The sequence below is a fragment of the Carya illinoinensis genome, chromosome 6 (genome assembly GCF_018687715.1).
Source record: "Carya illinoinensis cultivar Pawnee chromosome 6, C.illinoinensisPawnee_v1, whole genome shotgun sequence".
NCBI lineage: Eukaryota > Viridiplantae > Streptophyta > Magnoliopsida > Fagales > Juglandaceae > Carya > Carya illinoinensis.
The window spans coordinates 26,760,164-26,903,905 of NC_056757.1; the positions used below are offsets into that span (position 1 = coordinate 26,760,164).

General features: G+C 35.9%; 8 protein-coding genes and 1 long non-coding RNA gene across 20 annotated transcripts; 6 read left to right on the forward strand and 3 right to left on the reverse strand.

The window, feature by feature from the left end:
- Positions 1-2,606: 2,606 nt before the first annotated feature.
- LOC122313373 lies at positions 2,607-17,307 on the forward strand. 3 transcript variants are annotated; one of them, XM_043128311.1, is made up of 12 exons: positions 2,607-2,958; positions 3,108-3,278; positions 3,404-3,714; positions 5,043-5,120; positions 5,222-5,790; positions 13,393-14,022; positions 14,128-14,282; positions 15,295-15,509; positions 15,639-15,769; positions 15,872-16,197; positions 16,324-16,427; positions 16,889-17,307. In XM_043128311.1, exons 3-12 carry the CDS (start codon positions 3,426-3,428, stop codon positions 16,957-16,959), a joined length of 2,568 nt encoding a protein of 855 aa, XP_042984245.1. In that variant the 5' UTR covers positions 2,607-2,958; positions 3,108-3,278; positions 3,404-3,425; the 3' UTR covers positions 16,960-17,307. The 3 variants fall into 3 exon arrangements, with proteins under 3 accessions (XP_042984245.1, XP_042984244.1, XP_042984246.1); XM_043128310.1 differs by lacking the exon at positions 3,108-3,278 and having other exon boundaries at positions 2,608-2,958; XM_043128312.1 differs by lacking the exon at positions 3,108-3,278 and having other exon boundaries at positions 2,608-2,958; positions 3,460-3,714.
- Positions 17,308-19,619: 2,312 nt separating this feature from the next.
- On the forward strand, positions 19,620-27,302 carry LOC122313375 (serine/threonine-protein kinase PBL34-like). 3 transcript variants are annotated; one of them, XM_043128315.1, is made up of 7 exons: positions 20,184-20,310; positions 20,496-20,596; positions 21,581-21,918; positions 22,067-22,202; positions 23,329-23,465; positions 23,542-23,665; positions 26,426-27,302. In XM_043128315.1, the coding sequence occupies exons 2-7, from the start codon at positions 20,578-20,580 to the stop codon at positions 26,938-26,940; spliced, it is 1,269 nt and encodes a 422-aa protein (XP_042984249.1). In that variant the 5' UTR covers positions 20,184-20,310; positions 20,496-20,577; the 3' UTR covers positions 26,941-27,302. The 3 variants fall into 3 exon arrangements, with proteins under 3 accessions (XP_042984248.1, XP_042984247.1, XP_042984249.1); XM_043128314.1 differs by lacking the exon at positions 20,496-20,596 and having other exon boundaries at positions 19,620-20,301; XM_043128313.1 differs by lacking the exon at positions 20,496-20,596 and having other exon boundaries at positions 19,621-20,310.
- Positions 27,303-30,661: 3,359 nt separating this feature from the next.
- On the forward strand, positions 30,662-35,182 carry LOC122313376 (hypersensitive-induced response protein 1-like). 3 transcript variants are annotated; one of them, XM_043128319.1, is made up of 7 exons: positions 30,662-30,916; positions 32,296-32,337; positions 32,904-33,107; positions 33,347-33,467; positions 34,091-34,182; positions 34,292-34,388; positions 34,597-35,182. In XM_043128319.1, the coding sequence occupies exons 3-7, from the start codon at positions 32,919-32,921 to the stop codon at positions 34,956-34,958; spliced, it is 861 nt and encodes a 286-aa protein (XP_042984253.1). In that variant the 5' UTR covers positions 30,662-30,916; positions 32,296-32,337; positions 32,904-32,918; the 3' UTR covers positions 34,959-35,182. The 3 variants fall into 3 exon arrangements, with proteins under 3 accessions (XP_042984253.1, XP_042984251.1, XP_042984252.1); XM_043128317.1 differs by lacking the exon at positions 32,296-32,337; XM_043128318.1 differs by lacking the exons at positions 30,662-30,916; positions 32,296-32,337 and adding an exon at positions 30,932-31,562.
- A 27,643-nt stretch (positions 35,183-62,825) lies between these two features.
- Positions 62,826-64,411, reverse strand: LOC122314315. The gene is made up of 2 exons (XR_006243680.1): positions 63,284-64,411; positions 62,826-63,081 (listed from the first exon to the last, which is right to left on the reverse strand). It is a non-coding gene; the product is annotated as an uncharacterized LOC122314315 (long non-coding RNA).
- Positions 64,412-67,422: 3,011 nt separating this feature from the next.
- Positions 67,423-76,173, forward strand: LOC122313410 (alpha-amylase 3, chloroplastic-like). 3 transcript variants are annotated; one of them, XM_043128387.1, is made up of 14 exons: positions 67,423-67,564; positions 67,789-68,070; positions 68,580-68,710; positions 68,841-68,895; positions 68,978-69,097; positions 69,189-69,309; positions 70,051-70,403; positions 70,882-71,540; positions 72,005-72,194; positions 73,185-73,291; positions 73,911-74,160; positions 74,546-74,668; positions 75,034-75,201; positions 75,577-76,173. In XM_043128387.1, exons 2-14 carry the CDS (start codon positions 67,801-67,803, stop codon positions 75,733-75,735), a joined length of 2,706 nt encoding a protein of 901 aa, XP_042984321.1. In that variant the 5' UTR covers positions 67,423-67,564; positions 67,789-67,800; the 3' UTR covers positions 75,736-76,173. The 3 variants fall into 3 exon arrangements, with proteins under 3 accessions (XP_042984321.1, XP_042984320.1, XP_042984322.1); XM_043128386.1 differs by having other exon boundaries at positions 67,525-67,685; XM_043128388.1 differs by lacking the exon at positions 67,423-67,564 and having other exon boundaries at positions 67,930-68,070; positions 68,514-68,710.
- Positions 76,174-83,414: 7,241 nt separating this feature from the next.
- LOC122314101 (pectate lyase-like) lies at positions 83,415-85,736 on the forward strand. The gene is made up of 4 exons (XM_043129505.1): positions 83,415-83,786; positions 83,909-84,560; positions 84,764-85,006; positions 85,327-85,736. Exons 1-4 carry the CDS (start codon positions 83,581-83,583, stop codon positions 85,549-85,551), a joined length of 1,326 nt encoding a protein of 441 aa, XP_042985439.1. The 5' UTR covers positions 83,415-83,580; the 3' UTR covers positions 85,552-85,736.
- A 13,216-nt stretch (positions 85,737-98,952) lies between these two features.
- On the forward strand, positions 98,953-100,537 carry LOC122312716 (AP2-like ethylene-responsive transcription factor At1g16060). The gene is made up of 5 exons (XM_043127385.1): positions 98,953-99,024; positions 99,519-99,592; positions 99,688-99,738; positions 99,815-99,891; positions 99,993-100,537. Exons 1-5 carry the CDS (start codon positions 98,953-98,955, stop codon positions 100,535-100,537), a joined length of 819 nt encoding a protein of 272 aa, XP_042983319.1.
- A 556-nt stretch (positions 100,538-101,093) lies between these two features.
- Positions 101,094-107,761, reverse strand: LOC122314107. 3 transcript variants are annotated; one of them, XR_006243603.1, is made up of 14 exons: positions 107,434-107,756; positions 107,280-107,341; positions 106,876-106,953; positions 106,673-106,754; positions 106,371-106,438; positions 106,111-106,212; positions 105,225-105,314; positions 104,850-104,924; positions 104,412-104,444; positions 103,514-103,591; positions 103,023-103,088; positions 102,592-102,676; positions 102,383-102,441; positions 101,094-101,286 (listed from the first exon to the last, which is right to left on the reverse strand). XR_006243603.1 is itself a non-coding variant. In XM_043129514.1 (13 exons), exons 1-13 carry the CDS (start codon positions 107,486-107,488, stop codon positions 101,265-101,267), a joined length of 870 nt encoding a protein of 289 aa, XP_042985448.1. In that variant the 5' UTR covers positions 107,489-107,754; the 3' UTR covers positions 101,094-101,264. The 3 variants fall into 3 exon arrangements, 2 of the variants coding, with proteins under 2 accessions (XP_042985448.1, XP_042985449.1); XM_043129514.1 differs by lacking the exon at positions 102,592-102,676 and having other exon boundaries at positions 107,434-107,754; XM_043129515.1 differs by lacking the exons at positions 101,094-101,286; positions 102,383-102,441; positions 102,592-102,676; ... (1 more) ...; positions 103,514-103,591; positions 104,412-104,444 and adding an exon at positions 104,463-104,564 and having other exon boundaries at positions 107,434-107,761.
- A 4,803-nt stretch (positions 107,762-112,564) lies between these two features.
- Positions 112,565-120,114, reverse strand: LOC122313442. 2 transcript variants are annotated; one of them, XM_043128456.1, is made up of 8 exons: positions 119,692-120,114; positions 119,522-119,574; positions 119,029-119,188; positions 117,566-117,654; positions 115,220-115,352; positions 114,620-114,712; positions 114,037-114,139; positions 112,565-113,322 (listed from the first exon to the last, which is right to left on the reverse strand). In XM_043128456.1, exons 1-8 carry the CDS (start codon positions 119,860-119,862, stop codon positions 112,925-112,927), a joined length of 1,200 nt encoding a protein of 399 aa, XP_042984390.1. In that variant the 5' UTR covers positions 119,863-120,114; the 3' UTR covers positions 112,565-112,924. The 2 variants fall into 2 exon arrangements, with proteins under 2 accessions (XP_042984390.1, XP_042984388.1); XM_043128454.1 differs by having other exon boundaries at positions 119,519-119,574.
- Positions 120,115-143,742: the final 23,628 nt, after the last annotated feature.

A 143,742-nucleotide genomic window follows, 5' to 3' on the forward strand; every position in this document is an offset into this window, starting at 1 on the left:
GACTAAGGTTGATTTGCATGTTTTGTTATGGAAAGGATAATTTGAAAAAAATCTTGGTCATTTTGTATCTGAAAAAGAAAAGAGAGAATATTTTTCTATTGGTGTAGAAATGAGCTATTTTTGATATTTTGTTTCTGAACTGTGCAAAAAGAGCAAATATGAAAATTTGTGTATTATTATATGATGAATATATGATTATGTTGTATTCTGAATATGGTTTTTATTCTAATATGATATGATGTGATATTTGAAAACCTTTGGCATAACATTCTGTTTATGTTATGTTTTGACTTTACCATGTGTGTAAAACTGTGGTCTCTGTTCGAGTTAGTACAAATTTTTCTATTTCTTGTGTACACATTTTGGAAGCAAAGTGGTATTCTGCATGGTATTTTCTATGTGCATATTCGAAGTTTCGAGAATAATAAGGGAAAGATTTTACATTTTGTTTCTACTCAGTTGGCCGTCGGGATTTGCATAACCTTATCACGGGGGTTAAACATATAATTTTATTTTTGATATGATGTTTAGTTATGTTATGCCTAAGGACTTTTGAATAAAAATATTTTTGATAACATGCTATGATTCTGCATTCTGAAACTAAAAATATTTTGTTTTGCATTTCAAACTTTGTAAATGCTCATGTTTACATACTAGTATATTTTCTTTACTTACTAAGTTATTGATAACTCATCGCTTATCTCTACAATATTTTTCAAATAATTTTGATGGTTTTCAAGAGTAGGAAGTATTAGGTGAATTTGATGATCGTAGAAGAAGAAGTCCCAAATAGTATAAATAATTATTAGAGAGTCCTATTTACTAGATTTATTATTTTATGTTATTTTGGGTATTTTGAGACATGGATATTTATGAATTTTTATGAAGATTTTAATTTGTTATATTAAGAGATTTCTTTGGTGTCCCTGTAAAGGAACATATATTTTGGTTTTAATAAGTAAATTTATATTTTTGAAGTCTTTGGAGAAATATAATTATGTTATGAGAGATGATTTTAGGTAACAAGAGCTAACTCTACGGACCTTTGGAACTGAAGTGTTATAGGTACGGTTGAAATTTACCGTGTTAGAACAATACCCGGCACGGTGGAGGTGTGTGTTTTGTATCGAGTCAAGTACCAGTCATTTCAGTCAATACCAATTGGTTTTCAGATTTCACCCCAGTGTAGGAAAAATCGATCTAGATTTCGAAATGTTAACTGAAGTGAATGACGATTTGTAATTAAGAGTGAACTCAAATGATTTTGTCATATATAAGCTTTTCTAAAACTCAAAGCCTAAGTGCTTGTTGGGAAATAATTTCATCCCAAAATTCTTAAGCCCTGTTTAAAACTTAGACTCAACTCAATTCAATCTAATTTTAAACTAAATTAACATCCAAATATCTAAATATCAAATCACTAAACTCATCTTAACTCAAAACCTATTTATACGTAAGATCTACAACTTTTTTCAACTCAACACTTTTTTACATGTGGGACTCATAATCTTTTTCAAGTTTCTATAAATAAATCTAAACTCATCTTAACATCTAAACATATCTAAACTCATATCAATATCTAAATATATTTAAACTCATTTTAGGTGGGCTCCATAAAACTCGCTCCATTATCTCAACTCACCACTATTCATAAAAAACTTAATTTATCTCAAATTAGTTTAACATTCAAACGGAACCTCAAACTTATCTAATCTCATTTTCAAACATAGTTTAAATACAAAATTTTCAATCTAATCATTACAATTTTTTAAAACTAATCATTACAACTTTATTAAACTTTCAAATAAAAAAAATAATAATTCAACTTTTTTAAATTTTAAAATAAAAATAATATTATAAAATTATATTATAACAATATTTAAACTTTATAATATTTTTTATCCAACTTTTTATCTCTCATTTCTCAAAAAAAAAAAAAAACTAAATTCAAAATATCTCACTACTATTGATAAACTATTTTATTATTATTATTCATAAAATTCTCATATCACCTTATCTTACTCCCCTAAATAGGGGTAAAAACCGACGTATTCGGCGCGGTTTTTGGGCAAAACCGATGCCGACTAATTTTGTTAAAGAGCGAGGAGCCACCGACCGTAACTAGTTGATGGGGAATAAGAAAACTGGTTGTATCAACTCCAACAATTCTCTGTTGGTTCTCGGCCAGTTTTCAGTTATCCTAGTAGCTTAATTTGCCTCTGAGAGAGAGAAAGAGAAAGAGAGCTGGTGCAACGGATGCGAGGAACGGAGAAAGAAGAAGTGAAGAAGTTAGAGGTTGAAGATGATCTCATCTTGAAATAACGCCGTTTGGTTTAAAATCAAACGACGTTGTTTTAATTTTTTTTTTCATACGTCTTATATCAAACTATGTTGTTTTAATTATCTGTTGTATATTATACATAACAAATAACATTGTTTCACTTAAACTTATGTGAAACACCATAATTTTGACTACCTATATGAAAAAAAAAAGGTTTTATTGGTTCGGTAGAATCTACGATTGCTGCCGAATCTACGTTGGTTGGTTTTAAATATATTCCACCAATTCACCACCGGTTCCGGCCAGCTTCTCACACGGCCAGTCAGTTGGTGACCGATTTTTCGATTTTCTGTACACCCCTTCCTGAACTGCCCTTAGGGGCGTTTTCGGTTTTTCAAGTTTTTCCTCTCCGTCAACTCTCTCTCTGGGCTTTCTTCTCCGGTTCTTCTCGGTTTTCTCCATTTTTCAGATCTACCTCTTCTCCCAACCCGCTTTTCTCAAACGCAACCCTAGCGCCACGCCACGCCAAGCCGCCGACACCGTGACACCACATCCGCCGGTCCTCCACGCCGTCGCAGATTCGCAGGGACGAGACCCATCTGCTCGTGTTGCTCCTCCGCCGCAGGTCGACGCCCACCTCCACAGTCCATTGTCAACTCCGTCACTCCACGCCGTAGGTAATATGCAATCCGCCATTGTCAACTCCACAGTCCATTGTCAAAGTTATCTTGACGATGATGTTGTTTATTTTTGTTGTAAATATTTATGCAGTGTTTATTTTTGTTGTAATATATATGCAGTGTTGTAACTTGTAAATATTATTCAGGAAAATTATTGAAGTGTTTCAAACATATCCTGATCAATCTACATGTGACTGGGAGTAGGCCATCAAAATAAATCTCTTAGGAGCATCGGCACTTTTTTTTTTTCCTTTCTAAGAACGCCGGCACTTACACACTACATGGAGAGAGTGGTTGTGTGGGCTGCAATTTACACGGTACATAGAGAATTAGAAAATTTGCATACCCTCTAGTAATTCGGGAGGGGTTCGAGGGGCGTTGTAATTATAAAGATGACATCTTTTTTATAAGTGTTATAAAGATGAAGTCTTTGATTCTGCAGATATAAATAAGTCTTTGGGATAATGAATTTTCTGCTGCGACCTGCTCAAAGTGCAGCTGCGGAGGAGCTGTCTGTTCATGAATCTCCTGAAGACATGAATTATAAGACAAAACCTGCAGCAACTTTGGAAGGCCTTATAGCCGGAGATCCATATCCGCAGTATTCCACAGTTGAGGACCGAAATGGAGGGTCTATTGGAGTTGAAGGTGAAATTGGCAGTGTTGGAGGTCAATCTGCAGAAAGTGAATCTTCTTCTGTAGTGAAGCATTCTGATGTTTCTGAAGAAGAAGGATGTATTACCATTCCATGTGGTATGTCCTTGCAACTATAGTCAGTTTATGTATTTTTTTTCCCAGTAATATGATCACATGCAGACATTTACATGAATTTTGTGTATATAGTTGCATCGGATGTTCATTTTGTGTGAACTTTTGATGGATACATGCATGGGTCATGAAATCTAGTCAATTGAATTTAACAGGGAAGGTAATCATTAAATGAATGAAAAAAACACTAAGTTTTCATTGGCAAATTTGTGCAATAAGTTGATCAAGCTCAGTTGCGTAGCTAGATGATTGGTGTGTGGCTATGATTTTAATCAGTATGGAGAGAGAAAGGCCATCTTTTATTAATGAATTTTTGAGAATATTTGAGGTATTTTTTGGAAAAATTTTGAGGTGTGTTTTTTTAATGGGATTTTTGAAGGTAGATAAGAAAATTCGAATAATTTTTGTTTCGAAATACGTTTTGTATTAGAATTTGTGAAAATGTATGGGAAGAGATGGAAATTTGTTTAAATCTGTTTTTTAAGATCTTTTTATTTTGGTTTTGTGTTTTGACTTTTAAATTTTCACTGAAATATTGGCAATTGCTTAGATAAGAAGTTAAAATAGTATTTTTTTTTAGATTGAAAAGAAGTTTGGTTTAAGTTGAAATTTCTTTTGGAAAATCTTGAAAATTGGACTTAACCAAACATGGCCTTAGTATTCTGCAGCGGTTTACTGTTGATCATTGCACTCTCTAGATCAAAGGATGAAACTTGAAAGTATTTCTTCTGTTCCTTAACCCCTTGGGGGTGGCTCAAGTGCTAAGGGCCTTGGTCTTCATGGTATGCTCCCTTCTGGTCTAAGATTCAAATCCTCTTGGATGGAAACAATATCTAGGGGCTATTGAACGGGAGAAATTTCCCCTTGAATTACCCGAGGTACACTTGCCAAGAGCCCATGCACCCTCGGGATTAGTTGGGACTTCGTTCTCATATACCCGATGCCAATTAAGAAAAATTTCAACTACTCCTTTAGTCTTTTAAAGAAATGTCACTATTGTCTTACTATAGCAAGGGCTTTGCTATAGAAAAGCTGAGGATCCCCTGAAATTAGTTTTTGACTCAAATGCTTGATTGGTATGATCCTATTTTTTTTGTTAGTTATATTGAAGAATGAGTTTTTTTTTTAGTCTTACCATTTTTTTTTTATAAGTAAGACTAAAAAAAAGTAATCCTATTTTTTTTTTAGTTATATTGAAGAATGAGTATTTTTTAGTCTTACTTCAACATGCTTTGTAATGTGCTGTATGAGATTCTCTTCGTAATTTACTTTTTCCTGTCCCTGTGCATCAAATGCTTGGTCTTCTTTTGTAGGCGAACTCCCCGACAATTGGAATGATGCAACAGATATTCATTCATTACGCAAAATGGACCGCTCTTTTGTTTTTCCAGGTATTTATTTACTTCTTTCATTTCTTACATGTGTTGGTTCTTTTTCCATGATCAAGATGCTGCATTATTTATACGGGACCTGAATTCTATTCCTTATACAGGTGAACAAGTTCATGTCTTGGCATGCTTGTCAGCATATAAGCAGGATACCGAAATTATTACTCCGTTTAAAGTTGCTGCAGTAATGAGTAAGAATGGCAAAGGGCAAAGCCCTATGAAACAAAATGGAAAAATGAAAGATGGAACGAATTCAATGTCTGAAGAAGGGAAAAGTCCAGATGGTCAAGATATTGATAAGAATGGCGAAAGGCTATTAAAAGAGAAGATTGATCCTGTGAAGGATGTCTCTGCTGGTGAATCCCTTTTAAGAATGGAAGATCACAAAAGACAGACAGGGATATTATTGCAAAGATTTGAGAGCTCCAACTTTTTTGTTAGAATTGCAGAGTCGGGCGAGTCATTATGGTCCAAAAAAAGTTATCCCGAGAAGTCTTCAGAATCTTTGGGGATGAATGGTCAAGATTCTACTGCAAATGGAACCCAAAAAACAGCAAAAAGCATGTCTCATCTTAATGCAGTTATTGATAGAGGAAATTTTGATCCCAATATCTCTGGTGGAGTGGCAAGGAATTTTATTAAGTGTTGCTCTCTCTCTAATGGAGACATAGTGGTATGTGCCACAAACTTCTTGGTCGATAAAGAAAAATAAGTTCAGATGTTTTATTTTGTACTGATTTACATCTGTTCTTGCATTCATAGTTACTCTTACATGTAGAGAGTTCATGGTGTATATTCATATGTGCCAGCATAGCATTTGGGAGTTGGATGCTATTATAACTTAAGCTAGATATTTCTCTGATACGATGTAGGTTCTATTCTGGTTTGAGAAAGCATCCTGTGTGTGATACAAAAGTGAAGATTATATATCTAGCTGTAGATTCTGTAGATGATATTATTTTCACGTTTTGAAGCTGCCAACTTGTACAACAGAATTTTGTCTCATGACTGACATGTATTTACTTTAATTAAACTGCATGATTAGTATCAAATCTCATCAGTTTTTCAACTGTGTATTAGATTTGTTAATCATTTTTACAGATCGAATATTTTGGAATCAAGTTAGCGGTAATCTCTTTATTGTCCTGCATCTGGAAACTCCATACATCATGCTGAATTTATTATTAACAACCACAAGCTAAAGATCTAAGTTTATAATTTGAGTCTGTATGGTGACTAGTAGGATTTTTCTTCTCTCCGTACACTTATACTCATATCCTAAGCTACATTGATTGTTCTATGGCTGGTGATTGACTAGCACTTCCCGGTCAATAATAGAGAGGTGTATTATTGTAAGGATGGAATGCTCGAAGATAGTCCTGATTGAGACAAAGACATTTGAGATTTCATTTGCAGGAAGTTGAGCATTGTGCATCATAGAGAGAGGACAGATGGCGACTACAAAGCTAGTAATCGATACTCCAACAGTGAATTGGGTTGTGCATTCTTTGGATGAATGCTCTCGTTCAAAAGGTAATAAGGAATTCATTAGAACAGCTAGCCCAGCTAGCAGTGCTTACAGAGCACAAAGGTCCTCTAATGACTATGGTCGACATTTGACCATAGTACAGTACAGAGCTGGAGGAAGGAGGAAGCCTTATCATCATCCTTGAAGAAGGGGATGGTAAAGGTTGGAGGAAGATGGCAATGGAGCTTTGTGCGATGTCTGGTAGTGGGAAAAAATGGTGAGAAGGATCTGAGGGGGTTTGTTACTCTTGAACAACAACTATGCTCAAAAGCTCCAAGTGGAGGAGTTGCCCCCAAATCATATGCAGAAGCAGTAAATTGTGCCACATTAGCCATTAGAGGAGTTGCCAGGAAAATAGAGGAGATGAGAAGTGTAGGGTTGCGAAACCAGGGAATGAAGGGTAGTATGGGTATTTTGAAGGAGATAGAAGGTAACGTTAAGAAGAAGAGTAGAGAGAAGTTGGTTGTTGTGCCGAAAGCCAGGAATACTTACACAGGAAAGGATGGAGGCTCTCTGTTCAAGGGGCGAGGTGCAGAGAAAGTTTCTAATCTGAGTATCAGAGATGAACTATTTGAATTGAGGGAGTGAATCAACGTTTTAATCCACAAAATAAATCACGATATGGGCTTGGGCTCGAGATAGGGAAGACAAGCCTGTTATGCTAGGTCTAGGGGCTCATGAAAATAAGTTGGGCAAAGAAGAAATGAGGCCTATGTGGGCTGAGAAAGGGAAAACAAAGATGAAGGACACAATAGACCATTCGGCCTAGCAATGGCGGGTCAAAATGCCAGGTCACCCAATCTTTGAAATCAGGTCGACATTTGGAGCTACAACAACGCTGTTGGAGACGACGTCACTCAGGTCGAGGACATCACAGACAAGGTCGATCGAGGGAGGCGAACCAGCGGTTGACATCCAAGTTGTTGTGGTGGTGGAGTTGGTGCTAGCAATATGACCAATAACTATGGAGCTTGGATCTAAAGCAGAAATGCTTGTCCGGCGCGTTGGAATTGATGGGAACACCCTTATCTCTTCATAGGCACTGTCGATCATGGAAATTGAAGGTATAAGGAGCCCGGTTTTTGTTCAAAGAGTGGACTGGACTTGCGAAGAGTGTATCACGGGGGAGGAAGAGATTCCAGGCCATAGTTTGGTAGTGGTTGACTCGGTTGGGGCCTAGGGAGGGTATTTGAAGATGGTACGTCATGACTCAGACTAGTTGGGGGAGGCACAAGCAAGTCCTTGTCAATGCAGCTGCTCACTGGGAAGAACCTGCTCCACTGGTTTCTATCCACCCAAACAACAGTAGCAACATTCAGGCCTCAAATTGGGTATTACACAAGGCAAAGGAGATTTAAAGTTGTGTGGGAATCTTGTGTGAAGACTATGAGGACCAATTCATAGCTCTCTTGGCAGCAATTGAGGCTGGGCAGTCTAGGAAGCTCAATTCTTCTAAGAAGAAAGCTAGAGAATTAAAAAGGCTTGATTGGATAGTCAATGTTGGAGTAAGCGAGAGGAGCTCTATCCATAGAAGATTGAAGGAAAGGGCAATGGAGGTTATTTTATGAAACTAAAAATTGTTTCATGGAATGTAAGGGGGCTGAATGAGAAGAGAAAGCACCTCAAAGTTAGAACCATGCTACATAAATGGAGAGTGGACATTGTATGTTTGCAAGAAACGAAATTAGAATTTATTCCCCTATGCATTATAAGGAGTTTGTGGGGTTGTCATCAAGTGGGGTGGCATAACCTACCATCCCAAGAGGCCTCGGGTGGCATCTTAGTGATGTGGGATAAAAAGGCAGTGGAAATGATGGAGGAATGTTTAGGGGATTTTATGTTGGCTTGTTCCTTTAAAAAGGTTGTAGACGGTTTTTGGTGGGCTTTCGCTGGAGTTTATGGGCCCAAATATAGATTGTACTAGAAGTTTATTATGGGATGAGCAGGCAGGACTAAGTAACATATGGGACTTACCCTGGTGTATTTGTGGTGATTTCAACATCACTCGCTTCTCGAGTGAAAGATTGGGTGGCTCTAGTTTTAACCCATCTATGGTGGATTTCTCTACTTTTATTTATGAACACGATTTACTGGATATTCCTCTTGCAGGTGGCTCTTTCACTTAGTCTGGCAACCGAGAACTCCCTTCTTGGTCAAGGATTGAAAGATATCTAGTATCACCCGAATGGGAAGCACACTATCCGGATCTCATTAAAAAATTACTCCCTAGGTTGTGTTCAGATCACTTTCCTATCCTTCTTGATTATGGAGGTTTCCGTGGAGGCCCAAGGTACTTCTAGTTTGAGAATATGTGATTGAATTCAGAAGGATTTCTTGACAAAGTAAGACAGTGGTGGTCTTCCTATCACTTCTATGGAAAACCTAGTAATGTCTTGGCACACAAATTGAAGTCCTTGAAGAAAGATTTGAAGGTATGGAACGAGCACGTGTTTGGTGATGTGGGAGGCAAAAACAAAATACTCTTTTCGAGGAACTTAAAGGTTTGGAGGGAGTGGAAGAGGAGAGGGAACCATCTGAAGAGGAGAGGGCTAGCAAAATCCAAGTGACAATGGATATTGAAAGGGTCTCTCTATTGGAAGAAATATCTTGGAGACAAAAGTCGAGAGCACTATGGTTGGAAGAAGGGGATAAATGCACCAAGTTTTTCCACCAGTTGGCTAATTCACATAGAAGAAACAATGCCATAGAGACGCTGATGATTGATGGGGTGGCTTCCTAAAACCAAGATGAGATCTTTGATCATGTTGTAAAATATTATGAGAATGTACTCTCGGAACAATTCTCTTGAAGACCAAGATTAGATGGGCTTACTTTCGATGTCCTTGGCTTGCAGGAAGTTTAACAGCTTGAATGGCCATTTGAAGACGGAGGTTAGGGGAGTTTTGAAAAGCAAGGCAGGTGACAAAGCTCCAGGCTTGAATGGATTCTCTATGGCTTTCTTCCAAACATGTTGGGAAGTGCTCAAAGAAGACATAATGGGGGTCTTTCATGAATTTCATGAAAGTTGGAGGTTTGAAAAAGTCCTTAATGCAACTTTTATCGAACTCATTCCAAAAAGATCGGGAGTTGTGGAGGTTAGTGATTATAGTCCCATTAGCTTGGTGGGCGGGGTGTACAAGATTCTCTCCATAGTTTTGGCAAATAGATTGAGTAAGGTGATGGATAAGTTAATATCATAGCCTCAAAATGCTTTTGTCAAAGGTAGGCAAATTCTCGACTCCGTGCTTATTGCTAACGAATATTTGGATAGTAGACTCAAGTTGGGAGAGCCGGGGCTATTGTGCAAGCTGGACATGGAAAAAGATTATGATCATGTCAATTGGAGATTCTTGATTTACATGCTTGAGAGATGTGGTTTTGGTGTGAAATGGTGTACTGGGATCTATCATTGTATTTCTACGGCCTGCTTCTTGGCTTTAGTGAATGGCTCACCGAAAGGCTTTTTTGAAAGTTGATATTAGGCATTGTGGAGGGTGGTTTCATATCTGGATTCAGTAGGGGAAGCCACTACTGGCACTCTCATCTTGTCTCATCTATTATTTGCTGATGACAGACTAACTTTTTGTGGGGCTCAACATGATGAAATCCGAGCCTTGAGGGCTCTTCTTTTATGCTTTGAAGTTGTATCAGGGTTGAAAGTGAACTTGGCTAAATCATAAGTAGTGTCGGTGGGGGATGCTCCTAATGTGGAGTGTATGGCTTCCATTTTAGGATGCAAGATATTTCAGCTGCCAATGAAATACCTTGGCCTTCTGTTGGGTGCTCTGTTCAAATCAATATCTATTTGGGATAATGATCTAGAAAAAATGGAGAGGAAATTGGCTAGTTGGAAAAGGATTTATTTATCCAAAGGTGGGAGGGTCGCCCTAATCAAAAGCACTCTTTCCAACTTACCAACTTATTTCCTATCACTATTCCTGCCCCCCATCAAAGTGGCTTATTGCATGGAGAAACTTCAACGTGACTTCTTTTGTTGTTGTGTGGGGGGCGGGGGGTGATCAATGATGAGTTTAAATTTCACTTGGTGAAATAGGCCAAAATCTGCTCTCCTATTCAAGAAGGAGGCTTGGGTATTTGGAACTTGCAGTTTTTCAGCAAAGCTTTGCTTGGTAAGTGGCTATGGAGATATCACAATGAGAGGGGGGCTTTGTGGAGAAGCGTCATTGAAGTGAAGCAAGGAGAACCATGGGAGGATGGTGTACCAAGGAGGTGAGTGGGCCTCATGGGGTGGGGCAATGGAAGCACATAAGAAGAGATTGGGACACATATTCCAGATATACATGCTTTAAACTCGGTGATGGATCAAAAATTAAATTTTGGCATGATGTATGGTGTGGCGATATGGCACTCAAGAAAACTTTTCCACAAGTTTATGGCTTAGCAAGCATGAAAGAAGCCTCAATTGCGGACCTCTTCATACTCTCTAACGGCACTCCACAATGGAATGGCACATTTCTTAGGATGCACAAGATTGGGAAATTGAGGCTTTTTTGGCATTTTATAACCTAGTTTACTCCAGTCAATTGTTTGAGGGAGCTGAAGATAATATCTTTTGGTGCCCTTCTAAGATAGGGAAGTTCTCAGTCCGCTCCTTATAGAAAGCCATGACAATACATGGTGCAAATTCCCATAGATGTTCCCATAGAAGAGTACTTCGAAGACAAAGGCGCCCCTAAAGGCAAAGTTTTTTGTATGGACAGTTTCCTTGGGGAAGATTCTCACTCTAGACAATCTAAGGAAACATCGAGTCTTAGTCTTGGATTGGTGTTGTATGTATAAAAATAGTGTGAGAATCGGTTGACCATCTACTACTTCATTGTGAGATTGCCAAGACATTGTGGAATGAAGTTTTTGCTCGGGTGGGATTAGCTTGGGTGATGCCGAGACGGGTAGTTGACCTCCTTGCTTCTTGGAAAACCATCCAAGGTAACTCTTAGATTGCCTCTATTTGGAATATGGTTCTAATATGTTTATGGTGGTGTATTTGGAGGGAGAGGAATGAAAGAAATTTTGAAGATCAAGCGCGGTCAACGGAGGAGCTTAGAAGTCCATTTTTCAATACTTTACTCCATTCGTCGATTGTAATTGATTTTCATGGCTTGTCATTTCATGAATTCTTTGCATCTCTAAATTAAGCATGCATAGGCATTGCTCTTGTAAATGTCCCCGTATACTTGGGCTTTTGCCTATTCTTTTGATCAATAAAATCTTGTTTACCTATCAAAAAAATATTTTGATGAAAGCTACAAACAAGTATAGAATGATTTTTTTGGCAAAAGCTAAATAATTAAAAAGCTAGGAAATGGCTAGATAGCAAAAGGACCTTTTTGTTGCATGACGGGTGGCTAATGGAAAAAACCTGTAGTTTCTTTGATTATGATGGAAAGAATATTTCAATTTAGATTATAGTAAATACAGCATATAGCCGCAGCTATTAATGTTCCTAGTTTGGTCAAGATCTGGAGCAATCAACTATGATTTATACCATACTTGCTTTGGAGGCTAGTGATCACATGGAATCTTGTGCTTTGCATCACTAAGCAAACTAGAATCGGAAATTCAAGGATTTTGGTCATAATATAGGCCCATTGGCTGTCTATCTGGTTTTTATATGTTTTGGACCCAATCCTTCTCCATGAACATGCAAATGATTTGTGTTTTTGTTTTCACCCCTTTGTTTGCTTTTCCTACTACTAAGTTTGGCAATTAGAATAAAACTAGTCATCGACCCACCTAATATGCAAGAATAATTATGGTAGAATAGTCAAGTGGCGATGAAGTCAAAGGGGTAATAACAGAGTCAATAGCTACAATATCATGAACTCGAATAATAATAATAAAATGATAGAAGAGTTCAGTGGTGGGAAAGCCAGAAAGACAAGTACTAGGAAATCAATAACCACTATAAGATGCAAAGTCTTTTTTTTTTTTTTTTTTTCCTTTGTATTAATTTAGTAGTCATAAATGGTAGGAAACCTTTTGTCTTCAAGCCATATATATATATATATATATTTTTTTTTAACTTTATGTAAAAAAAATTGAGTGGATTTATTGTAGAAATTAAGACTATCTTTTTAGCAAGTGAAGGGTTGGGATGGGTCAATAAAATAAAATGAAATGATGAGGTGGCTCAATAGAAATGAAGCAGTTGAATATAAGATGTTTTGCCTACCTAAAAGGGACTTGGGCTCTATTTGGGTAGTGGAGTGTTCTCTGTTCTTTTCATTATTTTATCATTACCTTTCACCTACTTTTCACTACTATTTAATATTTTATCATTATTTTTTTACTAGTATTCATAGAATATCTGATATCATCTCGTTACCTAAACGCAACCTTAATGTACAGCCTAAAATGATGGGATTTATGATGCATGAAATCCAGTTTGGTAGAACCTTGTTCTAAGTCACAAGTTTTATGTCACTCCTAGATGTGCATTTTAAGTTATTCCGCTCTCTACAAAATTTTACTGGAGGAAACATGGGGTGATGCCAGTTTGTATTAAAAATTAATTTGTAAATGTGCTTACAACTAAAAACAATTTTTTAACATAGATGTGTGAGTTTAGTGCACTCACTGCAATGCTTTCTATGTTGTTTTATATTGCGTTATCCCATATTTTGGCTAACAGAGCTGAACAATGTTTTATCTTGATGCAGATTGCTGCATTTTCCACTCCTTTAGATTATTGGTTCTCATCACATTCTATTGTTTGGAAGGATGCAGGTGCTTTTGCAGGTCAATGTTGGTGTTGATTTTCTGAGAGACCCAGTCATTGAAATTCTTCAATTTGAGAAATCTCGGGACAGAAGTATGTCTTTTGGAAGCCAGGACAACTCAGTTTCTGTAACTCAGGACCCAAGTGGAGAACTGTTAAAATGGTTGCTACCCTTGGATAACACTCTCCCTCCCTCTCGTCCTTTATCTCCTCCTCTAATTTCTAGTTCAGGAATTAGCAGTTCATCTCAAAAGTCCACCTTTTCATCCTCGTCTGGCTCTCAACTCTTTTCTTTTGGCAATTTTAGAAGTTACTCCATGTCATCACTACCTCAAAGTACTACACCACCTCCTGGACCTCTTAAAGTTTCTAGTTCTAAGCCAAGCTTTGACCTTGAAGATTGGGATCAGTTCTCACCTCAGACGCCTTCAAAAAGTCAAAAAGCTGGAGATGAAGACCTTTTATCTTTCCGTGGTGTGGCTTTGGAGAGAGAACGTTTTTCTGTTCGCTGTGGACTTGGAGGTATCTATATACCAGGTAGAAGGTGGAGGAGAAAGCTTGAAATTATTCAACCTGTAGAAATTCATTCTTTTGTGGCAGACTGCAATACAGATGACCTTATTTGTGTGCAAGTAAAGGTATGAGTGGTTTCAAGTCATTGGATTAAACTACACTTCTTCCCTAGAATTTATATAATGTTTGTCCTAACTATGTAGAAATGACATGTTGGTTTTGGGATGCAGAACATTTCTCCAGCACATACACCAGATATTGTGGTATACATAGATGCTATAACCATTGTTTTCGAGGAGGCTTTCAAAGATGGACCACCCTCATCATTACCAATTGCTTGTATTGAAGCTGGAAATGAACACAGTTTGCCTAACCTAGCCCTCAGGTTGTTTTTTGCTCCGGGCACCTTAATTTACTTTTTGCTATAAGCTTTTTACTGTACTCCCTGGATGTATCACTGTTCCCATCTATAGTGTTGATTGTGTATCTAGTTCGTTTAACAACAAATAATGTTTGGTACTAACATATTATATATAGTGTATTGATTGCTTTGCGAATTTCAATTCATGGGACGGTGCCTTTGTTAATTGCATGATAAGCAAGGAAATTTTGATCCAGCAGATCTGCAACTAACTTGATGCAGAAAAAAATGCCCTCCAATTCTGGCCCTTGATTGGATGTACATCCTTTTACGTTTTGCTTCTTCAAGTTAATTGAATGTAACATGCTAGAAAATGTATTCAAAGGCCATAAACTAAATTAAAAAAAAATGGTAACATATAGAAAAAGGTAAGAGAGACCAGCTAAATGTTGAGCCAGTTTTGGAGGATATATTTGCATGGTTTATTATGGCTTGCATCTAGAGTGTGCCCTCATCAACTTTAATCCGTAATGTTTCTTGCAGTATAATTTGACAATGAATTTTTATGGGGTTGTGCTAACTAGTACAATGTCTTTGCTTGTTAAGTCCTCTAGGGAGATGAGAGAAATGTGGATTTGCTGCCAGCCCCATGGTTTGGGATATTTTAGATTGCGGGTCTATCATGTTATGAAGGTTTCATTTTGACAAATTTTTTCTCAGTGAGCTAATGGAAAGTAGAAAATGATAAGCAATAGCTCCACTTGTTTAGAAACTGATAAAAGTGCTAAGTATAAGAGAGAAACCTAGAGAAAGTACCTCCTATAATGTAAACTTTATTGGTATATGTTGCTCAGTTATTTAGAAGAGAGAGAGAGAGAGAGAGAGAGAGAGAGAGAGAGAGAGTTGGTCTAGAAAGGTGGAGGACATTTCATAATGTGATTGGTCAAGTAGGGAGTGGTGTGATGTGGAAAGAACCTTAATATACTGTTTGCAATCACAAGCTTATATGTTCCCTTAAATCTTTTCCTCATGACAGGAGAGGTGAAGAGCACTCCTTTATTCTTAGACCCGCAACTTCACTGTGTAAGAATCTCAAGGTTCATGGTGAAAGAAGCTCTCTATCATCACATTTACAGACTGGAAATACGGCATCAAGTTTGCATCTTCTCTCCAACACCATTGAAGGAAAGAAGAGTTCTTCAACTGCTGATCAGTATGCGATTATGGTATCATGTCGGTGCAACTACACTGGTATCCATACTGCTCTTAGTTTACCGTATCATCTGAAGGAGATGCAAGTAATTTTATGGAAAAATCATCTTAAAGAAGTTGGTTTTCTTATTGTTGCTATTCCTATGCCGTGATTTTTGTTGAATGTAGCGTCAAGATTGTTTTTCAAGCAGCCAACAAGTTGGCGACCACGTATCTCAAGGAATTTTATGATCTCTGTTGCATCTGAAATGTCAGGACATTCTCCTTGTTCCCATGGAGTCTCCCAGCTTCCCGTTCAGGTTACTTATGAATTTATCATTCATCTATGTCAGTTTGTGTGGGTTCCCCACCTTTTACTCATGATACCATGCCTAATTTATCTGACCAGTTCAAATTCTCAGGTCTTAACTCTTCAGGCTTCAAATTTGACATCTGAAGACCTTACTTTGACAGTTCTTGCTCCGGCATCATTTACTTCACCTCCATCAGTGGTGTCCTTAAATTCTTCACCATCCTCACCAATGAGTCCCTTTGTTGGGTTTTCTGAGTTTAACGGAATGGCAAGGCTGGGCTCAGCACCTCTTGTCTCAGATGATAGAAAAGAGAACGGTGATGGTGGAACTCGGTCAGTTTCCTTTAATGAGCAGGCTTCCCCCGCTTCTCATGTTGTTCCTGGTACTGGTATGGGTTGTACACATCTGTGGCTGCAGAGTAGAGTTCCTTTAGGGTAGGCCTTCCTTTCTTCTTCTTTTTCTTCTCTCTCCCTTACTACCCCTTCCCCCCAAACAATATTTTTATGTGTGTGTAATGAACTAACAATGATGATGATTACATTTTTCGATGGTTATATTAGATGTGTTCCTTCTCAATCTACGGCCACCATCAAGCTTGAGCTACTTCCATTGACTGATGGCATAATTACCCTTGATACATTACGAATTGATGTCAAGGAGAAAGGTATCAATCTGTTTATTTTCATTGTTTGCATGCTTATGGCGTTAGAAAAGATCACTATTATCTTTGAATTCATGAAGAAATGCTCATCTTCATGGATGGAGCTACAGCTTAGAATTTTCTGAACAGACCTACAAATTGCCACCCACAGGTACTAGACCATAGCCATGTTTTATATCAGATTCTCGAAGGTCCTTATTTTGACACTCCTAATGCCAGCCACTGGCCCTACTTCTGGTTTGTTTGGTATCCAAATTGCATATAGCATCTGTTGTAGGCTAATATTTGTTATCAGTTAAAGGTTTGTCTAGTGGGAAGCTCTTATCTGGTTTTATGATTGCTGCTGCTTGTTTCTCCCTAAAACTGGTGGACTGTTTTGATGGCTATCCTCAGAGTAATCCAAAGGATAACCACAAGGGATAACCACAAGTGATGAAGTTCTAATTGAAATTTGGGCATAACAGGTCTTACCTACGTCCCTGAGCATTCGCTGAAGATCAATGCAACTTCCAGCATTTCCACAGTGATTATATAGGATCGAAGATTTGTAACTAGAATTCTCACCACATTATCTTGAACAGCAGAAAGAAGTTCGAGGTGTTATCCAGCCATCAGGATTGCAGCTTTCCATCCATACAACTAGCACCAAGCAAATTTATTTTTCCTCTCCTACTGTAGTTCTCGTTCTCATGTTAATTTGTTTGTGAAATATAGCTTCACATTGTGTGCTGTGAAGCGTGATATTGAGAATTGGAGTTGTTATATACCCTTTAGAGGAAAAGGATGTACGCTTTGTACATTATCTATTCCTGTGAAATTTTAACTCATTTCAACACTGCTTTCTGTATAAACGCAGAGAAATCATTACAGGTCTTTCGAGAGTGATGGTGGGTCTGATCTTGGGAGTTCTAGTGAGTTCATATCATTTCCTTTTCTCCTTTTATTTATAAATTATTCCATGTCTTAATTTCTTCATCCAGCAAGATTATATTACAAGCTTTATTGAATTAACATACCTGACTTCGTTTCTTTTTTCTTTTTGTTTGGGGGTGGGGGGATCTTGATTGGATTTTCCATTCCCTATAGATGTAGTTCGAAGTTTGAACGCTTCATGCTTTTTCCAAAGCTTGACTTCTGAACTAAAAGTTTTAGAATGAAAGTAGTTATGATAATGTTTATGTGGGGGGCTTGTGTGTGTGAGAATATATATGTGGGACCCCATTATGGTTCAGAAATGTCTACCGAATGGCCTAAACTCTACCTACTCTCATTCTATGGCCAAACCTGACCTAACTGGTTCTAAAAGGGTCCCTACTTCCAAGTGGGTAGCTACCTTCCATATGGAAGTGTGAAAACTTTTACCTTTACCTGTTTGAAATTGTTATAATTGGAGCAATACATATTCCGGACCAGTTCTGATTGAATTCGTAGCTACCTTTGTCTCATGTATTTTATTTAATTCTAGGATGCCATAGAAAAGGGGGATTCTAATCCGGCTCAAGGGTTCTTCCCAATTTGAATAAATTAAAGTCTTTGATATGGATAAATGTCAATGCGCAATAGCTTCAACTAGCACACAAAGGTATTAAACAACTATTTCTTCTTGTTTTTAGTGTAAGAAAATCTATTTAGAAATCTTATTTTTAACACGGAAAATTACAATATGACTATCAAATATGTCTATCAAATGTATTCATTTATATTTTTTTATTTTTTTATTTTTCTCTAAATGTCGTAGCACAATGTCATGATATTGCACAAAAAGCTCTTCCAATACCAAATTTATATGTAAAAAATTTGGTTTTGGATGGTTTTTTCCAAGAAAAAATGAATGGCTATATATTGATGAAAAAATATAATTGCAAGTACAATTGTGTATTAATATGATGTGATTGGTCAAAAAGTAAATTTTATTGAAAACAGTGTTAATTTAAATTTTAAGTATGAATAAATCAGTATTGGTACACAGATTAGTGTACAACTGTGCTTGTATGTAGCAAAATTCTATATTGATCTATCTCAAGTTTGAAGAAAACTTTATTTTATTTATAATATAACTTCAAATAAAAGTAACGTGTATCCGTATTTTATAATTATTTTAATAATTATTTATAAGAATTATTTTATTTAATAATTTTTTATATGAGACTCATGTAAAAAATTAATTATTTAATAAAAAACTTCACTTGTTATTTTCTAAGACACTTGCGCACTATTCAATGTAGCATACTCTTTCATTAGTACGAAAATTTTGCTCCATGAGATGTATGTGACGCGAGGGTTTGCTTTTGTGTCTGCCCACCGAAGACCGGCACGTCACCATCGTATGTGGGTCCAATACCTTTTTATTCTCTCTCCTGCCCAAACTGCCCGGATTTGCCACTCGTCTCTCAATCTCTGACCTAAATGGCTAATCCTCGAGTGCTTATACATATGTAAAAATAAAATCATTTTTTTTAATTAATAGAGATAAAGATCGCAGCAATAAATTAAGCAATTGTAAAATATCTAACTTTCACATACAGTATTTACAAAGACATAATTAAATTTGATCTTTTATATTTATAGAGTAAATCTTTATTTTATTATTTATAACTCTCCCTTAAATCTTTATTTTATTATTTATAACTCTCCATCTTTCTTCTTGATTTTGATTGGGGTTAGATTTTGGATAGAATAAGACGTGGAAATAAAAATCTGATTAGATGTAAAATATAAAAATTTAATTTATAATTAAGACATTTATATATAATTTTAGATGGATTTAATTAGATAATTTTTTAAATTATTAATTATTCATTATTATATAATAAATAAATTGATAATTTATTGTAGATATTTATTGTGAATAGTTAAAGTTAAATTTATATTATATTATTTTATTATTATATAATAAAAAATAACTATTTTAATGAAAATATTTATGTGAATGAAATAATTAAAATTAAAATTTATTTTACATTAATCAAAAATATGATTTATATATCATAATCTATTAACAAATTAACAATGCTCGAATGCCCGCTCATGTCTCTAACGCACACCCACCCTCGGGCATCGGGCGTGTGTTCCGGACGGCTAATCCCGGGCAGCTAAACACCCACTGCCCCTTTTTCTACGGTCAGCTCGATTTGCTTTTTCTGGTCTTTGATTCCATGTAAAAATAAGAAATAAATAAAAATGAAAAGACAATACTGTGATGGATGGATAGAGATGATTCAGAGTGTATATCTATTTCCAAATTGCTATTTTTTTCCCCTGCTTTTAAGCTGGTCAGCTTGTGAGAGCCCCTCTGAGATTGCTGTATCTTTGAGCAGACATTTCTGGGTTCCACTGAGATTTGTTACTTCTCTCTGGTAAGTGGTAATGCTATCACTGATTTTTAATACTAACAGTTCCACAAGGTGATCAGTTTTGGGTTTCATGTTTTTCTTCAAAACATGATCTACTCCATGTGATCTGTATCTTTTCTCATCTGGGTTTGTATAGTTTTCGTTAGTTTTCGGCTCAGGGGGGGTTAAGTTTTGAAAATTTTGGTACCATGTGGCGATTTTGTTTTTGGGTTTGTCGGTAAAGAAAGACTGAATGGTGGTGGTGGGGGAGGTGGTTATCGGGATTTGGGCTTGTGATGGTATGTGTGGCTTGAGTGTTTAGGGCTAGTGAGGGATGGGATTGGGTGGTGAGAATGGAAAGGTGGAGACTTGGGGGGTGGGCAAATCAAAGGGTGCGATGAAGAAGAAGGAGGAGGAGGAGGAGGAGGAGGAGGAGGTGGAAGAAATGGGAGACGAGGACATTGGTTGCTGGGTTAGGCTGAGGTTCCTTGGGAGCTGCATTTCTTCAAGATCCAAAGTTGATAGCTCAAGCAGTGGTACCACTGGTAATTACGGTAACTTCTATTGTCTTTGAACCTTCTTTTGGTTACTATGTTTTTCTAGTTTTAAAGCAGTCATGTGTTTCTGGTTTCGCACTTCCACTTATTTTGATTTCACTTGGATGTGTTGTTTCTAGGAATTCTCCATTTTCTCAAATGTCGTGGATTAAGTTAATCAACTAACTAGTTCATGTTTCCAGATGTAATTATTATTGTGATCTTCACTAATGGCCCAAAATATTGCGAGTGATTACGGATTATAACTAGAAAACACCATGCGACATGAGGAGATTGCTTCAAGGTGAACCGATAGAACTTAGTTTGCTATCAATTATTTTGAACTTCTCACTTTACTTAAAAAAAAAAAAATGATAACTCTCTCTCTCCCCTCCCACCCCCCCCCCCCCCCCCCCCCCCTCCTCCCTCCCCCCCTCCCTCCCCACCCCCCTCTCCCATTCTGGGGCAGGTCTTTTTGGCCAGGAGTGAGGAGATTAATGTGAAAGAACTGAGAAGCTTAAGTTTCCAAAGAAATAAATTGAAAGATAACCGGTATGGTCTTGGTAGTTTCTGGTCTTGAGGAAAATGTTATTTATGCTTTGTGTTTTGTCGATAACATGGTTGATGGAAAAGTGGATATGTTTTTATCTCTGAGCAGGAACTACTCAGAGCTACATTTCATAGAAAGAAAACCTTAAACTAGAACTCAATTCCGAAAGCAACTCTAATCTGCTAGAGCTTGCTCTCTAGGCCTCCAAGTAAGACCAGACTGGAGGAAGGTTTTCATGTACGCAAATAAGATTCTTGTTCAAGTGGCCTTTACTTGAAGCAATCATTGCACAATCAAGTAGGATAAATGTTTGCAGTGAATGAGTCTTTTATATGTTCATACTTTTTTACCTATAAAAAAAGCATGTTCATTCTTTTTCCATTCTGTATTTGTCTTTTGGCCTGTCATCCAGAGCTCTTCGTTACACTCTCTCACTCCTGTCATGTGGAATACATCTAAGCTTGTTACATTGTATTTTTTATTTTGTTCATTTGGTTTTCTTTGGACACCTTGTAATCTTGTCAAACTCTCTCATACACTGGTCCATCTTCTGCTTTAATTGGCTTTTCATGCATGTACTTGTATCTAGGTTCTCTAATAATTGTAGTTTTTTATGCTTGTTTAATTGAGTGGCATAATGGCACAACACAATACGTAGGAATACTTGATGTCCACCTCCCTAGTTTATTCTTTTATGTTAGTTTACATTCTTATATGCTGGTTCTCTGTCTTGGTCAGCTGAAAGTAAATCAACGAATGATACAAGCAGAGACCAACCGGCAGCTCCGATTGTCTCATCCTCAACCACTAGTAGTGCTGAAAGTAATTCATCCACTTCCAAACTTGAAGAGGAACTTAAAGTTGCGTCTCGTCTGCGGAAATTCTCATTTAATGATCTTAAGTTGGCAACAAGAAATTTTAGACCTGAGAGTCTTCTTGGTGAAGGTGGTTTTGGTTGTGTGTTCAAGGGGTGGATTGAAGAAAATGGAACTGCTCCTGTGAAACCCGGCACTGGGCTTACTGTTGCTGTTAAGACCCTCAACCATGATGGGCTTCAGGGCCATAAAGAATGGCTGGTTTGTAACTATACTTTCCTACACATGAAATTTAAGTAACAATTCTCTCTCTCTTTTTTTTTTTTTTTTGTTGTAAGTTTTGGATATTTTTCTTAATTCATTCAATATATTTGCCCCCCCCCCCCTCTCTCTCTCTCTCATATTACAGGCTGAAGTGAATTTTCTCGGTGATCTTGTTCATCCAAACCTGGTCAAACTCATAGGTTACTGCATTGAAGATGACCAGAGGCTGCTAGTATATGAGTTCATGCCTCGTGGGAGCTTGGAGAACCATTTATTTAGAAGTAGGTGACTGCCTTTTTGACACTTTATTGTCCTTTTACCTTCACTAATTCATTTTTTGTTCGTAAATGTGACACCCTTTAGGCCTTTTTGAATAAAGGATCTTTCCATATAATTATAGGTTGGTTTCAAAGTTCTCTCCAATATACTTTAGAGGCTGAATAAAGGATCTTTCCAATTGAATAAAGCATCAATTTTTAAAATATTTTCATCAAACTAAAATTTTAAATTCTTCAGAGGATTACATTCTCTCTCAAATATATCATGGATGTGATGGATTCTATTGAATGGGAACCTTAATTAGGGATTAAAAGACATTTACCTCTAAATTTTTGTAATATCATTTAGTAGGTAACTTATTTCTAAATGATTTGGTGCAGTCTAGTGGTTAAAGGGTGGACTTGCGATGAACTGTAGACCCAGACATCCTAGGTTTAGTCTGCACTAGAAATTCCCCTGGATTACCCATACACAGTTCTGGTGAGTGGAGTTGTGAATGCTAACTTCCAGTTAAAGCAGGTTTAAAATAGAGCATTCTTGGGCCTTTTCGGGAAAATGTTCTGCAGAAATATTAATGCGGCTATGTTATTTTGATTCTCAATTATACACCTTGAACTGAATTTTGTGGCTAGATTCAGAAGTCCTTGTCTAACACACTGCTGATATTAGTCTGGAGATAAAGCTTCCCATGGAAGTCGTAATTCATATGTTTAAATACTGCTGTACTACCGAGGGACAATCTTAGAATTTCAAAAAATCTTAGGATTAGATGGGGCTTAGACACCGGTGCCAATCGGAAAAGGAAAAATTAAGAATCTTGGAAAGATCACTAGCTGACTTGAAACATTTTTTGTGCAAGTTACATGAATGAAAAAAGTTAGAAAGAGAAGAAACAAAGCTTCAAGAAATATAGTACAACACAGCGTGATTTATGTTAAATGGTTTTCTTTTGCAAGCTATCTCTTAATGTTCTGTGGTATAGCTGCCTCGTGCTACTATTTAAGAGTAGCATTTTGGAATTGTGGAGGCTTGTATCTGCTTTATTGGTAGGTGCTTCTATGTGACAATACTCTGCCTTTAATTTGCATCCTTGTTTGATGTTCTCTGTATCACATGTTTTATATGCAGGGTCCTTGCCTCTCTCATGGTCAATTAGAATGAAAATTGCACTAGGAGCTGCAAAGGGTCTTGCTTTTCTTCATGAGGAAGCGGAAAGGCCAGTTATATATCGGGATTTTAAAACCTCCAACATCCTATTAGATGCAGTACGTAACTAAACCCAAGTCAGCATAACAATTTACCCTTGATATCATTCATCATTATAATAACATATGCTTTCAGGACTTCAATGCAAAACTTTCTGATTTTGGACTCGCCAAAGATGGTCCCGAGGGTGACAAAACTCATGTTTCTACCCGTGTGATGGGAACCTACGGATATGCAGCCCCCGAATATGTCATGACTGGTAAATGTTGATAAATTCATCCCCCCTTCCACACTCGTTCTCATTCTTTCTCCCTTTACAATGGATGCATGCAGTAGTCATATTTCTGTTGAATGAGTAGGGTGGGTTATGATCTGCATTCTTTATAACTACTTATTTATATCAAGTGGTGAGAGAAGATGTAATGTTGGTTTTTTAGGAATTTTTCACTCATGGAAAATTTGAAAAAAGCCTAAATTATACCTTTATCGCTTTAGTCCCTAAAAAGGCTGGTGCAATAGAGTTACAAGATTTTAGACCGATCAGTCTTGTAGGCAGTGTATATAAGTTATTGTCGAAGGTGCTGGCTAATAGAATGAGCACGGTAATGGAAAAGATTATCTCTAAATCGCAAAATGCCTTTGTAAGGGGGAGACAAATATTAGATTCAGTTTGCATTGCCCATGAATGTTTGGATAGCAGAATCAGATCTGGAATTCCAAGTATACTTTGTAAACTAGATATGGAGAAGGCATACGATCACATTAACTGGGATTTTCTGATGTACATGTTGAGTAGATGTGGGTTTGGGGAAAGATGGAGGAAGTGGATAAGGAATTGTGTGTCAATGGCACATTTCTCGGTCTTGGTAAACGGAGATCCTGTGGGCTTCTTTAACAGTTCGCGAGGATTACAACAAGGAGATCCATTATCACCACTCTTATTTGTATTAGTAATGGAGGCTCTGAGTAGAATGATGACGGTGGCAGTAGGAGGATGATTTTTTTCTGGCTTTTCGGTGGGAGATTCACATGGCCAAACCACTATTTCTTACCTTTTTATTTGCAGATGATACCTTACTGTTATGTGAGGCCAATACAGGACATATTCAATCACTGAAGGGGATCCTACTTTGTTTTGAAGCTGTTTCCGGATTGAAGATTAATTTTGCTAAGACAGAAATGGACGCAGTAGGGGATGTAAGTAACATAAGCAGATTGAGTAACATATTGGGATGCATGGTCTCTTCCTTGCCGTTGAAGTATCTTGGGCTTCCATTGGGGGCTTCTTTCAAAGTTAAGTCCATTCGGGAGGGGGTTTTGGAAAAATTTGAGTGTAGGTTGGCCAGTTGGAAAATGTTGTACTTATCCAAAGGGGGGCGGCTCACTCTTATTAAAAAGGGGTGATAGACTTGAAATATGGTTGTGAAATGGGGGTTGGTGTTCAAAAGAGGGAAGGGGGTCCTATGGAGTGGGGTTGTGGAAGTTCATACGGAAAGGATGAGATTCTTTTGCTAGTAATACTCGGTTGTGCCTGGGGTATGGAAGAAGGATTTGCTTTTGGAAGGATACCTGGGTGGGTGACACGGCTTTGATGGATGTTTATCCCGCTATTTTCAGTATTGCAAGGGATCCAGACGCCATGGTGGCTGACTTCATGGTAACTATCCAAGATTCACAAGAGTGGAATATTAGCCTTAATCGAGATGTACATGACTGGGAAGTGAATATTCTGGTGGATTTTTTTAATTTGGTGTATAACATTCTTGTTGCTGCCACAACCGAAGATGTGATGATTTGGAGACCCTCTAGGAAAGGAAAATTTATGGTACGCTTGTTGTATGACTCCTTTACCGGGCAACAAGGACATTCTTTACCTTGGAAGAACATTTGGAGGACTAAAGCACCCACAAAGGCCGCATTTTTTTTTGGACCGCAGCTTTAGGCAAGATATTGACTAATGATATTATTCTGAGAAGAAGGGGCCTTATAACTGGTGTTGTTTGTGTCAAAAGAGTGGGGAAACGGCGGATCATCTCCTTTTACATTGTGAGTTTGCTAGAGATATATGGAACTATTTTTTCAGCAAGATGGGAATAGCATGGGTGATGCAAGGCTGGGTGGTTGATCTTCTAGCATGTTGGAGAAGTATCACTGGGACACCACAGATTGCAGCTGTTTGGAAAATGGCCCCTATTTGTATTCTTTGGTGTATATGGAGTGAACGTAATGAGAGACTTTTTGAGGATCATGAACGTTCCTTGGAAGAGTTTAGGAGTTTTTTTTTGGTAGACTTTGCTTTTGTGGGCTATTGCGTTAGATCTAAATGGTCCTAGCTTCCATGATTTCCTTGTAACGGTTTCTAGTTCTTAAAAAGGTGTATGCTTTTGTATACTCTAGTATACTTGGGCTATGCCTATCTTTATATCAATGAAATAACTTATAAAAAAAAAATTATATCAAGTAATGTGGCATTTCTAAGCTTGTTGAATCTGAGGCTGGAATTTCTTTCCCTCAATAATAGAATGTAATAGATGAAATATTCAAAGAGTCTTATCTCTTGCACAGATAATAATAATCTAACTTGGCCTCAAATACAGTGCTTCTGTTTGATGCATATGAATACACCTAATTGCAAAAGCATCGGATTCTTTGCATTGCCTGGCTTTTGCCAATCTTGTCTCATTTATTTTTTTTTCCTTAAGTAATTTATGTTTAGTAACTTGCTATATCAGGTCCTATTTTTTTAGCTGTTTCAGATTGGCTTGGAGGCAATACGCCCTTTATGACCTTGTTAAGTCAAAGACAGGGCTCAGTACTGCAATGGTTGGGCAAAGGTCTATAGTGTCTTTAGTTTTGCTTTTAGGAAGTAAGGGGGTGTAACTGCTCCCTACGGTCAGTCATTTCCATGTTTGGCGTCTTGTGGAAGTCATACTTCCATTATTTTGTGTTTTGTACTTTTCATTGGCTGCATGACAAATTTCTGGGATGCATTAAATGCTTATGCATGCTTTTGTTGCAGGACATCTTACATCAAGGAGTGATGTCTACAGTTTTGGTGTGGTTTTACTTGAAATGCTGAGTGGCAGAAGATCCATGGACAAAAACCGACCTAATGGTGAACATAACCTTGTGGAATGGGCTCGGCCACATCTAAGGGAGAGAAGAAGGTTCTACCGGTTGATAGACCCTCGGCTCGAAGGTCACTTTTCAATTGGAGGAGCCCAAAAAGCCACACAATTGGCAGCTCACTGCCTTAGTCGGGATCCAAAAGCCAGACCCCTAATGAGTGAAGTTGTTGAAGCCTTGAAACCTCTGCCAAACCTAAAGGACATGGCAAGCTCATCATACTATTTTCAGACTATGCAAGCTGACCGAATTGGGTCCCCTAACGCTAGAAATGGCATCCGAACACAGGGAGGATCCTTTTCAAGGAATGGGCAGCAGCAGAGGAGCCTTTCCATGAACGGTTCCCATGCTTCTCCATATCACCATCAGTACCCTCACCAGTCTCCGAGACCAAATGGTAAACAATAAAATTGGCTGTGGTAATCTCTCTCTCTCTCTCTCTCTCTCTCTCCCCAACCCCTTGGCATCTTTCATTTCTTTTTGCTCCTTCCTTGGTATGGATCGATCTTCTGTTAAAACAATTGTTCTTAGAGAACCAAAAAGCAACAGAGAAACATGCTTGCTTTTATGTTGTTTAGAGTTGTGACCTCCCTGCCGAGGAAGAATGTAAGGGCAGGTGAAGCTGATTGAGGAAAATGTGTATGCCCAACCAATGTATTACCCCAGCTTCTTTCGAAATATCGAAGTGTAACCCTCCTGTTCCCTTCTTTCTTTTTCCATTTTTCCTTATCTCATTCTTGATTTAATGAAAGTGTGCCATGTTGTATGTTTCTCGTTGTTGTGGGAATTGGGAGAGTGGCATCTTGTTTTTCTTGGCAAGGAGAGTGGTAGCTTAAAAAATAAAAATCGAAGATCTACTGCTGAAATGGGGATGGAGAGTGCTCGGGGGGCATGTGCCGTTGTAGGGTTGATTTTGGAGTGGTAGCAGTAGTACTGCTCAAAGATTTACGGCACATCAGGCACAGGGTCACTCGTGTATTTACGTTGCCAGATCTTATACTACACGTTTAGCAATTAGGTAAAATGGATTGTTCTAACCAAATCATGAATAAGTTTTAATATCTACACTATTACTATTGTAGGATACACGTGTTTAGAAACCCATAACCCCTTGGAAGAATTCCTCTATCCTTTAACCAAGAATTTGTTAAAAAGAAATCATGTATGCTGACGGGGGAAACTCTCGAGATCAATTGGAATGCTGTTCTTGAACATCCAGTATTATCAATAAAAAAAATGAAGAAGTAATCATGCTCTGAATTGGCCGAGTTTGGATGGACCAACAAAAATAAAATAATTGGGACGCTGCTTCAATCGAGGTGCAAAGACTTGGAATATAAAAAGTTTCACTCCTACCAAAGGATAACAACATCCTCTTAATTTAATAATGTTTGGAGCAACATTAATAAAAAGGAAAGTCTGGTTGTTAGCGATTTTGCACATTAATACGTGTATTTATTCAATATGATTGGTCAGAAAGTTAGACTTTAATAAAAATAATGTCAATTTAAATTTTAAATATGAAGGCAACAATATTAGTATGTAGCAAAATTTTTAATGAAATACCAACTACCAGTTGTGTAAAGCATTATGTCGTGTATTCCATCCAAGTGCACGGTTTGTAACACGAGTTGTATGTTGGTTTACTTAATGAATAGTGAGAGGAAAATTCTGAAAGTTTGTAATATGATCTTTCAATGTACCCTCTTGATTATGCACGTCTCTTGTACTTCATGTCAGTTATTGCTTTGTTCATTATCTTCATTTTGTCTTCATAATATTTTGTTTTCATGTATTTGTATGTATTTTATAATTAATAATACAAATAATTATTATTTAAACAACTTCTCATAATTAAAACTAAAGTCCAAAAGGTATGTGATAATACGTTTTTAGGATATTCTTTGATACGTAGGGCAGATGAGTATGCTTCTAAATTGACTCGTACTTGAAACAAAAACCACCAAGGATGGTGGCTCCATAGTTCTAAGTGATTTGGTATGTACTAGCTCTTGCGTTTTCGAATTTGAATATGAATTTCACCTTAGACTACTATTAGTATTTGCCGCTTAATGACCTTTTCGATAAAAAGAAAGGTTTTTGTGGCCTAATAATCAATCATTTGAGTTGTCTAATACGACATAGAGTCTAAGTTATGGCTCAAATTCGATTTAAGGGAGCGCTTATGATTTTATATTATTAAACAACATTTTAACGGACTCTTACTAAATATAGTGCTATTATGGTGACCTTGAGATGGGGAAACTACTTCAAGTTGTCCTATACTATTTAACAAAAATAAAAAAAATAAAAAATTAAAAATCTCATCAAGTTTGTGGTTGGATATGAATGGTACAACTACTCAACGCACCTTGCAATAGCCAAGTGGCAAGTGGGCACTAACGCACCTTCTCAACTCATCCAAAACCACTTCTGGAACGTGATTGTTGAAGTTATCTACCAATTATAGTCGTTTTTCTTTCTTTCTAATAATAAAAAAAAAAGAAACCATGAATGTAGCACAAGACTCGTCCCGCAAAGAGCAAAAAGGATTTTTTATTTTTATTTTATATATTTTTAAAAAAATTCACAATACATTAAAAAAATACCTTTTTAATCACTTAAAATAAAATAAAAAAAATTATCAGGACCCAATCGGGACCCAAATTCGATAGGACTAGCATTTTTGTGTAAAAAGCCTTTTGGTCCACAAACTCAATTTTATCAATACCATCGTAATGGAAAAAACATGGAGAAAATCTTATAACCAGCCCACCGGTTATATCAGAAAATCAGCCCTCCAATCCAAATGCGACACGTCATCATATTTGCATAATAACCATGTATCTCACTACACCTGAACACAACATCTTTTTATGCCTAAACACCTTTCTTCGTATTCAAATACACACCCAACGGCTTGCATTCAACCCAACTGAAAGTCAACGGCACCCCACTCCAAATAATGTAGGAACGTTGCACAAGTTTGATCGAGATTTCTCTAATACTTTCTCCAGTGGAATTTTCACAAACACTTGCAACTATGTGAATGAAAGAGGCAACAGGCAGGGAAAAAAAATCAAATTCAAAAGTGAAAAATCAAACCATTGGGCAACAACGGCAATTGTAGTGGGTTTGCTTGCTGGTTTCGGAGTGATTTCTCTAATACTTCCGTTTGCTGGTTGGTTTCAGCGTGATGGTTTCAGAGTGTAGTTTTGACTTGGAGCTCCTTTGGTTTCGGTGTGAAGCACTCGGATTGAAGGGCACGATTTCTCCTATTTTTTATTTTCTATCTCCTGTGTTTTGGACTATAGTGTTAATTCCACAATTACTAACATGTCGCACTTGAATTGGAGGACTGATTTTCCTATAAAATCAGATGGGCTGTTTAGAAGAGTTCTCCAAAAACATGCCATATATTAACACATTATTCATATAATTTAAATAATAAAATTTACTTTATAAGATTTAAATTTTAAATTTTAATTCTTTTTATTAAGTATGCTTTACATTTGTAATAGAATTCTTCTTATAATATTAGATACAAGTCCTAAATATATAAAAAAATAATCTCACACACTTTTCATGCTAGTATATTTTTTTATGACTAATGATACATATAATCATTGAATGTGTAAATGCCGTGCAATCGCTTTGAAGAAGAGAGATCCATGATTAAAAAGTTCGTTTTTTTCATGTGAGTCCCTTACTATTTCATTTTTTTAAAAAAGATTACACGGCGCTTGTACAACCATAATTATAAATATCATTTCTCTTTTTTTATTAACTCTACAATCACACATGGGGATCCGGGATCCTGATAGTGCAAATTTGTTTTGTAATGTATTGTTTAATGCTTTTAAATATTATTTTTTTATAAAAAAAAATTACAACATCATTAAAAAAATATTTTTTAATTACTAAATAGTAATTAGAAAAAAAGAACTACTATCGGATCTCTGATCGGGATCTCCATGCGTGACATTAGCATTTCTGATATATATTTTTTTTATAAAATACCTGCTGAAGACTTTAGCATATATCATTAATGTTGTTTAAATTCTATAATTTGATTAATTTTTCAGGAAACGCTTCGTTAAAAACCGCCGGAGATTTCAATTTTCACCGCGTAATGGATTGCGTTGCAGGGAACCTGCGTCGTGATAACGCGAGGCGTGTGGAGCCATTAATAAAAGTGGATGATACCATCGAAGCCTCATATCATATCCTCGTTGTTTCTCCGCAATTCGTCGTCCTCTTTCTCGTAGTTAATACTCCACGCTCTTGTCCCACTAATACCCTATAAAATGATCAAAACCATTCCGATTCTGTGAAGTCCATTCTCTCTCTCGGAGGCTGAAGTTTCGAGCTCGGAGCTTACTAGGTTACGAAAGACTCTCTGCTTTATTGTTTGTCAAATTTTCCTTAATCCTGTTTCATTGATTTATTTTCCTGGTTTTGCCTGGGTTATAAATTGCTTCGCTTCTTTCTTTGCTTATATGCATTGTGATACGGACATGCGAGAGCACCATTCTGCGATATTTCCATGGAAACTTAAGGAGTAATTATTTGTTCTTGCTACCATATTTAATGGTTTTTGCTATGGATGATCGAGAGGCTGACGCTTTCCATTCAAAGTCTCAAATATCCTAGTTTGCCTGTATACATTTGGTTTATTACTTTTTTCCTTATTTCTTTGAATTGAATTGGTCGTTCCATGCGTGCTTAAATTGATATGAGAAATGCTGCTCTAACAGACGGGGATCCCACGACAAATTTTATTTTACTTTTACTTAATAATTAAAGAAATTTTTTTAACGACGATATATATAATAAAAAGAAAAAAAAAAAAAAGAAAAAAGAAAAAAAAAGAGCACTGGCGTCGGGATCCCATCTGTCATGTGTGGCTGCAGAGCCACTCGATAGATATGGGACAGGCTGTTTCTTTTCTCTTTTTATATTTGGAACCGTTTTTGTTCTTTCGACACCTTCCTGTCAGCGGGTGTTGGACCTTTTTCTCTACGTTGAAGGTGAATATGGCATAGGTTCTATCTTTTATTTTTTCGTAAGATAATCTCAACTTAGGACTTCTGCTCATGATCTAATCTACAGTTTCAATAAGAAAATATAATTGTTATGCGGAAGGAGAATATACGCGTTTGGCTGTTGCTTATTGTTTTGGTCTTTGAGAATAGGACCAACAGATCTAGTTTCTTCTAATTTCATAGTTTGAGCAGCATAAACTAGACTAATTTCATTGTAGCGTAACATTCTTTATTGTCAATCTCCTTGCTAGGCTGTTGGTTGTTGCGGCTTTAATTGTTCTGATACACACCTGGCTGACAATTACTGCCTTGCTTCTTTAGCATGAAGTCAATTATTTTAAATCCTCTTCTATTATAGTTGATGTCATTGATGACCATATAATTGTTGAATATCACGGTGATGTTTGAAGTTTTTCTCTACAGTTACCTTGTTTGAATATCTATCTATATATAATATCTTTTTCTTTATGGTATTTTCTGACCTATTTCTTAATATACAATTCATTGCGTATGACAGGCAAGCTTTGTAACTTGTTCTGTTAGAGCTATGGTATTTTTTTTTTGGCTAGAGGTAGGATTGTTTGGTCCTGCTGTTACCTAGGGAAGTGGTTTTTTTCTCAGTATATGGTCATGCTTCTTTCAGATAATCAGAATCAAATTGAAAACGGTTGTCTTTATATATCAAGGGTAAATAGGGAATAATCATTTATCGTTTCAGGGCCCTTTTTCTATTACGCCAAAAGATTGGGAAGAACACAAGGTATTGTTTTTTATTAACTAGTGTTTGAAAAACACTGGTCTTCGTGTTTTTTATTTTGTCATCCTGGCTGGAGGTGTGTTTTATTGCATTTTTTGGAATCAGGAACCAATTTTATGGTAGATACCTACTTTGAGGCTTTTAAGTTTATGAAGATGAGTTTCACCTCTTGTTACAGTTTAATATTTGGAGAACTGAGATGACAGCCATATCGGTGACAATTAAAATCTGAACCGGATGCACCAATTTTATAATGGTTAATAGATGTGATCATAATTTCAGGATCTTTTTAACTAGTTTGATTTGAACCTGTTGCATAATTCTTTTCCAAATATGTTTTGGTTCTTCATTTTTCTCTTTTTTCCTCAAATATTAACAAATAGTTCTATCTAAAATTTTTTACATTCGTTTATTAGTGGTTGTTATTTAATTTTTTTTATTTTTATATGTATATTTTTTTTGTTTTTATCTCTTTCATGTGGAACACAGACCTAGTTAAGTCTTTTGTCAATTGTGCATATTAAAGATTGCTTTAATACTGTAACTGATTTCCATAGTTGATCCTGTAGTTTGTAGGATAAAAAATGGGGCAAGTTTTATGCTGTGTTCAAGTGGACCAGTCAACTGTAGCCATTAGTGAAACTTTTGGGAAGTATGATAACGTGCTTGAGCCTGGTTGTCACTGCATGCCATGGGTTTTGGGCAAGCATATAGCTGGCCATCTCTCCTTGCGTGTGCAGCAGCTGGATGTTCGATGTGAAACAAAGACAAAGGTCTGTTTTACTTATTTTTGCCTTATTTTCACTTCATTCTTCCTCTTATTGCAAGCCATTGAATAAAAGCATGTCTTGGCACCATACCTCTAAACCATACAACAACTTGATTCTAATTAACTTGGGTTCCTCTATGCTTTTTCGAATCAAGTTCGATGCCTAGGCTACAACATTATCCTTTTTTAAGGAACAGAAAGCCAAACTACTTTATATGCTTCTGATTTATGGTATGTTGTCAGGATAACGTCTTTGTTACTGTTGTTGCTTCTATTCAATACCGGGCCTTGGCAGAGAAGGCTGCAGATGCTTTCTACAAACTCAGCAATACCAGAGGACAAATCCAATCCTATGTCTTTGATGGTATGGATGTGTGACTTGACCTTGAAAGCTATTACGTTAGTCGTTTCAGTCTTCGTAATGAAAACAAAAGGTCATATCCTTTATTATTACATGTCCCATGGTCCCTTTTTATTTGATATAAGTTTCTAAAGAAGTCTTTTCTAAGAAGTCTTACCTTCTTTTACTTATATATTAAAAAAAACGAAGTCTTTCCTTGTATGGCATTTTTTTTAGGTTTTTCTGAAAAAATTGAATTGTTTATTTTTCACGAAACAACTATACTAGGGCAATTGACAGATCTGTTGCGACTTGCATAAAGCATCATCATTATCTATCTGCAGGACTCGGATGGTAGATTAATATTAGAACAATATGTTCATTTGGATAGGACCATTGATGCTCCTTTCAAATCTAATCGTACTCGTGGTCTGATTTGAAGTATTATGAGATTTTTTTTTTAAAAAGAAAAAGAAAAAAAAAAAAAAGGAAAAATTATGTAGCATTGTTATGAGATTTTCTCTGCAGAATAATTTTTGGGTTGAGAAAAGCTTTCATCACTACTGAGCATATTCGCCTTGAAGACAGCTATAGCATGCCTATTTGTAGATCATGCTTTGGAGAAACTAATGGGCTTTTATGTTTAGTTATTAGGGCAAGTGTTCCTAAGTTGGAGCTGGATTCTGTTTTTGAACAGAAGAATGAAATAGCAAAAGCTGTGGAGAAGGAACTAGAAAAGGTAGCTGTCTACCTACTAATGTTGTCTATCTACTAATGTGGTTAGAATTAGTCAATTTGCAGAAACTATAACATTTTCTTTTTAATATCTCTGAAATTTATATGCATAGGCAATGTCCGCGTATGGGTTCGAGATAGTTCAGACTCTCATTGTGGATATTGAACCAGATGAGCATGTGAAAAGGGCAATGAATGAGATAAATGCCGGTATAATTTATGCATCCCTTTTCCACTGGAATATCCTCTTCCTTTTTCTCTATTTTTTTTTTTTTATTGAATTCTTTTCTTAGAAACGATAATGAATTAGGCCAATAGTATTATATGGAACAATAAAATTGAAAATGACTCACATTTTTGGTGTTATAAAAGCAGCTTTGTTCAATAATAAATTCCTTTCACTTTTAAATGAATATAGCTGCTAGAATGAGGGTGGCTGCAAATGAGAAAGCCGAAGCAGAGAAGATATTGCAAATCAAACGAGCTGAGGGAGATGCCGAGTCCAAGTATCTGTCTGGGCTTGGCATAGCTCGGCAACGTCAAGCCATTGTAGACGGGCTGAGGGACAGTGTGCTGGCTTTCTCTATGAATGTTCCTGGGACTACTTCAAAGGATATCATGGACATGGTTCTGGTGACTCAATATTTTGACACTATGAAAGAAATTGGTGCATCCTCGAAATCCAACTCCGTTTTCATCCCACATGGACCAGGTGCTGTGAAAGACATTGCTGCACAGATCAGAGATGGCCTCCTTCAAGCAAATACCACTCAGAATTAGTGTATACTTGTTGGAGGGTGGCTTTTCTATTCTTTCTCTTTCTCTGATTATTCTTCCTCTTCTTTGTGAATCAACTACACGTCTAGAAGTTTGAGTGTTTTGCAATTGAATGATATGGTGTGCGTGCATGTGTTGTAAAGTTTGGTTGGGGCGAGTGGTGGTATTGTTTATAATAACAAACGGTATATATATGCATGGGTACCCCGCTGATTCTGTTTGCTTTATGTAACTGTAATCTGGATTCTTTTGAGGACATGATTTTCTTGTTCTCTCAGCAAATAGGCTATGGTGAGAAATCGTGTCGAGAAGGCGCAGGATATATAAAAGTGCAGGTTACATAGAAGGGCTGTACCTCTTGTTTTGGTTCGAATCTCTGGCTGCAGTCAGTTCCTGGAGATAATTTTAATAATAATAATAATAAAAAGTCGATGATTTACTTGATCCGAGTAATGTGAGGCGTGTTACACGAATATGAGATTTAATAGATAAAAGACACGTTTCCTTCAAAATGTCTCACTTTTAAGAAAAGAAAAATTTGAAACACCACAAACATAATACTTGAAGTAAAGATTCCATCGAAACATGAGCTTCATGAATTTTGTCCATAAATCCAGACAAGTCATCCATGCCTGGTCGGAAAGGTGATTGTTGACAAAAGTAGTTATAATCTTTGCAAGAAATTAATCAATAGCCAAGACTGTAGATATAAAGGAGTGCAAACCTAAGAGACGGCTGACAAATGATTTAGCATAAAAGACTTCGAACTCATCCATATTATGCATGCCCTGCCTCTCCAGTTCCAATAATATATGACAGGACTCTTTGTTGTTGCAACACTATAATAATAATAATCATGTGAATCATGTGGAACATTATTTAGCTTTCAAAGCAAACATAGGATGCATTGTTTAAACTTTAAGTTGCTTCTGTAGTAAGGAGCATGAAGTTTCCATTCCATAGGAGATTTAATCAATAGGGACAATGTCCTTTAATATGTGTTACATGGTATTCTTGTAATGAAGTATACTCGGTATATTATTATTTTTTAAATATAAAGGTTAAGAGGGGGCAGCCAGAAATGATCCCTATCTAGCGATGACTATAATAGAATTCTACTTGCTGTGATACGCAATGAATATCTATTAGAGCATGTACACCTGCTGTAGAGGAACATGCCTCACAGGCCACGTCTACTGCATGCCCTCAACCGAATGTCTCCTCTACTGGTTGCTCTCAACAAAATGCCATAACCTCCTCTGCACCTCATACGGAATAATAGAAGAACCCTCTAGAATTATTCTCTTGTAAATGATTTCTGCTATAAATATGAGCACTATTGTATTGAGGATGTATGAAAAACAAGAAATACTTCATTCGGAATACACTCTTTCTCTGATGCATTTTTACAAGCATCTGCACTTCATCTTCCTCTACTCTGTTTTCAACATGGTATCGAGAGCCACATAGGGCTAACACCCATCTTTTTTTTTTTTTTTCCGATCATCATGGCACCACCTAAGTCTAACTCTCCGAATCCTTCCATCACAAACTCAGCCGCCCAATCCATCACCATCAAACTTTCTTCCGAAAATTATCTCCTCTGGCATGCCCAGATCACTACCTTCCTTCGTGGCAACCAATTGTTTGGTTATGTCGATGACTCTATCCCCGCACCTCCCCCTTCCATCGATGATGCTCCCAATCCGAACTACCTCTCCTGGCTCACTCAAGACCAACTCATCATGTCTGCAATCTATTCTTCTCTTACTGAAAATGTTCTCTCTCAAATTCTTGAATGCCCGACCTCTAAGAAAATCTGGGATACACTTCACAACCTTTATTCTGCTCAATCAACAGCCCATCTAATGACCACGAAATTCCAACTTGCCACCCTCAAAAAAGGATCCGATTTGGTCTCCACTTATTTTCACAAGGCAAAAGCACTCTCGGCATCACTCAATGCCGCCGGTCATCCACTCCCAGAATCCGAATTTATCATTTATCTTTTAACTGGTCTTGGGTCTGATTTCGAGTCTGTAGTGTCCTCAATCACTACACGACCCGAGCCTCTTTCCATTTCTCAGGTTTACAATTTTCTTGTAAACCATGAATCACGCCTTGCACACCAAACATAGTCTCTCCTCAATCATTTGTTTAATGCCAACTTCACTACAACACGTGGTCCCTCTTCTTCTCCTCACAATTTCACTCCTAACTGAAGCCGTGGTCGTGGCTATCGGCGTGGACGAGGTGGTCGAATTATTTCACCATCTCCCCCAAATTTCTTTTCCTCTTCTCCGAATAATCGCCCCACCTGTCAACTCTGTAATCGCATTGGTCACACTGTAGTCTCCTGTTATCATCGTTTTGATCATGCATATCAGTCTCCTCCTCCCTCCTCTCTCTCGACTAACTTCACAAATTTTCCAAATAATTCCACTTCCTCCACCTCTTGGTTTCCAGATACGGCTGCTTCCACTCACTTCACATCTGATTTTTCTAAACTTAATCTGGAATCATCTGCTTATCAAGGTCCATATCAAGTGACTATTGGCGATGGATCGTCTCTTGCTATACAAAACACTGGCTCAGGCTTACTTCCCACACCCTCTGGCAATTTTCTTCTCCGTCAATTACTCCATTTTCCTTTAATTTCTCGAAATTTATTATCTGCCAGACAATTTTGTTTAGATAATTCTGTTTTCTTTGAATTTAACTCTTCTGGTTTTTTTGTGAAGGATTTGCATTCCCAGGAAGTACTGCTTCAGGGCCCCGTTAAAAATGGCTTGTATGTTCTTCCAACTGATGTTAAGAATGTCAATCTTCCTTCACAACATGCTTTCATTGGCAAAAGGACTTCATCTTCTACATGGCATGCTCGTCTTGGACATCCTTCCCCTCGGATCACCTCCTTTACCATAAGACATCACAATCTTCCAGTCTCATCTGTGTCAACTTCATCACCCTGCTCGGCATGTCTTCAAGTCAAGTCTCATGCTCTTCCTCATCCATCATCGCCCTCTCAACCTCAATTTCCTTTTCAATTGTTATTTTTAGATGTGTGGGGACCTGCGCCTGTGCCATCCTCCAATGGTTTTAGATTTTATTTCTCTATTGTTGATGATTTTACGAAGTATGTTTGGATCTTTCCGTTATATGTCAAGTCGGATGTTTCTAAAATCTTTCTCAACTTTGTTCAATTTGTCAAGAATACCTTTTCAAAAAATATCATAGCTGTTCAATCCGACTGGGGTGGTGAATTCTGCCCCTTTCATACTATTTTACAAACTCTAGGTATTTCTCATAGAATTTCTTGTCCTTACTCTCATGCACAAAATGGTAACATCGAACAGCATCATCGCCATATTGTCGAAACTGGACTCTCTCTTTTAGCCCAGTCTTTCGTACCCATTAAATATTGGGTCGATGCATTTCAAACCGCAGTTTTTCTCATTAATAGAATGCCTACACCTATCATCCGCTATCTTTCTCCGTTTCAATCCCTTTTTAATTCTCCTCCAGATTACAATTTTTTACGAGTTTTTGGTTCGGCCTGTTGGCCTAACCTTCGTCCCTTCAATCATCATAAATTAGACATGAGATCTAAACTCTATGTCTTTTTAGGCTACACTCTTGATCACAAAGGGTATAATTGTTTGCATGTATCATCCGGTCGTATTTACATCTCACGTGATGTACGCTTTGATGAAACTTCCTTTCCTTTCGCCTTTATTCACACACTGCCTACACAACCCTCTATTTCTTCCTTACATCATTAGGCCGAACCCTCCTCTCCAGCACAACCCTCTATTTCTTCATTAAATCATCAGGCCGAACCCCCCACTCCAGCCCAGCCCGCTGCTTCCTCTCACAATCACACTCCCTCTACTTTTATTCAGCCTTTTATTAGCTCCAGCCCAGCCCTCGAGCCCACCAGCTTTCAGCCTACCTCATCTCTTATCCTTTCTCCCACTCCGGCCCACGAGCCCACTCTCACAAACCCTAACTCTAAATCTTTCTCTTCTCCCGAACACTCACCTTCTGCGCCGTCATCTCCTTCCATCCTTCCAGCACCTCTTACTTCATCCTAGACCACTCCCTTCCCAAATAATCCCTCAATCGGTCCCGATCACTCTTCTCCTTCCCTCATCAATTCTCATCCCATGACCACTCGGTCCAAACACCTCATCACTCGGCCTCTCCAACGTCATGACGGAACTATTCTATGGCCTCCACCAAAACCACCGAAACTTCATGCTTCCCTAACCACACACTCCTCTATTCCTGATGAGCCCTCCTCCTACTTCGAAGCCTCAAAATTTTCTGCCTGGCGTATGGCCATGGCCAGCTAATTTGAAGCACTTCTCAGAAACGAAACCTGGTCTCTCGTCCCCCCTCATCCCTCTCAAAATCTTCTTGGCTCAAAATGGGTTCTTAAAACCAAACGACTTGCTGATGGGACCATTGAACGGCGCAAGGCTCGCCTTGTTGCCAAGGGTTTTCATCAACAAGCCGGTCTTGATTATTCTGAGACTTTTAGTCCAGTTGTTAAGCCTGTCACTATACGTCTTTTGCTCTCTCTTGCAGTGTCTCGAAATTGGCCTCTTCATCAGTTGGATATATAGAACGCATTTTTACACGGGGACTTGCAAGAAGATGTCTTCATGCAGCAACCTACTGGGTTTGTTCATTCTGATTTTCCTCATTATGTTTGTAAATTAAAAAAATCCATCTATGGCTTGAAACAAGCCCCTAGGGCTTGGTTTGCTAAACTTAGTTCGAAATTAATATCTCTTGGTTTTCATGCTTCCGTTTCTGACTCATCTCTTTTTATTCTTACATCTGCCACTGCTTCTGTGTATGTTTTAATTTACGTTGATGATATAGTGGTTACAGCTTCTGATTCCTCTCTCATTACTGATTTTATTTCATCTTTGTCCTCATCATTTCCTGTCAAAGATCTCGGCTCACTACATTTTTTTTTAGGCATTCATGTTCACCGCACGGCTCAGGGTCTTTTCTTATCTCAGTCTCGTTACATCTCTGATTTATTAAGAAAGACTAATATGCATGACTCTAAAACGGTGTCCACACCATTGTCCACATCTGATAAACTTTCTGCACTTGATGGACCCTCATTTGAAGATCCCCAACTTTATCGTAGTATTGTTAGTAGTCTTCAATATCTATCTTTCACTCGTCCAGACCTCTCATATGTAGTCAATAAAATCTGTCAATACATGCACTGTCCTCGTCAATCCCATTGGAAAGCTGTCAAACGCATATTGCGTTATCTCAAACTCACTGTCTCCCTTGGTCTTTTCCTTTCCTCTGTCTCTTCCCTCAAACTTACAGCATTTTCAGATATTGATTGGGCTAGTTGCCCGGATGATAGGAAATCGACTGATGGTTTTTGTATTTATTTTGGGTCTCACCTTGTGTCTTGGGGCTCCAAGAAACAACCTACAATAGCTAGATCTTCAACTGAAGCAGAATATAAATCAGTTGCAAATACTACTTGTGAAATTCTGTGGATACAAGCACTCTTAAAAGAATTAGGAATTTTTTTGATTGAAGCACCTCACTTGTTATGTGATAATATTAGTGCAACTTATCTTTCGGCTAATCCTGTTCTACACTCACGCACTAAACATGTAGATCTTGATTATCACTTTATGCGTGATCGTGTTGCCAACAAAACCCTCATTGTTTCTTTTCTCTCAAGTAAAGAACAAATTGCAGATATTTTTACTAAGCCACTCTCCTCGGCATGATTTGCACTTTTATGATCCAGCCTCACCATTTTATCGATGCCGCTTGCATCGCGGGGGGATATTAGAGCATGTACACCTGCTGTAGAGGAACACGCCTCACAGGCCACGTCTACTGCATGCCCTCAACCGAATGTCTCCTCTGCTGGTTGCTCTCAACAAAATGCCACAACCTCCTCTACACCTCATACGGAATAACAGAAGAACCCTCTAGAATTATTCTCTTGTAAATGATTTCTGCAATAAATATGAGCACTATTGTATTGAGGATGTATGAAAAACAAGAAATACTTCATTCGGAATACACTCTTTCTCTGATGCATTTTTACAAGCATCTGCACTTCATCTTCCTCTACTCTATTTTCAACAATATCTGACTATTCTACACCCATCCCTTTGGTAAGCAGTTGGTGGAGATTCCGTTAGTGGAGATTTCATTGATGGAGATTCCGCTAATGGAGAGTCCATTTATAGAGATTCTGTCGGTGTTTCATGCCACAGGAAGCAATCATGTTAGTAAAAACAGAATTCACATAAGTTTTGAGGGAGATAAACTAAAGTATTTTAGCTGCTATAGCCAATTCTTGCTTGACCGAAATTGCCCATTACTGGTTGTCATTTATTCTCTTCCTTGCTTTTCTTTTATCTTCTTCTTCCTTCACTGAGGACCAAAACAAGATTGCTATCTATAATCAACTGTCTGATATTTGAACTCTTTGCTAATGATCTTCTGTATCACTTCATCGGTTGCAGAATTAACGGAGGTTGTTGCTTCATCCAGTACTAGAATGCCACTTTTTCAGCAATTCTCTTCTAAGATAGAATAACTATCTTTGGCCCACACTCCAATTTTCTCTATTTTCAACCACTGTAGAATCCAACTTCTTTACCACATTATTGTTTCTAAAAGTAATAAAACAAACATTGCAATCATGATCATTCAAAATAATGCACTTATCCCTATTAAAAGTAACTATAAATCCTTTATCACATAATTGACTTATACTCAAAAGATTATATTTTATATTTTCAATAAGTAGAACATTTTCAATTATAAGAGAATATTCATTACCAATTTTACCTATTATCACGATCTTCTCTTTTGAATTGTCTCCAAATGTTACGTGTCCTTCTTTTTTGGATGTAAAATCAAAGATCTTAATCTTATTTCTCGTCATGTGTTTTAAACATCCACTATCTAAAACCATTTTTTTTTGGCTTGTGGAGGACTTCATGCATACCTACAAAAAAAATTAAAATGATTTTTCTTGATACCCAAGTTATTTGAGTCATTCATTTATTAGTTTTAGAAAAAAAAAAAAGATTTTTAGGTACCCATATAGCTTTAATAGTCATTGTATATTTTCTTCTAATAGGACAAGTATGATAGTTATGACAATTTCTATTACAAATATTGCAAATAACACGTAACATATATGAAGAACTTAATTGATTGTAATAGTATATTTATTTAAAAAAATTATTTTTATGAAAATAATTTTGAATCCTAAACACTTTGATATAGAAGGATTATCAAAAAAATTTTTATAAGTTTTGTATTTTTATTTTAGCATGTATCCTAAACCTGCCTTATCAAAAACACATCTTTGATTACCAAGAAGTTTTTCAAAATTTCTTTTTCCATTAGTAAAGTTTTTAACAATATTTTCTAAATCAATTATTTTTTTTTTTCAACTTAAGATTTTTCATTTTTTGAGATGATGTTTTTTTTCTTAAGACATTAATTTTGTTTGTTAAAGAAAAATTTTCTTTTTCAAAGTAGTATATTTGATACCCAATTTTTCAAGTTCCTAATATATCTTTTCCAACATATTTTACAATTTTTTATATGAAGGATCTTCAATATTATCAAGATTTGTTACCTCAAGATCATCTTTAGCTATAAGACAAAAATTTGCTGATTCTTCATTGCTTGTTTTGCTTGTTGAACTACTTGAATCATCATCCCATGTAGTTTTCATTGTATTCTTGCCTTTGTTTCGACCTTTATTAGTAGAAGACAATCTGTCTTGATATATCTAGATTTAATGCATTTATAACAAATTAAAGAGTTATTTTTACCCGAATCTTTCTTGAAAAATTTTTTGAAAGATTTTCTTGGAGGAGTTTTATTTTTCTTTAAGAATTTATTAATTCTTTCTGTTATTATCGTAACTTCTTTATCTTTATCGTCACTTTCCTCATCTTCATCACTTTCAATTTCATGAGAAATATCTTTAAGTGCCAAGTTTTTTTTTTTTTTGGCTTTCATTCTTCTTCTCATCTTTTCAATGTGTACTCATGGGTGGTAAGTGACCCGATGAATTCATTTAGTTTGAGCTTCTTGAGGTCTCTAACTTCAAGAATTGCCGTCAATTTAGATTCCCAGCATTTTGGTAGAAAGTTGAGAATTTTTCTTACTATCTCCACCTTGAAATAAACTTTGCCGAAAGCTGTCAAGCTATTTATGATGTTAATAAAATGGGTGTACATATTTGAAATAGATTCATCATCATTCATCTTAAACATTTCATATTCATGAGTAAGAATATAAATTTTTGATTCATTGACTTCCGAAGTTCATTTATAAGTAACTTTTAAGTTATCTCAAATTTTCTTTGCCATAGTGCAAATAATTATTCTATTGAACTAATTTCCATTGAGAATATTATATAGGAAATTCATGACTGTTAAATTCAATGTATAAATTCTATCATCTTCACGATCAAACTCTTATTCTTCTTTTTTGACCTTTATTCCATCAACCACATTTGTTGGGATATAAGGTCCATTTATAATGCATTTCTAAATTTCTCGACCTTGAGACTGAAGGAATATTCTCATTCTAACTTTCCAAAATGTGTAATTATCTCCACAAAATAGTGGAGGCTGACAACTAGATTAACTTTCACCAAATGTAGCTCTAATGTTAGCCATAATATCTTAACTCAAAAGATAGTTAATATCATAAAAGAGCCATTGTTCTGATACCAATTGTTGTCCAGAGGACTAACATAAGAGGAGGTGAGTTTGGTTGTATTTAAAAATAAACAATTATAAATCAAATACATAATATAAAATATGAACAAAATATGAAGCAGTAATAAATATAAAGAGTAGGGGTAAGAGAGACGCAAACTCAATATGTTAATGAGGTTCCGTCCCACTACTGGCCCCACTGCCTACGTCCTCTCCTCAAGCTACCCCTTGAAGATTCGCAAATTCACTATTCAACCTCTTTCAGGTGGAGATAGAAACATATTATATATTTGAGCAACAACGCTATAAAGAATCCATATAAAACACCATCTATATTTGCAATCACCTTACATGTGGTGATTCGACTATTCCCTATGTAAAACACTTTTTACACATATAAGGGTTATACACACATGTTTACTAATACAAGATATGATAGTGGGTATGTTATCAGAGAACACTCCTCAAATAAGTGAAATAAAAACAATACAACGCAAACTATATCTCTTTCAAAATAAACAAGGGTTAAGGCTCAATACTTAGAGAAAAGATATTGAAGGTTTTGAATGAATGTTGTAAAACTTATAATAATATGTGTATGCTCTTGTTGTAGTTTGTTTGAAGAGCTCAATTGAACTATTTATAGGAATAGGAATATGAGACTTCATATTCAAATTTAAAAAGATTCATATGTCAAATACAACATCATTTATTTTTTTAAAAAATTCAAATAAAAGTTTCTCCTTTTTGCAATTGTCAAAAAATCATCATTCACTTTTCAAAATATTCAAACCTAATCTTTTCACTTTTCGCATATGACAAAAGGAATATTATTTACTTTTCAAAATTTTCAAACAAAATCATCTACATTTTACATAATTAAAAAAGAGCATCAATCACTTTTGAAAATATTCAAATAAAACATGCACATGTAAAAGATAACAATCAATCATCTTTAATATTTTCAAAATTCAAACTTTTAATCATGTCATACACATGCGAAAGATGACAATCAATCATCTTTCAAAAATCCAAATTTTAATTTTAAAAAACATTATGCACATGTGGAAAATGTAATATAATGTTTTATGAGAAAATATTAATTTTGCACCTTAATTCTAATTTTGAATTTTTTAAGAAATTTACAAAATTATTATATGAGTTTTAATGTGAGCCTGTTCCCTTCTTACTCATGCTTGGTTTATTGATGTACTATCTCTATTGTGTAGATAACTTGAGTTTGAGACTTCTTATTCTTTGATTTCGTTTGTTATCATCAAAATCAATATGTAAATATATAATTACGTGAAACTTGAAACCTTGGGTTTAATAGAACCTTATAAAAAGCAAGAACTTCTTCTTCTTAAGTAATGTAGGATTCCATGCACCACATATATTTATCCTTATCATATGGGGTATCACATATCATGTGAGATTTTAGAAAACTCACCATGAGTTTTTCCTACAAGGGCCAGCCTATCAAATTAAGGGGTTTGGTAACCACTCAAGGAAAATAATTTGGAAAAGAGGGATATTGTGTTATAGGTGCTAGAAGATGAAAGTGCATGTGTGCTGGCCGAAAATGAAGTGTAGTCCTTGGCCATCCAATCACTCCTGGATGCATTTGGAGATTTTTTTTATCCTAAGGGATTGCCTTATCATAATAAGGAATATGCTATTAACCTATTGTATGGAACTAAACCCATTTCCATTAGATCCTACCGATACCTGTAATACCAAAAGGATGAGATAGAGAGAATTGTGAAAGAACTTTCACTAGTATTGTTAGTAAGAAAGGCGTATGGAAAGTGACGCCTTTATAAGGAGTATCGGGAGCTCAACAATGTCACAATCAAGGATAAGTTTCCTATTCCAATAGTGGAAGAGCTGATGGATGAATTACATAGGTTGACTCTATCTTCTAAACTAGATTTGAGGTATGGATTAAGCCTAAGGATGTACAAAAAACTATATTTTATGACCCATGAAAGGCATTACAAATTTTTAGTCACGTCATTTGGGCTAATAAATGCCCCATCCACCTTTTAGAGCTTAATGAACAAGGTTTTTAAACCATATCTCAGAAAATCTATTCTTGTATTTTTTTTATACGATATTTTGGTTTATAGTTATAGTGAACAGGAACATATGGAACACTTGAAGATGACTTTACAAGTCTTGAGGCAACATCAATTATATGCTAAGAAGACTAAGTGCATATTTGGCTGTAAGAGATTTCCTAGTTGGTATATCTCATTTCAACCTAAGGAGTAGGGGTAGACCTAGATAAACTAAAGGCAATGAGAGATTGGCCTTTTCTTGGATCCCTAAATGCTCTGAGAGGATTCTTAGGGTTGACTGGGTATTATATAAGGTTTATAAAGGGTTATAGGGGGTATTGCATCACCCCTTACTGAGATGCTTAAGAAAAATAGATTTTTTTGGAGTGAGAAATCTAGGGCTACTTTTCAAAAATTGAAGGAAGCCATAATGTAGCCTCCTATTCTTAATCTTCTAGATTTTTCCCTACTCTTCACTATCGAATGTAATGCTTTAGGTTCAGCCATAGGAGCAGTTTTGATGCAGAGGGGAAGACTGTTGGCTTTTTTCAGCCAATCTCTTAAGGAAAAAACTAAAAACATGTTTACCAATGAGAATGAATTATTTGCGATGGTTTCAATTGTAATAAAGTGGAGACCCAACTTTTTTGGCCAGCTGTTTAGCATTAGGATTGACCAGCAAAGTTTAAAATACCTTTTGGACTTGCAAGTGGGCAACCTTATCCAGCAAAAATGGATCACAAAAATTATTGGGTATGACTTCATGGTTGAAGATAATAAAAGGTTCTAAAAATATGGTGGCTAATGCCCTAGCCAGGCTAATCAATGAAGAAAAGACTTCACAGTCTGTAATATCTTTCCCAACTATGGATTGGGTGGAGGAGTTAAAAGAGACCTCTACTAAAGATGAAGTACTGCAAACCCTCATCACTCAGTTTGAGGAGTAAAATTTTCCACCACTGTTCACTTTGAGAGGAGACTTACTCTTCTACAAGTGTAGATTGTATGATCCCAACCAAGAGGAGTTCATAACAAGGTTTTTGGAATTGATGCACAACTCCTAGGGTGGTCATTCTAGATTTGATAAAACCATACACAAGGTAATGAGAGAATTTTACTAGCCAAGTTTTAAGGGAGATGTCAAACAGTTCATCGGGAATTGTGATTTATGTTAGTGGGTTAAGATAAGCAACACTCTTCCCAATGGACTGCTACAATCTCTTCCTATCCCTAATCAACCTTGGATACATATTACTATGGATTTTGTAGAGAGGTTTCCTTACTCTAATGGCTTTAATACCTTGTGGGTGGTTGTAGATAGGTTTACCAAATATAGCACCACTACACAGCCAAGAAAGTGACTAACTTGTTCCTCGAGTATATATTCAAACACAAAGACAATACTTTCACTAGCAAATTCTGGCAAGAGTTTTTCACACTCCAAGGGGTGCAGATGAGTCTGAGCACTACATACTCCTTCTAGATCGATGGCCAAATAGAATCAGTAAATAAAGCCACTGAGAACTACCTATAGTGTTTTACAGGGGATAGGCCAATGATTGGTCATAATGGATACCATTGGCTAAGTGGTGGTATAACTCCACTCAACACTTGTCAACTCGAATCACTCCACTCCATTTGAAGCCTTATATGGCCACCAACTATCTAGATTACTAAGCTACATACCAAGAACATCTCGTCTGGAAGTTGTGACAACTTCACTTCAGATTAGGGACTAGATACTATAGCTATTGAAGCATAATTGTGGAAGGCCCAAGACAGGATTTAGAGGCACTCAGATCTATGTAGAAATGACCAGCAACATGAGATTGGGGACAGGGTTTTTCTAAGACTGCAACCTTACTGATAGGTTTCGGTAAGCCATCGTCGTGACCTTAAACTTTCTCCTAGGTACTACAAACCGTTCAAGATCTTACAAAAGGTAGGGCCCGTGGCATACAAGCTAGATCTACTTACAATGACCAAGATCCATTCCACATTTTATGTGTTACAACTCAAAAAGAAGATAGGGTCAATGATTACTACAGTGCCGACATGACCTCCATTTGATATCATGGGGATCTTGAAGCCTGAGCTGGGAGAAGTGCTTAGCCAACGACTAATGAAATTCCATAATAGAGCAAAGGTGGAACTCTTAGTGAAGTGGCAAGCATAAGAAATCAACAAAACCACGTGGTAAGATTTCACTCAGTTGAAGGAAGCGTACCATCTAAAGAGAATTGAACACAAGTTGTTTGACGCAATGTCTCACAAAGCGTGAGCATATTAGAGAGCCTTTCAATATATATATATATATATATATTCACTGTATAAATGTGTGTAAGAAAAATATGTATTATAGTCTAACTTTACAATTGAAAAATAATAAAAAAAATAGATGAAAATCAGTCCTCTGTTTCCATATTTGCATTGTAGCTGTTGGGTGTCTTTGTTTCCATATATGGCTTTGTAGCCGTTGAGTGTCTTGGGTCATTGTATGGCTTAGTTTTCATGTATGGCTTTGTAGTTGTTGGTGTGATTTGCTGAGTATCTTCAATAGTCCCTTGCAAACTATGCCGATGTATAAGGCCAAGTTTGGTTCTTAAAGAGTGAAGCATAGAAAGTCCAAGAGGCTTGGTGAAAATATTGGCAAGTTGAGAAGATGCTGGAATGTGTTGTGTATAGAGAAGACCAAGAGCAACACGTTCTCTCACATAGTGATAATCAATCACCATATGCTTGCTCCGGGCATGAAAAACAGGATTGGCAGTTATATGTAAGGCACTGAGATTATTACAAAGCAGAATTGGTGTCGATGAGAGAGTAACACCAAGATCACGTAGTAGAAATGAAATCCAAGGAATTTCTATAGTGATGCTTGCCATGACTTGATATTCTGCTTCAGAGCTAGACCAGAAGACTTTATTTTGTTTCTTGGCGGGCTAGGAAATGCAGTTACTTCCTAAGAAAATGCAATAGCCTGTGGTGGAGCGATGGGTATAAGGACAACTTGCCCAATCTGCATAAGAAAATGCATAGAGGTTAAGTGTAGAATTTGAACTAAAATGAATACTAGTATCAAGAATACTATGTAAATAACGAAGGATATGCTTTACCATTTTGTAATGAGCCATACTAGGAGAGTGCAAAAATTGGAATAAAAATTAACACTAAATGCTAAATCAGGGTGAGTAAGAGTGAGATATTGAAACGCACCAACAATACTCTAATAGTGAACTGGATCAGAAAAAGGGACATTACTTGTGAGTCCTTGAGTTTTCGGTAACATAGGTATACCCATAGGCTTACAATCTTTCAATTGAGCGTGATCCAAAATCTCAAGCGCATACTTAGCCTAAGATAGTGTAAGGTCATCTAAATTGCAGGTCACTTGAATTTCCAAAAAATAATGCAAAGGACCAAGATCTTTCATTGCAAATTGTTACACAAGAGAATGAATGAAAGTATTGAGATGTGTGGGGTTGGAATCCATGAGAATTATATCAACATAAAGTAATAAATAAAATGTGCTTATAGAGGAATTATAAATAAAGAGAGAGGGGTCAGAGGAATTAAAAGTAAAATCATAAGCAATTAAAAAATTACTAAATTTATCAAACCAAATATGAGGTGCTTGTTTTAACCCATATATTGCTTTATTTAATTTGGACACATAAGAGGAAAGAGTTGGATGGATAAAACCTGGATGTTTGTTTTATAAATACATCATCTTGAAGGTCACAATGGAGAAAAGCATTCTTAACATCGAGTTGGTGAATGTCCCAATTATGAACAAGAGCAAGGCTGAGGACAATCCATATGGTGCATGGTTTTATGACAGGAGAGAATGTCTCTACGTAATTGACACCATCAATTTGGTGGAATCCCTTAGCAACAAGCCGAGCTTTAAGTCAGTCTAGGGTACCATCCACCTTGTTTTTTCTTTTGAATATCCACTTGCATCCAATAACATCCATTTGAGGGTGGTGAGGTACAAGTCCAAGTTTTGTTCTCATCAAGGCTTGAATTTCTTCTTGTATTGCTTTGGTCCAACCTACATGGTTAAGAGAGGAGCAGATTGTCTTAGGTTCCTTGGGGAGTTCAATTAGAGAATGATAGTGGGCATACTTAGGATTAGGTTTATGGATCACAAGTTGTGATCGAGTTACCATGGTGTGATGAGGAGGTTGTCACGTGGGTGGATCACTATTTGGTGGATAGGGTTGGTGGTTTGAATGGAGGGCACTTCTTGCATAAATGGCAAAGTTGACATAGGAATGTGGTCAATCTCGTGTAGTGTGGAGATAGGTGGTGAAAGAGATACCTGCACAGAGGAAACACTAGAACCATCCAAAGAATTAAAAGTGAAATTGTTAGTGGAACGCTAATCAATAAAGGTAGATAATATTTGATTGCCAGGGGAAAGGAGATGAAGATTTCCAGGTTGTTTATAAAGAAATGAGGATTCATAAAAAACAACATATCGAGAAATGAAGGTTCGATGAAATGTAGGGTAATAGCATTTATAACCTCGATGTTTGTCACTATAATCCATAAAAATATAATGAAGGGTTTTGGGTTCAAACTTGTTTTGTTTAGTATCCCAAGTATAGGGATGGCATTTTAAGCCAAAAATCCTAAGTGAGGTATAGTCCGAGTAGTGACCATAGAGACGAAAAAATAGAGATTGAAGTTCTAAAGTAGTAGAAGGGACACGATTTGTTAAAGAAAAGCAGTTGAAAATGCTTCGACCCAAAATCATTTAGGAACTCCACTTTGAAAAAGTAAGATCATACCAAGTTCACTATTTGTATGATGCCATTGTTCGACCTAGCCATTTTGTTCGGGGGTGTGAGGACATGAATATTAATGGAGAAGTCATTGTTTTTGAAAATGTAAATTTAGTTGATGGTTAGTGAATTCACCATCGCCATTGGTTTGAAAAACTTTAATTTCTTTTATTTAATTGTCTTTCAACTAATTTTTCAAATAAGAGAAATACATTAAAAAAATCAAATTTCTTTCGTAAAGGAAGAAACCACATATATTTGGAAAATGCGTCAACAAAAAAAGCATAATATTGAAATTTACCAACAGATAAAATTGGAGCAGGTCCCCATAAATCACAGTAAATTTTATCAAATACATTGAAGGCATCATGAGAAGATTGATAAAAAAAAAAAAAAAAAAAAAAAAAAAAAGAAGTTTGCTCATTTTCCTAGTTGACAACTCTCACAAATAGAGTTGTTTTTAGTTTTTCCAATAACCGAAATAAGACATTTAGAACATAAAACTTGAAGAGTAGAAACTTAAGGATGTCCCAACCGTTGATGTCACACTTCTTTAGAAACTGTGCAAAAGCAATTTGAGAAGTGTGCTTCAAAAGGTGGGGACAACACATATAAATTACCCTTCCATCGGCCGTTTAGTAATATGCGGTTGGTCGCCATTTCCTTAGTAGAAAATCAACATCATAAAATTCACAAATATAAGGATAATTAGAGGTTAACTGACTAATTGATAATAAATTTTTTCCAAGTCAGGAACAAGTAAAACATCTTTTAATTTAATAAATGAGTTACTAGTTTTAATAAAGGTGTCACCGATATGAGTTATTGTGTGAATACTACCATCACCAATTAGTACAACATCATTATCAAGATATTGACGAAGATTCGAAAGCATACCTGAATTACCTATCATATAGGCAGAAGCACTTGTATTAGCTATCCACTCGGTATCATGAATATTATTTTCGAGGGTCATGGAAACCAATGCTCGAGGAATATCATTAGGTTGAATAGCATGATCAAATCGGTGCCAACATTTAATTGCGGTATGCCCATGCTTCCCACATATTTGAAAGGTCGGAATACAAGCATTGTCTCTAATATTTTCACGTAGGTCCAGAATTTGTTCCGAGCTGATTTTTGGGCCCACTTTGTTGAGGGCTCAGACGTGCCAATTGCGTGGCTTGGGAAAAGCCACATCCATGGGAGGTCTCCCTTTTCCTTTGTCGGCACTTGTAGCCTGATCATAGAATGCAGTGAGTGCTGTGCATTGTACATCTTGTGCAATTGGTTTCTGGTTTCGAACCATTGCAGCAATGGCACCACCTCGGAATAGGAAGACATCGATGGCTTGAGCATGGTGATGGTGAAGGGCTCATATTTGGGGTCGAGTCCGTTGAGGAGAGCAAACACTTTGAGCTTATCACTCACGGGTTGCCCAATAGCTACAAGATTATCACAAATGGACTTAAAAAAATTTTAGATTCACCTGTGGAGAAACTCAGTCCTCCTTCCTCATGTAGGTTAATTTTTGGGTAAGTTGAAACTCTCTTTCTTGGGAATCCTGGACATAGGCTTCTTGAAGAGCATGCCACACTTGATAGGAGCTGTTGAGACCAATAACTAATCCAAGGGACTCCTCAGACAAAATATTGATATTTCCTCCACAAAGCAACCTATCTGCCTTTTGCCATATAAGGTAAGTAGGGCTAATATGAGGTTGTGTGGTATTTTTTGGGTCATTGATGGGCTCATATTGGGGTGGAGGAACAGAGGCCGTGAGGTGGTTCAAGAGGTCTTAGCTATCAAATAATGCCACAACTTGTTCTCTTCATACGGGATAATTTCCCTGGTTCAACCGTAGAGTGACAAAATTGTGCACCGAAAGTGAAAGGGTTGCCATGGAAGTAAGACTCTCTTACTCTCATAAGGCTCTAGATACCATAAGGAGAATTGAACACAAGTTGTTTGACACAATGTCTCACAAAGTGTGAGAGCATATTGAAAAGTCTTTCAATATATATTCACTGTACATATGTGTGTAGGGAAAATATGTATTATAGTCTAATGTTACAACTGAAGAATAATAAAAAAATAGATGAGAATCAGTCCTTTGTTTCCATATTTGCACTGTAGCCGTTGGGTGTCTTTGCTTTCATGTATGGCTTTGTAGCCATTGATTGTCTTGGGTCTTTGTATAGCTTAGTTTCCATGTATGGCTTTGTAGCCATTGGTGTGATTTGCTTAATATCTTCAATATCCACACCTTGTGGACAAGATGCCCTAATGGATGGGGTATGTAATATGAGTGGAAGTAATGGCCAAGGTGAAGTCTCTGGAATGATGGAACTAATGCAATGTACTTGGATTGGCTGAAGACCTAAGTGTTGGAAGGAATGTGCCATGGGCTCTATCTCTTAGTTGTTTTTATTTCCTTTAAGTATTGATAGTTTATTAAGTGGGTTGTAATGACTACTAGATTTGGAAATTACTCTTAGTTGTCTTTTATCATTTCTGTAGTACTTTCGCCTAATGTGGGGGCAATGCTAATTTGATGCTCTTTTATCGAATCGGACAAGAATTTTTCCATTCTCTCTCATTTTCTTGAGGAATCTCACCCTCGAAGTGGAAAAATTATCTTTATTTTGCAAATTTATCTTACTTTTTAACAGAGGATTGTATTGAGGTACACTGCCACCACTCTGCCATTGGAGGTGGTGACAACCCATTGAGCTTTTTTCTTTTTCTATTTTTTTTCTCAAGATAAAATTAATTTAATTATTTGAAATTAGTAGAATTTGAATCCTTTGTGGGTGACTCTATTTTGCCATCTTTTTTTATTGAAGAGTGTAAAAGACCTTGTATTTGTTTAGAGTAAATCTATACAACTATCCTACTGTGCTGCAACCTCCATACACCAACTAACCTATAATATATATATTTTTTTAATGAAACACTTGTTTTAGTAGAAGCAATTAAAAATACAATTTCCCTTCCCCACCCCCAACCCACATTCCCCCCCCCCCCCCCAACCCACACGTTCCCCCCAAAGCTCGGTTATCTTTTGCACAGTTGCATCACATAGAGCTTCTCACTACTCATCTTCAGAACGCCGCCTTCTAGTGCCACCAACAAGGGTAAGAACCAACCGAAAGAAGGGTTTTTGCATTCCGTTTCCATTTCCCAATATGAATAATTTTGTGTTTCTTGGATTTGCGGTTTTGTGTTTGTTGGATTTGTGTTTTTTTATGTATTTTGGTCGTTGATATTGGGTATTTTCTCTCTATTAGTTTCTTCTCAGCCACTGTTTATTTCTATTTTTGGATACATGTTTATTTGTTAAGAAAATATAGGGAAGATCTCAATCCAAATTGTTTGGTTGTTTGGCTGCTAAAACTTGCTCAAATAAACAGAGAAATTAGGAAAAGTTGAAAAAAAAAAAAAGAAATGACAAAGTTAGAAGGAAGAGGGAGATCATCAAGGCCTAGAGAAAAGAAAATGGTTTCTCATGACTAACCTCTAAGAAATCTGCAGATTAATCCTTATTTGATTAATTTGCTTCAAACTGGGTTCTTCAAGAGCCCATTAATTTTCTCATTTTCCATCTTATTAATTTTCATGCCCATTAATCTTTCTCTTTTAAAAGCTACATGCTGTATTGGGTTAGTTAGAAAAGGCTGATGTCCATCTTCATCATCCTTTGCCCTCTATTATGTGTTTTGATTTTTTATTTTTTTCCCTTTTGGTAGCTACTGCCAAGTCCTAACCTTCTTAAGCAATCTATTTGGCACCTTGAACATGTTTAGGGTTTCTTCTCAAGCATGAATTTCAAATTCTAAGAATTTCTTGGCCAAATCTTCAAATGGATACCTTAAGATTAATGCGCTTGGATTAAAATGACTAAATTTAAATTTAGATTTAAAATTAGAGATTTAAATTTTATTGATTTTAAAATGTATTGTTTTAATGGGTTTTAGAAATGAACTTATTCATTGTACCTATTTGTTATGATAATGAGAAATTCCTTTTTCTAAATATAATTTGAGATTTAGTATTTTGAGTGACTAAAATCCTACTAATTTGTTTTAATCCTAATTCAAATCTAGTTTTTAGTTTATACCCCATGCAAACGTGATATTTGGATTTCTAAAGAATCAAATCCAAATCCTTTTTCCTAAATTTATCTATATTTCTGATCAAATGGATATAGATCGAATATAGATCGGAAAGCCAAGAAAGGAAGACAAAGCAAATAAAAAAGGGCTTGCAATTGTAATATCTTAATAAAAACATGAAGCCTTCAACTTCTGGCAAATTGAACCCTCCTACTTGTCCTGATAATTAATTAATTAACCTCCTTTTAGAATATGCTTGATGAAATTCAAAATCTCAAATATGCATGCATATATGATATGCATGGAATAAGTTCATTCATGGGTTTAGAAAACAGTACTTGGCATTCTTTAGCCTATGTGAATTTACATCTAATAGTGTTATGTATTAGTGTCTTGATTTTTTTCCTTTGTTGCTATACTACAGGTATATGCACTGAAGGTTCAACATGCAAAGGACACTAGAAGGGAAAAAATGCGAAGGACACTGCAATTGAGAAATTTGGAGTTGATCAATTTGAGGAATCTGATGGTTAATGAGTGTCACTGAGCTATTTTGATAATGGTTGAATGTGTGATTGTAAATGGGTTTAGTTTTTATCCACGGGTAAATGTGTGCTTGTAAAATGGTTAAATGGGATATAAAAACTATTTTTATTGTGAGTTACTAGAGCCGGATGGTCAGTCTTATACAGTATGAAATTATAGTGGACTTGTAAGAGTTAGTATGTAAATGAAATATAAAAGTTTCTGATCATTTATGCAAGTTGATCAATCTTACAGGTTATGGTTCCTAATTTTTTTTCCATTTTCTTTTTGGTTGTAACGAACAATTAGATCCTAGACAGGTACAGAGAGGAGATAAAGAGGTTTCTTGACCCTCTGAAAAACTGGTTTCTTGACCATATGAAAAATGAAAAATATTTGTTTTGCTGCTAAAATTTTGAAGCGGATTTGACTTCATTACTTGTCTTAAGTTTCTTTGATGTGTATAGTTACTTTGATGCATGACTAAGCAACCAGTCCCCATGATCCGAAAGGTCAGCTGCACCACTGAATGACCCTAAATCCTTGTTCACAAAAAATCTTCACCATCTAGATACAACTCATTTCTACATCCATAAACCGGTCGAAAATAGAGAACTAAAATAAAGTAACACACATTCAATCATTTATTATATGTTTACACTAAAGCACATAACCCAGATTTAAGAATATTTTTAAGTTGGAAACTAGACATATTTTGCTTAGTACTTGGAAGCTAGCCTGCTTTGGGATTTCCACCTGAAGATCTTCATGTTCTCTTTAAAGTAACAACATTGAATATGGAAAATTCACATTTCAATCCTCAAGAACATACACGAATACAAATTTCTACATTCGGTTCAAACAAAAAATATTTAGTGACAATCATACAAAGAAGACAATCCAAACAATCTATTTACACAGAAAACTATCCCTATACATTCTATACTATGAACCAACCAAGCACAATTACAAGCGATACGATCTAGTATAAACACAAAAATATACATGCACCCCTATTTTCTACAATTCGCATTCGAAGTTCATCCTCTTGCCTATGAAGCTCATTCTCTCTCTCTATTAGTTTATCTTTTTTTTTTTTAGCTTAATACTCATACAACAATAATCATCCTCTCTCTTCCGAACTACATTATCTCTTGTTAGAATTTGACACTCTACCAATTGCAGGAAATCTGCCCATATGAAGAATTCATGTCTTGCTTCTCCCTACATATAATTCAAGAACGTTAATGGATATCAACCAAAATAATTGTTTTGGCCTCATAAATAATTTTGTAGTTGTCGCATAAAAAAAAAAAAGAAAAAGAAAAGAAAAGAGGTCTAAGATATACTACACTTGCAAATCATGATATTAACCAAAAATAAAAGGGGGAATGTGAGGAAAAATTCTCATATGGGTTAGAAATCATATGAACTTTGCTATAAATTAGTCACAAGAACGAATGAAAATTGCTATAGTAAAGCTTGTCTGAAACAAACTGAGCATGAACATCATATATATAAATGAGCTTTATACTTGGTTAATGAGTTATGACTTGGTACCCTGCAATTGTCTTTGTCATAATAAATTGAGCATGAACATCATAAACAAGTTGGCCTTGAATTCGATGCTCTTTAACTATATTCAGAGGATGAATTTTCCCACACAATTGAGGATAGAAATTAGATCAAAAGAAAATATTGCAAGCCTGTATAGAACATAAGGAAAATTGTTTGGTAGAGACAGATCAACCATGATTATTCTAATGATTGGTGTCCTATCACACACACTATAAACAAGAAAATCAATAGATACCCATGCAAAGCTTCTTTGTCATCTTTTTTTTCCCCTTTCTTTCTCTCCTTGAACAAAATTATATTCACCAAACTACACAATACAAATTCTAGAACCATAACATAACAGAACAAAATTACATCCATCAAATTTAATGCTACAATTAACGTAACAAAACTATACATTCTAGCTAGAATTAAAGCTAACATAACCATACATCCTTGGCTTAACATAATAAAACCATACACTCTACCTGGGTTATTAACAGACGATGATGTCTAAACCAAACTTTGTTAAAATGTTTTTTTTCATCGTCTAGGATATTGAAAGAAGTTAACATTAGATCTTAACAGATAGTACCCTTCCATTTTTTCATCATCTGGGATATTAACAGAATCATTTAGAACCATACATTGTAAATGTTTGATATTGCTACACAAAAAAACTTACATAAAATCAAAGAAAACACCCTCATGTAATCAATGTTACCGTGATTAGCAAATCTAGGAATCTGGGTTTTTGTGCGACGTCTAGGTTTCTATATGGCACTAGGGTAAGGGGTGAGGGAGAAGAGTCTGGGTCTGAGATCTAGGGTGAGAGGCATCGGGGTGATGGGTGAGGTTTCTTTGAGTCTAAGGATATGTCGAGGATCTGGGGGTAAGAGAGAAGAGGGCAAAGAGGGTGAGGGAGGAGGGATTTGAGAGAGAAAAGGGCGCTGGGGGTGATGGGCGTCAGTCCGAGGGAAGCTAGGAGAAGAATTGTGACGTGGGTTGCAATTGGGTTCACCACGTGGGTGTGTAGTATGCGACCAATAGACCGGAGGTTGAGTAGATTATTTCATTTGTTTATAGGAAAAAAGCTGGGAAGCAACCACTATTTGGCTGCATCCATTGCACGCATGAGGTGTCCGGTTCACTAAATGCCTGAACCGGTTTGCTCATTCAGCCAATTTCGATTTGCTCAATCAAGAATTTACCCCGTTCAACGAGCCCTCAAAGCCAGCTCTTTCACAAGCAACCCCCAAGCCCTTAGAGCCACCGATGGTCCCCCTCCCCACCACGATATCCATCTCTACCCACTATGACGAAGCCTCATATTCTCTGCACCATATTTCAATATCAAAACTCATCCCTGTTCTCTCCCTCCCAAAACCCATCCCATTTTGGTAAAACCCTTGAAACCCATCCTTCTGCACCTTCTCTCTCCCTGACAATATACATGCTCCCCGACCCGAGGCCTCTCCTCGCTATGTTCAAGTTTTGGTATTGGCTTCTCTCATTTGTTTTGCTATTTGTTTATTTATTTTGATTTTTACTTCATTTTATTGTTTTTGTGTTTTAGTTTCACTTAGATTAGGGTTTTTTTGAATATCCAATAGATTCATTTATTTCGCTTCGTTTGATTAAGTTTCTACCCCCTCTTTAGTTTAACTTTGTTGCTCTGATGCTTAAATTTTGGGGCTCAAGTTTCTACTCATAAAAAATATATATTTTTACTCAATTTTGAATGTCAAGGTTTGCAGATTGTTTTTGGTTTTCAATCTTAATGTTATTGGCGAACCTATATCGAATGATTAGCATTTTATTAATTGTCAAAGGGTGTCGTGCTTGGCTTAGCGTTGTTATGCTTGGCTTGGTGGTGGGTTGTGTGGTGGGTTGTCGTGTTTGGTGTTTCAATTTCTTTATAGTTTTCCCAACACATCATAAATGGGGTGGAGATGGGTTCTAGGGTTTCAATTTCTTTATAGTTTTCCCGACACATCATAAATGGGGTGGAGATGGGTTCTAGGGTTTCAATTTCTTTAAAGTTGCATTCTGCTTGTTTGAAGCATATATTCCTTCATATATATTTTCTTGGCTCTGTTTTCCTATCTATCTTCATTTTCTATGTAATTGGCTCATATATCTATGTTATACTTTTGACTGATTTAACCTACAATAATTTTGACTTTTGAAAGTGAGACCCACATACATGAATAATCCAAAGTATATGAACTCCCAGCAATCCCAATATAATTTAAATAAGAGTATCATATATCATGACCATATGTGTGTGAGCTTATATGAATGCATGTATACCTCCTATATGAGCAGAAAATTCATCATTAAGTATTTCAAACCAACATGCTAACAAAAGCCTCTACCCATGTCTCCAACCCATCAACACGCGGGGGGGGGAGGGGGGGTTGGGTTCTATTAGAGAAGCAACAAAGTTTGGATGTCATAAACCAAAAGAAACTACTTTCCTTCTTTCTATTCAACCTCTTTGAAAAAGTCAGATTGATAGCAAGACTTATGCATTGATATCCCCATCACCCAACAATACAAATAAAAACTCATTTGGACACTAGAAAAAAAAAAAACTTTTGAATCTACTCAACAGCATCTAATGGATTACTCTTGCTAAAAGGAACTGAGTTCTTATTTTAAATTCTACAACATCATATAACATAGAAATGAAAATGTTATCCTTTACAGGTCTAGGATGCAAATATGAGCTTACATTGAGTTACTGATGCATTAAAAGAACAGGATAAATAGATTATAGGCAACTTTGACAAGTTTTTATCTTTTACTAGTAGATTTGCAAATTACTAGTTTTTATCTTTCATAGTACTTACATTATTTTGGATTAATTAGAGTACCTACATGCTTTCATAGTGATGATCTGTAATATTATTTATGCTAGGTATCATTTTGATGCAGTTTCAGATTCCATTTGTCTTTACTAATCTGAACTTGTGTGTAGTGTTTTTTGAATCACAAATAGCATCTACGCCATCATCATCCTCTGTAATTGATGATTTTGTGTTGAAAATAACAAGTTGTTGGTGTGGTTTGAAAGCACCACTAAAGACATCGCATACTACGAAAAATCATGTGTGATACCCTGTTTTTACGCGTGTTTTTATTGAAGAAGTGTTTTAATTTAATTAAAATATTGGTTCTTTTATTTTAAATTATCGAATTTTAATTGGATTTATTTATTTGTGAAATTTATTTTGTAGAGCTTTCTTGATATTAATTATTGTTTTGAGTTTAAATTGATGTTTAATTTATTTTAGTTTGTTTTTGGATTTAAAATTTTGTTGTTAGTTTTTACTAATTATTTATTTTATTTTAGCTAGATTATGTGTTTAAATTATTTTATTCAAGTTATAGCTTTTAAAATTGTTTTCGTTGGATCAGTTTTTGGACCCCAGAGGTGAGGATTGGACCTCATTTCTTTTCCTTCTTTTTTCTTTTTTCCTTTTTCTTTTCCTCCTCTATTTCTTTCCTTTTTCTTTTTCTTCTTCTTCCCCTGCACTCCTCTCTTCCCCCGCAACCAGCCCTCCTTCCCCTTCGGTCGTCGCCGTGCGGTGCACCACCCCCACTGTTCGACTCCCCTCCGGCCGGTGATCACATCCCTCAATTTTCAAACCACCTAGAGCCTCCGTGGGCTCCTCCAAGCCGCACGATTTTTCTCCCATTTCACTGCCGTCGTTTCACTTCCGGCTACCACCTCTTCACTATTTCATCACCGACCTCTTATGTTCCTAAACCACCTATTTCCGGCTCTGATCAGTCGCCAGAGCAACCCCCACGACCTCACTTTCCATTTTGGAATTTTTAGCCTTCTATTGCCCTTTTTGCCGCCACCCATGACCAACCCTCACTTACACTAGTTTCATAAATACCTTTATACTACTCCATATCAATTCCAAACCTTGGTTCATCCACATTCAAAAGTGGGTATTTTACAATCCATGGCCACAGTGCTTTTGCACTGTTATGTCGCTTTTCTTCTGCCTTTTGCAGCTTGTTGATCCTCCAAAAATTATTTTATAGCGCTGTAAGTATTTTGTAAATTTTCTTTTAGATTAAAATATATTTTTTCTTTAACAATAAATTGTGACTGATTGGTTATTCTTGACTGAGTCCGATGAGTCGGGGGTCGGATGGATTTGATGATAGAGTTAATTATGTTTGGTTGATGTTGAGATTTATTGGATATTTTGTGTATTGATGTTTGCATTGTATAGTGCATGCATGTTCATGTTTGAAAAGGAAAACTGGGTTTTCGTGTAATTGCATGCATACACATGTGTTGGAACTTGAAAAACTAGGCTTTCAAGTAAGAAATGATTTTTGGTATTTGTGAATGATTAGATTGACTGGTTTGAGTCAGAGGCACATGTAGGGATGGTGATAAGCAGGGACGGTGGTAGAGTCCCATCTGTGATTCCCGCCTACAGTACACGCGTATGGATGGTGTTGAACAGGGATGGTGGTAGAGTTCCACCTACGATTCCCGCCTACAGTGCTCTGATGGTTTGGTTAATAGGTCATTTTCTGGGAAAATAACCAAATTGAATTTTCGGACCATAATCTGGGATAATGGCGAGTAATGTTTTAAAAGAAATGTTTTCGGCCAAAAATGGGATTCTGGAGTGCGTGGAAAATGTGAATTTTTGGGATATATGCATATGGCATCATGTTCATTCAATTGGTTATTGCATAAATGTATTTTTAGTTTGAGATTTGTTTGGATTATCATTTACCTACGGTACCGTAGACTTTGTTGCAGATAAGGAGGAGGAGGCTGAGCCTGAAGAGACGGCTCTGCCAGAGTATTGACTTTGGAGTAGTTTTATTTTCAAAAATTATTTTACTTGCTTTTTATGGTATGTAATTTTGATTTGAAATAATGTTAAACTTGTAATATTTTATTACGCTTGATTCAAGCAAGTTTGTATTTAAACAAAATTCTGATACGTAGTTGAAGACTTTAATTATCCACTGCGTGGTTTCTACATACACGTGTTGCATGTACACATACTTGGTACTTTGCGATGGGATGTGTGACCTGTATTGTAATCATCTCGATGTCTGGATTTCCACGTGTCCATATGTGGGAGTTGGGGGCGTCGCATCCTGGAATGAAATTTTTCGCCTATCCAAACTATAAAACGGTAAAACAACTTATATGTTCATTAGCATATTGAGTTTCATTAAGCATTCATGTTTTATCATTTTAATTAAATGTTATTATTATGTGTAGGGAGAAGTGAGGAAATGTGACTTCTTCGTTTGGGTAGATATACTTCATTTACTAGAAGAGAACATTCATACAAGAGAGAGTAAAGTTTGGAAGATGTGTGATGACGTATTGGTGAGCGAGAATGAAGTTCGTAAAAATGACGATAAAGTGCAAGAGCGAGAGACGACTCTTTGTAGGGAAAAACATAAATTATTGTGTTTGTATTTGGTTGTCATTTTTGTAATTATTTTGGCTTGGTTTGGATAAATTGTAAATAAATAGCAAACTAACTTTTTGCTATCAATAGCCAAAGCAAGAAGATGGGTGTAGGGATTATTTTCCTTTTTACGGTGCAAAAACTTTTGGACCTTACTTGTGTACTGTAAAATACATTGTATATATTTATCTTCTATTCGGGTTTGAACTTGAAACAACCAAACAATTTCTTTATAGAATCTACTTAAAGGAATGTAATATTGCAAAATAGGTAAGTAGAATGTAAACAATTTAATATGTACAACAGGAAAAAAAATAGTGCAAATTTGTAATATTGTATATATTTAATGTGTTCACATAGAATGATCAGTAGGGAAAAAAACCATTTAATATGTACAATTCCTCACAATCAAATGGTCCTATTGTAGAATGATAAAGATGACGCTCATGCTCCAAAACCCAACGTGAATATACTTCCCAAAAGTGAGGGTATTTTTGTATCTTGATAAGCTATGCACCACAGCTGTGTTTATCATTCTTGAATTCACCAACATCATCATGTCATTTTTTAGGGAACAATAAAGCTAGTGAGACAAAACATTACATAAAGAAATGGAAACTCTCAAGTAGTTGCGTTTACATTATCTTGGGATTGACAACATTCCTCTCAGTTGAGCAAAATAAAAATAAACGAACCTTGCAAATGGGGCCTTCCCCTCTAGCTTTAAAAGCAAGCCAACCAAAAATAAATCTCAAAAATAAATCCTAGGACACAATAATACATTATTACCAGCAATACCTTTAGCTTCAAAAAGGCTCTGCAAAGGGATGCCAAAAGAAGAAGCCTTTATATTTGCTGCAACAGTAACAAATTCCACAGCTAAGTGATCATCTTTATCAAAAGTTAGGTTTCTAATCTCCTGCTTACCCCCACAGAAGAATACAAAATCAGAAATAAATCAAGTATTTGACTACGTCATCAAACAATTACAAAATACAATATTATGAAAATTGAGTGTCATAGTATTTATAAAAGCTGCACTCTTTCTAGCACTTACATTAAGTTGTTCAGAAAGGAACTTCATGTATTCATCTTTGGTCATCACTTATTGAAAAGACACAGTTAATCTCATTTCCTGGTGGAGTTGATTGTGTAAGAATACTGTTTTGCATTCCAAAACTAACCCCATCATCAAATTGGTCCTGTTGAAATCCCAGGGTGTCACCCAATTGTGGCTCATCTACCAAGATTTTCCTGTAAGTTTAAGTTTCAAAACAAAAATAGGCATATATTAGAATCGTCATATTAAGTATTAACATTGCAAATTTCGACAATTATTAAAGGTTTCTTCCTCTTTGTTGCCATCTTTTCCACGGGAGAACCTTCCTCTTATTTGGGGGTCTCTATTTCCCTCGGATCACGTTGGGGCTTAATATCTTCTTACCCTTCTCCAAGACTACATTTAGTTTTCCCTTCATTTGTTCAAAAGTCAACTTTGGTGGAGTTGAACTTTCACATTTTGCGTCAAACTCATTAACAATACACAGGAATGTATTGACTTTTTTATTATCTAAGGATATTTTGGTTGCTAATTGCGAACGTCTTTTAACCACAAGCTCATAATTCCTTGCGTCAAATCTAGCTTGCTGGTCATCGTAACTACTTCTGAGTAATGTGTATATCATCTTTAAGTCATTTCTCCAACGATCCAAGATGTAACGATCTGGCAACACATTAATTTTTTTCAACTGACAAACTCTAAGTGCATGCCTACATAGAATCCTTTGACTGTATTCATATACCAGCTCTATCATTGAGCTCAAGGATCCTTTGACTGTATTTATCTAGACACTTGTGAAATTGCAAAAGTCTTGTCTTCTTAGGGCTAACAGTTATGTGGTTGTACATATTTTCAACAGTGGTTACTAACCATTTGTCATTCTTGTTCAATGTTGCATTTACTTTCGCCTTATAATCTATTTTAGTTGTTGGCCTTGGCTTCGAGATATTACTACCCTTTAGGGGTGTAACCGGTCCGGTTTGGTCCGATTTTAGACAAAATTTAGGACCGAACAGGTATGCACCGGTTTTGTATTTTTCAAAACCGATTATGCACCGATTACCCTCCTAAACCGATACTCCGGTTTTATCGGTTTCCAGTCCGGTTCGATCCGATTTTACCGATTTTAATGTACTATATTATATAATATATATAGTATAATATATTATAGTATATAATACTATAGTGATAATATATTGTAATATATTATAATATATATTATAATTGTATTATAGACTATAATGATATATTACAAAATATAATATAATGATATATTATAGTATATTATAATATCTAGTGATATAGTATTAGTATAATTATTAATATGCATTATATAATAGTAGTATAACTATTAATACAATAAACAAAATGATATAAGATTTTAAAATTTAATATTATATTAGTTAGTAATTTATTATATAATACAAAACTAATTTATATATATTTATATATTATATATAAATATTATATACAATATAAAAAATTAAAATATATATATAAACCGGTCCAATTCGGTCCGATCCGGTTTTAGAAAAAGAAAAATTAGAATTGGACCGATTTTGATCGGTTTTAAGAAAAATAAAACCGGTACCGGACTGAATTAAACTCGGGACTGGACCGATCCCACCGGTTTGATCCGGTCCGGTCCGATTTACCCGTTTATCTATTTTTTTTTACACCCCTACTACCCGTAGGTACTTCCCGTCACGGGAACAACTAATGGTCACATATACGGGCCTCCCATCATCATCTCTCCTAGTCCTGAATGTCCTTACACTAAAATCCTCTTGCTTAGCATATTGCTTATAGTAGGTCATGAGCTCTTTCACACTATCAAATTTCATACCAGATCTTGGTACTTCAACTTGTACCTCATCATCAAGGTAAGAGTGGTACCCTCTAAATTTTCATTTATATCGAAGAGCATTTCTAAGAATGGAAACATATGGATAGATTAGCATCAAAACAAAGTTAGCATAAAATTTAGGCAAACAAAACTGCAATATCATCGATGTCATGAGAACTATCATCAGTCATCTTGAATGGACTTCTAAGATTTTGTTCAAATTCTTCACTAGTTGGCAAAGTCAACGCCAAGGGCGCTTCTAGCCTCAAGTCCTCCAGATTACGTGGTGGAGGGTAGGGCATATAAGATGGCATATACTCAATTAGGCACGTAGTTAGGCAAAATGGAATTATTCTAAAGAAATTAACATGTTAATGTCTGGATATTTAAAAATTCAAATAAAAATACCTGAAATGAATCATCAAATGGCTAAAATCTTTCGAATTACTCGGTGGAGGGTATGCCATATTTACATAAAAAAGATGCTTCAATTATGCAATTAGTTAGATTCATATTGATGTAACTCAAATCTAAAAAGGGGTTGTTCTCATTTCATAAAGTAAAAGAGTTTCTATAGTCATTTGTGTATCTTAAATTATTTTAGCATTTCACAAACACCATTGAATAAAAGTTGCTTTAAAGCAATCCCGAATCATCAACATTACTGCTACCACCGAACCTAAATCACTAGTTTGAGTCTTGATGCTTTCACAATTAAGGAAGTGTTTCTTTAGTAATGTTGTGATTTTTTTTAAACTAAAAAAAAATAAATGAAAAAATTTAGAAAGGACACTATGCACTGCAGATACTACTAACAATTGACCCCAATCTTCTAGGATATTACACAATAGATGTTCTAACTCCCTTCAGAACTCCATGTCTTATGTTTCTCCTCATGAAATCTACTCAACAATGAAGTGGTTACCTGCTAAAATCAAACCCCATAATGGTCGAGAATTTAGGTTGGCAACACAGGCGATATAGAGTATTACTTTTTCCTAAGGCATACTGTAATTCATCACCTGATCATGTTTTTTGTATTATATGAATGATTTGTTTTCTTCATGCACTCCTTGCGACTTGTATCTTATTTTTAACTTACTCTGGGAAAAAAAGAAGAAGATATTTTTTGAACTGGGTACTTTCTTATATTGTACTAATAACTTATAACTTCTTGCAAATTATTTATGCGTTGCTTCATACAGAATCTATGGCTAATAGAACTACTGTGCTTGAAGTCATTACCTCTGCTTCCTTAGTACAGAGCTGAAATCATGGCTTTTCAACATAGAACTCGTGATAAAAAATAAAAAAAAAGTTTTTCAACAGGTTTATCAAGATTCAAGTATATTGGTTAGGCTGGAAATTACAAAGACAAAGCTTTTAAGTGTAGGAACATTGAACTGCCATATGCATGTATCAAGAAAACACGAAATATTACCATTTGTACCATAATAACATCTAGTTTTTGGGTAAAGGGAACACAGTAATCTGTTTATTTGCTTCTTAAACAATAAGCAGCTTCTCAATGTTTCTCTACTACAGCATATCGATTTATATTAAGAAGAGTCATGAGCAGTATTGTCCTTTAAGCTCCCAGTGTTTCACTGAGAAATGTGAATGGAAATTTTACTTCCCACATGCAGAACATTAACGAGAACTCATACAGCAACCAGAGCCCAACGAACAAAAATAAAAACAAAACCCTATCAGAAATCTTACCATTAAGCTTGTTTTAGCTATTCCTCAGAGATCCTACCAGTAAGCATATTTTACATAGTCTCAAAGGGAGAGAAATAACATTCAAATGAAAACAAGAAACATACTCGGCCATTTTTTTCCATGCGCTAAGCCACAATATCATTCTCACAAAACTCTAAATTCATCTTTATAGAAGAACAACGTTTTGATTTTTTATTTTTTTTTCGAAAAATAAAAGAGATAGGAGCAGCGACACAGTGACTGCAATGAGTGTGCTGCTAAAGTGGCTGTCCTGTAGTACTGAGTCGATCTTAATTTTAGATTCTCTGTTAATAATTTATTTAAATCAAATCAGATCGGATTGACTCGGGAAAGAAGAATGGCACGTGCATCTAACTGTCCAGGACAGTAGGATCCAACTCATCCGGATAATGAGTTATTCACCAGTCTATTTCAAACACATTAAATTAAAATTAAAATAAATATTGTAAAAGATATTATTTTTTAAAAAATTATAAAGAAATTGTAAAAGGATAGTTATCATTATTCATTATACTTCGTATTTGGCTGTCAAAAGTTTTCTCCAATTCATGCAAAAAACCGCAGCAGTTCTGCAAAGCCCTATTTTCCTAGGGGCTATGGATGTTGACCCTTTAGATTCACACAAACTCGCAAAGACGGCTTGATTGCCCGCGATAGGTCCAAATGCAAGTTGAAAGAAAGAAAAAAGAGTAAAAGTGCCAAACTTTCTTGTTTTTTTCGGATGGGAAAGGCGTGTAAACTTGTAAAAGCAAGGAAAGGCACTTTTCGTGCTACGTACATATGTGGACAGAAAATAATCGTTGGGATAGCGTAATTTTTTGGAATTTGAGATATCTGGCGAAGAAAATTTTGGATTAAGCAATTCCCTTCTTTAGATTTGTAACTCCTGGTTCTCTTCTCGCTCTTTTTTCAGTGAAATCCAATCATGTCGACCGTGAGCATAGAGCCTCTGCTCCACCACTATGTTCGTGGTGGCGTTAAGTACGGTCCCAAATCCAAGACTTTCAAGCCCTGCTATTTTAATTGCTCTCCGAATCGTAAGCTGCTCTTCCATGCCCCGAGCTTCTGCAACTTCAGGCCTTCCAGCTTTCACGCTCTCAGAGCTAGCTCTTCTACCGATACAGCTCTCGTGGAGACCTTGGAATCCGCCGACGTCTTCTTTAAGGAGACTTTCCCTCTGAACCGAGTCGAAACGGTGCATATTTTTCTGTTTATATCCTAGTATTTCCGTTACTTTGTTTTTTGCGTGAGAATGTGGTTTCTTTGTTTGGTTCACTTGAGAGTGTTGGAAAGGAAATGTACTTGTTTGGTTGCCGATAAAGTGAAAGAAAGTTGAGGGTGTAAATATTATTTGTTTTTTGTTTTCTAAGAAAATGAGAAAAATTTGAGTAGTTTCATCGGAAATAGTCGTACAAATGCTTAATTAAGGCTTATCCACAAGGGAAGATTTTCGCCCATCTTTTTTGTATTTCATTTGTTTCTCAGCTATCAAAAATAAAGTTTATTGTCGATTGGAAGCAATGTAACTATTTCTGGCTAGTAGATTCCACTTTCCAGTGCCTCACTTTTTCCCGGGAAAAAAGAAGTGCATAAAACCCAAAATTGTGTTCTTAAAATAAAAATGCTCTATTTTTTCAGCAGCTTGGCAGAATTGAAGGGTTTTAATCTGATTAAAAAGGTTCCTGTGATTGAATTGGATGGTAGGTGGAGGGAAAAATCTTCATCAGGCTACATCGCGGGCAGAATAATGAGAATATGCAGCTCGCTGTAGGTTGTAATCTTCCCGGGAAATGGATTCTTCACTGGGGAGTTTCTTATTTGGACGATGTTGGCAGGTACCCACTGTATTAATGTTAGATTATTTGATTCGGTATTTATATGGGTTTAGAAGAATCTTACCTGGAATACAAGTTTGTATAATAGTCGTATGTTATCAAACAAGACCTGTCTATTAAACTCTTACAGTGAATGGGATCAACCTCCTGCTGAAATGATACCACAGGGTTCAATTCCCATCAAGGTATGTATTGATTTCTTAGGGTTGTGTACAGAACCACTTTTGCATTGCCAATAAGAGTGTGAGAAAACAAAAACTTTTTCAGGACTATGCTATAGAGACACCTTTAAAGAAAGCATTATCACCGGATGGAGATGCTTTTTATGAAGTGATGATTGATCTTATCCCGAACAGTGCAATCGCTGCTATAAATTTTGTTTTAAAGGTATTGCTTTTCAACAGTTAGCAGTTGACACTGCCAGTTCATTGTGTGGAGATATTTTTGGGTAATCTATTGGGAGGTTTTGGTGGTGCAGGATGATGAAACTGGTGCTTGGTATCAGCACAGAGGAAGAGATTTCAAGGTGCCTCTAGTAGACTACCTTCAAGATGATGGCAATATGGTAGGAGCAAAGAGGAGCCTCAGTATGTGGCCAGGTTGTAGGAGCTATTATATAATACTATGGTTCATTTGGTTTCCATGTTTAATTTGTGTATCAGTTCATTGCTTGAACTATCTTCAGCCTTAATTACTCTGTCATCTTTTCGGAACAATTTAAAACCCAAGAAAACATATGAGTTTGAGTCGACAACATCTATTAAACCATGAAGTTGTGTCAAATAGAGGTGATTTCTCGATAAAACCCACTTGCTGAAAGGGGTGACAGATTCAACAGCAACAAATCAGCATTCCTCATTTGTAACTTCCTTCTGATCTTCGATGCAGTTGTTGTCGAAGTGAGTATTAGCTGGTGTTAATAGCATGTATTCTCTTCTGTCCCTCCTTCACCTTTTTTTTAGTTGAGCTTCTGCAGACTTGATTTTTCTTTTTAATGTTAAACTGTTGAAGATTGATTCCTCTTTTGTTACATAACACTTATTTTTTAGTACATTCTGTGCTTGAATTGTTAAATTGCCAATTATTATGATGACTAGAGCTGATGAGAAATTGTGAATTTAATCATTTACTTAATTCTTTAACACGAATAAACTCGGAAATTCTAGCCATATGGCCATGTTGAAGCTTTGTTGCAGACTCCATTTGTGCCTACTATAATGGGTTGGCAAGAGTGGTATCATGGATGGATGATTTTTATCTTTGCTCGCTTTCCTTATCCTTTCCTTCCATTCCACGTTCAATGATGATCTGACAGTTTCTTGGCTCTTCTTGAAACCCAGGGGCTTTTGGGCCGCTATCAAACTTGGTCCTTGGGGCAGAAGTCTCACACACTAATGATTCAGACGGCACCAATGAATTCAGAGAGCCTAAACAAGAAAGTAGGAGCCTAGAAGGTTTCTATGAGCAGCCTATTGCAAAACATGTAGCTCTTGAGAACTCAGTCACTGTTTCTGTTAGAAAGTGCACAGAGACAGCTAAAAGTCTTCTGTATGTGGAAACCGATCTACCTGGAGATGTTGTCATTCACTGGGGAGTTTACAGAGATGATGCTAAAAGCTGGGAAATCCCATCCGGCCCACATCCACCAGAAACAATATTTTTTAGGGACAAGGCTTTGCGGACACGATTGCAGGTATAGCATTGAAGTTATTGGGGTTTTATAGAGCTTGAGTGAGAGATTGTGCTTTCTCAATTGTGAGACTGCCTATTTATTTGTCCTTCCATATCTAGTCATACACCTGTAAGTATGCATTATCTCCCATATCTAGTCATACAGATACCTTTTTTAAAAGGAGAAAAAGTATGCATTTGACTAGAATTTAGGAGGATTTTTTTTTTTTTCAATTTTTATTAAGTGCCAACATATGTATGATACATGTGTACTTGCAAGTTGATCGTTATGACAGCAACTCATATAGGGTTTGATGCAAATGTGTTGTGATGCGGTGGAAAGTTGTTAGGTTTACTTATGTTCTTCTCTATGCTATTCTTCTATGGAAACTTTAAATTGGGATGGCTCAATTCCTCTACTTTAGATTTTGATCTTAAGCTGTTAAGAATGTTGTCTTGGTTATGTTACTTGTTAAATTACATGGGTAATAAATTTGCAGCCAAAAGAGGGAGGAGATGGATGTTGGGGCTCATTTACTCTAGAACAAGGACTTGAAGGTTTTGTTTTTGTGCTCAAGCTAGATGAGGGCACTTGGTTGAAATGTATGGGAAATGACTTCTACATTCCTCTCCCAAGTTCTAGTAGCTTGCTTACTAAATCCAGACAGGATCTATCTGAAAGTGCACAGATACCTGACAATAATGCAGAACCAAATGAAAAAGCATCCCTTAGTGCATATACTGATGAAATAATAAATGACATAAGGAACCTGGTAAGCAACATTTCTACTGAGAAGAGTCGAAAGACCAAAACTAAAGAAGCACAAGAAAGTATTCTTCAGGAAATTGAAAAGCTTGCTGCTGAGGCCTATAGTATCTTCAGGAGCTCAATTCCAACTTTCTCAGAGGAAGCTGTTGTTAAATCTGTGGAACCTAAACCTTCAGCCAAAATATGCTCAGGGACAGGCACAGGGTTTGAAATAATGTGCCAAGGGTTTAACTGGGAATCTCATAAATCTGGAAGATGGTACATGGAGCTGAAAGAAAGAGCTTCAAAATTATCTTCACTTGGTTTCACTGTGATATGGTTACCACCGCCTACAGAATCTATATCACCCGAAGGATACATGCCAAAAGATTTATACAATTTAAATTCCAGGTACTACGAGATAAGGATATAGATAAAACGATAAATGATCTCCTATGGAATCTGTTTTGTTATCGTATGCAAAGAATTCTAGCTTGCGTTGAACTTTTTCACTAATTATAACTTGAAACCATTCAAAGAGAGGGGTTAGAAAAAAAAAAAAAAAAAAAACCACAGACTATGGTAGTGTTCAGGGACATCTGCTTCCTTGCTGTATGGTCATATAGGATTACAGTTACCATAACTGGTTGGACTTGCAAATTTTGTTGAAGTGTCAGTTACTAAATAACAGTTAGTCATCATTGGTTACTTATTAGAAAAACAGTTAATCATTGTTGGGCAGGTCAGATGTGTCACTTTTAAAAATCTATAATATTTTTCTATGTTCTTTTTCCAATATGAAGATAGGAGGTGCTGTTCTGAATAATGGAGAAGTCTTGTGAGTAATATTTGTTTCGGTTGTGGTTACAAGTCAGATATGGAAATATTGATGAGCTGAAAGAAGTGGTGAAGACATTCCATGATGTTGGTATTAAAGTTCTTGGAGATGTTGTCTTGAATCATCGCTGTGCACACTATAAGAATCAGAATGGTGTTTGGAACATCTTTGGTGGCCGTTTAAATTGGGATGAGCGTGCAGTGGTTGCAGATGATCCGCATTTTCAGGTACTGTTTATTTCCTGATCAACTTTTTCTTACACCTTTCTCTGAAATTCTCTATTGTAACACTTCAAGAAAAAGCTGCATTCTTAAGGGTTCCTTAAGAATGAAACTTGTACAATTTAAATTCCAGGTACTACGAGATAAGGATATAGATAAAGAGATAAATGATCTTTGTTACAACCTCCTATGGAATCTGTTTTGTTATCATATGTTTGATACCTTCATTTCTTTCGTATTTCTTTTTATTATTTGTTATGATTTGTTATGTTTGTTATATTATTCAATGCCCTATAAAATGCAGTGCACCATGGAAAACTAATTGATGAATACCCTGTAGCCAAAGGGGATAACATTTTTGTGGGGGTTGTCTTTGATCAAAAGAAGTAGATGACAATTTTTCTTAACTAGACTTTCTTTGATCACATCTCTTACTACACGGCAGGCAGTTTTAGTGGTGGTAGTTGCGGTACTACTCACATTAGAATTTCATAGAATGAAAGAAATAAGTTTATTAACTTGACTCTTTGGGCTAGCATTCATGTCTGCTTATATAATAGAAATGAAAGTGTAAACCTAGGAAGCTTTGTATCTGTTCTCTAACCTTCGGTATATATGTGACCGCAATGGCACTTCTAGTGGAATCAGTAGATCTGTTTTCTGTCTAACATTCAAAAAATGAAAAAAAAAAAAAAAAAAAAAAATCTTGTTTCTGATTAATTCTTCCTGAAACAGAACGTTAGAAGCGTGTTTGAGAGGCTTGGTCTCTGCTGTTTATATGATTTTAGAACTTTAGACCCAAGGAACAATGAAAACTATGAATGCAGAAGAATCAAGTGACCTTGATGCTTTCAGGATTGCCAACCTATTTCTGTATTAGAAATGCACAATTTATTCTATAAGACTACGTTCCTATAATATACAATTTTTCTTTATTGGGCAGAATGCTAAGTATTTGTTCTCAGATATATAAAATACCTTAATTTTGTCATACAGGGTAGAGGCAACAAAAGTAGTGGAGATAATTTCCATGCTGCTCCAAATATTGATCATTCCCAAGATTTTGTGAGGAGGGATCTCATAGAATGGTTATGTTGGCTGAGGTGAGCAGTCTGGACTGTTTTCTTGAATTTCTGAAGAACTTTTTCCTAGAAAACATTTATTTTTTGTATCAAAAGAGTCAAGAAATACATTTGAGACGAAGACATCCAAAATCCTGGGGTAGATCCACAAGTGAAAACTCGAAGCTGGAATTATTCCACAATGAAAACCAGAGTTGAGTCCTGATCATAGCAGCTCCAGGGGCATCTCAAATCATTTCTTAAGGTTGCATTTGGGCCAATGCCCTGGTTTTGTTGCATAGTGTGAGAGCATCATGTTTTATTTAGAAATAATGAATGCATGAGAGACTTGGTTGTTTCTGGAGTTCAGAGGTGGTTCATTGGAGGATGGCCTTGCCCATAAATGTCCCTTGAAGTTGATCAAAATTTTTTATTGAATTTAATTGGATGGATAATGCATAATCTTCTTAACCTTAAAGTGAACTGGATGTAGCTGTCAAAAACTGTCTTGAATGCGTGTATTTAATTCCGAATGTAATAGAAGCTTCACTTCTCATCCTGTTGATGTGCATATCTGCTCCATTTGTAAAGTATGTTTATGTAAATAAGATCACATTACGGGTTTTGTCATATAGATTTACTTTGAAAATGGGATCTGCAGGAAGGAAATTGGGTACGATGGATGGAGGCTTGATTTTGTGAGGGGATTTTGGGGTGGTTATGTCAAAGACTACCTGGAGGCAAGTGAACCTTTCTTTGCTGTTGGCGAGTATTGGGATTCCCTCAGTTATACATATGGTGAAATGGATCACAATCAAGATCCACATAGACAGAGAATTATTGACTGGATCAATGCAACTAATGGAACTGCTGGGGCCTTTGATGTCACCACCAAAGGGATTCTTCATTCAGTAAGCATTCATCTGGAGAATTATTTGACGTGGTGTTTGGGTTATTAGAAGATGTTGTGTTAAATCCTTTGTTTTATGAGGCTTTAAAATTGAAGGTCAATTTTGTTTTCAATAATTCATCTTGAAGCTGTATAGCTTGCAGTACTACTCCAATTCTTCATTGTTATTTTTATGGAAGCTGTATCACTTATGATTCTGGAATGTGCTAAGTTTACCTAATCAAAGGAAATTGCCAGAACCTGATGGCATGCATTCAACCTTCACCTAATATTAGAACATAGCTGGGATCTGTAACCAGGACTCCATTTTTATGTACTTCTACTAGTAATGAACTTTCTTAAGAGGTGGACAGTATATAATTACATGGTATATATATTTTATGTAGGCCCTGGAAAGATGTGAATATTGGCGATTATCTGATCAAAAGGGAAAACCTCCTGGGGTTCTTGGGTGGTGGCCATCGCGTGCTGTTACCTTTATAGAGAATCATGACACTGGTTCTACTCAGGTTCAGACTTCTTTCATTTTGAACCATCCATTTTATCCACCAGTTTTGTCTTCTGATAAATGATTTTCATTGAAATATGGAAAATAATACAGCTTAACTAACAGTCAAGTACTTATAAAAAAAAATGGTACTCTTTATTTTCAGCTAGGGCTCGAATGATATTATGTGAATTCTACAAAAAAAAAGTCCTTGGCTCTTAGTCTGTGTGTAAATCTGTGGTTGCATTATTGAATTACCACAAATATTGTACCATCTTTCACTTTTCTCCCACTGATATTAGGAAAGAATAACACCATCTCGACTTAGAGTAGTAAGTGATATTGTATTCACATAAGTGAACTTTTTACATTATTTTCTTCCTGCAGGGTCACTGGAGATTCCCAGGTGGAAAGGAGATGCAAGGATATTCTTACATCCTGACTCATCCAGGAACACCCACGGTGTTCTATGACCACATTTTCTCTCACCACGAATCTGAAATTGCAGCTCTGATATCTCTCAGAAACCGGAATAAAATCCACTGTCGCAGTACTGTAAGTATCAATTATAGGCTTCGATATTGGGCATCATGTGCATAGAGAACCTCCTAAGAAATTTTTTTCTAATTTTCTTGTTATGCATTAATATATTGACAAATAATGCAGTCAAATCAGATTAATCTTTGGTCTCTAGTATAAATGTCTGTGTCATTTCTGTCATTGTCATTCTTGGCTGAGAAAATCTTACTTTTTGGAGCTAAAACATTCAATTCAATTCCATTTTTGTTCCCTCTTTCCGTTTCTTCCTCGTCACCAAATGGACTGTTAATTTTTATTTCTAAATGGGTTATAGCTAAAGCCAAGTATGTTGGTAGAATTGACAGAAAGGTTTCAAAATATTGACTTCATCTGTGTAATTCCATAATCTAGGTTCAAATCACCAAGGCGGAAAGGGATGTGTATGCAGCCATCATTGATGAAAATGTTGCAGTGAAGATAGGACCAGGTCATTATGAACCCCCAAGTGAGCCCCAGAGATGGTCTTTAGCTGTTGAGGGAAAAGATTACAAGGTCTGGGAAACATCTTGATATAGTCACAATGATATGAAATATATCTATAGGTATATAAAGTCAGTTACTAGAAGGTTTCCACAAGAAGTTCTCGTCATGTTTTTAGCAAAACTGCTGTGAGAAATAATCTACTTGTTCGTGATCATGGTGGTCTGGTTGCAAACCTCCATTGAAGTTGCTTGTACCACATACTTCTCTGCTTGATGGGCGCCGACAGGGGAGTTGGACTAGTACTATTATGGCAAGTTAGCTAGCGTGTAAGCAGAAGCATCGTATTAGGTGTTGGATACAGATGTACCATTAAGCCTATAATTGGACTGTAATACCTCGTGCAAACATTATTTCAATAAACATGTCTGAGAATATCATTATACTATTTACTGTAGAATCGTAGATTTCTGTAAACAAACATTGATTGTAAGCGACCAAATTTTTATTATTCTCTTTTGTACAAAACACTTGTATGTGCAATTTCTTTCTTCTTTTAATCAAGAGGAAGATACCCAATTTTATTACAAACCCCACTTATATGTAACATAGCCGAATTAAGTGTTTGGATGGAAAGAAAATAAATGAAAGTGAGAAAATGAAAGGATTGATCAGCCTGACGGTGAGAATACCTCCAAGGATCAAGAATCAAGGATCAAGTTAAAGTGATCGGGAAAGTCTTATTCAGTCAGTCTATCTAACAAAATGTAGTACACAACTCTCTACTGTAGTTTTTAGCTGTAATTTTATATTCTATTAACCAGATTATATAAAAATCGTTCCAAGCGGCTTCCCTTTACAGGAAATGGGTTGAACCTAAATTTTTTGCTCCAGATTTCTCTTTTTTTTTTTTTTTTTTTTTTTTTTTAAATTTATCGTGTTGTATCTATTGGCTTTGAAAAAATTGTAGGGGGTTCTCACCCCATCAAAGCTTGTATTTTGTAATCATTTAGTTTATCTATGATATGCTTACTTGCTTTAAAAGAAAAAAAAAAGTATTATTAAATTATTTATGCTTGAAATGGGCCTATTAAACTAATAACAGAATTACTATATCTTTTGGTTTAAACCAATCAGAATGTAGCCCAACTAATTAATAATTAACCATTTATACAATATTTTACAATATTTTTTCTATTAAACAGCTTTATACTACCTACTTATTAACATGGATCTTTATTTTGTATCTTTTTAATCTTTTTTCAACAAGTGTGCGATACAGAACTGTTGAGTAGAATTTTTCATTACAAAAGTCTCGGAGTTCCCATGGAAGTTGAAATTTCTCCTTGACAATCAACAAGTTTAGTTAGGGCATTTATAACATGCACGGCCTAAATAAACTAAGCCTACATAAAAATTTAAAATCTATAGTAGTATTTAGAGTTTATCTTTCATACGTATGTGGTGTAAATCTAAGTTTTATGCCACCCAATATAAAATGAGAAATGCTACTATATTGCTCTAGCTATATCGCTCACTTTGCTCCATTGATATAGCACCACCATGTTGTGCCACATAATTTATTGGAAAAAAAAATAAAATTAGAAACACAAACATAAAAGGGATACGGGGACCTAGGGTTTCAGCCTTATCTTTTTGAGTTTTAGGACACTATTTTGTTTTGAATATATATATATATATATATATATTATTTTTTAATAAACCACATAGTACCAAATGGTAATGCCATGTCAATAGGGCAAAGTGAGTGGTATAACTAGGGTGGCATAATAGCAATTGTCATAGAAAATTGACACGTCAACGTCTCTTAGATTTTTAAAAGAAGTGGGACATACATGATTAAAGCCTAAATTTGAAATAAGTCCAAATTATAAAAAATAAAAATGATTATACTCCGAAGTCATTGTATGAAAAATACATGGACCTCTAAGTATCATCATTTGGGAATTTAACATGGAAAGGATTACAAATCCAACAAGAAACAACCTTCTTGGCTTCATCAGCTCCACTACATTGTAGTCATCATTTGCGTTTTATAGCCAACTCGAGTGGGGGTCACCACAAACCACCACTACCTAGGGCAATTAAGAATACCGCGACTGTCAATGTCGCTGTGAGGCCACAGATGAGGCCAAATCCACTAAATCTTGTCGAATTCGTCCGAATCTTACCGAATCTTGCCTACGCTAGTGATTTCTTGATCGACGTTGGCAATTTTACAGCCAATTTTGATTCAATGAGGGGTGATCAATTGTCACATTGGGCCGAAGTGACTTTCAAGTCACTCTCGTGGTGGCATTTGCCACCTCGAGAGAAAGCTAGCCAAAAGTGACTGTAGTGGTAAAACTATGGTTTAGCTTTCATTAGATAATATAGAATCTTGGTGTGGCAAAGGAGATCATAGGGTGTAAACTAATGATAGAGGGTTAGAATTGCATAATTAAGTTGTTTAAATGAGTGATTTATTTTATCAAATAAGGATTGAACACTTAATTATGCATCAACTTCTAATATTGAATGTCAAATTAATTGATGCCAATATTTTTGCACATCAAAGTCTCATATTTGCCCTTGAAATACTTAAACTATAATATCATTTCATTTATATATTGTAGGGCATTTATGGAAGGAAAGAAAGAATGGGACCTATGAGAAAATAGAGAAGTTAATTATGGTTTTATGGAATTTCATCTAATAGAGATCAAATGCAGCATCATTCGGATCATACCAACTCACACATGAAGAAAGAAAATCACATGGACAGCAACCACTCACTCGGGCACCACATGGACAGCACACAGCCGGACTCACACATGTAAACATGCAGACCATTCACACAAGCAACATCACATGGACAGCACGTTGCAGAAAAGTGACACACCCACTCACTCGGATGTGCAGTAGCTGCTACAGCAGGAGAAGAGAAATAACACATGCAGAAAACGTGGACTAGCTCACACATGCATGCACACATGCACACATGCAGACGCAGAGCAGCAAGAGAAGAAATGGACGTAGCACATGCAGCATCATTCGGACCAGTTCACACATGCAGAAAAGTGCAATACACATGCAGACCATTCACACATACAGTTCACACATGCAGACCAGCAAAGCATTCGGATTCACACATGCAGGAACACAGAAGCAGAAAGGCACTCGGACGTTACAGCAGACAGCAGCCTTCGGACTCAAACATGCAACACACATGCAGTAAACATGCAGACCAGTAAACATACAGCAGCAGAAAGCCTTCGGACAGCAACACACCACACGTGCTGACCATTGCAAGATAAATAGAACCAAGCACATGGCTGGAAGACAGGCTGTTCACTTCACCTTTCTTGTTTCTGCACATGGAAGTTGAACGTGCAGCAGCAGAGTTTTTTTATTTCTTTTTCTTTTTCATGTGGACGGGAGGCAGCAACAGCAGAGAGCTTTTGGGGAAGCAGCAGCACCGGGAGGAGGGGAGTATTCTTGTTTTTGTTTGGAGGACAGTGCAGTAGCTTAGGATGTTTTTATTCTTCTTTCTTTTTTCGGCTATAGCAGTAGCTTAGTTTGGAAGTTTTTTTTTCTGGCTTTTCATTCAGACATGGAGTAGAGTAGTGGAGCATTTACTTTCTTACTTTTCGTTTAGTAGCATAGGCGGCTGGTTTTGGATGTTTCTTACTCTTTTCTTTTCGGTTTCAGCACTAGAATAGCAGGAGGGCAATCTTGAATTTTATTTCTTTCCTTCTCGTTTAGAGAGGCAGCTGGTATTTAGTCTATTTTGCTCTTTGTTTATCGTTAGCAGCAGCAGCAGCAGTAGATTAGTTGATGGTTTTTCTTCCTTTCTTTTCATTTGGTAGTTTTCTTTTCATGTCATTTTCTTACCTCACTTTTGTCCAGACCGAGGCAGCAGAGTAGAGTTTTATTTTTATTTTTTCTCTTTCAGCTCTTTAGTTTATTTGTTCGGTGGGCAAAGTTTTTACATTTTTTTTTTTGGTTTGTTGAGCTGCTTCTTCATTTCTCTTCTGGGTTGTTCTTCATTTTATTTTCTGCAATTTACATTTTAGTTTTCATTTTAGTGTTTGTTTTCCTGCGGGCAGTGGCAGCATCTCTAGGATTTATCTCATTCGGATATTTTCTCAGATTTTGTCATGACTCAACTTAGATTTCTTTTTATTGCTAGAAATATTATGCGTAGCTAATTTCTTAAGCTTGGGTTGTGGAATGGGATGTGATTTATTTTGGATTCTAGTATAGTGCAATATTTTGTCGATAAATGATGATCACTCTATATTACTAGTCAGATTTGAATTGAAAATAGATTATGGCTCTTGCTCTTGTTTTGTTGTTGACGTAAGGCACAACAAAAGCTTGAAAACTATCAAGGCCTCTCTCAGTTGTTTGTTAATGTGTATTTGACTAGTAAAGTAGAGAATCCCTTAGAAAAATATTGCAAAAACTTGAGCTTAACTTTTTATCTTCCGTTTATCAATACCTTGACTGGATTGTTAATCAAGAAAATTATCTATAATCCGAAATAAAGAGAGTCTCATACCCAACCCAATTGTTCGTTAATTTATTTTTTTTAAGAAACTCTAATTTCAACTTCGATTATCTTTTTGCATTGCATTTGAATTTTATTTTTATCACTCATACTTGATTCATTTGTTACTCACAAATCTCTTATACGCTTTGATAACCCATTGTCCCTGTGGAATACGATTTTGGATTTATCCTCGATACAACTTGACACTTTTACACTTGGAAGCACATTCGATCACGAGTCAACTAAGTTTGAGTAATGTTGTATATATATACTTACAATTTTACTTGTACTTTTATTTACAAAACTCATTTTATCAGTTTTCTTATCAAATTTATATTTCATAATCTTTAGCATATCAATAGCTAACACATAGATAATTAAGTTTTTGTAAATTTTTCTTAAATACACAGCATTTCTCAAACTAGGTTTTTATACCACATGGACTCTCTCCAATTAGAAACCGTCAATGTGCTAATCTCACATTGGGAGGTCATGTCAAGCTAGGTTGGCTTTACCCCGAATCTAGGTTGAAGTTTAATTTTCCTAGTAGTAAAAATCCTACGTACAGAGGCTTCAAGCAATATTAAAACTAGAAACAAATTATCTCAATGTCAAAAATTAGAGAGACGAGCTGGATTAATATCTCATATAAGGTTTCCCACTAAAGCTTTAGAGAGTTGATGAGAAACGGATGAAAAAGAGGAAGTGTACGTGACCAGCTACGCCATAGCATGCAATTGACAAGCTGTAAATATCCAATCTATCATGCACCCTCTCTAAAAACATTTGTTATCTCGGAAAACATCATAGAATTGATATATATATATATATACAATGCACATACTTATCGTGATTGTTCAATGGCTTTTCTTGTATGAGATGTGCAGTCAAACATTTTATCTAACTAGTTTCGATGTCGTGTGCAAAGCACGTGCTCGATTCTCCATGCTCAAACGTTTGATATGCAAAGGCCAGGTAAACATGACATAATTAACAAAATGCATGCAGCATTTCTTTGGTAGACCTAATTTCTGTCTACCTAGCAATTTTTTATCTTTAATTTCCCGACCCTTCAATAACTTCTCCCCCCGCCCCCTAGGATCCTTTGACCCCAACTTGTCCTCTACATCGTGGCCTAGTTTAGGAACATCACATGGATACTCTTCTTCTTTATCCGCTCCCCCCACCATCAAATAACTCTACTTGGAAAGCCTCCTCTTTGTTAGAATAATAGGTGTCATATTTCGCTTGTTCAAGTTATGGAGCCTAGCTCTAGGAGCATCACACGGTTGGCTACATTCCCATTGCATATTTGGGAAACATTGATTCCACACCCCGCGGGTGAGAAACCCCCGACTCTTGAGACAAACTTTCAATTACATGTTAAAAGAACGGAAGAAGAAAGACAGGCCATGAAGGAGTTTTCGTGAAGGAAAATCATGATAAAAAGACAACTAATATAAAATTTTTACACAACTCCCAATTAAGGTATAAGAGTTATTCTATTCTCAAATCAATGTGTAGAGTATACCATCCATATCACTTAAATGGTAATATTTGATTTGTAAGATTCAAATTTATCTTCCAAATAAAATTATGATACGTAAGCATTTCAATATGTGTGTTATCCACACCAGCTTATAAATACAATATAAATTAAATTTTACCGTTTAAGTGTGAAAAATTCTATTCTTAAGCTAGTGTATTTTGTAGAGGTTTTAAAATAGCAATACTTATTACTCACAGTTAAAAGCTCTATTACCCGCAACAATTCTCAACCAGCACTAAAAGAGCAAAACACTCTTTAGGACATATAAATCGCTATATATATATATATATATATATCATGCAAATCCCCCTTTTATTATGGTATATATAGAGTATGAAAGGGATATGCATTAATATAACATTTCCTCTTAATTAACTAGATTAATGGTGACAATATATCAATTGATCATTTTCTAACTTTTTTAGGGGGGGCGGGGGATTTAAACGGACCTCATCACATAGATCATGTGAAAAAAAGATTCTTTAAGTTCTACATAAGTTTTTGGAAAGTATAATAAAGATAGTATATAAAGTGGATCATACAATATTTACTGTTATACCTATATAAATTTTTCTAATATAGTAGTAAAGGATGGACAAATTTTGTAAGGTCTATTTTATGTATTATCTAGATCTCTATCCCTTGAAGCCCACAAGTTAATTAATTAATTGAGGAATGCTACACATCATCCCACACCACACACTTTATATATTAAAATATTATTTTTTATTTTTTTAATTTTTTATTTCATTTTATTCTTATTAAACTAATTAAATTATTCTATTTATCATCTACACACTACATATTTATTATAGAAAAAATGAAAAAAAAAATTAAAATAAATGTGGTGTGTGAAGTGTGAGGATGACAAGAAAAATTTTCCTAATTAGAAACCCCATTGATCACCATTATACTTAAAATAGAAAAATAATTTGCACGTGCGCGTGTGGGGTATGCAAGTCTTGTCTAGGGCATACAAGCTGTCTCATATATACAAGCCCTTAAAAAAATGGACCCATTTAAAAAAAAAAAAAAAAAAAAAAAATCCACTTTTTCAAAAGTTGGGACATATATACCGTAGGCCAATTATTATAACTAACATTAATATATGAACAAAAAAAAAAAAACCTTATATATTTTGTTTTTGGATACATTTGAGGAGAGGGTTCGAATCCAAAACCTTTATTTTAAGATTTGGAGGTTATGCCAATCAAGCCACGTGCATTTAACGGCAGCACCTTAAACAAATTATCGTTAAGACATGCAATATTATCGTTAAGACTTAAAAGTAGCACTGAAACTTGGAAGCATATTATTGTTCATGCAGTCCCATATATATCTCATAAACGGCCGTTTCCTTATTAGTTTATATATGTAGCTGCATGCATGCTAGCTATTGGTCCTAGCTAGTCGGCACCAGAGTGCCAACGGCAGTTAGCTAGGCATGATAGAGATCAGAAGCATAAACAATGTAAACCATGCATTCACCTTCAAGAAGCTAGCTAGGCCAGCCAGCAAATGTTAGTTTCAATACCTAAAAATGGCATTCATATGACGTTAGATAGGAAGCGGTTCCCCACTCTTCCCGCCTCAACCCTCTCCAACTAATTCACCAATTGTTTTAGACTCTTTTCTGTTGTATTTAAAACTATTCATACGTTAAATTAACATCGGTTTCTTGCAAAACGCGTGGGTTCGTTAGTCCTTTGGCTGGCGTCAGACCTTGTCCACCACCAGCAAGATCATTGCCGGTGATTGATTGAAGAAAGGGAAAAAAAAAATCAAAGAAAAATACATGATATTTTAGGTTTTACATGCAGAAGCATTATTAATGGAAAGAGTTAACAAAAATGTCTTGCTCCTAGTGTTTTTGGTGTCATTTGTTGTGATTATCCCGACCCTTCATGCTGATGACAATTTCGTTCCATTGGATGGTTACTGGCAGCAAAGAGCTGCGGAGGCCCAAAAGGCTTCCCTTGCGGCCTATGATCCTCATCCTGAGGAAATCACTAGGGACTTGAACTTTCATGTCAACAAGTGAGTAGGTTTCTCACTATCGCTACGTACCAAATAAAATTATCATCATACAGTCCGATATCTATAACTTCCTTTACAAATATTAAGTACTTTGTCATTCTTTTAAAACTTTTTGTGCGTAGGGTTCTGTCTGGGAGCAACAACACGAGAAGAAACCTAAAGAAGAACACGGGTCCATGCACGGCCACCAACCCCATTGATAGATGCTGGAGGTGTGACCCAAACTGGGCCCAAAATCGCAAGAAGCTAACTGACTGCGTGCTCGGCTTTGGCCGCAACACTGTTGGTGGAAAATATGGTCCTTACTATGTTGTGACTGATTCCTCGGACGACGACCTAGTGGATCCCAAGCCCGGAACCCTCCGCCATGCTGTTACCCAGGATGGGCCCCTCTGGATTATCTTTGCACGCAGCATGATCATTAGGCTCCATGAGGAGTTGATCATGACCAGCAACAAAACCATTGATGCTAGGGGAGCCAATGTTCGCATCGCTTATGGTGCCGGCATCACCATCCAGTTCGTGCAAAACGTGATCATCCATAACATCCATATCCATAACATTTACGCCGGTAGTGGTGGACTCATCATAGATTCTATGAACCATGTCGGTATCAGGACTCCTAGTGATGGCGATGGTATCTCCATCTTTGGCTCATCCAACGTCTGGGTTGACCATGTTTCCATGTCCCAATGCAAAGATGGTCTCATTGATGCTATTATGGGATCAACTGCTATAACCATCTCCAACTGCCATTTTACCAACCACAATGAGGTAACCTAACTATTAATCTTCACATATTATAATTTTTTTTTCCCCAAAAGAAAACAGTAGTATCTGAGCTAAACAGCTTAAATTTATTACCATTAAATAATTTTCCAAACAAATCTGGTTTATATTACAATTAAGGATGATGATTTAACTTTTTAGTGAAAGATCATAAAAAGGCATCATTGATAATTCAAAGGGTGATTCAGGTGATGTTATTTGGTGCAAGCGATAGCTTTTCTGGTGACGAGATAATGCAAATCACAGTTGCCTTTAATCACTTTGGAAGGGGATTGGTGCAGCGAATGCCAAGGTGCCGATGGGGGTTTGTCCATGTTGTTAACAATGATTATACTCATTGGCTTATGTATGCCATTGGTGGTAGTAGCCATCCTACCATTATCAGTCAGGGTAACAGATTCATTGCTCCTCCAAACCTGTTTTCTAAAGAGGTATGTGTGCCTATGAAAAACAAAACTTCACTAATTATGGTTCCATCTCTGTCTCTCTCCGGTTTTTTTTTTTTTTTTTGCTTTTTCCCATACTATAATTGTTATCAGCCCGTGAAGTGATTTAGTGCTGGAATTGTGACTCCTCTCTTTAATCTCATTTCAATATGATACCATTTTAAAACACACACACACACTCACACATATGACCCAAAGTATATCAGAGTACCAACAAATGATTAAGAATATCATTGTGTCTTTTTTCATGGCCTTGACTTTACGTTATTAACAAATAACAAAGTCTTCATCTTTGCCGTTTGAAGGTGACCAAGCGAGACTATGCAAGTGAGAGTGAGTGGAGCAGCTGGGTATGGAGGTCCGAGGGAGATTTGATGATGAATGGTGCGTTCTTTGTTCAATCAGGGCCTGAGTTCGACAAAAAACCATTCTCAAGGTTTGATGTGATCAAATCGAGACCTGGAACCTATGTGAAAAGACTCACACGCTTCTCGGGCACACTTCGCTGCAAACCAGGGGTACCCTGTTAACCTTGGTTAGGCCTTTACCCAATTGCTTTCAATGATATGTACGTTAAAGTTTCCATCCTCATAGTTTGAGGGGAGATTATATAAAAAGAGGATGAAAGAAACAAAAGATTGATCAAGGACAAATATTGCCAGCAGCTAGCCGTTGTAACCGTAACAAGTCTAAAATATAAATTTATATATTTTTATGTTTGGATTGTCATGGGAAGAAGGGAAAGCAAAGCAGTGTGTTATATATGGGTACTACAACAAAATTTGGATTTTGTGATGGATGGATGAAATATTGTGACAAAAGATGAATTTTTGTAACAGTTTTCACAAACCATCTCTAAAACTTGAATTTTTTAAAACAAGCGTTCGAATATTAATTACATTTGGCATTCATTTTTTGGACAATTCAGTCAATGCATATGCGAGCGTCACTATAAGAAAAATAGACTTTTGCGACTAATTTATAGTAGCAAAAAGATTGTTAACAACCATTTTTATTATAGTGCGTGTAGTATTAGTTTCAAACATAAACTAAAAAAATTGAATGTATTTTTATTACATGATTATATAATAAAAAATAAAATAGAAATACTCTTAAAAGAAAAATAAACCCTTGAATTAGAGAGAGAAAACCAAACATGACTAATTTTTTCATTGCAATATGGGGCAAACTCAGAGTATATACAACGATGGAAAAAAAAGGTACCCAAAATTTATCAAAAGGAGTGCGCAACTCAGAAGGTAATGTTGCTGCCTAACTCATGAGGTTATGACGGAGACCTAATGACCTTTATGTTTGAGATGTCTAAATGACACAGAAGATTAATTGATATATGGACCTCTAAAGATGTCCGAAAAGTCTATCTATATTTTTTCAATGCTTTACGATTTCTAACATCATAACATCAAACCAAGCAATTCACGTCTACCGGCCTGTGGCTTCGACTGGACCCTCCCTAGTATGGGTTATCAACATTAACGGGGTTAGTTTGGGTCGGTGGTGCAACATCCTAATTTGGAACCACATTCTCTTGACAAACATATATGCTGATTGGGCCTATGATCTCTGCTCAATCAAATACTCTAGGTATGTGGGGCCACGTCCCCTCGCAACAATAGCAATTAGCAGCTAATTATAAGTAACCGGCCAAATGGTAGCTAGATTGCCCGTAGAGATAAGTAGTGGACTTATGTTCCACTGGGTGTATACATGTTTGTTGTAACTATGGGTTGCAGCATACAAAAAATGGAACTAAGGTGTTCTAATTGAATTGTTACTCGCGATCCTCTCGAATGGCATGCGGTATCCCCTATGAGAGCTCGAAAGTCCTCATTATAGTTATCAGCATCACCCAAGGAGTCATCATTGTCAGAAGGGGTTGCATCTACATATGATGACCCCGGCCAGCGTCCTACATCTTATCAGCTCCATGGTAGCCGATGCCTCAGCTACTTGAGGGTTCTGTAGGAGCTTAATTGGTAATAGCGTCTGTGGAGACCTCTATCTGCACTCCACGTATAGATCATATATATGATCATATGACTATCCGCAGAGTTAGATATTTCCCACATTTGAATGTAGAACTCCCGCACTATATCAAAATAAATGTGTCCCTTTCATGCACATGTGATTTTCCATTGTCTGTCAATAAAAACAGACGACAAGAACCTGCCCAACCTGCCTTTTAAAGAGTAGAACTCGTCCATGATAACCTCACGCTCGACTACACTAGTAGTTCAAGCCTCGAGACCTGTAGGGTAAGCTATATTTTACGCACTGACGTAGTAGTTTAATGTAAGAAAAATGCTTGGGTGACCGATGCATGCATCGTGTATGATTAGCTATTTTTTTTCAAAAGAGATTTAATTACAAAAAAAAAAAAAGGCAAATACATTCATCAATCACCCCTTGGGTCAACCTAGTACACTACAAAAAATAGATTTTTGTAACCAATTTATTGCAATGAAAAGACTATTCACAACCAATTTTAGTGGCGAATAGTCTTTTTGTTACAATAAATTAATTTCAAAAATCTAATTTTCTTATAGGGGCATCACCCTTAAATATATAATATGTCATATAAACTTTACAATAAAAAGAACTAATTATTTACAATCTGACAAATGCCACATTAATAATTTATAAATTTTCTTATATAAGATTTCTATATAATAGTCCAAGTATTTCTCTACATTTAATAAAGAGGTTTCTTAGGAAATACCGTACGTCGCTGTTAGGAGCTCCTTGGTGGAAATCAATTGAGTACTGATCCATCTCGTCTCCACAAAACCCAACGATGCCCCAATTGTTATATTTATAACTCGTTGTCAAACAAGTCATGTCAAATATGATTCACTTCATCAATTGGACGAAGATTACTAGGTATATATATATATAGATGTATATTGATCAAGTCCACATGAATTTGAAAAAAAAGACAAATTATGTTGTCGGATAATTGCACATGAAACGACGGATTTGGTTGTGTCGTCTCTCCTCAAAGAAAACAAAAATCTGAAACCAAGCCTTAGTTATCTCATCATGTCATGTTGTGTTGTAACTTGTCACGTCAGATTCCGACAATATATTAATAGAGCCTGATCTTTTGATTCATCTTGTTCATAATAAATCTACATGAAAAAAAGTAATTGGCCAGATCTTACAAACTGATGATTGGAGATCGATTACGTACTGCATGGAGAGTATTTGTTAATAGCATCATGCACGAATCGTTGAAAACAATATTCATGTTCCTTACCTTCAAAATCTCATGATCATGTCTTTGAAAATCTTTTAAATTTATGATTAATCGTTGAGAATTAGAAACTGAATAGTGATCTTTTGTGAATAAAACCGAAAGATTTTCTTGTATTGAATGTTATAAATGAAAGAATGATCAGAAGTGTTGCTAACCTTTAAAACCATTTAAATTCAAAATCAGTTATTTTACAAAGTAGAAACCAAAGAGTTTTTTGGGGTTAAAAACAGAAGGGTTTTCTATTGCATATTAAAGGTTCATTCAAATAACAAATTAATCAGAATTAAAAATTCTTATAATAGACCAAAAGACATTGCTTTGATTATACCGACGTTTAACGCGTACGACATTGACATTTAGCCATTTACCCTTACACGATATATATATATAGAGAGAGAGAGAGAGAGGGATATTAATTTTGGATATATCTTTATATCACCGAGTTTAAACTGAATGCAGACATGCACTTCAAGCTTGTAGCAAATATGAAAGCGTAATAATTGAGAGCCTTTTTATCTCTCTCACTTGAATCTGTCTCGTACGTATCAACAAAAACAAATTTAGAGCAAATATGCAAGACAACTTCTGGGACACATAAATAGAGCTGCTTGGTTTCTCAACATCAAGCATTAGTAAAAAAACACATTGTTTGGCGTTGTCTGTGATCAATTACCTCAAGAAGAAATCATAAATGGAGATGGTAAATGTGAAATTATCTGATTTGAGCCGGCCAGGATTTCATGTGATCTACGTGAACCCCAATCGACTCGCACTACAAAAAAAAATAATAGATTGGACTATTTTTATTTTCTACAAGACAAATATCGCCGGAAATAAATAACATTTTCATTTCAGTCGAGATCTTTTGGCTAACTGGAAATGTAGCCAGAATTAAACACTTTTTCCCGTGAGTTTTGGTCACCGGAAATAGTTTTGCCAAGGATAACTCTATAATTGTAGGTCGTTTTAATAACTTGTTACAGCAACAAAGGCTTACCACAATTTCATAATTGGCATTTAAATGACTTATTACCGCGACTTCTACTCGCCGTAGTAACTCTTCTAAATACCCTTATTTTTGCCCTTTCCGTCACTCTTGCCCCTCCCTCTATCTCCCTCCTTCTCTCTCTCTGTCTCTCTAGGGATTTAGGTCCCATTTGGTTATACAGATGAGATGAGATGCTTTAAATAGTAATAAATAAAATATCGTTATAATATAATTTTGTAATATTAATTTTGTATTAGGATTTGAAAAAGTAAAGTTATTTATTATATTTTTATGGAGAATTGAAAAAGTTGTAATAATGAGTTGAGATGAGATGAGATGAATTTTTTGATTTTGTGTAGCCAATCCGGGCCAGATTCTCACGGGATTTCCAAGCGCTGCCACCGACGCCGTCGTCTCGCCGCCGTCCGTCTTCTCCTCGTCGCCCGTTAGTTTCTCTGACTTTATCTATCATGCTCTCTCTCTCTCTAACTCTCGCTCGGATTCGCCAAGGTTACTCTCTCTCTCTCTCTCTCTCTCTCTCTCTCTCTCTCTCTCTCTCTCTCTCTCTATATGTGAGCTTACAGCTTTCCGATTTGTGTAGTTTTTATCTTAGATGTTTATTCTTTTTCGTTGTTTTTGAGTAGTCTGATTTTCGTTCGATTACAAATTTTTTTGTAATCCAAGGGTAGATGCAGAACATGAGATTAAACTGTCTGTGAACTTTTCTATAGAAATAGTTACTTTTGTTGTGATTTTTTCCTTGTTGTATACTTACATACCTAGACCAAATATTTTCAGCATTGCTCTGTTTGCGGGTTTCAAAATTTTGTAGGAACGGCCATAAATAGCTGGAAAAGATCGATGTCTCCCATATCCATTGGTGGATTTGAGTTCTGTAGAAAATACAAGAAATTACTTCTAATGCTAAGAGAGAAATGCTAGCTCTATATATTGTAGTAGAATGAGTCATAATTAAAGAGTTTTACTTTCTTACACCAAAATGACCACTCAAATTATATGCAACCTCAATAAATAGTAAATCATACTCCCAAAAGTATTCATGCAATATGCCTAAACCCTTCTTTACACCAAAGTGACCATTCCAACTATATGCAAACTCAATAAATGACAAGTAATACTCCCACCAATGGTCATGCAACACGTCTAAAGTTATCTTTACACTAACATTTCCCAACAAACTACCTTCATGTGCTCCAAGTACAAGAAACTCACGCATATAACTATTAGGCAAAAAAAGTCTATTATTTCTAAACAAGTACCAATGTAGTCTATAAAACTTACCAAACCATGCTTTCTCACGTACTCCATACACACTAACCAAGCCATCATGGTTAACATACAATTTTTTATCATATTCAAATATCAATAATTTTGTATCTAAAATGATGACAAGGATATACCTTCTTGCTAAAGCATCAAAAACAAAATTTTTCTTACCATGTGTGTACTGAATTACAAGAGGAAAGGTCTCAATAAATTGAGCCCACTTGGCATGCAATCTATTCCATTTACCTTGTCTCTTCAAGTGTATCAAGAACTCATGTTCTTTAAAGAAAGGTCGGGTAGGGATTGTCGCACCTGGCACAAAATCAATATATTGCTCTCTCTCTAATAGGTGGTGACAATCTCCAAAAAATATCGCTAGACAACTCGACCTTATATATCTGCAATAAAGAGATAACAACACTAGGTAAAGATTCGTTAAGTTTGTTAGTATTAAATTCACCTTAGCATAAAAACTCAATTCTCTCTTTGTTTTTCTCTCACTTTCTTCACTTCTACTTTTTTTTTTCACTCTAATTTTTCTTTTCACTCTCTTTTTTTCTTTTACTCTCTTTTTTCTTTTCACTCTCTCTTTTCTTCAGTCTCTTTATTCTTTTTCACTCTCTATTTTCTTTTCACTCTCTATTTTTTCTTCACTCTCTTTGTTCTTTTCACTCTCTCATTCTCTTGAGATTTTGGCCTCACTATTTCTTTTTTTCGTAATCTCACTTTCACTCTTTCTTTTTTTATCAATCTCACTTTCTCCATTTCTTTTTTGATCAATCTCACTTTCTCTCTTTCTTTTTTGATTAACCTCACTTTTCAACTTCAGTTAGTCCTCATGAACCTATGTTGGAGTTAAAGGAGCAAGTTTGATTATTTTTCCATCCTTTTCGAAACTGTACATGTTCCTAAACTCATCATAGATCACTCTCTTATCACACTGCCACGGCCTCCCCAATAAAATATGACCAGCATGCATAGGCACTACATCACAAAATACTTCATCCTTGTACCTCCCAATTGAAAAAGATACTAACACTTGCTTATTTACCCTAACCTCCTAACAATCATTTAACCATTGCAACTTGTATGGTTTAGGGTGTTTCAAAGTAGGTAAATTCAATTTCTCAACTAAGGTAGTGCTAGCAACATTAGTATAACTTCCTCCATTAATGATCATACTACATACCTTATTGTTGATGTGGCATTTAGTATGAAAAATATTCTGTCTTTGCTGCTCTATATCATCTATATTAAATTCTGTATTGGAAGCATGCTTGACAATAAGAGACTCGTCATACTTTTTATTCTTATCGTACCTATTCTCAATACTAGGCTCACATCTCCTCCTATCTCTCCCACTTTGTAAATTTCTAATCAATGTATCTTGTTATTCCATCTTATCACTCACTTCCTCCAATTTCAAATTTAACCTTTCAAACTTTTGTTGCATGGACTGTAACACAAAGAATGAGTTATCTACTATCCCTTTTGGTGATGAGTCATTTTTAAGAGACATCATTTTCTCTGCACAAAAAAGAATGTTAGAGGAAAAAAGACCTCACACGATCCCGTACGTGTTTACAATCGAATAATGGCACTCCACTCATGTTTCACTCTTAATTGGTTTTTTCCCGATAATGGTCTCACACTCTCTTGCCTTTTACTTCAAGAGTTTTCCCACTCAAGTTTTTGAAGAACTAATTGAACTAAATCAAGACAATACAACATTGTTTTATTCCAACTAGTAATTAGGTCCAAGAAATAAAGAACAAAAGAAAACATGGAAGAAATAAAATAACACGAGACTCAAAAAATTTATACAATGGAAAGAGTAATTACAAAACAAGATACCAACTAGAAAGATGTATTCAACCCATTTAAAGATAATGCTTAATCAATAAAATCAAAATTCTGATTTCTTTTTTCAATTTTTTTTTCTTTTCCTTTCTTTTCTTTTCTTTTCTTTTCTTTTCCTTTCCTTTCCTTTCCTTTCTCTTCTTTTCTCAACAATTCAACCACAAACAGAAATATTCAATTATGATAATCAAACAATTAAATTCAAACACATAAAAAATTGACAATGAAATAGAAAGGAATCAATGAAACCCTAGAAATTTCAAACGCTAGATGGTGCAAATTTTGGCAGCCCTCAAACAAGAAATTTAGCCACCCTATGATGATGAACATGAAACCAAAATGATAGAATAATTTGGCAACCCTAGGGAAAAATGAATTTCTGCACTTTTTTTTTTTTTTTTTGCAACCCTGGAATAATAAAGCCCTAAAACTAATGATACAATAAATAAAAGATAGAATCAGACCTAATTGGAAATCTGGCTCTGATACCAAATGATGTGAACCCCAATCGACTTGCTTTGAGACTCAATAACAATATTGGAAAACTAACCCAAGAAAGCCAAATTCAAGTCTATAGATGGAGATTTTAGACCCGTTGAGAACTCGTTTCAAGAACTTAGATTATATTAAAATCTAGACCCATTGAAATCTCATCTTAAGAACCCAAATTATAAGGAGGAACGCCACAAAAATTGTGATTTACTTTTGTTAAATTCAAGAGTTCAACCAAGAATAAGAGGAGATAAACTCAACTCACAATGAATAAAATTCATCAATTTCAATAATGTCTAACCTTCTGAAATGAGGCTACAATTAGTTTAAATAAACAATCCCTCAAAACCCTAAGTGAGCCGCGGATACTGTAGCGTGAACAGTGCCGCGCTACAGTAACTTCTAAAATCCTAGTTCACATAAAATAATAACTTTCCAAATAAGCCATTGAGTAAAATATAAGGCTTTCCCGAAAATCATTGTTCATTAGAAATAAGACATGTGTGGACTGACATCCTCAAACTCACTTATTCTAAACTAATAAAATAAGTCCTTTTAATGAAATATATGTCCAAGTCCTTCAATAACAATAGGCCCAAGTCTGTCTTCCGTAGCGTATCATATGGGTGAAAACTGGACCTCCTCCTTTCAAGCCCATCTTAAATATTGGACTCTTGCTAAACACGTCTCAAGTGGATTTGACACATCCTTGCATAAGCTTACTTGATCTTCCTAGTTCTTGATCTTGTAAATACCCCAACTGAAACTTGCAAATGATCTTTACGACTTGGTCCCCCTTGGAGCCCATCACCATGATGATCACTTTTGCATGAATATGGAAGGTCGTGATGATGCTCTGGCTACTAGTAGTAAGTGTGTGAACAGAAGGCGAAGAAATTCATCTACTCCTGCACTAAGCTGCAGTACTAATCTACAGGACTGAGAAGGTTTGCAGAAACCACCACACGTAAAAGTGGTGAGTGATGTTTCATATATACTGAATTATAATGGAATAATCACATATCAATTATCATCAATATGAAATACAAATAAAAGGAAAGTATATACAGGAAATATCCTAAAATCACGACAAGCCTTTGATTAAGGCAAAGTATCCTCAAAACCCCCTACAAGCTAAGCATCGAGTTGGAGCAGATGTGAAACTTTGATTGGAAAAATTTGAAAAGAGGTCGAGGAACACTTTTGGTGAAGATGTTAGCCACCTGAAGATGAGAGGGCACATATTGGGTGCGGAGTTTGCTAGCGACAATAAGCTCCCGAAGGAAATGAAAGTCCAACTCAACATGCTTGGCCCGCTTGTGAGTAACGGGGTTGGAGCTCAAGAAAATGGCACTTTTGTTGTCGCATAAAAGAATAGGTCGCTATAAAATTGGAAAATGGAGATCATGAAGTAGATGCGTGAGCCAAAGGAGTTCCGTGGCAATGTGCGTAAGAGCACGATACTCAGACTCACAACTGGAATGAGATATAGTAGGTTGCTTCTTGGCACTTCAAGAAACCAAGTTATCGCCAAGATAAATAGAGTATCCAAAGGTTGTGCGACAAGTATCGGGACAACTTGTCCAATCAGTGTCAGAGTAGGCAACGAGAGCACCAAGTGTAGCAGATGAGTGAAAGTCAATACCAAAATGAAGGGTGCCCTTAACATAGCAAAGAATGCGCTTAACAGCAAGGAAGTGAGCTTCAGTTGGAGCATATAGAAACTGACTAACAGAGTTGACAGCATGAGCAATGTCGGGACGTGTGATTGTCAAATATTGAAGTGCCCCCACGAGAGATCTATAAAGAGTGGGATTCGAGAACCTAGGACCATCCGCCGACAAATGCTGGGAAACAACCATGGGGGTGGGAACAGGCTTGCTATCAAATAACTGAGCACAAGTAAGAATATCCTGTGCGTATTTCAACTAGCTGATAAAGAGACCATCGACAGTTGATGAAGCTTCTAGACCAATGAAGTAGCTGAGAGGACCCAAATCCTTAGTGGCAAACTCAGAGTTGAGTTTACAAGTAAAGCTGTTGAGAAGAGATGAGTTGTTGCCAATGATAATAATGCCATCAACATAAAGAAGCAAATAAATAATGTCAGACTACTTATGAAAGACAAATAGAAAAGTATCGGCATGGCTGCAAGAAAACCAAGGTGAGTGAGAAAGGAGCTGAAACACTGAAACCAATCATGAGAAGCTTGCTTGAGACCATACATAGAGAGCTTTCTTTAACTGACAAATATGATTAGGGAAGTGCAGATCAATGTACCCAGGGGGTTGTTCCATGTAAACAGTTTCAGTGAGAGTAGCATTGAGAAATGTATTATTGACGTCAAGTTGGTGGATAGGCCATTTGTTGGTGATAGCAAGAGAAAGCACAACATGGACAGTGGTTGCCTTGATGACAGGACTAAAAGTGTCAGTATAATCAAGACCAAGTACCTGAATATAGCCTTTGGCAACAAGACGAGCTTTAAGATGCTCAGTGGATCCATCAAGTAGATATTTAGTTTAAAATACCCATTTGGAACCTACAATGTTGGTGTGAGCAGGCCGAGGGACTAAAATCCATGTATGATTATTTTGCAAGGCTTGAAATTCTTCATCCATGGTAGCAAGCCAAGCAGAATTCTTAGCAGCAGATTTGAACCCTTTAGGCTCAGTAGAAGCAAGAAGAGCAGAAAGTAGACCAGAGGATCGCAAGACACCAAGATTTGCTAGATGACAGGTTTTGAAAATACTAGCTTTGGCTCGAGTGAGCATAGGGTGAGATCCTAACGGAAATGCAAGAGCAAGAGTGAGATTGGAAACATGAGGATCGTTAACAGACTCATCAGAGGTGAGTTCAGAATCTAGCTGCAGTGAAGAGGACCTGCAAAGGAATCAGTAGCCTGTAAAGACTCATCCACTGGGTTAGTACAAATAACACACGAGCATGATTCAGAAGGAATAATGTGAGGGGAATGGTGAGTAGAGGAAGAGGAAAGTGGGTGTGAAGAAAGGAGATTGGGTTCTAGAAAATTAGAAAAATGGAGAGAAGATAGGGGCTGAGCATGAGAGCTGTCGTGAAAAGGAAAGTGATTTTCATCAAATTGGGCATGTCGGATGATATAGATCCTAGAGGTGATGGGGTCAAGACAACGAAAACCTTTATAGAAGGGACTGTAACCCAAAAAAAATGAAAGGAATGCTGCGAGGGGAAATTTTGTTAGGCATGCAAACATGGATAGACACAACAGCCAAAGGGGTGAAAATTTTCAAAATTTGGAAAAGAACCGTAGAAAAGCTCAAAAGGTCACTTACCTCCAAGAAATGATGTGGGCAAGTAGTTGATGATGTAAGCTGTAGTGCTGAAGGCGTTCACCCAGAAACGGGGAGAAAGGTGGGAGTGGAAAAGGAGGGCAAGGCCTGTCTTGGTCACATGGTGATGTTTTCGTTCAGCTCAACCATTTTGAGCAAGTGTATACGGGCAGGATAATTGGTGATGAATGCCAAAAGTGCAAAGATGAGCTTTGAAAAGATTGCTAGTAAATTATACACCGCCATCACTTTGAAAAATTTTTATATGAGCAGAGTGTTGATTTTTCACAAATGTTTGAAATTGAAGGAAAATCACATAAAAATCAGATTTTAATTTCAAAGGATAAAACCAAGTGAAGCGAGAATGGTCATCAATGAAGAGAACAAAGTAGGCAAACAAAACCCAAATTTGATTTTACGGGGGAAGGGCCCCATATATCGCAATGAATAAGATCCAACACATGTGCGGACCTTTTTTCATTATGTGAATAAGGTAAACGATGATTTTTTGCAAGTTGACATGTACTACATAATGCAGGCGAAGGCAATAAAGATGTAAGATAAATATGGCCTTTTTTATTTAAAGAATAAATAATAGAATAATTCACATGTCCAAACGAGCATGCCATAAATCATATGACGCATGAAGAGATTTATTTTTAAGAACAGAAAGAAAAGTAAAGTGTCCGTGCTCTAGCACATATAGGCCGCCATCTCTTTTACCGGTTGCCACCACCCTTCCCGTTTGGCGATTCTGAACAATGAAAAAATTATTAGTGAAAGTAACAGATAACGAGAAATCAGATGTTAATTTACTAATAGACAAGAGATTTTTGGTGAGATGAGGAACAACCAAAACATCTAATAATTGAATATGTGGAGTAGGAGAAATGATACCAGTATGGGTAATGGGTAGAGAAGCACCATTCCCTACAATTACATAATCCTTACCCGTATAATTAGTTGAATGATCCAAATTGGATGAGTTGGTGGTCATATGGGCCAAAGCCCCAGTATCCAAGTACCAATCAGATGCCTCGGGTCCAAAAAGGAATACGTACTGGTAAAGGCCTCGACAAGGTGCGCAGTTGGTTCACTTCAGGCATATCTCTAGTGGCACCGATCGACATAGTGTCCATCTTGTCGGAAAATTTGGCAATGTGTGGGACGATGCCCCTAACCAGAGTGATAGCGACCACGTCCTTGAGAAGAATTACCATGCCCACCAGTTCGGCTTTGGTGGGTGCGAGAAGAACTATGTCGCTGGTTTGTTCGGTCGTTTGTGACTGCCAGTAGAGGCAGTAAACGTCGCAGTCGGTTGGACAGAACGCTCAAGTGATTTTTGAAAGAGCTCAAAGCTCTAAGCTTTGGAGACCAATCAACCAAATAGGGGAGAAGAGTAAAGGCCATCTGCACAGTGGAGAAACTAGAGAAATTGGTACCAAGGCCACAGAGGAACCAATGCACCTTATCGGTGCCATCAACAGGCCGGTCAATAGCATGAAGCTGATCATAGAGAGCCTTGAAGGTTCGGGCATACTCAGAGACAAATCTGGTGTTGTGCTTCATTAGCTGGAGATCATCCTTAAGACAAATTTCTCTGGCCTTGGAACGATGGCTGAAGGTGTTCTCCAAGGCAAGCCAAACCTCGTGTGAGGTGGAGAGACCCACAACCTCAGCCATGGCCTCCTCGGTGAGGGACGAAAGCGGTTCTGCTTGGCCACTGAGATTTTTCAAATTAGAATTTTGAGTTTTAAGATTAAATATTAAAATATTATATTTTAATATTATTATTATTTTGAGATTTGAAAAAGTAGGAAAAAAGTTAAATTGTTTATTATATTTTGTATGGAAATTTGGGAAAGTTGTAATAATGAGATGAGAATTTTGTATTTGAGATGAAAATTCTTTGTGGCCAAACAGTACCTAAGGAGGCATTGATCAGTGTTCTTCCACACCAGGTGTTTGGGATTGAGTGTCTGAGAGGTTGCAAGATCAAACTGGGGTGGGATTTCAAGCGTGCCATCAACATGGCCTAGTAAATTTTGGTTCTCAAGAAGGGGAAGAGGTTGGCTCTTCCATAGGAGATAGTTTGAGGAGGAGAGCTTAATGGTTACCATGTGAATCACAGTGTAGAAGGAAAGAAGGGTGGGGGAGGATTCGGCAGCCATAAGAGGAGAGGGAGGATCGGGGGAAGCTAATTCTAAATGGCTCGTGATACCATGAGAAGGTTTGCAGAAACCAACACACATATAAAGTGGTGAGTGATGTTTCATATATACTAAATTAGAATGGAATAATTACATATCAATTGTCATCAATATGAAATACAAATAAAAGGAAAGTATATACAGGAAATATCCTAAAATCACGGCAAGCCTTTGATTAAGGCAAAGTATCCTCAACAGGGACCAACAACAAAAGTAACCACAAGTGGCTGACGAATCCACCACTACTACTAGTACTGCTACCAGTGGAGTGAAGAGAAGTTCAAGATTTCGTGGAGTCAGCAGGTTAAATATTCATTTTCATTCTTTATTTAAGCATTCAGCTTAGTCAAAATGTCGTACATTTTAAGATACAAAATTCATGCATGCATGTGTGCGCGTCTCTGCATGCGCGCCTGTGATATCATGCTATCATCCTTGTTGGTCAGAAATAAATATATCGAAGCTACTTTATTTTAATATGTGGGTGCAACTCAGGCATAGATGGAATGGACGTTTTGAAGCTCATCTATGGGATAAGGGATCATGGAATCCAACCCAGAGGAAGAAGGGAAAGCAAGGTACGTAAATCTCTACATGCCCCACTTGTTGTAGTTCAATTTTATATATTTATATGTGGATATGTTCCTAGTCTTGATTGCTTACGTGCGGCTTCTTTGCTCTGATGTTTTGCACATTGGAATTGCCGGCATAGAACAGTGTACCTAGGTGCGTACTTTAATTGATAATTCAAACAATCTTTGCCCCTTGGAGAGACTCAATTTAGAGGGAACTGACCTTTATGGCATTGCTATTTTATCGGGAGCTTATGATGAAGAAGAATCTGCTGCAAGAGCCTATGATTTGGCTGCCCTCAAGTATTGGGGAGCATGAATTTTTACAAATTTCCCGGTAAAAATATCAACGCGAATTTCGAAACCCTTCATTCTCTTTTTTTTTTTTTTTTTTATTTATGTATTTTTTTTTTAAAAAAAAAAGAACAATTAATTAGGGGACGATTTTTGTTGTCTTGTCTCAACTATGGTAGTGATCTGATCATATGATATTCTTGTAGGTATCTGATTATGAGAAAGAAATTGAGACAAAGAGAACTGTAACAAAAGAAGAGTACTTGGCCTCGTTAAGAAGGTACAATGTTCCCTTGAGAATAATTTCATGTCTCGATAAGCATTAATTTCCAATAATATAACGAGAGTAATTGGCTTTTATACGTTCGTTTATAGGAGAAGCAGCGGGTTTTCAAGAGGTGTATCAAAGTGTAGAGGAGTTGCCAGGTAAACTGACATACATGTATGAATAAAATATATTGCAAACACTGGACCAATTCATGAACCTTTTGACGAATTGCAGGCACCATCAAAATGGGAGATGGGAAGCAAGGATAGGGAGGGTTTTTGGAAACAAGTATCTCTACTTGGGCACTTACAGTGAGTAAAACACCTCTGAATCTCTTCGTTTTTCCTGAGCTTAACTTAAAAGGAATTTGTTGCCAAGAGCTTTAGAATTCTTCAATTGATGGTTTATATAGGTACCCAAGAGGAGGCTGCTCATGCTTATGATATTGCAGCAATTGAATATAGAGGCATTAATGCAGTAACGAACTTCGACCTGAGCACATACATCAGATGGCTAAGACTAAGTTCCAATTCTCTTGCTTCCCAAGAACCAAAACCAAGCATAGAGATTCAGCATAATATGTCTGCTAACCCAGTTCAAAGCATGGGTATGACCGAGCAGTCGATCTTTCACTTCAATAACCCGACGGTAGATGCATTGGAGATGAACACGCTTCTTCGAAAAGAGAGAGTTTTCCAAAGTGAAGATCCCATCACTCCTAGCAGCTATTCATCAACCCCAACTGCACTTGGCCTTCTCCTAAGATCTTCACTATTTAAAGAGCTCATGGAGAGGAATCTGAATGCCACTGAGTCACTGACAAAGAAACTGAAGAAAATGACACGAATTTTCCTCGTTATGCAGGCATTGACAATGAGGTTGGGGAGAATTTTGTCTATGAAAGTTACGAACAAATACAAGAGGGAGGGCCTAGTATTGCCTGTTTCGGAGTCGTGAGACAAGAGTGCATTGCATTGGACTTTATCAGTCCCTCTATAATGGTGTACCTTTAAGCATCTTTCAGTCACTCACAGGCAGTGAATGGGAAAAAGTGACCAATCTGCTCTCTTTTTCAATTAAACGGCAAAAAATAAAGCGTAGCCTTTTAAAAACAGTGGCATCCCAGTGGAAATTATATACATGAAATATGAAATAAACATTATTCATATAGAAGATCAACCTCTTTGCTTTGAATTCTGAAATATGCAGCTCCCTGGGACACACTTACGCTCAGACACTTGACTCAATTCAGTTCGCTATCCCACTAGATGAGAAACACGTGTTGCCTGTATCCCTATTATGGCCCCTACTAAATCCAACAGGCACAGATCCCAACACGACAAGTGAAAAAATTAATAAAAGGGTCGAATCTCATGTATATGGGTTGACATTGAGTTGGCCTTCTAGCAGCGCCCGAGATATTTATTAGAAACGATGGGCATTTTACTGGGATCAATGAATATAACAACAGGCTTCACAGCACGAATTAGATTGTATAAAATTCTCGCCGTAATGAAAGATAAAAGAATATATTTATATATATATATATATATATATGGAAATTAAACAAGAAATCTCCAGTAACAGTGATGCTCTAACAAGTCAAACCAAATTAACTATAGAATAAGCACATCCATGAAGAACCACGATACGGTGAGTTACCATCTCGTCTACAAATTTGCATTCAACACTTGGTAGAGAGCGTCCTGCAAAGTTATAAACACAATTGAATACAAAGGGATAGAAAAAATGTCAAGATTTCCAAAGGTAACGAAAAACAAAATACGGAACCGGAACCATATGATGTTCATGCATGCAGATTTTATGGCATGAGATTGACGAAAAGGGAACAGATCACGTCTAACTTTCCATAGGGAAAAATGAAACAAAGAACCAGGGACAAGAGGTCCAGATGGAGTACATGGATGCAAATTTTATGGCATGAGATGCCTCCGGAAAACAAACATTAATTCTAATACAAACAGGATAACTAAATATTATCTACCCATCTTATCTACCAATATTCCATTGCCTCTTAGATTCCAAAGTCCTAACTAACAGTGGAATACCATACTAGAAAGCCTACTATTCAATAAGGAGTTGGTATTTGAAGCGGGAATTATAACCACGTAACCCTGTCATTCATTGAAGTGGAGAATGAGTTTGTACACAATCCAGGAAGGCTTGAACCATAAAGTTATCGTAACATTTGTTCTCAGTGATGAACCAGAGTTTTAAACATAAATCTATTAGGAACGACAGCCACCTACCTCAACAAAGAAAGACATACACAAAGGTCTGTGCTAGGGCACATATGATGCACTAAAAAGAGGAACCTCAAAAAATAAATGTGGCCAACATGAATGTTGCTAATGAATTATAAAGGTTTCAGACAAGGCATGATCAAATCATAATCTAATCTTAATTCTTAAAAACATTATATGACAGTACTTGTAAAAAAATTCTGAAGAGTCAAATTATTTATTAACTTATTCACCATATTATAATTTTTCGTTTTGTTTTTTATTTTCCCTCAGGAACGATTGGAAAAAGCAAGACCAATTGAGGCATAAACTTTGATCACATACCCAATACATGCTACACCAATCGACACTGAAAGAGAAGTCCAATTGGATACTGGCTATACAGTGATGATGATTCCTAAAACCTACTCATACAGGTAAATATACTAAAAATGGGTTCTAACATTTTCAGATGTACAACTGCATAGGGCACAATCATGCACATCCAAAAGCGCACACACTTCCAGAAATATACAAAGATAAAAAGCTAAATTAAAACCTCAGCAGGGTTCTTGGCTTTTCTCCCGATGACAAACTGTCTGTAATCTCCTTAAGATCCTGTGAACACAGTTAAGTGGCATAGAGCTCAAAAATTGAGGGTGCATCTAACCAAATGATACAAAATCAATTACTTAAAAGGTTATGAATTTCTGTGATGATATCAAAAGACGATATAAAGCCTTGAAAAAATTACAGGACTTAACACACCTGAAAATATAATATGATGCCAAAGCAGACATATAAGAACGAGACAAATTCCTTCATGTGATTATCAAGCCCACTACCACAGCAACTAAAATACAAGGGGTGTCAACTACAAATGATTGGAATAAATATTCCACACTGAAAAATATTAACTTTAAACGACATATTGCCTCGTTAAAATGTAGGAATGGGATAAATTTTTGGCAAAAAGAAAGAACATGTCACATATGAGAACTGTCTCAACTTAAGAAAGATAAAAATCAGCAGATAATACTTTTATTGGTCATTGGAAGATTAGAAATACATGAGAACTTATCAAAAGAAATACATGATAATCAGCAAGATTCTTAGCAAGAGATATGAAAACTGAATCTCTATTACAAGCATCACATGTTTAATTAAGCAACCAAAGAAAAAGGGTAATAGAAATGAACCTTCAGACTTGGAGTTTCTGTACATGTGAGTAAACTACGAGATTTTCCAGTAATTTTAAGTTGCTCCTGCAAGATGTCGAACATTAATTAAATTAGTGATCATGTAACTAACAGAACCCCTAGAGATGAGACCATAACTATGTCGTCGGGAAAATGTTAAAGACAGAGCATTATATGCTATATATAACATTCAACATTAGTGAATTTTCCAGGAAAATACAAGAAAGATTAATCCAAAACACCAACCAGGCAAGCACAGAAATTTTTCTTTGAAATGATAGGGAGATAGCATTGGATTTCATTATTGCCACTTTAAAGAGTGGGATAAATGAACATGAGTAGCAGGACCACAATTAACTCTGGATACAATGTGACTTAGTACAACCAGGATGGATACATTTCAAATGACCACCCATTTGGGGAGCTCAAAACAAATGATATGAACTTAAAAGTTAGCCATAAGCTATATTTGAACTATTCTTGATTCTAACCTTAAGAGCTTCAGGCATCACTCCTTGCTTTCCATCAACAAAGTTGCACAGGTACAGAACACCAAAATTTGCAATATCCTGTCACAATGGAATAATATCAGCATCTCCTTGAGGAGATATGCAAATGCAACTGTACGATTAATAACCAATGCCAATGCAAGTTATATATCAGTGGTGACTTAAATGTGAGGATATGTTAAAGAGTCACAATTATAAGCTTCTCAAGCAAACATGAGAGTACACCTTCAACTGAAACTGTAAGCTAAGACATCACTCAACCATACATATGTAACATAAATGTTCACTTATTATCTTCTTCTTCTTTTCTTTTCTTTTCTTTTTCTCCTTTTTTTTTTCTTTTTTTTTTCTCAAGTGTAAGGTGAAACACATCTAGCCCATCCATGGAACATGGTAACTCGCAAGAACTCAAATTACCCAAAACGCATCAATGTTGCAACCCCTATTTTTTTAAAAAGGAAAATTTATAATAAAAAATTAATTGCTGCAACTGGATTACCAGGTTTCTTCCCCATGAATCCTATACTATCAATTAACAAAAACATCAATTCCAACTTTATACAACAAAAAAATTAACAAAATTTGCAAACAAAAAATGTCAGTCGAGTGGATTGCCATCATAGACTGATGTCTTCCAACAATCCATATGCATCTCACTTCTCGATAAGAAAAGGAATCATCTGCATCTAACTATTCAAAAGATAGATTGTGATTCCTTATTATCCCTTTTCCCCTTTACTAGTCAGGACTTTTCCCAGGATAGGATAATAATTGCAAACAGAAAATTTCACGACAATGTTTTAGCTAATAATAGAAATTCTTTATTGATGCATTAAAATAAGATTTCCCATATAAAAAACAATATAATTGAAAGTCTAACCTGCTTATCCTCCAATGTACATATCTTGTCATCCTAAAACAAAAAACAAATAAATAAATAAGTATGCTAATAAATTAGAATCAGTTCAAAAATATGAAAGCGATTAAAGGAGGCCCCATCTGATATTGTTACGGCGTACTTCGGCCACAAATTCTGCACTTTAAAAAAAACCTTTAATTACTTATCAAAATCAATATTGTTATAGTGTCTCCCTTCCTCAATGCATGAGAAAGGAAAGATAGAAAAAACATTCTCCTTTTTGGCGAAAGAAGAATTCTTTTAGTGGGGAATTCTAATCCTTCACAGGAGAGAGAGCTTTGGGTTTTTTGTGGGGGCGGGGGGATTCAACATCACATTACAAAACATTGTCACTGCAAACTCAACCACAAAACTGACACCAGAGAAATAATAACATTAGGAAAATTTAAAGGAACTCACCAAACCTTCCATCAGTCGCTGTAATACATTCAAGTCAGATCCAATGTCAGAAAGAGATTTTTGAACTTCAGAAACCTGTTACAAAAGTTTTAAACATATTAAAATGATAATGGAAATAAAACCATTGAATCTTTCTACTTAATATTGGGGATTTTTTTTTTAATAAGTTCTACTTAATATTGGGAATTAGCTAATGTATTTGTTCAAACCAACAAAGAAATGCGAGAAAGTAGGCAAAACTAATCTACATTAGTCGAAAATGCATCATTAGTAACAGCTCTAGAAGGCCAATAGTACTGAGAAATATATTACTTTAACTATAATCTTTGTTATAGAAACGAAAGATAACAAATACAAAAAAACCTCAGCACATACATCATTCTTAATCAACTTTGACATCTCGTTCTGCTTTTCCATTTTATCATCCAAGTTCCCTATCCGCTGTGTCAAATGCCTCTTTGTTGCCTGGCCAACAGAAGAATGGTTCATCACATCAATATTGTAAACCTAACAAACAATAACTCAATTTATTTTTCAATGTGCATTACAAGCAAGGATGCCCTTGAGCCTTGGCAGCCAAGACTGGATGTAAAGGGGCAACTCTATTATCAGAACTTCCAATTCTTTTGAGATTACCCAAAGTTTGCATGAATAGTAAGAGATATGAAAATAGGGAAATAGGCACCCTTGTATCAACTTTACACTTACATCAGATAATGAAAACTACTCAGAAACAACTCCCCCCAACCCCCCCAAAAAAAAACCCTTAGCAGTGAATGAACAAAGTCCTCCCACAATATAAATGGTAAGAACACTGTTTTCTGATAGGTAATCACGAAGTTTTAATCATAGAAGTAGGCAAAGCTCAAGTACACAGAGTATACATGAGAAATGGTAAGAACACTGTTGAAGAATAACAAAGACAGACATGTTCAAAACTATTCAAACTATTGGTCAAAGGTATGGGCAAGCTGCTTGCTGTAACAAGCATCCAACATGGCATTAATTGAGCGGTAGAAGTGTTTTAGAGATTAACAGAGATAAAAAGCTTACTTTCAAAGACATGGAAACAACATAAACTGAGAAATTTTTCATTAAGAAAAAGATAAACACTTCAGAACTATCAATTCAATTGCAAATAAAATATGCAGAATGATGCATAATCAATGTTAATTTCTCAAATCACTTGTACATTATCATGTCCTCTTCAAAAGAAACAAATTATATTGGAAACATTGGAATAATCTAAACAAAAACTTACAGCAAGAGCCTCTGACACATTCTCCAGATGCTTTGTCAAGTTCGAAACAGCACTAGCCATGTTACGTTTTGTCACATACATAAGATCTGAAAATTTAAGTCCCTACTCATAAAGGAAAAAGGTTAAAGGAACAATTAGTATAGCAAAAGCGCATATTCTGGACCCAGAAATCCCCCCGCCCCAAAAGAAAAAAGCATGGAATTAATTTGACAAAATTGGAGAGTAAAAGAATTAAAGAAATAATGAGCACATCTAGATACCTTCCACCACATGTAGCCATAACCCAACGCCCCCAAGGTAGCAGCTGGAACTACAAGAGATGTTAAACCTGAAACACAAAAAGGGGAGGTACAATTGAACAACAAGGACCAACCAGAATACACTCAATAGGAATCAGAAAACACATAATTCAAGAAATGTCATTTTTGGCAACTAATAACAAAAGGAAAAGGCATAATGAAATGAGAATCACGTTTCTATGAAAAATAACATTTTTCATAAGTAAAAGGTGAATAAGCAAAGACTATAATGAGAATTTGTTTCTCTATATGATAGAGGATACCAATTTGACCACTATTCCCATTCAGAACGGTAATTTGCCGTGATGAGGCTATTTGTCGAACTTCCATAGCCAGTCGACGGACCTACAAAATAGTCAAGTAGCAGTTCAGTACACCCTATATCTCAGCTCCCAGGCCTCCCTATGCAAGTTAAGAGGAAAAAAAAAAGCCTCAATGTTTCATCATATTTTCATGTTCACATTACCTGGGTTGCGATGGCATCAGAATATTCAGAATCGCCGTCTGAGTGATCCCCAGATTTTTCCATTCCCTTCAGCAATGACTGTCAATCCAATAGGGTAATCCAAGTAAGGGAAAGAAACTAAAAACTTTCAAATATCATATGCAACATGAAGCTTATTAGAACTGAAAATTTTTCAATTTTTTCCTGGTTAGGCCTCGATCATAAATCTCTGATCAATTTTATAACTCATATTAAAAAGAAAAAAATGAGAAAATTAACAACCAAGCCTCAAAAAATAAAACTCTATAAATACCCAATTAATAAGAAATTACCAAAAAATATTTTTACGAAAAAGTGTACAAGTATGTAAACGGAGCCAGATTTGACCAAACAGTAAAACTAGCAGAGTTTAAATAAAAGAGCACCTGAAGTTCGCCAAGCAAGTCCGATAATTTACCGTTCTTAAGCATGATCGTGCCAGTGTATCCTGCACAAAGAAGAACACTCTCAGATCGAAATAGCTCACAGCTGATGTGGAAAGTATTTATACACGATCGGATTCGAAAAAGAACAAAGTACCTGCTCCGACTAAGATCAGGACCCGAGATAATCCCATGCCCGCTTGCATGGCCATGGCTGAGTTTGGTAAGTCCGAAACCCTACGAGTTGAGAGGAGGAAGGCGGGTGAGGGTGGCGATTGGGTAGAGGCAAGAGTGAGATGGGGGGTTTCCGGGATCCTGTACGCTGTGTTAGGTTCGACGACGAATTTTATCAGCAATTACTTAAACGACATCGTTGTTTGGAAGCTGACAACACGATTTAAGGTAATATCATCGGATTAAATCCGATAATGATAAAATCAGATTAAGGTTGATTCAGATATGATCGGACTTGATAAGATCCAAAGGCTAACATGTAATATATATCTAATTGATACAACAATACAAGAAAATACTTTTGTTTCAAACATTGATGTGACTGTTGTGAACATGTTTCGTATTTTTGTCAACGACTTCAGTAACTTACAACTAAAAGATAGGCGGGTTCAGGGGATACCTATTATGCCTAAGTTAGCGAAAAGAGTGGAGAGTATTTTAAGTTTCAAAGAGTTCAAACCTTACCTCATATGCATTTTTTAACCTCTATTTATTTGGGCTAGTTGCATGATAAGAAGGCTTGCTTCATGACGGCGAGTTTAGGAATCTTAACTCATCTCATCTAATTATTATAATTTTTTTAAATTCTAACAAAAAAATATAATAAATAATTCAATTTTTTCAAATCTTAAAATATAATAATATCATAGGCGGATATTACGCTTGGGATTACATGCCTTTTTATATCATTAAGACTCTATTCGGGTAATGAAGTATTCTGAAAATACATCGCTATTATTTTTTTTTATTATTACTTTTCATCATCTTTTCATTATTTTTTATTATTATTCATTAATATTTAATATTTTATTATTATTTTTTTACTATTATTTACAAAATATTTAAAATCACCTCACTATTCAAATGTAATCTAAATCATCGTTAATGACAGTTGAATTTGAACTCTATGTTGGTACATTATGGACTATTTGACCTTTCAGTAACCATGAGGGCATCTTGTTTCATAGAAGAGAGGAGGATAAATTATTTATATATCATTTGATACAAATTAAAGCACCCCCATCCGGTTTCCTATATCTCTCCTATCCTTAAAATTTGGAGAAAATTTTAGGGTTTAACCCAAAAATCCCACTCCATCCGGTTCCCCATTATCCGGTTGCCGTTTATGATCTGTACAGTGTTTCCTCATATTTGCGATTTTATTGTACGTCCCCGTCCCCATCCCCAACAAACCCCAATCGGTTTCCCCTTCCCCCCGCGTGTTCTTCTCCATCGGTTGGCCCCCCTTTTCCGTTCGCATCTCCATCGGTACGATAGCTCTCCAGGCTTGTAAGTTTCCGTTTAATTTCTTTGTGGTTTCCGTTGATTGTTTATCTGGTTCTCTATTTGGGGTTTTTCGTTGAGATTGGCCACGATGCCATGATCGATTTCTCTTCTCCTCAAGTCTGTGGGGGATCTTTTTCAAATTGAAAAATTAAGGGCCGAGGTAGATATTGGTCTGAATATTCTTTCACAGGTATGAATCTCGATCGATAGTTGAAGATTTGGGGTTTTTTATGCAATGGCCGAATTCCTTTATCCTTGTTCCGAATCCTTGCATAATTTCTAATGTTTTGGAGATTTATTTGATGGAATCGTTTATGCTCTCTATTTGAATCGTATTATTGTTCACTTATTGCGTTTGAATACCTTACGAAATCTATGATGTTGTTGTTTTGGTATCTCTGTGCATTTTCTCAGTTGTTTTCTCGGTTGTTGCACATGTATCTCTGTGCATTTTCTCAGTTGTTTTCTCGGTTGTTGTTTTGGTATCTCTGTGCATTTTCCATGGTTGTTGTTTTGGTATCTCTGTGCATACCGATTGTTTGGATTTTGGTTAAGTGTAATTGTGAGATTGTGAGAAATTTGGGGAAATCTGTTTGGGACTTTTGTGATTGTTGTTTCGATTATTTCCAATATGCAAGAATTTTTAGAACACTGCTATGTAGAATTATGGCTTACTTTTCCATTAACTGTCAATGCTTTTTTGGTTGAGAAAATGCCACAATTGTCAGCTATTACCACGGGAGTCTTGCCAGATTTCTATTTTGCATATTTCTCATTTGATTGTAAATGTACAAAGATAGATCATCAACTATTGCTAGGACAGATCTTCTTTGAGGCTCCCCTGTGGGCCCAAAATTGTTTCTTGGTTGGAATTTGATACTAGTATAAATGTTTTCATTTTTGTTGTTCTCATTTTTTCCCTTTTCATTGGTATTGTTTTGGTGGATTGCCGCCATTGATGGCTATGAGACTGTTTTGGTGGATTGCCGCCATTGATGGCTATGAGACTGATGTACCGTTACACTACAAATAAAAAATGTTACCGTTTGAGAGAAGATAAGAAAAGTTACCGTTAGAAAAAAGACAAAAAAATATTACCGTTGGAAAAATGACAAAAAATATTACCATTGTAAAAAGGACAAAAAATATGACCGTTGGAGAAAAGACAAGTAATATTACCGTTACAACCAGTTTAAACAATTATATCATCAATACGTGACTACGGATCCTCATTAATTTTTAATTGATAAATCATCTCTTCTAAGTAAATTTTTCATCACGTTAGAAAATGCATTAATTTATTAATAAAATTTACTATTTTTATAATACGATTAATGATTTGAAAAAATACTGCATTGGGTAGTCAAAATCATATAAAAATTTAGTAGAAAGTGATATTTGAAAAAAAGATAATAAGACAAAAGAGTTAGTAGTTACGATTGTAAATGGAAGAGAGAGAAAAAAATAATAAAAAAAGAATAGAAAAATATTATTTAATAGAATAGAGATAGGGATGGAGAATGAAATGTATGAGGTTTTTAGAAGATGAATAAAATTTAGGGATAAATTTAAGGAAATGTGATTTTGAGTTAAATTATAGAAATGGGATGGAAAACCGGATGAGGATGCTCTTATAAGCTTAAAAATTTGTAAGTTTAAGGAATATTGGGAGAAAATAAAAAATTTTCCAATATCTTTATACGTGGAAATATTAACGTAATTCTGTAGAATCAGTTGCTTTGAATGATGTGTTACGAACATATCAAGAGGAAAAATAGAAAGAAAGAACACTACTGATTTTGCATAATTGAATTTCTACGTATGATTAATGCATACTTCATGTATTATTTTATAGTTTTGCTATTCATCATCTCCACATATCACATACTATACTTATTTTTATTTTTATTTATTTTTTTAAATTTTATTCTTTTGAAACTAATTGAATTTTTCTACTTATTATCTATATAACACATTTAGTAAGAGGAAATAAATAAATAAATATGGTACGTGGTATGTAAAGATGAATAATAGAATTTTTCATTATTCCATATCACTTTTATGTTATATTATATCAATAAATGTAAATAAATAAAATTTAATTATGAAAAAAAAAAATGATTAAAAAATATTTAACAAAACAAATAAAAAATATGCATTTAAAACTTAGAAAAATAAAAATAAAAATTATTAATATATAGTAAGATAGTTAATATAATATGGATTGGACAGTCAAAAGTCAAAAAGTGATATATTATTCAAATTTTACCTAAAATTTTAGCTAAATCAAGCTAACATTACAAGTATGACTCATAAATGGTAAAAAATAATACTGCTCTAGATTGGTTCAGGACTTTTGAGTGTGCTATTTTATGAGACGCATTTTTCTGCTATATGGTTAAAAAAAATTATCATAGTCCAGTAAAATGAAATGGAAAAGCGAATATAGACTTTAAACATTCCTCAACAGATCAAAATCACTGCATTGCTAACCCAATCCCTTGTATGCTAGTCGGATATCAGATCACATCACATCACTATAGGAAAAGGTAAGGTTGAGCAATTAAAATTGTATTTTTTTCCGTTGATATCATGTTTTGTAGCCTCAGCAACTTCACGGAGACCCAACGTATTCACCTACAACTACACAGAAATAAGAGTTTTAGGGTGGTGAACGGCATGAGTGTAAGAGTCTGAATCCCCTCCCCCCGCGTCGCTCTTCAACAAGGGAGTAGGTATATATATATATATATATATATGTGGCCTGGGCTCCTCTAAAGAGGAGGATCATGGAGGTGTTGCTCCGTATTCGGGTTAGGTCTCATTGTCAGCTCCCTTGATATGCAAAAACATCGCAGGGTATGGTCGTGATGACCACTGGCATCCCAAGAGGCACATGATGTCATGTCTACCCTCGAGGCACATTCTCTTGCTATGGCATGCCTGTCTCTACATCTCATTTAATGCTGCGTGGCTCAATCAAGCACACCCACTCCTGAGACATGCCCAGTTGCCAGGATTCTAAGAGAGGGACTATTATTGTCCATGCTCGTAGGAAACTATCAGCCAGTAGAGGCGTCAGGCGATTCCCTGCTTCCTACTTCAACTCTCAATTGGAGGTGTTGTCTAGCTGCTCCTCCTTTTGGGTTTCCTAATGTCGGCCTGTCCTTTTGTCCTTGGGCCCTAAGTCTTATTGGGCCTCGTGGGCCAAGTTTGTTTGGCCCGGCCCAGCCCCAATAATAACCCCTGAATAATGAATACCATATCATCATAATGGAAAAAAATAAAAAGAAAATATAATAGGAAGAAAATTAAAAAAATTTGCATTTTTATAACCCAATCAATTATATATATTTACAAAAATTCTATGTGCAGTTACTTTTATGTACTCTTTTGCGCATTCCATTAATGTGATTGGTTGTGTATTAAAAAAAATTGATACAACTAATCATATCAATGGACTATGCAGAGAATATGCAAAAAATGATAACATGTAACATTACTCATATGTTTATATATATTTAGTCAGAATTATCATTAAAAAGTAATTTTTTAATGTGTCTCAAATTTACCTTTTTTTTCTTTTTCTTTGTTTTTTTTCAAATAAATTAGCTTGGTTTATCCAAGGAAAATTCTAATCCTAGCATCTTTGACATGACATATTTAACGCTAACAGTGTGACAAAGTCACATTAACCATTTTTATGTCTAATATGTATCTTGGAGATGACATATATAACACCATTAGAGCGACGTTCGTAGCCAGACTTCCAAGCTTGAAGATTCAGAGTATATTTCTGATTCAATGACAATCAGTTTCCTGAATAAGTCAGTTTGACCAAACGATAACAAACATGATACAACACTCGAATCTGAAGATAAAGAAGACATAGTTTCCAGTTAATTTCTTCTGTTAATGGAAGCACGGTGAAGAACTGTAGAATGTAAAAATGTTCTTACATCCTCATCAAGGATATACATTCAAGCTAACAGAACAACTATTGAGAGAATGATGCAGACAGAATAGACTGGACAATATGTAAGAACAGACATTTCCTCTTTTATAAACAACTTTCCCAGTTCTCCCTACTATCTCCAATATGAGTTTATTCAATATGCTCATTGCTTTCATTCTTCGGCTTGAGGATTAATCATCAAGGGATTTATAATTCTTCGAGGGCATGTCCTAATATTGTGCCCTTTTTCTCCACACAACCGGCAAGTGCATGTTCTGTTTCCAATGTGCAAGCCTCTTTTGGCATGAGTACCACTCAGCTTTACCCCTGTTATCTGAGGGCAAGTTCTGCGATTGTGGCCACTTTGACGACACAGTCTGCAATGATGATTCTTTATAACGGTGTTTCCATTATTGCTTGACCTTGATTTTTGGCAGGTTCTTCTGTTATGGCCCTTTTCTCCACACAACCTACACTTGAACCGCCTACCGATCAAACTATCCCTCAGTTCTGGACAGTAGTGTCTCCTGTGACCCTCACGTCCACAATTTCTGCAGTAAAATCTTACTCCTGCATCAGAACAAGAAAATGGAACTATGTGAACATGTACAACAGTAATTTTCAGAGCATAACAGCCATAAATAAACAAATAAATAAGCCAGGTCATTTATCCAAAACCTAGCTGTAATGAGAGGTATACTTTTACATTACCAGTTATTTCAAGATCACTAAAGCCCATAAACACATTTTTTGGCTTGGAAAATTTACTTACGCACCCAGGGGGGAGGAAAATGCTATCTGGGGAAGGTTTCTCACCCTGGTTTTCTTTTGATGGCAAGCAAAAATTGGGAGGGAGTGGGAGTGCTGCTCTCATAAAAACTCATATAAAAAAAAAAAAAAATCACAATGATGAAGAGCATTTGCTCTCAAATGGTGCCATGGCAAAAACACAAGTCTTTCAGCTTCCTAATAGTGTAGAAAAACATAAGATCTGAAACCACATTAGGTTGAAACAGTTTCCATGTTAGCATTTTATGCAAACTATGCAACTCCGTTGTTTCCGCCAGACATGGAATAGGATAAAGGGGGAAAGGAATGAAAATTGAAAAATACATGGAGAACATAGTGAGTAAAGTTTATACTTACCAAATCACAGCAGCATAACGACAAAATATAGTCAACTACTGAGAGTTACATCTCTTACTACTAATCCAGGAAAACAAAGACAGTAATACACACATTGCAAAAGGTGTCAGCAGTGAACTGTGTTGTATAAGAACAGACCTTTCATAGCAATGCTCCTCTTGTGACGATTTTCCGGATCACTAAAGAAAGCTTTTAAAGCTTCAGAAGCACGCCTTCGTGCTGCAGCTGTTCCTTTGGCTTTCTACATTGCAGACGTTTCTCAATATCAAATGTTGGAAATTAAAGGTTATGTAAACATCTCTTCCTGGTTGAGAAACAGAGCGAGCTACACTAGCATCTATTTAAAGAGTCCTGCTACTTGTAATAAGCCTAGCCACATTTACAACTATGAGCCATGTGGTGATATTGGAAATATCTACTTCAGTTTTACTAAGTAAAAAATAATCCTATATAATAGATACATCACTGCGCAATTATATCATCCTGGGAACACCGGATGGAACAAAAGTTCATTTTACATATCAGGCCATCCATTAAGTATCCTAAGAAATAAGATTGTATGGGAAGCAGAATATTTGTTTGATGCTTATTTATAGATCATTAAAGTCCAATTCTTTATGGGTAAGCATTAGAAAAATTTTAATTCAGAACAAGCACTGCACTATTCTGATGTCTGATGCTGTGAAAATTGATAGCATTGTGAGACAAAACATTTGCATACCTTAATTGCAGCTACTCTTTGTGCTTGAAGTGTAGGATCGCTATGGATAATTTTCATTCTCTTGCTAAATAGACCTGTTTTGGCATTGAGACTCTGCAATAATCCAACTAAACCAAGAACTTTTAAAATGATCTCATCAGGATAGTTTAGTTTCACATTTTATAAAAATAACGTATGATGAGGAATGATGCAAACATTATTTGTATCCAAGGCCTATCATCATCAGAAGAACCAATAGCATGGCGGGTTTATAGCAAGCATGTTATATGTTACATCATACATTGAAGGGCCTTTAAAAGGGAGACATGATACTATTTATCTACAACACTCACAAGTCTTACTCCAAGATCCTTTACCTATCCCATTAATATATCTAGTCACCCATAACTAGTTCAAAATGGAAGACTCTGAACTTGTGATTTCTGTTGTATTTGGAAATTGAAGGCATTTCAATGTAGTTAAGGTACCTATCATTATATGTACTCAAATCAAGTGTCAGGCAACAGATCAACATGCAATGTGAAAAAATAAATAAATAAATAAAAATGCCATGCTTTGTATAGGAAGCCCTTCAGATAAAGGTTGAGGCAGGCAACTAACTTTCAGTGATCGGCTAATTTTTAATCCGACTTCAGGAGGTGGTGACGGATAAACACGCTTTGCCTTTTTCTTCTTGCCCATCTTGAGCTCTAAATTGTCAACTTCATCATCTTCCTTCACTTTGAGAGGAGAACTATTGGAGAGAGAGAGAGAGAGAGAGAGAGAGAGAGAGAGAGAGAGAGAGAGAGAGAGAGAGGGCCGGGGGGGGGGGGGGGGGGGGGGGGGGGAAGCCAACATTAGAAACTTTCTGCATCCATTAAAAAAAGTTTTAAAAAAATTCAAAACATATGACATATAAAATTGAAAACAAGAATCCTTCAAAACTACTTTCCATCATCAAGATGGAGATTGTTTTGACATATGATATTAAAAACAAGAACGCTAGAAAAATGCTTTGAATCATCGACCACAATAGCTCTATAACTCCTGGAACAAGTGACTTATAGGAATAGAATAGGCTTAGCTTTCCATGTGGAATGGTGTATTAGAGCATGAAATGCACCATACAGTCCATTGTTTGTTCTAGGGGCTCAAACCACCGATATAAGAAGCATTCCAACCTTGTCATTCAGTATTACTAGAGTTTTGGGTGGCCAATCTTTTTTTTTTTTAGACATTCCCCTAATAAAACATTCCAATCTTAATTTTTTTTTTAAACATTCACCTACAGACCAAACATTTATTAAACACCAAAATACTAAAATACTATCGATCATCCTTTTAACCATTATTATTTCATCACCCTTGATGTGGCATCAAAAGATTGGCAGAGAAGTAAAAAATAAGAAAGAGTTTTCCAACCATTTGATACCACATCAAGAGATAATGAATGGATGATGATGAATTGAATTACTCACAATCATTTGCACTGGTTTTTGTGATTGAAAAAAACACAAAACCCAACACCACTGTCACAAAACCCTCTTGCAATAATTTCTCTCCAAATATCATTTCAATGCACCCCACCAATTTTTCAAACTACAATAAAAAATATCTAAAAAATATTCTCAATCCAAACATATTTTCTATGGGCCCCATCACTTTAACAAAACACCATAAAAACCTCTCTCTAAAAATCTTCTCAAAGATTTCAGAAGTTAAAAAATAAAAAAAAAATAAAAAAACCTTCAATCCAAAGTTCAAACAAGCCCATGGCACAAATTCTAGCATGTCATCTTTCAAAAATAAATGTATTCCAAACTACACCAAGCTCCCTTTGAATTTTGGAGACATGTCAAGGACTTGCATCCCATTTTTAGATAAACCTCAGGTTAAGAAGTTTTTCTTTTCGAGTTTTGCATCTTCTCTTGAGGGGTGAGTTTTAATGGATGAATCATGAAACTAATCTATAGCTGTGTTAAACAGAAATTTAATGTGGCCAGACCTTACTTGTTTTGAAACATTCATGAGCCTGTGACGGGTAGGTAAAAATGTAAAAACAGAAATTGGTCCAAACTCATCTGTCAGAATATTTCTATAGTCTTAACTGTTCAACGATGTTCGCAATTTTTGGCAGCATAATATTCATGGAAATATATGATTTGGTGAAATCATCAAGCTGGTTGGAGTGCAAGGAACACATGCAACCCTCAAGGACCCAAGGTTGGGCCATTCATCCAAGCTGAATGCAACCATGAGTTTGTCTTTGATTTCTCATTTTTTATCAGCCTCTTGTATTTCTCTTTTTTTTTTTTTGATACGTAAGAAATAAATTTTATTCATACGAATGAAATCAGCATAGCCCATGTACACAGGCCTCTTGTATTTCTTTTTTGAAACATATCTTTGTCATTAGTGTTTTCAGACTGCTGTTCAAATCCCTTTTCAGCTTTAGCCTAAAGAAAATGATCAGATCATTCACTGTTTAAGGAAGCATTTAATGGGACAGAATGGTTGTAAAAAATTCTACGTTTAACTTCAGCAGAGTAAACATGCCCTGCTGAGTCCAGTTATTTAAAGGCAGACACCATGAAAAGTTCTTTACCAAATAGCAAGGGCAACATACTAGATTTCAAAACATTAGTAGATCTACATTACAAGACCATAAATAATGGAAACAAAAGAACGTGGCAGTTAAAAAGGCAAAGGTCAAGTGTCTCAATATGATGTTCTAGATTAATTGCATTTGTGCTTAAGATGCATGCAAATATAAAATATCAATTGCAATGACAAAAGTCAAAACATTTGAGAGTAAGTAATTAGTTCTTTATTAAAAATGGCTGAACACAGAGCAAATTAGAAAGATTATATTTTAATATATGCTAGCAAGTGACAGCACAATGCGGGGAAAAGATGAATTTGATCAAACAATAGTGTATAATAAAGAGAGGATTTTGAAAGAGTTACGTAGAGCGAGCTTTCTCCCATGGTCGCTCATCAATTGACTCTTCCCATATGACACAATCGCCCAAACACTGTTGACAAGTCATTATACCCTGTTGCCAATGGGACCAAAAAAAATAAGCAGTAGGATAAAGAACATTCTGCCTTACCATGAAGACCAATGTCTCACTGCTCCTTAATCATAACAAATGATTGGTACAATCCAAGCAAGAAGAGTATTAGCAATTTTACTACGAACACAGAAATTAAAGTAATTTCCTTTCCTTAAATAGCTACACATGCAACTGGTGGATTTTAAGGCCCCCAATCCCACTCTCCACGCTGTACTTACAGGGAGAGGAGTTCCCATTTTACCTAGAGATCAATGACAAAATTAAAATTGAAAGAGTTATGCTATTTACAAGCCTGTTGTGTAACATGCCCCTTATTGTGGGACCATTATATTTATAAAAATGTTCAAAATATCAATATTTTTCATGTAAGCTGACGTGGCGCTTACACATCAATAGTGTGTTTGGTGAGTCAATAAATAGGCTTGCAAATGGATTTATTCAAAAGTGAAGAGTTATGCTATTTACAGGTCTGGTGGTGTGTAACACATCACTATTTGAGGGACCCATCAATGGATAAATGAATAGTAGTCAAAATATCAATACGTTTTTATGTAAGCTGATATGATAGGCTTCCACATGCTTAAAACCCAAAGCAAGATACAAATTCCCATGTAGTCCACCTTCAAGGGTGTTTTACACCAAGAAACTTTGTGCAGTGCAACAATGACTCAGCATCGAACTGTTTTGGGACATGAAGATCAGCATGTGCAGGACATTGCACAAATATATCTCTGACTTTCATAAGTTATGGGTGCAACTTAAGCATCTTCACATACATTTTGATGCACTTCTAATCCTACTAAAAGTATTGAGAAGTCATGCAACTCCATCCCCTTCTCTAAACACAATACGTGGCACCGAGACCAACCAGCAGTCAGCCATGCTGATTTGACAGAAAACTGATAACGGTTCTTAACTTGACGGCCAAGTATTTTGTGAAAGCTGGAGCGACAAAGAATGTTTTCAATAGTCAGATCTGTCATGAGGTGAGTGCTAGCCACTTGGTATGGAGGAGATGCATTGCTGTGCGCAACAATTTTGACTTGCTATGAGAAAGAGAAAATAATTCCATTTAAATTGGTACAATTGCAACTTAAAAGTTTCCAGGTTCAACTATCGTTATTGGCCACTTTATGCGAAAAGGTTCAAGGTTATGAGGACCCTCTGTCGGCATAACCAAAACCATGTAATTGTTTGTCCTATATTAAATTACCAAAATTTTCTATAGTCGGTTCCATGGGATGTGTACTAACAGATTTCACTCCTAGAAGTGCACTCAAGAGTAAGTGACAAGTACCAACTGTGTGTGAGTGCAATCCACTATCCATCTGGAACCATTAAAAGAGCATGTACCTTCCCATTACATTGTGAACAGTCTAATCTGGATCTCTCTATTCCACACTCTGTACAAGGAGTATAACCTCTGCCCCGACAAGTTGGGCAGGGTAGCTCTCTGATGTACTGCCCAGTTGGACCAAACCAGGACTGTGGTTTGGGGACACCAGTCTCATTCCTGAAATTAAATTTAACAAATTGGATGTCATGCATCTCATGGTAATGGAGATAGATATAAGAAAGAAACAGAAGGAAATACTACAGCTGATTCTGACAAGACCAACTTAATGGAACATATGTCTACTAGAAATGAAAGGACACACTAGCTAGCGCCTAGGATCAATGAATAATATATCACTAAATAACACCTCTCTCTCACTCTGTCCCATTTTATGTTGGAATTACCAAAATATACACGTAAAAAAACACATACAATGGCATTAAATGAAAGATAAATAAGACTGATATGATAATTGTAGACGTTATTAAAAACGAAAGCATTGTAAACCACAGCTTTGGGGTAACAGCGAGCTTGTATTGCCCTTCGGATGGATCGTTACGCAACTGTACCACAATTAAAGAAAAAAGAAGACAGATTTAATGCCACAGATGTAAAAGGAAGTAATTGCATATGAAACTTTGCAGCATAAAAAGCGAAAAGACGGGTTAGGGATAGAGTACCTGCTGGCTTTGTTTGGGAGTTGGAACGGAATCATCACTGGTAGAGGAGGAAACAGCGCTTGGGATGAAGCTAATCTTACTCTTGGAACGGAGGAATATCACGAAACACAAGTTTTTGCGCCTCCATGGAGGTGACAGCAGAATTCGAAATGAGAAACAGAGCGAGGACATTTCATAAGTTAAAATAAAATAAATAAATAAATAAAAAAGGAAAAAATATAAAGAAAGAAAGAAAAGAAGAGAGAATCTGCGAAAGTATATGTGAACGAAAAAAGTTTCGAACGGAAAGGAGAAGGAAATATCAAATATGATTCAGAAAGATCACAATTTTAAGGCATTTTGAGATTTCATTGTCATGCGTGTGGCTGTGGATAGAAGACGACACACCTGATTGTAGAAGCCGAAGCTCTTCGAACGTCCCCACTGTTTTTTCTAGTGGGACGTGTAACCGATGACTACATACACAAAGGATTTTTTTTTTTTTTTTTTTTTGAAAAAAAGAAAAGTGTACCGTTTAAGTATACCGTTCAGTTAAAAAAAGAATTTTTTAATTTTTTTATTAATGATTAAGAAATTTATTTTTAATATATTAATATATTTTTTTATTTAAAAAAATTTAAATATATTTAAAAAATATGAAAAGAATAAAGAATAAAACAATTAAAAATATGAAAAGAAAAAAGAAAAAAAATTGTTCTGACCGGCACGCCAGCAGTAACTACTAGGCGGCGGCATAGTAGCTCGGTCTTTTTTTTGTTTTTTTCTACGGCAAATAAGTTTCATTATTAATTTTAAAATAATTACGAATCATTTACGTACTTTATAGTTTTATATAGAAATACTTATTTTAAAAAAAGTATAATAGATGAGGTCATTTCTCGAAAATCGTCCAAAATAGGGCAGTGCTACTATATCATCGCAAATAAGTTTGCCTACAGATCGTTTAAATTGAGAAATTATCTCATCTTATCATTATAATTTTTTTAATATTTTTACATAAAATATAATAAATAATTAATTTTTTTTAAATTTCAATTCAACTTTTTCAAATCTTAAAATAATAATAATATTAAAAAATAATATTCTAACAATATTTTATTTAATTTTCAACTTTTATCTAAAATCATCTCATTTCATCTCACTATCAAAATAATCCCTTAATGTAAATTATACATTATTTTTTATCTTTTTAAAATATTTTTTAAAACATTTTACTTTCTTTTTTTAAATAAGCTAATACACTAATAATTACTTCTTTAATTATTAAGTAAAAAAAATTTAAAATAAAATATATGAATGATTAAATTGAGGGAAAAAAACTTAGACGGCATAGTATTATTTTCCAAGTAAGAAATACAAGGGAAGAAAAACAAAACAAATTGAAAGATTGTATCAAATGATGGCCAGTCTCATTTGTTGCCCAGATGACTAACACAAGAGGGTGGATGAATTGAGTTGTATTAAAAAAAATAACAATTATAAATCAAATATATAATATAAAATATAAACAAAATATGAAATAACAATAAATATAAAGAGTAAGGGTAAGAGAGAAGCAAACTCAGTATATTAACGAGGTACGGCCCTACTGCTTACGTCCTCGCCTCAAACTACCCCTTGAGAATTCCCAAATTCACTATTCAACCTCCTTCAGGTGGAGATAGAAACCTATTACACCTTTAAACAACACCGCTACAAAGGATCCGTGTAGAACACCCTCTACACTTGCAATCACCTTACAAGTGGTGATTCAACTATTCCTCGTATAGAATACTTTCTACACGTACAAGAGTTATACACACCTTTTTTTTTTATACAAAAGCTGATAGTGGGTAGGTTATCAGAAAACACTTCTCAATGAGTGAAATAAGAACAATACAGCACAAACTATATCTCTCAAAATAAATAAGGATTAAGGCTCAATGCTTAGAGAAGAGAGAATGAAAGCTTTGAATGAATGTTGTATGCTCTGGATTTTTGTGAATGTGAAGCTCTCAAATGATCTATTTATAGGCATATGAGATTTCATATTCAAATTTAAAAAGATTCACATGTCAAAGACAACATCATTCACTTTTTCAAAAAATTCAAATAAAAGGTTCTTCTTTTTCAATTATCAAAGACAACATCATTCACTTTTTCAAAAAAATCAAACCTAATCTTTTACTTTTGGCATATGACAAAATGAGCACACTTTCCTTTTCAAAAAATTCAAACCTAATCTTTTACTTTTTGTATATGACAAAATGAGCACACTTTACTTTTCAAATATTTCAAACAAAATCATCTACCTTTTGTATAAGTCTAAAAAAACATTAATCACTTTTGAAAATATTCAAATAAAACATGCACATGTGAAAGATGACAATCAATCATCTTTAATATTTTCAAAGTTCAACCTTTTAATCAAGGCATGCACATGCAAAAGATGACAATCAATCATCTTTCAAAATTTTCAAATTTAATTTTCGAAAATATTCATGCACATGTAGAAAATGTATTTTAATACTTTATGATAAAATATTAATTTTGAGCATTAATCCTAATTTCGAATTTTAAGAGATTTACAACATTACTCTATGACTTTAATGTGAACTTGTTTCCTTCTTGCTCATGCTTGGTTCTTTGATGTGCTTGATTCCATTGTGTGAACAACTTGAGCTTGAAACTCCTTTATTCTTTGAATTCATTTGTTATCATCAAAATCCATGTGTAGATTTATAATCACATGAAACTTGAAACCTTGAGTTCAACAATCTCCCCATTTTTGATAATGACAAATACTTGATAGAACTTGAAACCTGTATTAATACTTAAGCCCCTCCTGAAAATATGCGTTAGTTTTTCAAGCAAAAGTATAAATATAATTCCAAGCATATATAACAAGTTTAGCAATTTAAATAATGTTAATGTTCTAGTCTAAAACTTCTCCCCCTTTTGGCATCACTAAAAAGGATCGGCAGCAAGTAAATGGACTGAAGAAAATGATGCGTTTAATAGTCACTGTAGATAGTTGAAAAATGGAGCCGTCCGTGACCCGACAAGTGCTGCAAAGCCTCGAGGCCTAACTCTATGAATTTAGTGCGGCTGAAGATTTAAACAATCGCCTGATGTTGTTGACAAATGGAATTGAAGGCTCTAAGTTTCTATAAAAAAAAAAATGATCATTTTCACCTATCGGATGCCAAAAAAAATACATCGCTTCTTGACCTGAGTTCTGTTTTTCCATAACGATAGAATGGCCGAACAATTCTCTTCCACTAATGTTCCAGACTTAAATCAGGAACCCTTGACGCATCAACCATCAATCTTCTCTCTTGAGGCCGTCAATACCATGATAGGAGCAGAGAACTGTTTTTCCAGTAGGACTGATTCTGAGATTATTGCAGAATCAAGAATGCTCAGTCATCAATATGCTGCCTCTGTTACGATCATGTCTCAGAGGTTAATGGCGAGGATGAGTGAGATTGATCATCTTAACATCCAAATATCTGAGTTACGACAGAAGCTTGCTAATAAGGATAGAGAGAATAAAAGGGTAAAGCAGGAAAACAAAGAGTTGAAAAAATTTACAGATTGGTATGCTCATGATCTGCAACCACAAATAGAGGAGCTGGAACGAGAAAGGGTTCAGATACAAGGTCAACATCGGCAGATAACAGCAGAGGTTCATCGTTTACTAGAAAAATAGGGACAATCTACTGTTAATCTCGCTGGCTTAGTAAGAAAACTTTTGACATATGTATCCAGCATATCTTGTATTTCTTTTGACTAAATAAGATTTGAAGAGACAATTGTTTGTCTTGTTCTTTATGCTATCTCTATAAAATCAATCTTAAAGTTCATCCGATTTGTATCAAATCTTATTCTCATTTCTATAACTCATCTGCATTATTTCAACATTCTTGCTTTAAGTTTTCAATTCTTTTCTCAATGGCTCATTCTTCTAACATTCCTTTAGATTCATCCATGAGGTATTCAGCACCTCAACCTCCTGTCCTTTCTTCAGCTACCATTGGCGTCATGTTGCAGCAAGAGAATAATAGTTTGGCTAATAAGTCAGACTCCGATGCTATCTACGACTTGGTGAGTCTTGGGACTCGCTATTCATCCTCTATTGTTGCTTTTTCCCAACGAGTACAAGCCAAAAACCATGAGGTTGAAAGGCTTAAAGAATAAATTATTGCACTTCAACGAATTGTTCAAGAGTCTCACACAAGGGAAGGAATCATTCGGCAGAAGAATAAAAAGTTGAAATCTCTATTAGATTCTTCATTCCGCTTGCCAGTTCCCATGGATAGGGATGACATGATATTGTATGAAGAGAATGAGCATCTCAAACATGAGGCTAAGAACCTCAAATTTATGTAAAAGTATTTAAAAAATATCTTTCTATTTTTATGAACTCTGATCTATCTTTTAAGAGATATTCATAACATGCATCATACCTATTTTTCTTCTAATCATACATAATCTATCTTCTGGTAAAGGTTTTGTGAATATATCTGCTAACTGATCGTGTGTGTTTGTGAACTCTAGTACTATATCACCTTTCTGCACATGATCTCGAAGAAAATGATATCTTATTTCAATATGCTTAGTTTTAGAATGTTGTACTGGGTTCTTTGAAAGATTTATAGCACTTGTATTATCACATTTGATTGGAATATGATTATACATGAGTTTAAAATCTTCAAGTTGTTGCTTCATATAGAGAACTTGAGCACAACAACTACCCGCAGCAACATATTCTGCCTCAGCAGTAGATAGTGCAACAGAATTTTGTTTTTTACTAAACCAGGAAACTAGTGCATGACCTAAAAAATGACATGCTCCACTAGTGTTTTTTCGATCTATTTTACAGCCAGCATAATCTGCATCTGTGTAGCTGATTAGATCTAAAGATGTGTGCTTAGGGTACCATAACCCTAGGTTAATTGTACCACTAAAATATCTAAGAATGCGCTTAACTGCAATTAAATGTTATTCTTTTGGAGATGATTGAAAGCGTGCACATAAGCAGATACTAAACATAATATCTGGTCTACTGGCTGTTAAATATAATAAGCTACCAATCATACCTCGATATATTTTCGAGTCAACTGGTTTACTGGATTCATCTTTATCAAGTTTAGTTGATGGGCTCATTGGTGTTTCAATTTCCTTAGCATTTTCCATCCCAAACTTTTTCAGTAATTCCTTAATATATTTTAATTGATTGATGAATGTCCCACTTTTTGCTTGCTTAATTTGCAATCCGAGAAAGAATGTAAGTTCTCCCATCATGCTCATCTCAAATTCTTCCTGCATAGTCTTAGCAAAAACTTGACACATATTTTCATTAGTAGCACCGAAAATTATATCATCAACATAAATCTGAATCAAAAGAATATCATCATTTTCATATTTAATGAAAAGAGTTATGTCGATTTTTCCTCTTGAAAAACCTTTTTCAATCAAGAAACCACTGAGTCTCTCGTACCAAGCTCTAGGAGCTTGTTTAAGTCCATATAGTGCTTTTGTGAGTTTGAAAACATGATTTGGGGAAATATGATTTTCAAAACCTGGAGGTTGCTCAACATATACCTCTTCATTTATAAAACCATTTAAGAAAGCATTTTTAACATCCATTTGAAAAAGTTTGAAATCTTTATAACAAGTATATGAAAGTAGCATTCGAATAGCTTCTAATCTTGCGACTGGTACATATGTCTCATCATAATCGATTCATTCTTCTTGATTAAAACCTTGGGCTACAAGTCGAGCCTTATTTCTAGTTATGATTCTGGACTCATCTTTCTTATTTCTAAAAATCCATTTTGTTCCAATAATAGTATGATTTTTGGGTCTAGGAACAAGTGTCCAAACATCATTTCTTTCAAATTGATTCAACTCCTCTTGCATAGCTAGAATCCAAGATTCATCAAGAAGTGCGTCATCAATATTTTTGGGTTCAATTTGAGATAGAAAAGCAGTATGATTGCAAATATTTCTAAGAGATGATCGAGTACTTACACCTTGTGAAGGTTCTCCCAAAATTTGTTCCACTGGATGATCTTTCACAAATTTCCACTGTTTGGTTGCATCTTGTATTAAATTTTGATGATCTTTCCTGATGGCTCCATGTTGAACTTCCTCTATTGTTTTCTCTTTGTTGAGATTGGGACTTTCCGTGTTATTTATACCTCCTGTTTCTTCATCAATAGATTTCTTGGAGAGTGGAGAATTAGATTCATCAAATACTACATGCATAGATTCTTGTACAGTCAAAGTCTTTTTATTGAATACTCTATAAGCTTTACTATTAGTAGAATACCCGAGAAAGATACCTTCATCAGATTTTGCATCAAACTTGCCTAAATTATCCCTGTCATTCAAAATAAAACATTTGCATCCAAATACATGAAAGTAACCAATGTTGGGCTTTTTCTCATTCCAAAGCTCATAGGGGGTTTTATCTAACTTAGACCTTAGCATAACTCTATTTATAACATAACATGCAGTACTTACCGCCTCGGCCCAAAAATAACTAGGCAAGTTGTTCTCATTGAGCATTGTTCTTGCCATCTCTTGAAGAGATCTATTTTTCCTCTCTACTACCCCATTTTGTTGAGGAGTTCGAGGAGCAGAAAAATTATGCATAAAACCATTTTCATCACAAAAAGTTTCAATATTTTTATTAACAAACTATTTTCCCCTATCACTTCGGATACTTGAAATAGTATAGCCCTTTTCATTTTGAATTCTCTTGCATAACTTGGTAAAGACATTATGTGCCTCATCTTTATGAGTAAGAAAGATGACCCAAGTATATCTAGAGAAATCATCAACAATAACAAATGCATAATATTTTCCTCCTAGACTTACAACTCTATTTGGTCCAAAAAGATCCATGTGTATCAGTTGCAATGGTCTAGTAGTGGAAATATGTTTGTTAGTTTTAAAAGAAGGTTTTGTTTGTTTACCAAATTGACATGCATCACAAATTTTGTCTTTAAGAAAATTTATTTTTGGTAAACCTCTCACAAGATCATTTTTTGAAAGTTTGGAAATAAGTTCCATGTTGGCATGACCTAATTTTCTATGCCATAACCAACTAGTTTCATTTTGAGCTGAAAAGCAAATAGCATATTGTGAGGTAATTTCTTCAAAATCAATTGTATAAACATTATTGTTTCTAAAAGCAATAAAACAAATATTACAATCATGATCATTCAAAATAATGCACTTATCCATTTTGAAAGTAACTGTAAATCCTTTATCACATAATTGACTTATGCTCAAAAGATTATGTTTTAGACCTTCAACAAGTAGAACATCTTCAATTATGAGTGAAGATTCATTACCAATTTTACCTATTCCCACGATCTTCCCTTTCGAGTTGTCTCCAAATGTCACGTGTCCTTCTTCTTTAGATCTAAGATCAAAGAACTTAGTCTTGTCTCCCGTCATGTGTCTTGAACATCCATTATCTAAAAACCATTTGTTTTTACTTATGGAAGACTTCATGTATACCTATAAAAATAATTAAAATGATTTTTCTTGGTACCCAAGTTCTTTGGGTCCTTTATTTATTAGTATTAGAAGAAACAAGATTTTTAGGTACCCATATGGCCCTAATAGTCATTGTATGATTTCTTCTAATAGGACAAGTATGATAATTATGACCATTTCTATTACAAAAATTACAAATAGCATGTGACATATATGAAAAACTTGAATGATTATAATAATATCCTTTTTTGACAAAATTATTTTTATGAAAAGAATTTTGAATATTAGTTTTTGATGTAGAATGATTATCAAAGAAATTTTTATAAGGTTTGTATTTTTGTTTTGGCATATATCCCAAACCTGTCTTGTCAAAAACACATCTTTGACTACTAAGAAGTTTTTCAAAATTTCTTTTTCCATTCGTAAAGTTTTCAACAATATTTTCTAAATCGGTTTTCTTCTTATTCAATTCAAGATTTTCATCTTTCAAAATGATACTTTCTTTTCTTAAAATTTCAATTTCGTTTGTTAAAGAAGAATTTTTCTTTTTCAAAACAGTATACTTGATACCCAATTTTTCAAATTCCTCATATACCTCTTCTAAAACATTTTGCAATTCTTCATATGAAAGATCTTCAATATTATCAAGATTTGTTACCTCAATGTCATCTTTAGCCATAAGACAAAAATTTGCTGATTCTTTATTGCTTGCTTCACTATTTGAGCTACTTGAATCATCATTCCATGTAGCTTTCATTGCTTTCTTGCCCTTGTTTCGATCTTTCTTTAGCAGAGGACAATCTGGTTTGATATGACCAGATTTATTGCATTTATAACAAATTAAAGTGTCATTTTTACCTGAATCTTTTTTGGAAAACTTTTTGAAGGATTTCCTCGGAGGAGTTCTATTTTTCTTCAAGAACCTCTGAATTCTTCTTGTTATCATCGTAACTTCTTCATCTTTATCTTCATTTTCCTCATTTTCATCACTTTCACTTTCATGAGGAACATCTTTAAGTGCTAAGCTCTTCTTTGGCTTTCCTTCTTCTTCTCCTCTTTTCAATGTGTACTCATGGGTGATAAGTGACCCGATGAGTTCATTGACTTTGAGCTTCTTGAGGTCTCTAGCTTCAAGAATCGCTGTAACTTTTGATTCCCAACGTTTTGGTAAAGAATTGAGAATTTTTCTTACTATCTCCACTTTGGAATAAACTTTGCCAAGAGCTGTCAAGCTATTTATGATGTTAGTAAAACGAGTGTGCATACTAGAAATTGATTCATCATCATTCATCTTAAACATTTCATATTTATGAGTAAGAATATAAATTTTTGATTCCTTGACTTGCGAAGTTCATTCATAAGTTACTTCCAAGTTATCCAAAATTTCCTTTGCCGTAGCGCAATTCATTATTCTATTAAACTCATTTCCATTAAGAGCATTATATAATAAATTCATAGCAGTTAAATTTAAAGTATAAAGTCTATCGTCTTCACGATCAAACACTTCTTCTTCCTTTTTGACCTTTACTCCATCAACCACTTTTGTTGGAATATAAGGTCCATTTACAATACATTTCCAGATTTCTCTACCTTGAGCTTGAATAAATATTCTCATTCTAACTTTTCAGAATGAGTAATTATCTCCACAAAAGAGTGGAGGCCGACTGCTAGATTGACCTTCACCAAATGAAGCTGCAATGTTAGCCATAAGATCTTAACTCAAAAGATAGTTAATCTTATAATAGAGCTCTTAGTTCTGATACCAATTGTTACTGATCATAGACCACACCTATGTCACCTAATAATTGTACCTACCAGACTAGCTGGCCACCGTCTCTACCGGTGCACCGTCACTCATGGTCGGAGAGTCCTGTTTCGGTTACACAGTCACAAGCGAGAGTTCCCATGAGTGATCTGCCTGTATGAACAGTACAGGTCAACCTGGCTCTGATACCAATTGTTGCCCAGATGACTAACACAAGAGAGGGGGTGAATTGAGTTGTATTAAAAAAATAACAATTATAAATCAAATATATAATATAAAATATAAACAAAATATGAAATAACAGTAAATATAAAGAGTAAGGGTAAGAGAGAAGCAAACTCAGTATGTTAACGAGGTTCGGCCCCACTGCCTACGTCCTCGCCTCAAGCTATCCCTTGAGGATTCTCAAATTCACTATTCAACCTCATTCAGGTGGAGATAGAAACCTATTACACTTTGAACAACACCGCTACAAAAGGATCCGTGTAGAACACCCTCTACACTTGCAATCACCTTACAAGTGGTAATTCAACTATTCCCCGTATAAAATACTTTCTACACGTACAAGGGTTATACACACCATTTTTTTGATACAAAAGTTGATAGTGGGTAGGTTATCAGAAAACACTCCTCAATGAGTGAAATAAGAACAATACAGCACAAACTATATCTCTCAAAATAAATAAGGATTAAGGCTCAATGCTTAGAGAAGAGAGAATGAAAGTTTTGAATGAATGTTGTATGCTCTGGATTTTTGTGAATGTGAAGCTCTCAAATGATCTATTTATAGGCATATGAGACTTCATATTCAAATTTAAAAAGATTCACATGTCAAAGACAACATCATTCACTTTTTCAAAAAATTCAAATAAAAGGTTCTTCTTTTTCAATTGTCAAAGACAACATCATTCACTTTTTCAAAAAAATCAAACCTAATCTTTTACTTTTAGCATATGACAAAATGAGCACACTTTCTTTTTCAAAAAATTCAAACCTAATCTTTTACTTTTTGTATATGACAAAATGAGCACACTTTATTTTTCAAATATTTCAAACAAAATCATCTACCTTTTGTATAAGTCTAAAAAAGCATCAATCACATTTGAAAATATTCAAATAAAACATGCACATGTGAAAGATGACAATCAATCATCTTTAATATTTTCAAAGTTCAACCCTTTAATCAAGGCATGCACATGCAAAAGATGACAATCAATCATCTTTCAAAATTTTCAAATTTAATTTTCAAAAATATTCATGCACATGTAGAAAATGTATTTTAATGCTTTATGATAAAATATTAATTTTGAGCATTAATCCTAATTTTGAATTTTAAGAGATTTACAACATTACTCTATGACTTTAATGTGAACTTGTTTCCTTCTTGCTCATGCTTGGTTCTTTGATGTGCTTGATTCTATTGTGTGAACAACTTGAGCTTGAAACTCCTTTATTTTTTGAATTCATTTGTTATCATCAAAATCCATGTGTAGATTTATAATCACATGAAACTTGAAATCTTGAGTTCAACACCATTCTTGGTTGAAATAATTACTCTTTCGCCTTATCTAGTTATACATATGAGATGAAAAATCTATAAACAATAATGAGATGGTTTGTGAATAATAGTGAAATTATTTGAAATAAAATATTTTAAGAAATTTTGAAAAAAAACTGAATAAAAATATTATAAAATTAAAATATTGTTATAATATAATTTTTTATTTTTATTTTTGTTTTGATATTTGAAAAGGTTTATTTTTATTTTATTTTTTAATTTTGTTTAGAAGTTTAGAAAAGTTGTAATAATTCAATAATAATTAGATGAAAATGTTAAAAATTTAAAATTAAAAAGTGTATGTGTTTAAATTAATGGAATGTTAAAATCATATGTAAAACCAAACGGGCCTTATTGAAGTTAGGACTGTTCATCCGGGTTCCGATCCGGAAACCCGGGTATACCCAAACCGGAACCCCGACCGGATCTACCAGGTCATACACGGATCGAAACCCGGATGAATCTGGGTTTTGAAAACCCGGATTCTAGGTTCCGGATTCAACCAGTTTTTTTTTTTTTTTTTAATAAAAGCCTAAATGTATATCCCATATTTTCAGTAGCTCTGATTTTTGGTTGAAACACTTACGAAATGTGAAACAGGAGTAGTGAAACTTTAATTTTTAGTATCTCTGATTTTTTTTTAAAAGGAAGATTTACAGGAGTAGAGGGTTGAAACATATCATCTACTCCTGTATCAAAGTTTCACTTAATTTGCCTTAAAATAAAAATACATGTAAAACCAAAAAATATTTTCAATATTCATCTATGCAAGTATGCATGCATCAGAATTCAATCCATTATATATTATATTATTTGTTTTTTATTCATTACATTACGAAATACTAAATTACAATATATGAATTACAAAATCAATAAATCTGAAAGTAAGCACAATGATATCAACTCATATCACAGATTAAGATAAAGGAATGTGCATCTCATTGTTCCCCGCCTTTTGGGCTCCACCATTACATATATCTGGAAGCAAAAAGGAAATTAAAAAAATATTAGTATCATAAAAGGGAGGCAAAGAGCATCCATAACAAGTTAACAACTCCTAAGACCTCTGCAGTGTGGTCAGAAGCAATTTTTCCTCTATTTCAGAAGCTCCTCAACCATGTAGAGCCATTTTTCCTCTAATACAGTCAATTTAAGTCCTAAATTCAAGCTTTGGGTCAGATGCTCACCAGTGGCCAAGAGAAACTCTAGGGGATGGAAATGTATGGATCGAATATGTCCTTCATGGAACTTAAAATCATGTAATAGCTTTCCTTTGTACCCGATGTCTCGGTGGCTGAGCAATTCAAGCGAAATGGTGAGGCAAGTGATCCAGTTTCTAGTCCTTTAATCCACACCCTTCCACAAGAGGCTTTTTCTTTGTACCCGCTACAGAGAAAATAGAATTTAGCAATCCAGTTCAATCAAATTATCTAAGAAAAGTCAGCCTTGCTATGCTTCAGCTAAACATTAAAATTGAATAAAGAGCCTCCTTTAACACCATAAATCAAGCAGTTGACAATTACTTGATACCACAAAACAGCCAAAAATTCAAGATGCCAACACTAGAGACAATAGCAAGATATCAATCCCGTGAAGAGGATAGCTTGAACAAAAATTGCAAAATAGGTTAGCTGCATGGCAGCTGGAGGGGGCGTCATTTACAGAAAAGAATGTACGTTGTTTTCAAGGACCCTATTGTGCCAGGGATCATTTTCATCCTTATCATTATGTGATGAATGTTGTTCAGGGAAATCTTTCAGATTGAGTTCTATTTGTTAAGGGTAAAAAGTATCCACAACTGAGAGAATCACACTAACTGTATAATCCAGCATCAATTTCTATTTCCATCCGAGGAAAGTTTTGTCTTCTAGCGATGGATAGCATAAACAAAAGCCACATGAAGTCCAAACATTCAAATAGATCAAGTGAAATTCTAAGCAACATCAAATTACATAATTAAAATCCATAGGATTGCTCTACACCTACAAGGAAAACTTCTGAATGGGTAGATTAACATATCTCGCCAATCAGCGGTTTTCTACAAGAATGATTTTAAGTCAGAAACAGGCTAAACAGGAATTACTCCAACTTCCAGACCAACAAAAACTCTTAAAAGACCTTTCTCTTTTATTTTAAGACAACTTAGCTGCAACTGATTTAGCCCAGAGGACCAAGATCGACATCAAGAAAAACGGGTAAACATTGAAAAATAATATTATTTCCCGTACCCACAACATTTTTTTTTTTTGCCCTTTTTGCCTTTATTTTCTTTTACTCGGCGTTTTCTTTTTCACCACAGCAACCAAACAGAGACCACGAAAAACAAGATCAAGGTACAATAAAACAACGAATCAACACCAAAGAAAGGGATCAAGAGCAAAAAGTAATAATTTTAAAAACGAAAACATATTTAAAAAAAAAAAAAACCCAAAATCAACTTAGCTGCCAACGAAAGCACTTCCACCGTTCGGTTAGCTACCAATGAAAGCACTCCCAAAATCAACTTAGACGCACGATCAACTTTAGGTTCCTGACAAAACAAAAGCGCTAGCGCTTGAAGGGATGAGAGAGAGAGAGAGAGAGAGAGAGAGAGAGAGAGAGAGAGAGAGAGAGAGATCTGAATCGGGGGGCGGCGCTAAGTAGAACAGAAGTAGGGTTTTTTTTTTGTTTTTTGAGTTTATAAAACCCGGTACCCGGACCGGATTAATTCGGTACCCGGTTCCGGATTTGACCCGGGCCGAAAACCGGAACCGAAATCCGGTATAACCAAATTCCAGTCCGGGCCATCCGGCCCAGATGAACAGCCCTAATTGAAGCAATCCAACCATTCCAACGTATTAAAGTTTTAAACCATCCATTAGGTTCAAGCAATAGGAGGGTGAGTATTGAGTTTAACTGTGTGAGACATTAGTTGAAAAGAAAAATTTATTCATTATCTTCATACATAACACACCATATTTTTTTTTATTCTTATCGAATGTGTGATATATGGATGATGAGTTGAAGAATTCAATTAGCTTAAAAAATAAATTAAAAAAAAGTATGATTTGTGAAGATGATGAGTAACAAAACTCAGTTGAAACTTCCTAATTTCACATCCTATGCCTTCCAAGATATGGTAGGTGGACAAAAATGACTTCAAAGCACATAGAAACTGAGCATCCACATTCGGGCAAGGATAAGAGCTCATTGCTTAATTTTTAGTAGAAAACCCTATCCATCCAGCTAATTATTTTTGGAAAAATTTTTGAGGTTTTACCAGAATAGAAAAAGAATAGAGAGTCGGTTGCAGAGGTTTTGGAAAAATGAGTGGTTAAAATATGTAAAGATGATTTTTGAGTAAAGTTTATGAAGAGTTTTTATCATCCGAATGCGGTTGCTCTAATTATATCTTAAAACAAGTCTCTCGCTTGAGCACCAAATTTGGGACACCATTTGTTATTTTTTTTGTATATTTTTGTCAGTTTAAACTTGATCAATTAAGATTTTCAAGGACTACATCTCATTCTTCACTTTTTAAAGGTGTGTTTGAAAATACAACTGTTTTCATATATTCTTAGACTATTTGATTGCTATTTATAAATAATTCACTACTATTCACAAACTATTTTACTATTATTTACAGATGATCTGAAATATTCTTAGCATTCGTTTGAATGCTAATATTCTCATATGGATGAGAATAACCACAAACACAACTTATTTCGTCTCAACTGATCTCAATGTCTTCATCTTTGTTTCATCACTATTCATTGACAAGACTAATCACTGGGCATGGCAGAGGGTCTCGTTTGTTTTCATAATACTTCTCAACTCATCTCATCTGATATAATTATTATAATTATAGTAAATTCTCACATAAAATAAAATAAATAATTCAACTTTTTCAAATTCTAAAATAAAATAATATAAATAAATTTTTTTTTTAAATTTTCAACTTTAATCTCAACTCATCTAATCTTATCTACAAAAACAAATGAGGCAAACAAAGTTGCAAAGTTGTAAATTTGCATTTACACCCCCCTCTCTCTATCCCCCCCCCCCCCCCCTCCTCCTCCTCCACATAAAGCCGGTCTTCTTATTATGCCTCTTCTCAACGTTATTTCAATTTGCCTTATGTCTTCTTCAATGGTAGCAAAGGCCTCAATGACCCATTCGCATCTATTCTGTCTTCTTCAACAGTCATGTCCTCCTTTGTTCCATCATCCTCTCTAAACAACCTATTCGCAACTATCGATCAATGTTGCTACCGTCTAGCTAATGTTGAATCTCTCACCCACTATGTTCCTGTGAGCCTCCTGATATCTGTGTACTCCATGGTGAGCACAGTTATCTGCTTTCACTTAGACTCTCCTAGTGTTTCAAGCTCCTTCAACATTGGGTTTTTACCATCAAAACCCAGTTTCATGGCCAGCAGCTCATGCTAATGGATTAATGCCCTTCCCCATACCAACCACTCCTTTATATGGTAGCCCTCTTGGGTTTGGTATAAATGAAAACTCGTTTCTGTATGCAGTATGGTCTGTTGCAGCATCTAGGTGCAATTGCCTTGGTATTTAGTCACTTCCCAGTCCCAGTTTACCAACCAATTGCTAAAGCTAGTGATGTAAATGTTGATAACCAAACTTGGATCTCTAAGCTAGGTGCAAGACAAGAAGCTTTTAATAAAGCTAATGTAGAGATAGCAATCAGAGTTGGACCACATCCAAAAGAAGCACCATGAAATGAAGGGGAAAAATGATAATCCTCCCAAATTGCATATGGGTAACTCTAGGTTTTCCTTATTCCATATTATTGGGCTTGTTGCTCTTTCAAATCATTGATGTAAACCAAATTCAACTACTTAGAGAGTGACTGCTCTTCAAATAAGAAAGAGAGTATGATGGAAGAATACAACTTGTTTGTAGCAAGAAACGATATAATATTTTCATTTCTTTAATATATTAATGCGGATGTGTGAGGTGGCTATTGAGTATTGAGTAGTTCTACACAGCTACCTCCCACAACACACTTGTGCGTATGTGCAATTTTTTTTTTTTTTTATCCTAACTTACTAAATGTGAAAGACATATTGAATCCCAATGCCTAACAACTCTCCAAAAAATCCCCAGTTTTCTTCTTCTTCACAATCCAAGCCAGTCTTCTTCTTCTTCTTTTGTAAATTCACAACCCAGACTAGTCTTCTTCTTCTTCTTCTTCACCAAGTCTGCTCCAAAACTCAAGCTAGAAAATACGTGAGATAAATTCACAACCATCCAAAAAATCCCAATACCTTACAAAAAAAGGGGTTATGTTTATGATTGAATAATAAGAACATTTGTATTGGATCATCACGTCTTCCCCTTCGATGACTTTATCATTTTGGAGTCTCCTGAGCAAGCTAACGATTGCCGTCGATCTGAGTTTCTTAAGCTCTCTCTATTTGGTTCGCTTTGGAGATTCTGCATTGTTTTAGTACCCTCATCGAGCCGAAACTGCTCACTTCCTCATAAGCTACCATTGCTCTAGAGGCCCCTAGAAGAGAGGAGCACCTGGTCTCATTCTACATTCACCAAAAATCTCACCGTTAAATATCTTGCTGGAACAAAAAATTGGGACAATCACATTTGGTTGGTGAGAAACTGCGTAGTAAAAAAATGAAAACTTGACTAAAAGCTTAGAACCATCGATTTTAATGATTTATTGGTTTCAGAAAAAAAAAAATAGAAACTTTACTGAAGACCTAGCACCATCTATTCGAAACGAGGAGAATGTCAATAAGGGGAGGAAGAAGGAGGATTTTTCGATTGGAGAAAGAAGGTTTTTTGTTTATTGCGGTACCCATCTTATTATTTGAAAATGGTTTGAGTACCTTGTAATTCGGCAAACAATAATCTTTAGAAATTCTAATTTCTACTTAATTGTTTGTTATCCCATTTCTCTAATTATTTTTCTTAATGTAGAGAGAGATGAAAAGAGAAAGGATTCAAGAGTGCATAATGTTATCTCCATAATTGATCATATTTAATATTTTTGAAGAATTTAACTTGAATTAAATAATTTTGGTAACAAAAAATATGAAAAATTAACTTTGAAATGCATCGGGGGAATTTCCTCATAATATTTATGTTTTATTAGTAAAACATATAAATAAAATAATTATTCCACCATTACAACAACAAATCAATTATTGATAAGACCCACTACTTTTTTATTTTTTCATAAAAATTTAAACATTTCTCAACTTACTCATACATCCAAACACATCTCAATGAGACCCACACTCTTACACAAAATCTACTAAAATATCTTAACTCACTACTATTCACAGATGAGCTCAGATTATATGTGATCATCTTAGCACACAAATGGAGCTTAAGTAGCTATGAGTGGTTAATATGGAGAAGGACATGCAACAATGTATGGTAAGCATTCATTCTATCACTAATGTGTGTGTTGCATGGGACACACTGGTGAGTAAAGGGAGGAGTTTAGCGATTGATTGGCGAGGTGACAGAAACAGAAAGTGGTTGGTCTAGCTCGCAGCATGTGTGTAATTACGGATGGTTGGCAATTTGTGGTGCTTCGGGGAGAAAAAGGTTATGAAAAGTGAGATCTAGCACTTGTAGATCACATATATATCATTTGGGGACATGACTAATAGTAATATTTGTGGAATGCATTTGAAGAGGGATGTGAAGAGCCAAAATGTGGTAGTCGGTGTGGGTCGTAGGTGGAAGGTGTATATTCATCCCTTATTAGGCTTGGCCTAGTCTACCTTTAGAAGGTCCAAAGGCTAGAATATCACGAGTCCAACAACGGTAAAGGAGAAGAGGACTTAGATCGAGGTAGGAAGAAGGAAAAACATTTACATGGGCATGCCTCTATCCAGATAATTGATGGGGAGCCATGCCGCATTAAATGACCTGATATGGGAAATTGACGAGAGATCCCAATGAGAGATTGTCCTAGACAGGGTAAGGTCGCACGAAGAAAGGCCGTACTTCACCACTTGACATAGGAGACATGACTCAAAGAATTGGCAAGAACAATCGAATTAATTGTGACATCAAGGCACCTAGAATAGTCATCAGACACCCCAGTCATAAAGGAAACAAATGCCCCACAAGGCAAGGAGGATATAAAAGCCTAAATATTGGTATAATTCATATTCTTCTGTGCGTATTTCTTCACAAATTCTCTCTAAAGAGGATATACTAATATAGGCATTAGAGGTGTTTCTAGCACTCCAAGCCACCAAGCTTCATTGATATTGGTCAGGCGAAAAGGCCGACGGGGTGCAAAACATGTCATTAATAGTTGGCACTGTCTATAAGATCTTCTTAGTGAAGTCAACATGACTTTTGTATGCCTACCATGACGCGGTCCCTGACAACTCGTAATCAGTATGGATGGAATGTTTGTAGAAATAAAGGAGCGGATGAAGAAAATGGGGTCGAAAATGGAGAATCTCTAGCGAGAAAATGAGATCCTAAGGCAAAGGAATACTAAATCTAGAGAAGGCGTTGGGCTGAGCCAAAACCAGTGAATTGCTTACACCAAGCCGAGAAAGATCAGGCGAGGCTATCACTGATGACGAAGAAAAGAATAATATGAACTTTGTACTACATAGCCTCATGAGCAAGTATAAGGAGATGACCAAGAAGATAGGAGCATCTTCCTCTGTTGATCAGTTACTTAGTAGCACGAACCTCCCTTACAGTGTGAAAGCTATGACAATCCTATTTCTACCTACGTTCAAAGTCCCATAGATTGATATGTACGATGGATCCCAAGATCTAGTTGAGCATCTCAAGACATTCAAAGCTCACATTACGCTTCATTACTTTCTTAGGGAGATTGCATGTCAAGCTTTCCACCTAACACTTAGAGGAACAACAAGGGGATGGTTCAGAGCTTTGCAGCCAGGCACCATCGACAGTTTCGAGGAGCCGAGCAGGAATTCATAACCCAATTCATAGCCAGCAAGAGGAAGAGACAGCATGTAGCATATCTCCTCACCATGAAATAGTGGGAGGATGAAAGGTTGAAAGCTTATCTCTCCCGATTCAATGAGGAGCATATTACTATGAATGATCTAGATGAGAAGATTACGCTTGTAGCACTCCTAGGTGACATTTGGCCCAAGAGCCCGTTTATGGCTGAATTGGCTAGAAGAACCTTTACAACGCTAGGAAAATTCATGGACCAGGTAAGCAACTTTGTTAATGCCGAGGACACCCTCCAAACTTTGACCACCCCAAGACGGTCCGAGTTGGAGTGGTCGGAGAATGAAGGCACAAGCGTGAGAACCCATGAGAAGGATTCGAAGACCAAGAAGGGGCAGTACGAGAAAAGAAAAGACAGTAGCACTCCTTCTAGGAAACACATTCAAGTATAAGTGTACAAACGAGAAGCGAGTGGTGGCCTCAAGCCAACAACAATCGTGGCCAAAGGACTTGTAGATTTTGCATTTCTCACAATATAAAAGGCCACCAAATAGAGGATTGCCATCACATTAAACAAAGGATAAAAGAGATACAAGAAGATTGAGAGCTTAGGAGCTGATTGTTTAGCATTCATCGCTGCCTAGGTGAGTAAACGATGAAAGGCATAAGCAAAGATAGGGAGACCATAGGAGTAATTGCCCGAGGAGAAGTGTGGAGAATCCCCTGCATCGAAATCAAAACAATTTGCCTGTGGGATAAATTCAAACTATCACTGGAGGATTAGTTGGGGGAGGCGTGTCTTAGTCTAGTAGAAAGGCATACACGATTGAAAGGTGAGATACAAGGAAATTTTTAGCACTAGGAGACCAACAAAACAAGTCTAGACCCAAAAGACGACAACTATCTCCTTGATGAGAGCGATTGTGAAAAAGTGATCCACCTACATGATGATACCCTAGGGGAAACAATTCTGGTAGCCAACTTCACCACTAGGAGGATGTTGATAGATAATGAGAGCTCAGTTGACATCCTTTTTTGGGAGACATTCACCAACATGGAAATTAATCAAAACTAGTTGTGCCCATCACCTACCTCGTTGAAGGGTTTTTCGGGAAAGACAGTGCAACACATGGATCCCATAACCTTACATGTGATGATCAGATCAAGAGTGCATATAGCCACCATGGTGACAAACTTCCTTGTGGTCAAGACCCATTGCCCATACAATGCCATAATTGGGCAGCCAATGTTGAACAGTCTGACAGTCATAACCTCTACGTACCATTTGAAAATGAAATTTTTAAGAAAAACACGTGTAGGAGGAGTGTGTGGCGAGACAATGTTACATGAAGGAGTTGAGGGCAAGGGAAAGGATATGCACATGCTAGAGCTGCCAATGACCGAGCAGCAAGCTCTTTCCCTAACTCATTAGCTCATTGAGTGAGCGATAGAAACTAGGGATGAGCAAAACTTGAAGTAAGGGGAGACCGACGTGCCCTGGAATCGATTAATTTAGACAAAGCTCACCCTGGAAGGAAAGCGAGAATAGGAACTAGGTTGAAGCCCAAGGTGAGATTATAGTTTAAGCGATTCCTGACCAAGCACGAATACGTTTTCACTTGGAGTAATGAAGATATGCCTAGAAGTGAAAGGAGTGTAATTGAGCATCGTTTGAACGTGAACCCAAACACCAAGAAAGTCTGGCAGAAGTGGAGAAGCTTCAGCACTGAGAAGTATATGGCTATAGCAGAGGAAGTTGATTGCCTACTCGTTGCGGGGTTTATTAGGGAAGCCCACTACTTGCAGTGACTCTCTAATGTGGTTTTAGTTAATAAGGCAAACGACAAGTGAAAGATGTGTGTTGACTTCATTGACTTGAACAAGACATGCCCCAAGGACATCTTTCCCTTACCAAAAATTGACTTTATCATGGACTTAAATTCCAAACACAAAATGCTAAGTTCATGGATGCCTACTTCAAGTACAACCAGATCTGGATGAGCTAGGACTATGAAGAAAAAACCACATTCATAATAAACTGATGTTGTACTAGCACCAGGTAATGCCTTCTAGAGTAAAAAACGCTAGAACAACCTATTAGAGGCTGGTGAATAAGATGTATAAAGAGAAAATTAGACAAAGCATGAAAGTATACATAGATGACTTGTTCATAAAAAGCAAGAGTCAAAGCAGCATATTATCAATTTGTGAGAGACGTTTGTGCCTCGCAGTCCTACAAAAGTGCAATATAAAGCTTAACCTTTGAAATGCGCCTTTGGAGTGGAGTTTGGCGATTTAGGCTATCATCAACACGAAATCTCCCAAAAATCTCAATAAGGTGCAGAAGCTGGCTAGAAGATTTGCAATGCTTGATAAGTTCTTTTCCCAATTGACGGACAAGTGCCTACCCTTTTTTGAGTGCTATGCAAGATACATGACTAGAACGAAGAGTGCAATAAAAGTGTTGGCAGTATTAGTACATCTCGAAGCCTTTCCTCTTAAGCCAAACCACATAGGGAGAAACTCTCTACCTATATTTGTCCACCGAAGGCCGTCTTGGCAGTATTAGTATGGGAGGAGAATGGGACTCAAAAACCAATCTACTATGCTAGCCATGCGTTGAGAGGGGCCGACACTAGATACCCGCCTGTGGAGCTACTAGGGTTCACGTTAATAGTAGTTGCCCCTGCATGAGACCCTACTTTCAAGTGCACCAGATAAAAGTGTTGACTGAAACCCCCTTAAGAAAGTACTGTAGCGACCAAAAACGTTTGGGCGGCTGAGAAATTGGTCGATCAAACTCAGCGAGTTCAACATCGACTACATTCCCCAAACCACCATCAAGGGACAAGCACTAGCAGATTTTGGTGCAGAGATGGTCAACCCTTTGACGATGTACTCGCCTAGCCTATCGACCATCTATATCGATGGTTTGTCATGCCATTCAAGCTGGGGAGTAGAAGTGTACATAGTATCAAACTATGGAAAAGAAGTCTATTATTCGATAAGACTCGAGTTCAAAACTACTGACAATGAAGCCAAATACAAAACCCTATTGGTAGGCCTCACTATAGTAAAGACATTGGGAGCAACGTAAGTAGAGGTGAAGGGGGACTCCCTAGTGGTAGTAAACTAAGTCAAATGAGAGTACATGGTGAAAAGTAAGAGGCTCAAGGCTCGAACTCTATCTATGGCAAGTATGGGAGGAACGTGATTATTTCTAGAATTTTTCATAAGACAAATTCCCCAAAAGGACAACTGGAAGGCAGATAAGTTAACGTGAGCAACATCTAGGATAATTGACACAACACTACCTTGGGCGATGATTAGCAAGGGACCCTTACCATTGGGCTCGAAGTCTAAGAAGTGGGAACAGGAGTACCCGAGTGGGCACATGCAATAACCAAGTTCCTAACCTCTAAGGAACTATCAATCGAGAAAGAAGAGGTTAAAAAAATGAGGAATAAGGTGGCTAGGTTCACCTTTTTATACGAGACCCTGTACAAACAACGTCTTTCCACTCCCCTATTAAGGTGCATATCATCAAATGAAGCTTAGTATGTAATGGCAGAGGTCCACGAAGAGGTGGGTGGAAACCACTCAGGTGGGAGAGCCCTGATGAGAAAGGTCATGAGAGCAAGCTACTATTGGCCTCACACCCTTAAAGATGCGGAATAATTTGCCATGTAGTGGGCAAAGTGTTAAGAGTATGCACCAATTCTGCATAACCCACCAGAAGAGTTGACGTTGATCACATCTTTGTGGCCCTTTACATAGAGGGTAGACATCATGGGCCCCATGCCCCAAGGTAAAGATAGAGGTACTAACCTACTGAGTCCAACATTTCAAAGATGAACTAAATGAAGAGGGACTCCGCGGGAATCTAGACTCAGTAGAAGAACTAATAGACATGGTAGAATTGAAGGTGGCAATTGTCAAAAGGAAAAGAGAGCAATACTTCAACAAAAGAGTAAAGCACATGACATTTAAAGTAAGAGACTTGGTCCTGAAAGAAACCGAATAACTTCTCAGGATGAAGGAAAGCTTGTACCAAAATGGGAAGGGTCATACGTGGTTACATCTTGTCATATACCCAAAAATTATTTCCTAAAGGATGCCAAAGGGAAGGAGTTGCAATATCCATTGAATGTAAAACATCTTAAAAAATATTTTCTTTAAAAGTCTCTCGTATAAGAACATATCACAAACTATTGAAATTGCTTTGCATTCCATTTCATTCCCTTACGTTTCATTAATTAGCTTCAATGTTTATCACTATACAAAAATTTTGAATCTTAAGTTGAACCTCCGTGCTTGCACTGACGAACAAAGGAGGGAACATCTCCTAAATGTCACATTTCTGCAAGCTACCTAGTGCGATTGAACACATCTCTTGCCTAGTTATCTAAGCCGAAACTCCACGCTCGCACCGACGAACAAAAGAGGGAACAACTCTCCTAAGTGTCACATCTCTCCTTGCCACACAGCGCAGTTCAAGTACATCTCCTACTTGGTTATCTAAGCTGAAGCTCTACCCTGTATCGATGAACAAAAGAGGGAACACCTCTTCTAAGTGTCACATCTCTCCACACCACCTAGCTCGATCAAGAACATCTCATGCCTAGTTATCTAAGCTGAAACTCCATGCTCACACTGATGAACAAATGAGGGAACACCTCTCCTAAGTGTCACATATCTCCTTGCCACCCAGCGTGGTCAAGCACATCTCTAGCCTAGTTATCCAAGCCTACATATTTCCACAGTCAGACAACAGACAATTGCTCTTTCGCTCAAGTCAAAGGATATGACTTCTAGACAATCATGATTCAATATGCCCTAATTGACCCCCGTCATATACGGTAAAGGGCTTGCGCGACCTGTAAGTAGGAAAGGAAAGAAGTAGGAAATGCCCATATCCATACACACCAACAGAAGTCTAAAGCAAAAGAAAAAGATAAAGTTAGCTCAAAGCAATAAGTGCCAAAAAATATATGTACAATGCTAGTGTAGACAAACAAAGCAAGACGTAAACATAAATAATGCAAGACTAGTGCAAGGATAAAATTACATCCATTATGATATTGGTCGTGACATTAATACATCCTTATATATATATATATATATATATATTCTTATACAAGTCAAGGGTTTGGAGCCGGATCTCGGAAGGCAGCAGACATCAAATCTTTGCCCAAGGAGTTAAGTAATCCGAGTGACTGGCATTTGGGCTTGAGGTCCTTCAAGTTAAAAGCATTCCAATCAGTTCGGGCATTCTCCATTAAAGGTTCCTTTAACCTCTCCAAGCA

Excerpts from the sequence above, each read along its gene's own strand:
- LOC122313373 (XM_043128311.1), top strand. The coding sequence starts at position 3,426 with ATGAATTTTCTGCTGCGACCTGCTCAAAGTGCAGCTGCGGAGGAGCTG. Across the intron at positions 14,283-15,294 it reads TTGCCTAACCTAGCCCTCAG|GAGAGGTGAAGAGCACTCCT; the intron begins GTTGTTTTTTGC and ends TCCTCATGACAG. Across the intron at positions 16,428-16,888 it reads AATTGATGTCAAGGAGAAAG|GTCTTACCTACGTCCCTGAG; the intron begins GTATCAATCTGT and ends TGGGCATAACAG.
- LOC122313375 (XM_043128313.1), top strand. The coding sequence starts at position 20,091 with ATGGGATTGGGTGGTGAGAATGGAAAGGTGGAGACTTGGGGGGTGGGC. Across the intron at positions 20,311-21,580 it reads TGGTACCACTGGTAATTACG|CTGAAAGTAAATCAACGAAT; the intron begins GTAACTTCTATT and ends TGTCTTGGTCAG. Across the intron at positions 21,919-22,066 it reads AGGGCCATAAAGAATGGCTG|GCTGAAGTGAATTTTCTCGG; the intron begins GTTTGTAACTAT and ends CTCATATTACAG.
- LOC122313376 (XM_043128319.1), top strand. The coding sequence starts at position 32,919 with ATGGGGCAAGTTTTATGCTGTGTTCAAGTGGACCAGTCAACTGTAGCC. Across the intron at positions 34,183-34,291 it reads TGGAGAAGGAACTAGAAAAG|GCAATGTCCGCGTATGGGTT; the intron begins GTAGCTGTCTAC and ends TTATATGCATAG. Across the intron at positions 34,389-34,596 it reads AATGAATGAGATAAATGCCG|CTGCTAGAATGAGGGTGGCT; the intron begins GTATAATTTATG and ends AAATGAATATAG.
- LOC122313410 (XM_043128387.1), top strand. The coding sequence starts at position 67,801 with ATGTCGACCGTGAGCATAGAGCCTCTGCTCCACCACTATGTTCGTGGT. Across the intron at positions 72,195-73,184 it reads CAGATGATCCGCATTTTCAG|GGTAGAGGCAACAAAAGTAG; the intron begins GTACTGTTTATT and ends TTTGTCATACAG. Across the intron at positions 74,161-74,545 it reads CCAAAGGGATTCTTCATTCA|GCCCTGGAAAGATGTGAATA; the intron begins GTAAGCATTCAT and ends TATTTTATGTAG.
- LOC122314101 (XM_043129505.1), top strand. The coding sequence starts at position 83,581 with ATGGAAAGAGTTAACAAAAATGTCTTGCTCCTAGTGTTTTTGGTGTCA. Across the intron at positions 83,787-83,908 it reads TTGAACTTTCATGTCAACAA|GGTTCTGTCTGGGAGCAACA; the intron begins GTGAGTAGGTTT and ends TTTTGTGCGTAG. Across the intron at positions 84,561-84,763 it reads ATTTTACCAACCACAATGAG|GTGATGTTATTTGGTGCAAG; the intron begins GTAACCTAACTA and ends AGGGTGATTCAG.
- LOC122312716 (XM_043127385.1), top strand. The coding sequence starts at position 98,953 with ATGGACGTTTTGAAGCTCATCTATGGGATAAGGGATCATGGAATCCAA. Across the intron at positions 99,593-99,687 it reads TACTTGGCCTCGTTAAGAAG|GAGAAGCAGCGGGTTTTCAA; the intron begins GTACAATGTTCC and ends GTTCGTTTATAG. Across the intron at positions 99,739-99,814 it reads AAGTGTAGAGGAGTTGCCAG|GCACCATCAAAATGGGAGAT; the intron begins GTAAACTGACAT and ends GACGAATTGCAG.
- LOC122314107 (XM_043129514.1), bottom strand. The coding sequence starts at position 107,488 with ATGGCCATGCAAGCGGGCATGGGATTATCTCGGGTCCTGATCTTAGTC. Across the intron at positions 106,439-106,672 it reads TGGGAATAGTGGTCAAATTG|GTTTAACATCTCTTGTAGTT; the intron begins GTATCCTCTATC and ends TTTGTGTTTCAG. Across the intron at positions 101,287-102,382 it reads AAGCCAAGAACCCTGCTGAG|GACGCTCTCTACCAAGTGTT; the intron begins GTTTTAATTTAG and ends ATAACTTTGCAG.
- LOC122313442 (XM_043128454.1), bottom strand. The coding sequence starts at position 119,862 with ATGTCCTCGCTCTGTTTCTCATTTCGAATTCTGCTGTCACCTCCATGG. Across the intron at positions 119,189-119,518 it reads GCTGTTACCCCAAAGCTGTG|GAATGAGACTGGTGTCCCCA; the intron begins GTTTACAATGCT and ends ATTTAATTTCAG. Across the intron at positions 114,713-115,219 it reads AAATTAGCCGATCACTGAAA|AGTCTCAATGCCAAAACAGG; the intron begins GTTAGTTGCCTG and ends GGATTATTGCAG.